This window comes from Tubulanus polymorphus, chromosome 2, assembly GCF_964204645.1.
Source record: "Tubulanus polymorphus chromosome 2, tnTubPoly1.2, whole genome shotgun sequence".
Lineage (NCBI taxonomy): Eukaryota > Metazoa > Nemertea > Palaeonemertea > Tubulaniformes > Tubulanidae > Tubulanus > Tubulanus polymorphus.
In genome coordinates this window covers 8,588,384-8,692,564 of record NC_134026.1, presented here as the reverse complement: position 1 = coordinate 8,692,564, position 104,181 = coordinate 8,588,384, and the positions used below count along the sequence as shown (strand labels likewise).

Here is a 104,181-nt window from a genome sequence, read left to right as displayed (position 1 = left end):
ATCGATGAACCAGTATATTCCAATTCCCTTGCTAAGTCCACATTTCACATCTCGTGATTGACAGACACGCTATGCATATGTAGAGACGACTAAAAGACACATAATTCAGAACCAAAGAAAATGTACAATATGTTTCGTAAACAATGATGATATTGATAAAAACGCACTCCTATAATTGAAAATACGTGAATCTTATGGCGGCCAAGTCAGAGCGCTTCCACTACCTTGGCGATTACGTGAACTGGAACCGAAATTTCTAAAATTTTACTTCAATATGAACAAAAAACAAAATATCTGTAAATTCCAGCGCCGATCACACACAACAGTACTATATCCGTACTTCGATTTCCGATTTCAATTAACCCCCCGTTTCGCTCCTGGTTGGTGTGGTGGGTTTGTAAGGGACACCAAATTAAATCTGCCGATCAGATAAATAAAATGGACAATCCTATTTTAAGTTAGACAAATGATTTAATTCCCGAACAAGTTGGAAAAACCAACGAGAAGAAAAAACAATATATATCTCGATATGGTCTGAATATCGGAACTACGTGAACTGATAAACACGAAATGAATATTTTTCATATTATGATGTTTATTCAACATACATTACAAGATTTTCTGCAATTGATAGCCATACCCAAACGATTGTGTATGCATTGACCCATTGAGACCCACAACGCGCAATCGTCGTCCGAGTCCACGCAGTCGGGTTTCGGGGTTACTCATTTGGTTCTCTCTGAAATCAAACTGTGTTACTATGTTCATTAGATATGCCGAAAAATGAACAGGCGATTGGTGGCTGATTCAGGCCATACTAATTAAGAAAACTTGCTTGAAAGTTTATCAACACCCTGAGAGTTAACACTTTTATTGTTTGATATTGTCAACGATAGATCATAGAATATTACAATATAGATTATATCATATTAAGGATTAATAAAGATTTTTTTAATTTGAATATATTAATAATTGGATTGAATTGATCAGCAACTAGTGTAACCAGATATATTTATGACGTCATCCTCTCAAAATAATTATGAAAATTTATGAAAAAATATAAGAAGAGTTGTGAAATGTGCATCGGCTAGCGGCACGATGAAAACTTTTTTACATTTTCTTCTGTCTATAGACGATACAGAAATCCATTTTAGTATGGCCTTTTTTGATGAAGTAAGCTCGGTGCATATCTATAATTTTTCTTTCAATTGATTATTTTTCAACAGACATCTCAGGAAAATCATCATCATCATTCAGGGATATTTCTCATCCATCAAATGTCAAACTGCGTTATTGCACCGAATATTACATTAAAGATGTTATGTAAGAAGGATGACCATAAATGAGTCACAGAAATGAATAAAAATGCCTAAAATGTGTTATGTAGCACTGTACCTCATGTATACACTGTTTGTTATCTTTCTCTTATCTAATGAAGATTTATTTGATATAGAACGAAAAAAACCATAGAAATAGATATACAGATAATAGTTATAATTACGTGTATTCTTGGGACATCCGTAAAGTATTTGGATTCGTTCTACGTCGATATGATAAGGTCCGGCGCCCAGATACTTTATCTTCGGGTCTTTAGCAGTAATAGTCGGTTTACCGTTCATCGAAAACGCGTTTCGCTTGTAGTGCATGATCGAGTAGTAGGAATACGGAGTTCCGAGCGTATCGATATTCGACTGGATCTTGAAATTACGCCTGTAAGCTTGATGACAGAAAAAAATGATTCATCAGATCCCTATTCTAGAGTTTAGATTATGTTTTTTATTCGAATGTTTTAAACCTAGATCAATTTTTTTCCGAGGATTGTGGAACGATCAATCTCACTTACATCGAAATCGTATGATGGCTGATTCAGACTATGACGCAATCTGATATGCAAGAGAGGTCGCCAGAACGCCAAAATGAAAATAATCGTCGAATTTTCTCAAAGATATCGGTTTTGGTGACGATTTTTCAACGATTCCAGCACGGTGAAATTATACCTTGTGGGAACTTTTATGCAGATATATGAAATGTAGAGTCAACGCGCCAAATTGAAAATAAGATAATTTTTTGCCGTGGTTGAATGTTTGTTTTAGCGTGGGCAAAATGAGATTTTTTGAGAAAATTTGTCTTTTTTCGTTTTGGTAGGTCACCAAAAGGAAAGTTTGTTTTTCTTATCTTATGACCTTTTGGCGCGCATGAAGAATTTTACGTTAAGGCCTAAATCAGTCACCATGAAATCGGCGTGTTTCTCACTCTGAAAGTAAAAGCAATTTACCTGGTTTGATATTCTCCTTGTGTATGGTGACATACTGATCTCTGTCGGGTCGGGATTGTTCGTGCCAAAAACCGAGCGAATGTAGAATTTCGTGTTGAACTGTTTTTATTTGTGCGCAGCCTTCACCGATCGAAACCCGTTGTACCCTGCCGTTTGCTCCAACCGGTGAATGACAACTGAAAATAGGCGAAACTGATTTAAAATCGTGGACATCCATGATCTGGTGAATAGTGCATCGCCCCTATATAGTTTATACGCCCGTGTTAAAAAACTAATTGGGTATTCTTTAGATTCTAAATGTGTGTGTTTGAGAACGATCTGTTGATCGTCAAAACGATCTCTAATCGAATTTCATCAAAAACCCGAAATTAACGATAGTGAATTAAATGATATTGACCATTGAATGTTTTACTTTGTACCGAGCAGTTCAAATATCCTTAGAAAATGTGACGGCCTTTTATATACGCGCCGATGAGATAACAGAAAATGGAGATAAACACAGCGGGTTTTTACAACGCGAGAGTCTACGATTCGGTCTTAAGAACGCTCGTGTCAAGACTCGTTTGTCGGATCTTTAGCTATACTCATCAGGTCATGTTAGATATAACATTATATTGTTTGTCTCTTCTCTTTATTGTTTATGTTGTTCAACCTTTCTGTTTTTGTTCTATTTCATTCGCCATCATGTACTTTTGATTTACGACGAATAAATGAATTTGTGACTTGTACATCGCTGTTCATTGGCTATGACCTTACGATCGGTCGTAAGTACACTCAGTTCCGTTCCGATCGTCGTAAGAAATAGAATGCCCGATCGGCTTCATCCTCTCTCGGCATCGAACCGGATGGTATCGCTACACTCAGCCACGGCACGAACTCCTGCCATAGTAGACCGGGTACGCAGGTAAAAGCGCAGATTTGCTGCGCGAAAACTTGCGGCACCAATCAGATTGCTCGTTGTATAATCGCTGAGGTGAATTTTACGGAATAACTATAAATGGGAAAATCCGGGCTAAAATGAAACGGGATATCTGATTGGATGATAATGACATCATCTAAGCTGCGCGTGTAGCTGCGCACTCGGTCTAGTGTGGCAGGGTTTCGTACCGTGGCGATCTCCATGTCATCGGATTCGAATCCCTACCGGGGGAGGATAGATCGGCTTAACGATCTAAAGTAAAAAATCCCTGACTGAAAAATCATTGACTGGCTCCCAATTCCGTACGACCCGTCTGATCTTGTGCGACCTGAGTTAGGCTCTATACCATACAGCTTACAAAATATACATTCTGTAAATTCACGACTCAAGTTTTTGCAATGTGTCTGACTTTCATTCATAGGACCGGAATACGCAGTTACCCGTTGCCTTTATAAAACGAGATGTACGCATCTTCACTGGTGCGATTTTTGAATGTAATGCATCGACCAGCCTTGTTGACGTGTTTTGATAGTATATCCATGGCAGCTTGAATCGTAAAGTTCGAACCACTTTCTAGAAAAGCAATAGAATTACGATACATATTAGAAAGTGACATAATCACATTTTCCAAATGTATTGTATTGTATCAAAATTCATAGTAATGAAATTAAGGGCTTGTGTCGTCTATTTCAATAAACTTAAACTTAAACGTAATATAATTCAAGAACGCTGACATAAAAGCCCACAACACACGGCACCGAAAAAAAAAGTTTTTCCCCTCTTGAAAAAGTTTTCGATGTTTTCTGTTATGCCGTGTACTACGTTTTATGTGGGAATTAAATACAGACCTATCAATTCATCTTCTATGATGTAGGGTACGATTCCGTCCTTCCACAGTTTCTTTTTCGTCCCTATCGCATTGCGATACTGTAAAAAGGTGTCCGTTTAGAGTTCGGTCACTGATCGACACAATATGTTATATTGGGTTTCGATTTAAAGATTACCTCATCAATATCGATGTCTCCTTGATAGAAACCTGTAAATGATATAATGAATATTGAACTTTAAAAATCGATATCCCATTTCCTCATATTTCGATGTGGTTATTTTCAGATAGTTCAGCCCACTTAGAGAACCACTAAGGCATTTTTAGTAGGTTTCTTTTCTCGCTTAAGGTGGAGAAATTGATGGTCGATGATTCAGGGCATAACGATAAATTCCTGATATTCAAAGGGTGCCAGAACGCCTGAACACCAAAAGATCGTCGGATTTCCTTTTAAAAATCCGCTTTGGCACACCGCCTAAACGAACATTATTTTGTTTTGGCGCCACCACCAAGTCAAACATTATTCAACCAGTAAAATTATTTTTCAATTTGGCGCGTTGACCCTGAGTTTGATTTGCATATATTTGCAATGTTTGCATCACATGGGCTCGTATTTGATGTTTGGGGGTGAACTGTAGCTTAGATCATCCAGTATCCCTGGTTCTTTTTTAGTACCAGGGATACTGGATGATCTAAGCTACAGTTCACCCCAAACATCAATACGAGCCCTGTGATTTGCATATATAGAATAACTTTACTGTGGTCGAATGATTGTTTTTTGGCGCACCTAAACGCCAAAAAATCTTTTAGCACGCCGAAATGTATTTCTATTCTGTTCTGGCGCTCCAAAACGGGATATCAGTTGTTTCCGACGCACCAAAATGGATTTTTAAAGAAAATTAGACGATTTGTTTTTTTTTGTTTTGGCGTTCCTGGCACCTTCATTTGCATATCAGGCATTTTACGTTATAACCCGAATCAGCCATCATAAGAACAGAAGAAATCGCATGCCACCGTATTCGAACCCAGAATGTAAAATGTAAAATTTTTGTATTAGATTACACCTTCATCCCAAAAGGTGATATGTTAATTGTCTTATGATTTAGCTATAATTTTTTTTACCTGAATTCAACCATACATCGTCATTGTCATGTGCGATCTAAAACAAATGTCCAATTTGAATAACGTTAACATCTATATTTCAGAGCTGCTCGCTAACTGAACAGATCTTCACAGTTCATTATCACGCATTATTTGATCATGTCAGAACTTAGGAATTGAAATTATAAGGGACATGTCATACAGTTCACACACTACAGGGTGGATCAATTCCTGAAGATGGCTCCGGCGTGTCACCCAAAAGTGAACGAGAATTGATTCAATATTGAATTGTTAATTTTGAACAACTTAATTAAAACCCTGAGTCAGCTCCTCAGCGTTGCAGTGTTGTCATAATCAACGATCAAACCTTGAACATTTTAAATGAGGTCTTCAAATCTGTTCGCCTTGACAAGTCCGGGCATTAATCCGTGATCGCAATTTTCCAGGGCACCTTGTCAGTCAAAAATTACCAAATAACCGATTTCATCTGAAAGCAATTGGAGTAATAAAAAAACAAACAAGAAAATTACGTTCCCGTCCATACCTGTACAGGAGCAGCCGAAATTGATGACAAAAACAATCCCAGAAACGTGACCCGAAACATTTCTGCTTTGGTAATCTTGTGGGAACGGACACGTGCTCTGCTGAATAAGTGTGGTATCTATCTTTTTAGAAATGCCCATTTATGGCTGTTAATGTTTACTCGGATGTGCTCCGTTATGTAATCGCGCTTATTTCCGTTCTTATCGGCGGCTAATAATACATAGACGTCGTTTGAATTGGCTTAAATTAAGAGCGATATTTCATCGACGGGGGAATTTTCATTCTACAATTTGCTGTTGTGACAGGAGGCGCAGTTGTTCGAAGTCGGTCTGCACAAATCGCTACGGTTTTTTAGGGAAATAGTCTGTTTTCATACCGGTTAACAAACCGGTTTTGATAAATCGGCGTCTTTGTTTAGGCGTAAAGCTATTAATAAAACGGTTCGTAAAACGGAACCGTTCGGCGGCGAGCGGTTTGTAACAACAACCGATTTTTCCAATATGGCGGGATAAGCAAATTTTCTCCGGTAGCTGATTCAAACCGACTTTTCGTTTTGATAAAACTAGGGCAAACCGGTTTGCGACACACTTAACCGATATTAATCGGCTTATAATTCTAATACGAATCTAATTCTACCCCAATCCCAGAAACTTTGAATTGTCGGATAACGACAAATAACACGGGCAAACCCTATAAATTGTATTCATTTATCATGGAGCTTCTGATTTTTGACGTGAATATCTATGTTTTCATGTAAGTCATACTTGTTTTCTCGTCACTCGTCGTTCTGCTTTTTGGTTCTTCTATTTTGATCACTTGTATGAACATATTATCGTTTTGTGACTCGAGTCAGTTGATGAAGTTAGCGTTAAAAATTTCAGGTTAGAAATTCGATTTCCGTCGCATCATGCGACATTTCACTTTCGATGAAATCCGCAGAATATTGAACAAACCACTCTAGTGGACAGTATATCCGTGTTGTGACGATAATATTACGAATATCCCAGAATCAAGACGAAAAAATAAAGTCCGATAATGTTTCCTTGAGCTAATGTAGTTTATTCAACGTTTCTACTTTATTCTAACAGTCGTCTTCAGGAATACGTGCGTGATCGCGACTATTAACACGGCATAAACAATTAACTAGATACTAATATTTCGCTTGATTTAGTTACTAACGAATCGAAGCGGAGTAATGTTGATATTTTGACTGGGATCGTTATTTTTCCATCGCGTTTTTTGCAATGGATCGATAAACCAATATATCCCAATTTCCTCGCAAAATCCACATTTCACATTTCAGGATTGACTGACACACTTTGCTTATGTAGAGACGACTAAAGGACACATAATACAGAACCAAAGAATATGTGCAATATGTTTCATGAATAAGAAAAAGATAATGATGATAATAATGAAAACGTACTCCAATGACTGAAAATACGTGATTCTTATGGCGAATCATCCTGTCAAGTCACAGTGCTTCATCTACCTTGGCGTTTACATGCACTGTATTTCGATTTCCGATTTCAATTAAAACCCCCGTTTCGCCTCTGGATAGGTGCGGTGGTTTGTACACCAAATCAAAACAAATCAAATCAAATCGACCAATCAAATATGTAACAGATGGACAATCCCTATTTAAGTTAAAAATGATTCAATTCCCGAACAAGTTCGAAAACCAACAAGAAGGGGAAAAACAATATCTATCTCGATATGGTCCGAATATCGGAACAACTAATAAACACGAAATCAATATTTTTCATTTCATGATGTTTATTCAACATACATTACAAGATTTTCTGCAATTGATAGCCATACCCAAACGATTGTGTATGCATTGACCCATAGAGACCCACAATGCGCAATCGTCGTCCAGGTCCACGCAATCGGGTTTTGGGGTTACTCGTTTGGTTCTCTCTGAAATCAAACTGTGTTACTATATTCATTAGATACCACGAAAAATGAACCGGCGATAAGGATGAATCAAAATTAAATTCTATTAAGTAGATATGAGAAAATGCCCAGTTCAAAAATGAGTTACATTTCAACCTTGATATGAAAATCGAATTAGGAGGGAAGCATATCGAAGTGGGCTCGTAGGGCATATCTATAATCTCTCTTTCAAGCGATTTTTTTCAGCAGACATCCAAGAAAATCGTCATTCAACGATATTTCTCATGCATCAAATGGCGAATTGCGCGATTTCACCCATTATTTTCATTAATGAATATTTATCTTTAATTATGTACAAAGGCTGACCGTAAAATGACGAATAAACATGCCTTAAATGTGTTGTTTAGCACTTGGTACGTCATGTATACACTGTTTGTTATCTTTATTATCTAACAAAGATTTATTTGATATAAAAACAAAGAAAAATCATAGAAATATACAGATAATGGTTATAATTACGTGTATTCTTGGGACATCCGTACAGTATTCTGATTCGTTCTACGTCGATGTAAAAAGGTGAAAGCATGTCAGCGCCCAGATACTTTATCTCCGGGTCTTTAGCAGTAATAGTCGGTTTACCGTTCATCGAAAACGCGTTTCCCTTGTAGTGCATGATCGAGTAGTAGGAATACGGAGTTCCGAGCGTATCGATATCCGGCTGGATGTTGAAATTATACCTATTAGCTTGATGTCAGAAAAAATAAGGATTCATCAGGACACAGTTCCACCAGGTGCCGGGTGAATTTGGTTTATCATATTTTGAAGTTTAGATTTTTAGGTTTTTTATTCGAATAGTTTTAAATCTAGAATCGAATTTCACCAAGGACTGTGGAACGATTAGTCTCACTTATACAATCGAAGTCAAGGTGGTGGATTCAGGCTATAGCGTAATTTGATATGAAAATGAACGCCAGAACGCCAAAACAAAAACGGATTTTCTCAAAAAGATCGGTTTTGGTGCCCGTTTTTCGTTTTTCAAACATTCAACCGCGGTTCAATTATTCTTTGCGAGCACTTTTATGCATGCAAATTGAATTAATGGTCAACGTGCCAAGTTGAAAAATAATTTTGCCGTGTTTGAATGTTTGTTCAAAACGCCGAAAAAATCCGTCCAAAATGGATTTCTAAAAAGTGATTTATTGAGAAAATCTGACGTTTTTCGTCATTTTGGCGAGGTCACCAAAACGGAATTCCGTTTTAGCGGCGCACCAAAAAGAAGTGCGTTTTTTGGGTGCCGCCAAAAGTTTTCGTCTGGCCTTCTGGTGCCCTCATTTTCATATCAGGAATTCTAGGATATTGCCCGAATTAGCCACCATGAAAAGAAGCAAGTAAAAGCATTTTTTTTTTACCTGGTTCGATATTCTCCCTGTGTATGGTAACATACTGATCTCTGTCGGGTCGGGATTGTTCGTGCCAAAAACCGAGCGAATGTAGAATTTCGTGTTGAACTGTTTTGATTTGTGCGCAGCCTTCACCGATCGAAACACGTTGTACCCTGCCGTTTGATCCAACCGGTGAATGACAACTGAAAATAGGCGAAACTGATTTTAAACCAAGGACTTCCACCCACGATCTGCGGCCGGCTTCTTATTAGACTGGTATCAACCTTAACCCGGGGCGCATGGGTTTAAAGATAATAGCAGTCTAAATCCGGCCCCTGGTGAATAGTGCACCATCCTTATAGTTCAAACGTCCATGTTAAAAATAAACCTTGTAATAGTTATTTCCAAAATCTCGATGAATTGATTTATGCAGCCAACAAAGTAAACTTCAATCAGTCACGCTGTTTCAGGCTGGTTGGAAGATTATTTGAATGTTGAATGAACCGGAACCGAATTTCCCAATTGTGTACAACGATTTTTAAACAAAAGATTATGTATTCTGACCGCCGATCACACAACTGTAACTTTACTACGATTTCCGATTTCAAAATCAAACCCCCATATCGATCCCGGCAGGTGTGGTGTGTATCTAAGGGACACTAAATAAAAACAAATCAAACGAAATCTACCAATCAAATAAATTACAGGGTCAATCCCTATTTTCTACGATAAGGAAAATAATCGAAAATTCTTGATATTTTCTTTAGAGATGATCTTCAATCGAAATTCACCCAGAAACCAAAAATCCAAAATTGGTGAATTAAACAAGATCACGATCGTTTTGTTTTGTACCGCTAATTGAAACTAATTATTTCATGTAGCAGTTCAAATATCTTAAGAAAAATTGCGTACACACGGGCCAATGAGATAGCAGATATAATCAGAGATAAACACAGCTGGTTATGACGTGATCGGTCCCTAGTTTGTCATACGTCAAACGAGTCATGCGGGCTTCTTACTGCACAGCTCACAAAATATACATTCTGTAAATTCACGACTCAAATTTTTGGAAAGTGTCTGACTCATTCATAATATGACCGGAACACGCAGTTACCCGTTGCCTTTATAAAACGAGATATACGCATCTTCGTTGGTGCGCTTTTTGAATGTAATGCATCGACCAGCCTTGTTGACGTATTCTGATAGTATATCCATGGCAGCTTGAATCTTAAAGTTCGAATAACTTTCTATAAAAGCAATAAAACGACGATATATATCAGAAAGTGTAATAATCATATTTTTCAAATGTATTGTATTGTATTGAAATTTATTGTAGTGAAATTAAGGACCTGGGTGGTCTTTTTCAATAAACTTGATAAAATTCAAGAACGCTGACTTAAGCCCGCCACACGCAGCACTGAAAAAAAAATGTTTTTTTCACGTTTTTTTTGTTAAGCCGTATGCGGCGGGCTTTAGAAGATAGCTTTTTTGATACGTAAAGATACACGTACTCCATTTTTTGTGGGAATTAAATACAGACCTATCAATTCATCTTCTATGATGTAGGGTACGATTCCGTCCTTCCACAGTTTGTTTTTCGTCCCCATCGCATTGCGATACTGTAATAATGTTTACGTTGAGAATTCGGTCACTGATTGAGACCAGATGTTATTGGGTTTCGATAAGTATTTTTAAGCAATTTAAAAATTACCTCATCAATATCGATATCCCCTTGATAGAAACCTGTAGATGATATTATGAATATTGAACTTAAAATCGATATCCCGTTTCCTCATATTTACGATTAATGTGGTTATCTTCAGGTGTTTCAGTCTACTTAGAGAACCACTTAGGGCATTAGTAAGTTTCTTTTCTCGCTTAAGGTGGAGAAACTAATGGTCGCTGATTCGGGGCATAACGTAAAATTCCCGATATGCAAATTAGGGCGCCAGACTGCCTGAACACCAAAAAATCGTGGAATTTCCTTTAGAAAATCCGTGTTGGCACCCCACCAAAACGAACTTTTGTTTTGGCGCCTCGGGCAAGTCAAACATCATTCAACCAGTAAAATTGTTTTTCAATTTGGCGCGTTGACCTTGAGTTTGATTTGCATATACTTGCAATATTTGCATATATAGAATAACTTTACTGTGGTCGAATGTTTTTTTTGGCGAAGGCGCCAAAATGAAAATAACCGCGCCAAAACTCCAAAATTCTTTTGGTGCACCGAAATGGATTTCTATTCTGTTTTGGCGCTCCAAAACGGGCATCATTGGTTTACGGCGCACCAAAATGGACTTCTATTCTGTTTTGGCGCTCCAAAACGGGATATCATTTGATTACGGCGCACCAAAATGGATTTAAAAAAAAAAACTAGACGATTTTTTTCGTTTTGGCGTTCTGGCGCCCTCATTTGCATATCCTGCATTTTACGTTATGGCCCGAATCAGCCACTATAAGAAACAAACCAGAACAAAAGAAATCGCATGACACTGGATTCGAACCCATAGAAACAAGTAGACTTTTTAAGCAAATTCGATACCAATTTCACCCCAAAACAAGGCGATAAGTTACTTTTCGTATATATATACAGTTTTTTTTTACCTGAATTCAACCATACATCGTCATTGTCATGCGCGATCTAGAACAAATGTATATATCTTAACTGCAATTTGAATAACGGTAAAATCTATATTTCAGAACTGAACGCTACTTACTAACTACTGAAAACCTATGACCTTCATTCAGATCATTATCACGAATTGTTTGGTCATATCAGAAACTTAGCATCCTTTTAGGAATCGAAATTACAAGGGACATGTCGTACAGTTGCTCCACACACTACAGGGTGGATCAAGACTGAAGTGGGCTCAGGCGTGTCATTCAAAAAGTGAACGAGAATTGATTCAATATAGAAAGGCTATTTTTGTCATAATCAACGATCTTGAACATTTGAACATTTTGAATGAAGTCTTCAAATCTGTTTCCCCCTAGACAAGTGTGGCCATTGATCACAATTTTTCAGGGCACCATGTCAGTAAAAAATTACCAAATCACAGATATCATCCGAAAGAAATTCGAGTAATAAAAAAACAAGAAAATTACGTTCCCGTCCATACCTGTACAGGAGCAGCCGAAATGGATGACAAAAACAATCCCAGAAACGCGACCCGAAACATTTCTGCTTTAGTGCAATCTCGTGGGAAGGGGCACGTGCTCTCGTGAATATGTGTGGTATATATTTTTAGAAATACTCATTTATGGCTGTTAATGTTTACTCGGATGTGCTCGGGTATGTAATCGCGCTTATTTCCGTTCTTATCGGCGGCTAAATGAATTAGAATAAAATCATATAGACGTCGTTTGAATTGGCTGAATTCAAGAGCGATATTTCATCGACGGGGGAATTTTTATTCCACTATTTGCCGTTGTGACATGAGGCGCATTTGTTTGAAATCGGTCTGCACAAATCGCTTCGGGTTTTTAGGCAAATCGTCTGTGTTCATACCGGTTTACATACTGGTTGTGATAAACTGGCGTCTTTGTTTAGGCGTAAAGCTATTAATAAAACGGTTCGTAAAACGGAACCGTTCGGCGGCTAGCGGTTTGCAACAACAAACCTACTTTTCCAATACGGCGGAATAAGCAAATTTCCTCCGGTAGCTGACTCAAACCGACTTTTCGTTTTGTCGTATTTGTTAAACCTATAGCAAACCAGTTTGGGACACAATAAACCGATAGCAACCGGTTTTTACAAACCGATTTCAAACAAATATGCCTCATTTGCATATGCACGCATTCTGTTTACTACCAAATTCCGTACCAGTAACCCTGAAAATGGACAAAGTCGATAGAAATATTACATCAAGCATATAACACTGTCGACGATGAATACTATTTTCCGTTAGTACGGACATATTTTTCAAAATATCGTACAAAGTGTACGGATCGAATTCCACTCCAATCCCAGTAACTTTAAATTGCCTGATGACGACAAATAACTGTCGCGCCAAACCCTATAAATTGTGTTCATTTATCATGAAGCTTCTGTTTTTTACATTAATATCTATGTTTATATGTTCAGGGTTTCCAGTGGTAAGGCCAGGGTAAACAGAAGTACTAAGAAGGACTTTTTCGGCAATTTAAGACCCAAAAGGAGGGACTTTTGGACTCGGAAAGAAGTTCTTTCCAGTAAAATGAGGGCCCATAAGGGAGCATTATCGCAATGCCTTCACCGGAATACTAGTCATGTAGACCAGTCATACATTCCAGGATAATTTCCTTAACACTTTCCTGTATATTCAATCTTACTGACAATTGAATTACCAGGCCTGAGTAATAAAATACTTCAACAGTCGAATTCGCGACAAAATTGCGCGCGAAAAATAGAATTAAATTTGGAAGGACTTTAATCAAAAGGAAGGACATAGAATCAAAAAGATGATGTTTGTCCAAACTTTTTCCAAAAGAAGGACTTTGAAGGACCGCTGGAAACCCCGATGTATTAAAATTCATACTTGTTTAATCGTCTTTCTGTTATTTTTTATCACTAATACTGTATAAACCTGCTCTACTGTCCTTTTGTGACTCGAGAGTTATGTTAATGAAGTTAACGTTAAAATCTAAGGTTAGATATTTGATAGTATGCAGTATACCTCGCCTTACTTGGAAATGGCCAACATGAGACTTTCGACTAAAAAATGAAATAATTTCTCCAGACTTCCCAACGTATCTTCCTATCCTTAACTCGGACCGATTTTGTCGAGTTAGGCGAGGTTGAGGCTAAACAAAAATGATACCGTGTTTCTCCGCAGCGGCCAGGTCATTTTTGTAAAATATAATAAAATTTGTAATCAGCTTATTTCTAGGTCTGTTGTGGTAAGTGGTAAGATTGATCATGATTTTTAAAAGTTATTGTACAGGGTAGGTAGGCGGCCGACCGGGTCAACTTTTAAGCACAGCAGAGCGGAGAAACAAGGTATGAATTATTTTCTAGCCTAACTGTATATGTATTACGGAGTCCCTCTTATGAAAAGACGTTCGAAACTGAAGCATCACCAAACATAGATCACGCCACACAGGACCGACGCGCAAATACTCGAACAAAATAACTAAAACGATTTTTTAGTCGATAACATGCGAGAAATATATTTTATTATTATGAATGCAAATTAACCATATCCAAAACATATATATATATATATAATAGATCATTCTATTTCACATGTACAGTATACAGTGGTATATCGATCGGAAAATAGAGAAGACAATGATTTGTATGTATAGTATAAAATCCAGCGTGCATACCCAGTTTTACCAACGGTGGAAGACTCGTCGTAAGAAACATCATATAAAACACATATTGCATCAATTATATATAGATATATATAATGATACGGATTGGTGCCCCGGAGGTAGTGAGAATAGTGAAAAAATAGCCGCTTATTTTCGCGGGAACGAAATAATCGTATCGTTCGACGGAAATTAATTTTTTCTTTCGAACGAAAAGTTTTTCGCAGGAACGCAATCTTTTTCTTTCGAACGAAATCTTTTTCATTGAACGGAGAGATTTTCGTGGGAACGAAATAATCGTTTCGTTCGCACGAAATGCTTCTCGCGGGAACGATATCTTTTCTTTCGAACGAAAAGGTTTTTCGTGGGAACGAAATAATCGTTCGAACAAAAAAAAGGTAGTTCGTTCCCGTGAACAAGATTTCGTACGCGAATGAAAAGATCATTTCGTTCCCGCGAAAAACTTTTCAGTTGCGCGCATAGATTATTTCGTTCGAACGCATCGAACAAAATAAAGAAATATTTTTCACCATGTCACCTCCGGGGCTCCGTATTATGACGATAATGCAGTATTTCAATAAAACAGCGACACGCGGTCAAGTGTCCGTTACAAACGCCGCCGTTGCGACCGAGCAAACATGAACAGTACGTATGTATTTTCATCGAATTTCAGTTACATTTGGCATATTAGTTCTTAACATATGTTGACGTCAAATAAGCACAGGTGGCGCTATATAGTTCGTCACACTGACCGTGATGTTGTAGTCAAATATTATACAATATATGTAGATAAAAATCACCGATTCTATAAAACGTACATCGGAAAAATAATTGGTTTTTTTTCATGTGAAATTCTGCAGTTTTAAATGCAATGGAACCTTGTTATATAACAAACTGGGATACATCATCTATAAGAAACGCAAAACTTCATAAAGACTGCATGGTCTTCGTGAAGTTTTGGTTAACGGTGTAACAAACCTATTTAAGATAGTTCGTCCCTAATAGGAAAATTCGATTAATTTCATAATGGATAGAACAATGAATGACTTTTTGGTTCCCTGAAGTTCGTCGTGGTTGTTGGAGGTTCCATAACAATTTATCAGATGTAACGACCCAAATGAGAATTCAGTAAGCTTTGCTTGCCTCCGATCTCGCGGGTGCAATAAATTCCGATGCAGCCGGAACAGGGATGGGTAATTATCGCGAAGAAGATCAGGATCGTGACCCACAGTTGTGAGTTAATATTTGAATCTAGAGTTAACTCATTGAAAATGAATTGATTTTAACTCAAGAGTTAACTCTTAACTCACAACTGTGGAACCGAGCCCCGGGGTGGATCCAGGGGGACTTGTACAAGTCCATCGAAATCTTTGAGTGCCTTTTTTCATTACACAAACAAAGATAACAAAGATAAATGGTGCATTTCATAGTAGAGCCCCTAATATTAATTTTGTGGACATCAAAGTGTTCTTTTGGCTCGTGACCAGTGAGTTCTTCAAAACTGGCCCCTCAGTGCGGGAGTACACCTTTTTGGACATCGCAGTGCCCTTTTGCGATGTGGCACTTTAAAATTGGGCTCTGGGTCCACCCCTGCTGAGTGGGAAAATCTGTAAAATATCTGGGGCACTCGATAATCAGAGGCAGTCGACTCTGGGTAACGGAACTGACGGTTCGATAAATTTCAAACAAGACATAATTTACATATCTTTGACCATTGATCGGTCTATGAAAATCGCGGTGCAACCACTGCATTGCCTGTCGATTAGGCGTTTAACTGTTATACGGTCAGCATAATTTGGCACTCACTTCAATGGGGTTAATTCTAATCGCTGTTCATGGAAGAACTTATTCACGTGAGCAAACATCAACCCTTCGCCGAAAAATCCATAGAAAATATTTCATACAGTATTGTATCGTATAATTAGTAATGAGTTAGTAAGATATTTTAATACAAGAGTAAAACTATGTATATAGGATATTAATGAAGCAAGGGAATCTACGTTTTATGAACGAACTCTCTTCAACAAAAAATGAAATCAAAATTTTAAACTTTTAAAAAAGGAGGTCAAACAACTATTTTCCAAAAATATCAACAGATTATGCCTAGATACAGAATGTAGACTCCTCCCTATTCGGTTGACAGCAAACCACTTCATCAAAGATTTTCTACATTGCGAAATTCTTGCCGCAATTTCGTGATTTCTAACTTCTTAAGGCGCAGTCTAACTCTATTTAGAACAGATTCTATCGATGTAAATTCACAAATTTTTAACAGTTTTGATCAAATAACATTATAAATGTAACAACGTTTTCATTTTCTGCTATCAGTATTTCACACAAAATGAACGTTGATTCATTTTACCCGGTAGTTTTGAACGACATGATGCAAATCGATAGCATTAATTCCGGTTATGAACGCATCACCCACTAGTCAAAACGCGCAATCCATCTGTCGGTAAATTGCTAGCTTCGATTCTAGGTGGCCCTCATATAAACAATATCCGGTGACATATAATTATGTATTACGCATGGCGGCTTTCATGCTCTGAAAATAGAAAATGAAATGTTATATTCCTTCTAATATCACCAAATTCAAATAGACTTAACCCTTTCAGTGCTGACTAATCAATACCCTATAGTGCTGGAGATAATTTGAAAATTTTGAAAAATTCCACCCTAGTGTGTCGAATAACGGGAATACCACTATAGTGTGGTGCAGTGTATTGTTAGTTACTAATATTTCACTATGTTTGACAGGTGCTTCCATCATTGAATAGAGATAAAAACTAATTACATCAATACACCGCAGCGCAATGTACAAGCAAAATCCATCACCAATTCATACACTGCACTGTGGTGTAGACGCACTGAAAGTGTTAATGAATTACACTTTTGTAGCCTGTAATTTCAGTGACACAATTTCTAACATGTGAAACCAATGCCTTTTAGTTATCATGCCGAAAGTGGAGATAATTTGAAAATTCCACCCCAGGTTGTTGAATAACAGGCATACCAAGTCTATACCGTGGTGCGGTGTATTGTTAGTTACCAATGTTTCACGATGTTTGACAGTTGTTGCTATCTTTCAGTAGCGATAAAACTTATTACTAATAATATCAATACACCATGTTGCGGTGTACTAAAAAGTCTGTTACCAATTCATACACCACACTGCGGTGTAGATGCACTAAAAGGGTTAATCAGTTTTCATTGAAAACTTTTTAACACATGAAACACACCAGTACAATGAACTTACCTTATGAATATCCACGCTCGTTAGATTCTTTATCAGTTTCGGCATTTTCTCAATAACCTCCATGACCTCGCCGGTCAGTTTGGCAGCGCCGACATCACTATTTCCAGATGAAACCATCGTAATCTTGTTGCATGCTGACAACGGCGCCGCAACTTCAGCTGCCATCTATAACAAAATATGAAACATTCACGTAGGATTGAAAGTGGTGGAGCGGACAGCGTGGGTAAGTAGTAAGAGCGTTAGAATCTCGGCTTTGAGTTTCAATCCAGCAGTACACCTTAGTGTCCCGAGGCTAGACATTTCATTCTCATTGCCTCTCTCATCCAGGGAGCAATGGGTATGTTGAGCACCTAATAAAGACACGTAAGCAGCAAGTAGCAGCTTTGCTGTTTCATCTCCCAACAGAAAGATGGCTAGTTGCACGGATCAGGCCCAGGTCAAATTTGGTCTATACTAAATAAAGACAGTTGTGATCACACTTAAACCACTTGCTTGATACTAAATAATACCGCTAATAAAATCACTTACGGAACAAGTTCTGATTCACACGCGATAATTTGAGCCCTGCTAAAATTTGGTTTGGACCTGGTCCGCCGTTTATGGTCGGGCCAAATTTTTCCCGGACCAAACAGGCAAGGGCCCATTTGGTGCCGATGTGAACAGTTGTTGCTGATGCATTTGGCAATGTGTGCATTTGAACTGTATCAAATATAGTACATGTACTCATGCACTATCAATATAAAATATGTCAATCATAATTAATATTATTATCATTATGAGTGAGGGATATCATTTATGAATACACGTTCATGTAAAAGGAAACAAATTTAAATAAAAAATAAAACAAAAATGAACAAATTTATCAATAATATTTGGCTCATATGAGTAGGACCCGGAAGAATGAAGTTAGTTAGGGCTAAATATAATGTAAAATTCATTCTTAGAAATGTTGAATCAATGCTGCAAAAATGGTTCAGTACCTTCGGTAACATCTCGAGGATCATGTCAACCATCGCTGCATCCTGGTAGTCCTTCCAGGCATCTGCTTTCTTCGCCATTTGTTCCGCTTCCGCGCGAGCCTTAGCTTCAATCGCGTATGCCTCGGCTTCGCCCTTCATCTGCAAGCACGATTTAAGGACTTAGGTAACTTAGTCGGGTCAAGGTAAGATCGTTTTTACTAAATCAAATACTTTTCGAACCGACGAAATATCCATTAACCCATTAGCACACAGGAATTTCACCATGTAGTGTCATTTACTACTCAGAAAGTTCAAGGGAAAAAAATTTATTAGGATACAGAATCAGCTCATTTTCAGTTAATTTTCATGTATTCCAGTTCGTGTTATTTTGTTTTAAACGCACTATGCTTTCAAACGATATAAGATTAGATGAGGTGGGTCACCAAAGTCGCGACCTTTTTTGCCCCCGGAAAATCATCCAGACATACTTGGATACAAGTGAGCGCTTTGATCTGTCATGTTTATAATCCAAATAATCGAGAATTTCAAATAGGCTAGGAAGATATTGATTTGTGTACGGAATTTTGACATCTTGGGTGTCTAGTTTATCCCAAGCTATTGGGTTCGAATCCCACTATAATTGATTTGGGTGGCTTGAGGAGTAATAGCCAGGACGGATGCGGCAGCTTGAGGGCTAATAGGTTAAAAACAATACAATACTTTGGAATTCAAAACTGAAACGCACTTGAATAGCTTGTGAATCTGCTTCTGCTTCCAAGACAACTTTCAATCTGAAAAAATTTGATAAAATTGTGTAACTACTATTTACTGATTTCCTTTCAATAAGCATAAATGTTATTTTGTGCTCAACCATACAAAGTGTCCCTTCCTCCCCCCCCCAAAAAAAATCGCTTCACTCCTTAGGCGCTCAGAAGTTGCTACACACTGTTAACCATTAACCTTGGAATCTCCCCCATGTCTAATCCAGATCCGCCCGTCGAGATCTTCCATAAAACTTGGAAGAAACATATAAGTGCCATTTATAAGTAAAGCCTCAGGGGCTCAGGTGACTTAAGCCCAAAAATGGTACTAAAATCTTTAGACTGGTCTTAAGTTGTTAGATAAGCTACAGAACTAAGTTGGTCTTAGACTGGTCATAAATTTAAGCCATGACTATGCAACTGGCTCGAGGAGTCTACTACATATATAATTACAACGGTAAGACTTTCCGTTAGCCTTGAACGCTGCACCGATTAAGAAAGAAAGCCTATTGAATTTCGAATAGCTAATCTTAGGGCAAGAACACGAAGTATATTCATTTCGCCAGCCATTTCGTGATCTAAAACATACTTTTGAGCTTCGGCTAATTTCTCCATCTTGAATTTCTCGGCCTCGGCCGGTTTGTTGATGGTCGCGTCCAATTCTCGTTCGCGTCGCATAATCTCCTGTTCCTGAAGGGCGATTTGTTGTCCTCGTTCGACGACCTTGATTTGCATCGCTTCCTCTTTGATTCGCTGCTTTGTTTTCGCTGCCTGAAATCGCAGATTGATTACGATTCGTTAGAGATGATGAGAGATTGATCTCAACGATCGATTATCAAGATTATTGGATAGCGAATAATTACAGGGTCCCTACAGATCAGTCGTTCCTGGATATGAGGAGTTTTCAAGAAAATTTCAAATTTCAAGAAAACGTCTGCATCATTCATATCCCAATTACAGGAGACTCCTTCTAAACCGGTACTGTTAATCTCGGTAAACCGATAGTTCGGTGGTTTTGTAAGAAAATTTTAACACTATACACTATCTAAACTATGCGATAAAACTGCCTAATTGGATGAAAAAATCCTGGTCCCAACTGTACCGATATAGGGGTAGTCTACTACTAACTAGACAAAACTTCCAATTGCCTATTTCTCAAAATTGAAGAAGTTTTGGACACTTTTGTTAGAAGTTTCAAGTAACTTCAAAAGCATTCTCCATTTTGAAGGAGTTCGTAAGGAATCAAAGTCAAAGAGGCGTAGGGACACTGGAATTAAGTGAACACGTGCCTGTAATGAGTAAGACAATTCCGCCTGGGCTTTTTTCGTTTCCACGTCCATGTCGTACGCTGCTTTTTTCAGTTCGAAGTCGCGCTGCGCTTCGGCGATCATCGTCTTGTTCGAATATTCAGCTGCCATCTGGGCTTCCTTAGCCAATGCTTCCTATCGTAAAAATACAAATTCGAGTTTCATTCCAGTATTCATCGATTCGAAACGTTATTCCGTTAGTAGCGAGAATTCTATCCCCGTGAAAAAGGTCAACATTTCATTCGTCGCTAGATTACAGGGTGACCACTTATATTTGACCTGTTTTTACCCGATTATTCCCCGACGTGCACATCGTTCCTCGACTTGATCTGCTAAGTAAGAATCCAATTGATCAGCACAGTCAATACAGCATCGACCGAAAGACGTAAGATGTCGACAGAAACTATTAGATTATACGCGCATTATAGCAATTTCAACGTATTTCCCCGACTTATCCCTGATTGTTATTTGTTTTTATACCGAATACCGATGTTTTTAACCCTTTCAGTGCGTCTACACCACAGTGCGGTGTATAAATCAGTGATGGATTTTGCTAGTTAGTACACTGCATTGCGGCATTGCGGTGTATTGATTTAATTAGTAATTGATAATTATCTCTCTTGAAAGATGGAGCACCTGTCAGATATAGTGAAATATTAGTAACTAACGATATACCGCGCCAGGGTGTAGACGCACTATAGTGCTATTCCCCTTATTCAACACACTAGGGTGGAATTTTTCAGAATTTTCAAATTATCTTCAGCACTGAAAGGGTTAAAGAAAAGCAAATTCTCTGACTTTTCCCTGACTTCCAGGTAAGTGGAACGGTATCAACAAAAGTCTATTATTGTATTAGGGCATGACAGCGTGCGCCTGACTACCAGAAAAATCAAGAGCAGGGCTGCCAACCTCTAAAAAGTGCTATCAGTTACAAACTGAATATTTTTCAGTATTATTTCCTGGAAATATGAAAGAAAACATGCAAATCAATCAATAATCATAAGACCCTCATGAAATATCTTTCATATTTCTGTATGCATCTAAACAGATCAAATCAGTATTTCTCATTAGAAAATATTAGCAAATAAAATACTGAAAATCAGGAACAGTTGGCAGCTCTGCAAGAGACACGATAAGCCTAGTTATTCTAAGAGATTAGTTAAACGTACCTTTATCCCGGAGTCTCGTAATGCCTCTGCTTCTCCCATTCTCGCATCTTTTTGGACTTGGGCAGTTCTGGACATACCGAGAGCTTTGAGGTAACCCTAGAAGAAGATAACGCACTTCAATTCAGGGTCCATCCATACAGTTCCTCGTGAGGAACGATTTGAGTAGTTCCAATTATTGTAGTTGAAAAGAAAATGAACTACGAGGAAAACTGGTTCAGGAATTAGGAGAGAAGGCAATGGTACTGACTAAATGATGAAGACAGACTAGATGAATTTGGTAACGAAAACATTGGATTACAAAGTGAATGGGATACCGGCAACACCAGATGGGGCAACAAAACACTGAGCTACTCGTAGCAAAAATCAGTTCATTTTCAATGAAATTTGAACTAGATTTTTAGGCTTCCCAATCCGAAAACTACGGAAAGAGTCATTGGATAGATATAAGATACATATCTTATATTTTTCTTATTATATATTTATTCATATATTTCTTATGAAATAAATTAAGCAATGCCAGCATTTTTAGTGTCATTGGATAGCAAAACATGATTACTCAAAGACATTGCAATGTGAAAGAGTAGCTTTGAAAGAGGAGACTTTAAACATGCTGACAAAAGGAAGGCTCATCATCTTGTCGTAAGACTATTCTAATACCCACTCAAATACCATAGCTGCGTATTTTCAAATGGATGCTAACATTTTTTAGACCATTTTTTATTTTGAAACAGGGATGATCGTCCCTCATATTTTTTCATGCTATGGACCCAGTTACACAGTTGTGAGTTAAGATTTGGCTTAGGGTTAACTCATTGAAAATGAATAGATTTTAACTCAAAGAGTTAACTCTAACTCAGAACTGTGGAACTGGATCCTGGTGTCCCTTACAAGCTTTCCATACTTGCCAGGAATGATATACAGGGGAATTGATTTAGAAAATGGAAATTGAAGTGGATGGTCAGTTGGAATTAGAAAGATGTTTGTTTGAATCGAAGTACACAATTGGAAATTTCGGCTACAGTTTGTGTAAAAAATCTTCTATCCAGCCTGAACTGGCAAGCTGCTGATTGAGTCGATTATTGTAGGCAGCCTAAATTAACACATAAGGATTTGGAAATAACTACGAGAGGCTAAGATCATATATTACCCATGTCTATGTTTTTTTAGTCGTTTTCCACATGCAAATAGTCCGAAAGTTTTTTGTGAACATACATACACTTCACTTGTAGCATAATATAAAATGGAGCCTTTGTAGCTAGCCTACTGCAGTATCATTGCACTGGTTTATTGCAGAAGTTTCAAACGAGTTTATGGCATTTTGCTCAAATTAAAGGAGTTTCAAGCAGCTTTAAAAGCATTTTGTGGTAAGCAGGAGTTTTAAGGAACCAAGGAGTCGTAGGAACCCTTTAGAACGAGTTTTAAGGAACCAAGGAGTCGCAGGGACCCTGGTTTAGAGGTTTTAAGGAACCAAGGAGTCGTAGGGACCCTTAAGAACGAGTTTTAAGGAACCAAGGAGTCGTAGGGACCCTTAAGAACGAGTTTTAAGGAACCAAGGAGTCGTAGGAACCCTGGTTCAGAGGTTTTAAGGAACCGAGGAGTCGTAGGGACCCTTTAGAACGAGTTTTAAGGAACCAAGGAGTCGTAGGAACCCTGGTTCAGAGGTTTTAAGGAACCAAGGAGTTGTAGGGACCCTGGTTCAGAGGTTTTAAGGAACCGAGGAGTCGTAGGTACCCTGATGTCCGGTTTAGGGTATACTCACGCCAGAATCACTGATGTCTCTCAACGTGTAACTAACGACACTGATTCCCATATTGATCAAATCCGATGACGCCACTTCGAAAACTGCTTGAGAAAATTTCTTACGGTCTTGATAGATTTCCTGAAAGAGACAATTTCATATAATTATCGCTGTTAATAATCTTGGAAACAAAAAGTATATTTGTATTTTCATTTTTTGAAATCAATTGATATAATTTTTCTTTGTTGTTTTCTAATTTCTATAAATAGAATTCCAGTTTGCGAACTGACCTCAACAGTCATATGAGCCATGATCGCTCGCTGATGACCTTCAAGCGTTTCCTTCGCAATTTGACGTATTTCCTTTTCGGATTTTCCGAGAAATTGTTGACAGGCGGCGTGTAACATTTCGGAATTCGTCGATGAGATTTTCACTTGCGCAACGCCCATCACATTAACCGGTACACCTAGTTGTGTGTAGACGTGAGTCGACTCAATTGATAATGTCATGGTGTTCAGAGATATCCTGCAAATTACCAGAATCACATCGTCAAGGTAGTAAAACCAGGTAAAAAATTTAAGTTTCCATAGACCAGTGACTGTCTAAATCATTTGGGAAAAGATTTGTAGAGGAGAAATATTCACCGGGTGTTGAAGTAGTAGGCCTACTTTATAGATAACTTACTAGACGCACAAGCTTGACTCACCTGAAGCTACTATACGCTAATGTCTATTTCAACTTCAGGTCAACTGCCAGTCCTTTCTGGTCCCAATAAGAATTCTATCAGGTATGTACCACCAAAACTGACTGAGCTAGGCCACCTGATGTGCTCTCAAGTGAAGTTGAAATAGACATTAGTAGCGAAAGCTCCAATAAAATAGTTAACCTATAAAGTACTACTTATCTCGTCGTTATCATGTCTAGCTTAATTCAATTGAGGGAAAAAATCAACTTTTATGAGGAAAAACTATGTAAGAAATAATGTTTCTCATTTTGAAAACAGTTTTGAGACCGATTTCTCGTTCAAATATAAGTGCGCCGACGATACGCCGCTGATTTGGTCGATATTTATAGTGTTGTACCTTTGAAGCCTTTGTATACAAGGCCACAGAAACGCTCGACCGCCTGGAATTATAGAGGGGCGTCGATAGCAACAGCCTGAAACAAGAAAATAATCATGGTACTTAAGATTCGCTCAATTTCGGTCAGCGTCAACTTTTAATGAAACTACCATTTGATTAGGACGACAGTTCTTGAAAAATATTCTGGACCCACTACCACGGTTTTGTGTTAAGATTTGAATTCCGAGTGAACTGGAACCGAAGGCTAGCGAGAATGTTTTCAAACACCTGTGATTGTACAAGCAGTCATATTATAAACTACAAATGATTTGTTTGTTTTAAATTTTCGATTGGATCGGTGTCGGTGAAAAAACAGGTCAGTAACTACGCACGTCATATTCTGATAAATAAAATTGTAATTTGCATTGGATTGATCAGAAAAAATGAGTAGGCTAGGCCTAAAAATGTAGCTCCTGCTTTCGGTTCTGTGGTGACTCTTGAAGACGGACCCAACCAGATTAAATACCTGATATAACCATGGCCTCGTTGGGCCCACATGTTTTGAAGCCCATCGTTTTCTATAATTGTCGTATTTTGTATCTATTTCGGGTGGAACGAATTCTTCTTGTTTACAACTTCCGGGTTTATAAACAGAGGTGATGGTTCGTTCATAATCACTTGAGATTCGATTCAATTGAATTCAATTATATACTTTATTGAGCAACTGAAACATAAGGTGTATTGTTTTTATCACACAAACAAACGGGTTATTTCAAAACCATGTCCACCTGCATTGATCGGATATCTCGTGAGGGCAAAATAATTAGTTAATATGCCGTGAATATTTCTAAGTATGAATTCACTTTAGGAATCTATTGTATGGCTTATCATCAATTTAGTGATGGTCGTAAATGCGAAACGTAATCAAATAAAATGTAATGGAAATGATTTTATAAAGTTTTTGACTGCGCTAGCTAATATAAATATTTTGTAATAAATATTTGTAGCGATAGTTACAATTGATTTCGCATTTTTGCTTTAGATATAGGTTCCGTGTCTCGAACCTGCCAGGATCACGCGAATGGGATGCGACGACTCAATTTAAGTAAAATAGTTTTTTTTTGGTTTTTTTTGTTCATTGTGCATTTTTAATGAATTTCATTATCTTTTATAGTAGCCTATTATGTTCTCTACGCTGTCAGTACGTTGAATAACAATTACTTTTACAAACTAATTTGCATGTTCCATTTTTCTGTGCGCCTGGAAAAATGTTTGTCTGTTATACATAACGCGTGCATTTATTTCGAATAAATATCGAACCGGTAAAATATCACCATAAAAGGCCTAAAAATTCATCATAAGAAAAACCTGAAAGTAGTATAGTAGTATAGGGGGGGGGGGTGGAGATTGATTGAAGTCGAGTGAACAGCCTGTGATCTCCATCGTTCTCATTCATCACCACAGATGGCTCATATCCCGCGATGACCCAAGACCCGACATAGGGATGTGAACAGGGGCCAGGTTTCACGTGGGTTAATTTCTAACTCGAATAAGCTGATAATTCGAATAAAGGCACTTCGAATGTTCATGCCATGCCATGTTTAGAATTAACCCTAAACCAAACGTATTAGTAGATTTAGCTTTTAAGGATTCCCGAGGTCAGCCATTTCAGCGACTGAAGAAATTCCTAATTTTAGTGGTGATAGATTTGCAAGGTCAATTTCAAAATTCGATTTGAATGACATTTTTGCACAAATTTTGAGCATAGAGATTAACGGGAAACCCAAAAGAAAATTTTGCACAATCTACACCAATTCCTTTTCAACCAGCAAATATTCTCTCAGACGCAAAATGAAATGCATTCTCACCTCCTGCTATTCAAACTCCCATCTCTGCGAAAATCGTAGTTGTTATGTTCGTAATTCGATCGCTTAATATTCGTCAGCTCCGATTCTTTTTCTTTGTCTTGTCTACTCTTTTCTCATTTTTTCTCCTCTTTTCTTTCATGGGTTCTTACTGTAGCGGCCTTTGGCATTTGCTTGGCTCTCATTAGAAAGCCTTCTATTTTCTGTTTTGCTTGTAAATATTTTAAAACCCAAGAAATAAATTGAAAAATTGCGGGAAAATTGCAATAACTAAGGGCGATCTGGCCTTGACGAGTGGTTGCCTCGTTGTTTTACAAGTCTTCGTTCTTGCTATGTAGCCAACATTGGTTTTAGGGGATTTCCCAGCTTCTCGAGTTAATATCTTTTTACACTTCATGCTGTTTGATGTTCCAAAATTTGTCTAGGCGAGACTTGAAACTATTTACGGATGGAGCATCTACAGGTCTCAGGCGCGGATTCAGGCGGTAGCACCGTAGGCACGAGCTACCGACGCAAACATTTCGGCCCGTAGTATAGTAGATACATCTTGGTTCATTCTGAGCACTTTCCTGCTTAAAATATGGAATAAAATACGCCCACAATTTCACCAATTTCTAAACAAAAATCTTGGGGAGAAAATTCCAAGGTCACTTGGTCGAAAAAAGGGGATCGCGCGAACCCGGCGCACTCCCTGGATATGCCATTGATGAGAAAGGGCACTTAAAGTCGCCTTTGTGAATTCCAAAGAAATTAAAAGGGCACATATTTTCTAAACGAGGAAGATAGTTTCAACAAAAAGGCACTTCTTTGCATCAGGTTTTCATTATTGCTCGGAAATTTGCACCAAACGCAGTACATCTTCAAATTGTTTCCCTTATTAGTCGTGGGTTACATCTCAATAGTGGTCCCTGGATCCGCCCCTCGTTGCGCGAGCTGGACTCAGATATTTACTACTCTGTTCCTGAAAACGTTTTATCTGACATTTTGTGGCCTTGGCTTTTTCGATTTGACCTCAACTAATGTTCCAGGGTGTGATTCATTCTGTTGTTGGGGATTAACAGTTGTTGAAATATCTGTATCCTGTATCTGTGTCTCCACATTCACATTTGACATTAACAGCTGTCATTTCTCTTAAATTTCTTAATTTGCAATTCATCTGATTGCATTTTTCAATTACATTCGTTGTCATCCGTACAAAATGTTATGAAAGATGATTCGTTTGCATGAGTTGATTTTGCAGAGTATTTTTTTCGAATGCCTATTCAAATTTCTAATCCGATTTATTGTTTTTTTATTGCGAGTTCCTTCATTTAGAAATTTACCAACTTTCCTTATAATTGCATATTTGCATATTTGCAAGCGTGCTAACCAGTAGAATTAGTCCACTTGGCAAGTGGTTTACAGCTTGTCCTACGTATGCGTAACACTGCTCTCCCCTCTTAATTTCGACTGTCCTCAGCTGATTTATATTTTTGTAAATTATTCATATCATGAGCAAATCATTATCATTATCAAACATATCGTCGCCCATGCATGACTACGAGCTGTATTGCTCGTAGCGCAGGATAATGTATTACCGAGATTAGGGCTTCCGACTTCTCAATAATGATATACTTGTTTTTAATAAGTGTTCGAGTGTACGTTTGTTTCTTGATTTATATTCTGCAGTTCGATTCATTAGGGCCTCTTTTCAGTCGGCTGTTAGGTTAGGAGGTTAGGGTTTTATTTGTGAGGTTGGGGATTATTTTATGTGGTAGGGGTAGAGTGGTGGGAGCTGTGGTTTGTTTGCCAGGACCAAGGTTGTTTTCTGTTTCTCCCCATCCACCATAACACCGTGGAGCTGAGAACACTGACCAGTGTGCATATCATACCATCCACTTGGCCCAGCTCGTCCTATATGCGTAACTGTGGTTACAATTTTCTTTTCCTATCCGATTATGACCGAAAGTAGTTACCGATTATTCGCTAAAATGTTCCATTTAACCGGAAATTCAACAGAAGTCTAATGCCGTTTGTTACAATCGCTGTGATAAGCCCGATTTTGGTCAGCTGGTAACGACTCCAAAGAGTCGCCAGGTCAAGGGGTTCGGGAATGGCTTTAGCTTAGTGAGTTTGAATCCTTTGACGGGTGAAGATGTAGGCCTACAAGCGAAAAGACTAGACATCCTCGCCAAGCCATCGACATACACGTCCTCGATTGTCTCGGGGGGTGTACCGACAAATTTTATGTAGTAATCCAGCCATCTATCTTTGTCGGATAAATTATATAAGTAAAACTTGAAACTTGAAATTGATGGTTATTTGACTGAATTTCTACAGCGGATTTTCATAAAGAAATATTCACGGATTTCTCGTCCCAGCAAAAGATATATATAGAAATTTACCACATAGTTACACATAAAGAGCTGATTGAAAATGTCATATAGAAATTCTCTCTTTTCTGGTGAGATTGGTAACAATGAAGTAACAGTGGTCGGAAGTGTGAATATTGCGAATGCGAGTGAAACTGTTACAAGCATTATTGTTGTACGTTTTGATTTTGTAGTTTTCTGATCAGACGAAACCATTTTTGAACCTCTGAATAACTGAAATATTATTACAGAATTTGACAAAATGATCAAAGTTAACGGTATAACGTAAACGTAGACAACAATTACGATGAAATATATTATTTGGTAAACTAATTGAAAATAACAACCAAACAAAAAGTCGAAGTGCATCAACAAAGCCGCTGCAAGATATAGAAACAGTACATTCACTGTAGTAATTATCAATATAGTGAATCTAGCGAATCTCGGTGTACATATCAAACGAGATGTGAACGGGAAGAGCACAACTGCCGCACGTTCTAAAGACATAGCTACTATAAACCATGAACTATTACAGCCGGCCAGCGTCACTACAAAATAATATATTTGACAACTGATCAGTGAATTCATCAACAATACAGGACCTGTTCTTAAATGCAAGAGAAAAAACTGTAAAACAGGCATCAAAGTTATACTAATGCAGTATATAGAATCACTGAGAGATAAAACTATGAGATAATTAGCGTAAGATAACCTGCGAAATTTGCGACTTGTCATTATCAAGAACGTAGCTGAATTTCCGAAGACTCCCAACAGGAACACGACTGATAGAATTACCAGTGTCACAGTGCGATACATTCCAGACTTGTTTACCACAGACATGAGAACCATGTTACTGCTGTAAGCTCGACCAATTTGCATCTCAGAAGAATTCATGATTCTTGGGGATCAGATGAGAGTGTACTGACTGTCTGAGAGTGTACTGACCGTCTGAGAGTACTGACTGTCTGAGCATACTGACTGTCTGAGAGTGTACTGGGGTGTCTTCTCGCGTAACAGTATTGGAAAAATCAATTCAACTTCGATCCAGAGATATCCAAAGTCTTTGTTACAGGTACAATTCATTTTTTTAAGATCTATTGTGAGTACGAATCAAAGATATTTTCATAATTCTGACACAAATAGGTTAGACTTTAATGTATAGAAAATGAATTTAGTTAGATTAAATATCAATATTTGTTGTACGTACAAGATTTGATCGAAAATCTCCACAGACCAAAAATAATTCGAAGCATAGAATATACATTGTATTATACCCATTGTATTATACTATATACACAGATAGTGAATCGAATTTTTTCAGGAGATCTCCCTAAATCTGACTTATCTTTAAGCTAAGCTCAGGTCGACTTACGACCCAAACAGCAGTAGTAAACATGACCGTTGATTGCCGAATCATTTGTCTCACCTATATACGAGCAATCGTCTCAACAGTTGAGATAATTGCTCGTAGGTCCGTCCGTCTCACGATCTAGTGAACTCAGGTCGACGACAACGACTAGATCATCACCGAGTCTAAAGGTGACGCATAACTCGTCGCTGATTAGCTACGACGATCAGATCGGGTCCTAGAAATAGGATGTAAATAGTGTTGTACATTAATGACCCGCGATAATTGCTTTGGGAAGTGAAAATGGCTCGATAAAAAATTGAAACAGAAAGGTAAAATGACGTAGATTTCGTTAAAGCATATAGAAGAATATATGCTTAAATATACATACATTAAATATATATTTTTACGGCTTTTAGGACGTGCTGGGGACAAAATTGACGGATTGTATTATATTTGTACTGATACATTCCACTACATAATGCTGATATCGTTTGTCGGTATATGAATTGTATAGACCCGAATTAGCAATCTCTCCACATTTCGCTAATGGCGGAAGTGCTTCTTGCTTCATTAATTACTGAAGAAAATTTTGATGAACTTCGATTTTATGATCCAGTTTTTGCCCACGGGAATCATTTACAAGATAAGCAAGAGAGCAACTTTATTAGATTCTATATCGGTTTCTTCTTTTCAGTGCAAGGTGTGTGCTGTACGCATAAGAAGTTCAAGGCTGAATTTTGCCCGGAGGCAGGCGAAGGGGATGGCTCCGAGTTGATACGTCATATATATATATACGTATTCTCAGTACGTCGGGCTGCGGACAGACGGAAGAAATCAGTTTGGCTTTGGTTTTCCACGCTATTAGACGTGCTTGTACGTTGTGGTTGTTTACGGCTTGGCTTTGTTACCATGAAAGTCTTTGAGGGACTTTCTGTGTGCAGTCTGGAGGCTGTTTCCCGGGAGTTGCCTGCTAGGTGTGGTCGTCCACTGAGTGTGGTCAAATAGAGAAGCCCACTGTGTGTGAGTCCGTCCACAGTGTGTGGTCAAAGATTGGATGGTCATATTACACTATGCGTTGAATCGAAATATTCATAAAGACTAGTCTTTATGAATTTTGGTTGAATCTATTGCAATGAGGAATCCTCGGATCTACTGACATCCAAACTTGCAAAAACGTATTGCTCTTCTGTTGAGTTATAAATGGATGCGGGGCCTCTTTTCATGCAGAAAATCGAGTATATGCGTTTCCGAACTTTATGGTCGAGCAGTCCGAACATTACCGGATGCAGTATGGTGGATATCTTAGCGAGAATCGGCGGTAGAGCCGAGAGCCATGAAAATGAAGATGGCGAGTGGTAAAACATGGTGACAAGAGCGAAGATCGTGTAGGGCAACCACGATGCACAGAACAACGCCATTGAGGCTATAGACATTCGGGCTAAATCAGTGGCGAGCGCCATCTTACGGCGTTTCCAGCGCCCTTTAGAACGAAGCCCTTTCTTGAAGTCGGTTTCGCGAATTCGATCTTGATACTCGACGACCGCGCTGTATACTTTATGGAACGTAAATAACGTAGCTGTAAGTGGAATGATGAATCCCGCGACGACAGCGGATATTATAAACGAGACGCACGATTTCTCCTTGTTCAGAAAATCATATGAACAGGAAACGGGTGTAACCTCACTCGCGTAACCGCAAATGCCTACTAGCGGGGGCATAGCCCAGATAAACCCCGCTGACCAAACAGCAAATACAACAGCCATCTGCCTGGAGACGGATAGTTTTCCTTTCATAGGTTTATATGAAGTTTTGATAGCGAAGCAGCGATCCAGCGCGATCCCCATCGTCGAATATATCGAAATGAATCCCAACATTGTCATCGAAAAGCCATCGACCGAGCAACCTAATAAAAGAAAGTACATAGAAATATATACAGATTCACAACGAGAGAAATCCTACGCAGGGGCGGATCCAGACCGTATTAGCCGTATTGCCCAATACGGTCTAGAATTTTTAAGTGCCCTTCGAAATTTCACCGGCAATATTTTTGACGGCATTATTTCAGCAACCGCTAATTCCGTGTCCGTAATCCGGGCATAATTATAAAATTAATCGGTATATACTGCTGCCGAGAAAGTGAGGAGAGATAATCATATTTGTAAAGCATTTAATCATGTTAAATTAAAAAGGGCACTTTCCTTTTGCAAGGGGCACTCATGCTTTAGATGAGGGCACCTTGTCCTTGCATTTTCAGGGAGGGCTAAAGGGGCACTCGTACTTTAGAAGAGGGCACTATACGCGGAAAATGTTGAAGAAAAGGGCACTTTTTTACCTAATTTTTAAAATTTTAGGGGCACTTTTGGTTTGGAAGATGGCACACGACATAAGGATAAATATGAAGACGAGGCAATTTTTGCCGATTGTTAACAATGAAGGGGCACTTAGCCGTATTCTGTATAATTGTTAAGGGGCACTTTTAAAGATTATAGGGGCACTAGGCGAAGTTGGGGACAACCATTCTTTCATGGGTTCGCCAGCTTCATTTTTTATCCGCATCTGTTGAAATCTTGTCTCGAATTCGTTTATTCTGGATTGCTCTGCTAGCCTCTAGAAGCCCTCTAAAAGCCTTTAAATGGTACCATATTTTCAAAATGACCCCAGACCCCCATCTAAGGACTTCGCGCCTTCGGCGCTCGCATTGACCTGGATACTGGGTGTGTCCTAAGATCAGAAAGGTGCCCTTAAATTTCCTTCCAATACTGTCTACCCATCCCCCTGGATCCGCCCCTGCTACGATAAATTCAGCCAGAAATGAAAAGTTCTATATTGAAATGATATATATATATATATATATATATATATATATATATATATATATATATATATATATATATATATATATATATATATATATATATATATGATCGTTTTAAAAAAACTGACTTACTTGTCAACACTTAATTGTTAGTTCTCACGATAGGTTCCGAACTCACTTAATTCAAGGACAATTTGCAAAAAAAAGCTGAAGCAAAGCTTTTGAGGACAAGGTGCTTAGAAGGAATTCCATCCATTTCCACTCCAATATCAGCTTTTGTTGTTTTATCTAATTTTCAAAATTTTTCAAAATTCCATCAAAACTGGATGGGCCTGGACAAGCGAGGATTCCACGAGAAACGGGTTCGCTAGAAGAGTTTATACTTAACTCGGTTTCTTCTACATTTGAATTAAAATCGAATCAACCTGTTTTAATTATCGAGCCTTGAAAGAATGGCATCTTCATTGGGAAGGTGGGAAGTCAAGACCCCCGAAACCCTCCCTACATCCCTGAGCCACCATCGGGAATATCAAGGGAACTACAGTCAAAGCTCGTTATAGCGCCAGCCCCGGGACTGTCAAAATTTTCTAGATACACGTGTATCAAACTAGATTGGACTGGAAACATGACTGGAATTGGCCTAAGATTTACATCTATTCTCTCGACTCATACAGGCGCTTTTTGAATAAGACAGAATTTCTTAACTAAATTCAAACATGATCTGTGAGCGTTATGAAATATATTAAGCAGGGAAATACGCTAAATATGCCTTAGTTAAACAGCCGGAATTTTACTCGGGAAAATATCTGTCACTCAATATCCGGAGAGCGGTACCGATAAAAATCCCCCCCCCCCCCCCGAGCGGAGTAGACTTTAGTACAAGAAAACAAACTTGAACGTTTATTGATACCTTGAAAAATAACGCATTATCGTAAATGAATAATATAACATATAATTACATAATATCAGGGATCAATAAAGTTATGTGAATTTGAATATATCGATAATTGAATTGACCGGCAACCAGTCTAGCCCCGATTGATGACGTAGGGCACATCCTCTCAAATTATCAAAATTTACCAAGTATGAAATAAGAGTTATGAAATATCTAATTACAAGTTAAATGCAAGAATTCACAGGATGTAATATTGTTGTTTTGAAGGGAACGCCATTGATGATGTTATGTACATCGACTCCAGACAGAACCAACGCATAGTAGTTATGAATAGATTGAAGGCCAAATCTCATTAACTGTAACGGTGTGCCCTAGATAGGAAAATCTGCATCTTCAACGATGTGAATGAAATGTCCACCCAATTTGAGAATATCCACACGGAAGCCCAATTTAGAATATTCATTTCATCGCATTCATTAGCCACAATTATCGGCAGATCTACAGACAAGGCATTTGGGCCATGAATATCTAAATCTATTCCGTTTTCGCCATCTCCCAGTTGACTTGTTGATATTAGATATTCGTGGTTACTTTTTACACATAATCGTTTAGCATTCTTTTTCATTATCGCCTAAGGCTGAAAAATTGATACCTTGTTTCTCATTTCTGCTGAGCTAAAAAAAGTTGACCCGGCCGGCCGCATGTGTATTACTTTTTTAAAACAAGAAATGGCCATCCAGCTTACAATAACAGACCCGGCAGTTATAGAAAAGAACTGATTACAAATTCTATGGCAGTTTACAAGTGACCCGGCCGATTATGAGAATCAAGGTGTCATTTTTTAGCCTTGAAATTCATATCATCCACAATGCGTGTAAGATTTTATGATAAACGAAACATTGAATGGAATCGAATGAATACAACAGTCGTAAGCTCACCAAATTCCCCACTTATCCATTTTCCTTTAAAACAAGCTCCTGCAACCATAGGCGCTACGAACAAAGCTTGAGCCAGGTCACAACCGGCTAGGTTTACAGTCAGGTAATGTGTATAGCCAGAAAAACATCTGTGTCTGAAAAATTAAGAAATGAATCTTATTACTGGTGTAAAATGAACACGCAGTTGAAGACTAGAATATTAAAATATCAAAATAAGCAAAAGAAAAACGATGACGCAGCTATGTTAGTTGGTCTCTACGACCCTGCCAGTTGTATCCGTCACGATGCGCACAATCCGGCCCAAGTGTAAAAATCCGGTTAAGTAGTTCCAGGACTAAGAAAGAAAAACAATAACTAGTTGAATTGATATTGTGGGTGTTTCTTCATGATACCTTCGCCCTCTTTTGGCTTACACAAGAGGTGAAATGAAAACAAGGTTTCATTTTTTTGGGGCCTTAGATTAGATTCGTTTTGGTTCTTCAACCAATCAAACAAACTTAAGTCCAAAATCTTAACAAAAAATTCCTTGAAATGATACGGATTGTTAAATGTACGTAAATCTAGGGAAATATAATCTATAGAATAGTGGTAACGCCCTTTCGCGCGTTTTAAGCAAATGAAATTCACATGCGTCAACGCGAATGCTTTCCGGGCAATGAGATCAGAATGGTCATTCAAAAATCGTTGAGATTTTTTACGAACAAAACATTGAACCAAGAATTTCAGGTAAACTTTTCCGTGAGATTAGATCCTGGGCCGGTTCCATGTCGAAAAGTGGTCTTATATCTTAAGGCTGGTCTTAAGTTGTTAGATTGCCCATAGAGCTAAGATGGTCTTAAACTGGCCTTAAATCTCAGCCTTATTGACTATTGAACCGGGCCCAGACGACTACAGTGAGCGTCTCGACTGATTATGCTATGGTATTAGGATTATAATACGGCCTAACAGGGACTCCTGATATTGCGAAATCAGACGTACGTACAAATCTCTTAGAGCCGCATAAACAAATCAGCTAACTAATCGATAGTGGCAATTTGATTACAGATCGTCACGTCTGCCAGAAGCGCTTAACATCCGACAAATCATGTCCTTCATCCAGTTAATTTCACTGCTTAGTAGTTGAAAATTGACAAACTAACTAATTTTAATCTAACTTCAAACTTTTTAACGAAAACTTTTCAATTGCGATTCTATTCCACTCTATTCTAATAATAGTGGAACTGGACGCAAACAGTCTGGAACTGGGTGAACCATCTAGTTACGCAAATAACGGTAAAGTTTGGCTCTAGAATTAACGTTCCATCAGAAAACTGTTGAACCCTATACCGCCCATAAAGGCAAAGAATGCTAAAATCATATCTGACTTTTGTATGAATTTGTGATCGGTATTAATTACGTACTTCGGCAACTATGTGTAGGTTATTGCACGGTGGAAATCGAGGCGCGTTAGCGCCGAGATTTCCAACGTGCAATAGCCTATTTATCTCACACCCTTTGAAAAGCGTTTTGACCCATGCATTTTCATTGATATCGCTACACTTTACAGCCTTTACGAATCGATTGCACCGCATTTGACAATAGCACAGCGTTTGAGCGATGTCGCGATTTGGATGTGTCTCTGAGAAGGACATATCTGCGAAAATAAATACTGGTGTGCCCAGAAACACCCAGCGGACAACAAACTGGGCAAAAAAGATATGGACTGACTGGAGCAATGAAAGAAACAATGCGAGGCAGATGGGACAGCCAATAATACCAGGAATCCAGCAACTAAAATACATAACTGCTGGAAAATTTTATGAGCTGCTCTGCTATTTTGTACTAGAGATACGGAAACAGGATGGAGATAAATATCCCCCAAAAACGTTGTATTCGATTGTGGCTGGCATCCAACGTTACGTAAGATTTGAATGTGGAAGAGCCGAGTTCAATTTCATTGACAGTAGTAACAATTACTTCTTTCGATTTCGCCAAGTTCTTGACGCTGAGATGAAGAGTTTAACGGCCGCGATAACTCTTAATAAACGCCAAGCAGAACCTATCACCCAAGAACAAGAACGTGTTCTGTAGGAAAAAGGATTATTGGGGATCAGCAGTTCATTGGCCCTTAGTAGAACTGTGTATTCTTATGCTTGCAAAGTCTTCGGCTTAAGATCACGAGATGAGCACTTAAACCTGGACGTAGAGCAGTTTAGTTTCGGTGAAGACGACGGCGGCAGATTTATCAGATTCCAGGGCAAGAACTCAAAAAATACAAGTGGCGGATTATCTCAACGACACATTGAAATGAAAAATATCAAACAGTATGACATCAGCGACAATTTATACAGCGTGTACAAGATTCTCTATTTCTACTTGTCAAAAATACCACCTTTCGGAAGGTTTTATAGAAGGCCATTGGAATCGCTGTTTGAAGGAGATATCCGTTTCTCACTACAGCCGTTGGCGTTAATAAGTTCGCAAGTTATATACCAAATATGGTGCAAGAAGCTGGTTTTGCTGGTCACTTCACCGGTCATAGTGGCAAGGTTACTACTGCAACCCAGTTGTTTCGAGAAGGAATCGACGAGCAGTTAATTATGCAACGAACAGGACACCGGTCAACTGCTGTTAGAGCATATAAGAAAACAAGCAATGAACAACACGCAGAAATCAGCCACTTATTAGACACACCTGCTGACATCAATGAAATACAGACACCGCAGAGAGCATTACTACCTATCCCAGATTACAACAATTTTTGCCTGTCAGCAGATGAATTTGCTGAAAACGATTTCATATTGTATGGCCCCGCAGATCCGCAAGAAAAACTAACAAAGTTTTTCGACGACAACGGAATAGACGACAGTTCCCTCGTGAAATCAGTACAACAGGCTGAAAAACTACTAAATAAGTCTTCATCTCAGTTCGGCCTGTTCGACGAGCGTTACTGTGAAATATCGGATGCAGATTTGCTGAAGTTCTGCGATGGAAATATCCCGAATTTCGATATCCTAACAGATTTTATGGATGATATTTAAAAGAAATTTTTCTGAGAAGAGTTTTCTGAGAAATTATAAATTTAGTGCTGAGAATGCCTTAAACTATTTATTTGTATTAAAAAATTATTTTGTTTTCAGAGAGAAATATATTTTTTCACTCATTAAGTTTTTCATTCAACAAACGCGTATTTCGTTATTATGTTTATATCTCTTGACTGCTGTAAAGTGTGCAAATCGGTTGATGTTATTGCACGGCTCTGACTTGTTTTGTGAATGGACGTTGTGACGATATCTATTGCGAAGTGACCTGTTTCCTCACAATAGAACTCCCGACTGTGAGATAATACACTGTTACTGCGCGGAAAATAGACAACAACGATAACAAGCCCGGAGTCAGTTATTCGAAAGTTAGAGGTTTAGAGTAAAACGTCAGATAATGTCAGGCTTGTTCGATTGTCTCCACATGGCGGTAACTATAACAAGCTGCGCGGTGATTGAAGCAGAAGTTTTCTTGAACAAAATTTTGGACAACTGACCACAGAATCTAATCTTCCATTTCCGCAAATCGATACATCTGACGTACATTGCTTGCATATTGAAAAATATATTACACGGGTTTCAGAAAAATTTTCAATACGCTTACCTGACTAAAATGAATAGAATCAGCGCGTTGCCCAGAACGGCTGCCACGGCGCATACTGACAATATTGCGCCGATAACGAACAGTATTGGCATCGGTAAGGCGGCCGCATCACCCGGAGGAAGGGTTGAGTTGGGATTCAAATTCATTCGAGTCGTTGATTCCGTCATCGTAACATTCGCCGAGTGATCATTCATATCCATGTATCCTGGTACGTATGATATTTATATATGCGTGTTTCTTCACCGCGAGTTACGCGCGTGCCGGATTACTCTAACTGACAAATGCGTCTGATCATGTTCGTAACGATCTTAACTGCTTCTGAAGATGGAATCAAATACTGGTTATTAAGAAGCTGTCGGTACCTAGATCAACTGGTGACTTATTGACCGTTGAAACCCGCCAACACAATGTGTTCTCCTCCTCCTCCTCATTCTCCTTTCCTTCTCCTTCTCCTTCTTCTCCTTCTTCTTCTCCTTCTATGACATCACCAACGCCGCTGCGTGACGATGAAATCCATTTGTGGTAAAACAAAATCAGTTGCTGATTTCACAGTATCGTAAATACATTCGTACTACGGGGCGTCAATTTCTTTGCCATTTCTAATTGATTTAAACTGTACCGCGCCATTCAACTCGATCCACAATTTAGCAAAGCCTTCAGACGTAAAAATACGAAGGGTATGATTTTCTGGAGAAGGACCCTCCTTCCCTCTCGATCCTGCATTGAGTCTCTGCATTGGCTACAAATATATTTCCATTTTTCTGTTAGTAAGATACAAATATGAATAAACTACAAATAGTTCCTTTTTACTGCTCATGCTGTCATTGAATAAGAATCGCGGGGCTAGTTGCTCAAAATCTGGTAAGGCCCATAGAAACACGGAAACAAACATGTTTGATCTCGGAAACGTTGTTCTCCTTTCTCGTAAACGTACACGCCGCGGGAAACATGAAAAAAGGAGACAGAACATGTTTCTTAGCGTTTCTGAGATCAAACATTTTTTTTCCGTGTTTCTATGCGTTGTGTACATTAAGCTAATTAAAGGCTGATCCGGGGCCACATTAAAAAAAATAAGATCCAAGCTCCACCAATTTTTGAAACATTTGTCACATTTCGTTACCCCCATCAACAATATATTTGTCTCTTCATACCGCATGACGATTGTTAGCTGGTTTCTCGCCTCTGCCAGACCGTTCATAATTCTATGAAATGACGTTGAATCGATGACGATATAACTGCGGTACACCCACCATAACGATTTATCTCGTCATCGGCAGCGAACGTGTTAAAATGATAAATTATCATCTAGATACAAATTACGGCATATTCGGTAAAGGATAGAATTGACCGGCAACCAGTCTTAGCGCCGATATATTGATGATGTAGTAGTGCACATCGTCTCAAAAGTGATTATCAAAATTTATCAAAAATGAGATAAGGGTCGTGAAATGTATCTAATAACAAAATAAGCGCCAAAATTCATGATTGAAAAGGTCAATATTGATGACGTAGTGCACATCGACTCATGCAGAACCCATACTATATATCGATGTATATGAACATTATTCTAACAGTAATACAATAGTTTTATTTGGTTTAGCAATTATGAAAAGTACGGTACAATTCAGAACTTCTGAATTATCCGATTACCAATTTCACTTATAATGAAGTATCCACCTTTTTAGATTATTTCTGCACATGTTTAAGTATATAATAAATCACATGAAATAGATCTTTAATAGAACACATACTGGTATTACTATTGATACAAAATACTGAATCTTTTCTTATACTGGATCTTTTCTTATGTCTCACATACTGTACATGTTATAAATATCGTGTTTTTTCCAGCTGAATGAGCGTTGTACTCTTCGGTACGAAGTAAAGAAATTAAATTGAATTAAATTTATATGAGATATGATGTGCCCTAAAATTTGTAGTACGTCGATGAATTATGATGCTAATAATGACGTCGACAAGCGCATAATTTTCACCCGGTCAGTTCATGTATTCCCTTTTCATGAGTTGGTAATCAGTGAAAGTACCCATGAAAGCACTGATCTCGCAACACTGATGATCACCAACGCAAACTACCGAGAAGCACGCGCAATGCAACGTGCGATATATTTGTTAGTGACGTACTGTTCTAGAAGTAACAAAAAGCACATTCGCGTTGTCGGGAAACGTGGCTAACTCGGAACGGTTTAAATCTCTTTGATGGATGGCTATATAACCATAATCCACTAAGACATTGAGTCCTGGTAAGTCTTCGGTTGGATAAAAACCATGGACTCAAAATACAACAAGTCCATGATAAAACCTGTGTATGTAAAAAAAAAATATACGAAGAACGGTTTTGATGCTCACAGTCAGTTGAATCAAAGCAAGGACCTCACGTTAAGTGGTAGATTTAGGGTTGGTATCGGAGTCCGGGCCCCTGCCTTCCCATTGAGGCTGCCCTTTTCCTCACGAGATTCATGTAGTTAAAACGTGAAAATATGACACTCATCCTCTCGGAATTTGCATCTTTTAGGATGTATTTATTCAAAAGTGAAATATCTTAATACATGGTTGTACCCGGCTAGGCCTTTGACATGGCAACTCCGCTCGAGAAATGTCTTTTCTTTTCTTTTCTTCTGGACCCCGGCTTTCCAATTTTCTTAGTTGGCCCCCGCTGCGGAGGTTATATCTTTTAATCGATGGGCAAGGGCTGATTTATACTGTCTGTTACACGCCTGTGGCATTTCGATCCGTAATTCTTTTAATAAATCAGATGAGCTCCCCATACAATGCATAAGTTTATCTACTAAGGGTTTTGCATGCAGTAATGATTAGTGAATTCTCGTGAATTTATTATGTATGAAACTCGAGCCTATAATGAAACCCGAGTTCGTGATTTCATCACGCGTGTGTTCCTACTACTGCATGTTTCGCAGTAAATACGATATTTTACTCATGTCAGATTCATCTGTTTACAATTTGTATACGCTTAGAAATAAAATGAATGTTTACCAGAACGATAAGTGTTGTATCAAATCACCACGAATCAAAGTGATTAGAACAATGGCTATTTTTGTCTGCGATGAACAGCATCGCATGATTCTGCGAACGCGAAATTGCAGTTTCAAAGGAAGAAAATTTGTGAGATTAATTACGGTACAATAAAATAGAATCTACATAAACGTCGCTTTTGTCAACGTTGTCTTCGACGATGTTAATATGAAATTTGTATTCTATATCAACTTACAACTATACATGAAAATATCAATTCTAATGGGATCTGCCAATCAAAATATTAGTTCCTAGATGAGATGCCAATCACAGATAATCATTTTCTTGGAATTAAATCACAATTTTGACACCAGAAAGGTAGATTTAAATAGGGCCGCCAGAATTTTGAAAGTTAAAACATAGCTTTAAAGAGTTTTGGAGAGTTTTGGTAGAGCCCCGCAGTGTCTAGCAAAGTTCTGAACAAGCTCTCAGGTGGAGCGTTGTAAGCTGTTTTTTTAAGTAAAAAAGTAAAATCTTTAGCGTGATTTGATGAATTGAACTTCTGCATCTGTTCAAATAAAACATAGACATTTTTACCATTTAGAATGAATTCGTGTACAACAAATATTCACATTCAATTTAGTTTCATCTAAACACAATAATAAAACATTGAGTTAATTGTATCAGATTTATGAGAGAAGATATTTCGTTTCACGCGCACAATAGAATGTGATTTGCAAAAAATAAAACATGGCCTTAACTTGCGTCGGTCTATTGATACAGTCAGTCCACAGCTCCAAGGGTCGATTATCGTGAATGATGAATTCTACTCAGATTTAACTTGGTCGACCGTACAGCAGTTATACCAAATTCAAATTCAAATGCAGTATTTACACTTCCATCCACTATTATCGCATTTTTACCAATCTCCCCGGAATACAGAGATTCCTCATTCGGCATTTTCACACAATTACATGTTTGAAACTACGCGGTAAATCTCTACATATATCTTTTACCGGGACGAGAAATCCGTGAATATTTCTGCATGAAAATACACTGCAAATATCCAGTCAAATAGCCATTGATCATTAGTATGGTATAACTTTTTCGAATCCATATAAATATTCTTGTTTTCACTAAAATATGGCAATTGCCCTTAAATGGGAATTAACCGTGACGTCGCCACAGGTCCGACAGGATCAAAAATGAAAAACATATAGATTTTTTGGAAAATGTATTTAATGTAAAATAATAATAATAAAAATAATAATAATGATAATGATAATGATAATGACAATGATAACGATAACGATAACGATAATAATGATAATAATGATAATAATAATAGGCATTTAGTGCTGTTCTTAGAATACATTAAAATGCATATGGGATCCCTATGATTTTTCAAAATTGTTCATTTTCCAAAAAAATCATCAAAACTGCATCCAAATTTCGAAAAAATCTGGACAAAAATTTTTCGACACTGACTTATGAGAAGCACTTAAGGGGGTTCATTCGCTACGCTATGTTTCCTGATGTCAGATCAATAGAAACATACAGGGTACGTCATGTCACTGGAACACAAAGACCTAATCCCGGTATTCAGCAGTCATTTACAACAGTGCATGGAGCTGGATATAGAATTTGGCCATTTTTAGGAGAATTGAAAATTCCTGGGGACGCCCACGCAATGAGGATATTTAAGGGGATTGATTTAGTATGAATACAGATATATTGTTTAACATATGTTTATATATGTATTCGTACTAGTAGAAGGTTCTTTTTCGTTTAAAAGTTTAGAATATCAATAGCTACTTTTCTGAATTTCCATTCGTTGTGCAATACACGATAAAGTTTACTGACGAATCGATGATAGAAAATGCTAAGCCGATTAGTCTTTGATACTTGAATATGGGCATAAATTTTATTCGACTAAAACGGTCGATAAAACTAAAAACTCTCATTTCCCTTCTAGACGATTCATCATCAGTAACACCGAGATCCGAACGTCGAGTAACCCGACGACGGAATGTCGCCGAAATAAGAATGGAATTGATGAAAATTAAAAAGCAAATCGGGAACGTGACACTAAGATAAAAGAATAGAAATAGCTCAGATACGCCATGCCATTTCGTATAGTTAAACCAACCACGCCAGTAGCGATATCTCTTTGCGCGAATCATAATATAAGGCCAACGTTCGGGACAGTTCATAAATCTAAGACCAGAGTCGGGTAGAAATTGAATGAAATGCCCGCAAAAACTAAGAAGTGAAATGAATGCGATTAACCATGCTGATATATTCTTTTTGGGTATTTTACGAGATTTTATTGGGAACAATACGACGACTAACCGCTCCAGACTGAGCAGTACAGTGCACCAGTTACGCGTCATATGAAATATGTAGAAAAACGGCATGGCAACTGAGATAAAAATCCAACCAAAATGCCAGTCATTCCTGCGAAACACAATATCTCCCAAAACGACGTAGATATAGACAGATCTCAGTGCGTAAAGAATGAACGTGGTGATCATGAACAAAAGATCGTTAATAGCGAGAACTTTTATGAGAAAATAATTTTCAGATTTAAATCGTTTTAGAACTATCAACGTGAATGCGTTGAATGTTATAACCAGTGCTGACGCCGGTAGATAACAGCCTAAATACGTTGAAATGCTGACTAGGTTAAACCGGTTAATAGGGCGAGTTTTAATCCTTTGACACATGTTGGGTTGAAATGTCGTCAATACGCTACTGCTTGTAGTGTGGTTGTTCTGAAACATATCGAAACACGTTTGAGTGTTCTATTGCACTGAACGCGAATGAATTCATCAGTAGAAGTTTCAATGAGTTGAAAAGTACATCTCATCTACAGCTTTCTTTCTGTGAGTCGTTATTCTTTGTTGTGCTCGTCATCATCCGTTCAATATCGCGCATTAGCAATGTTGTCACAGAACCGAAGATTGCTGCTTCTGATGAAATCAGAAAATTTACAGAATGCACAGAATTTCTACGTACTAAGCACTGTGGTGCCTTAACGTGTCCGTGAAAGGAATAATTGTCAATTGAATTTATGACTTCCATTCAGAGAAGTTTCATACGCGCACGGCAAGTTTCACAGAAAAAACTGTCCATATATACGTACATGAAATATGCCCCGAAAAAAAGATCAGATTTCCAGTCACCATAATTTCAGATGGAGCAGGGAGTCTGGCCTTATTCAGCGAATGTGTTGAATATGAAATATCGGTAGAATACAAAACAAAATCCTCGAATATCAAATTATATACACATATTCAAGAAGTTTGTTAAGAATGAGAAATTTTAGCGAATTTTTCTTTATATTCCCACACCACAAGATATTCAGATGAAACGCTAAAAAGGAAAATAAAACTTACTTTAAATCAAATCCTATGTGTGTAGGTCTGACTCAAGGTGACAGATGACTATCAAAAAAAGAATTATTTGTTACACATCAATCTGTCTCCGAGAATTCCGAGTTTTAAGCCTGCAGAGCATCCGTCACGGTCACGAACTCCCGAGTAGGGGACGTTTCCATAACTACGTACACCTCCTGGCCCGCATTCAGACAGTATCAGCTCATAATGAATGAGTTGCATATCATCTCCTAGATAGATGAATTATCAGGTAACTTTTCTTGTTTTTAGATTTTCATTAAGCACACACGTATCAAAACTTCCTGTAAATCATATTAGTTAGAATACTGTTTGTCCTCATTATGATGTACTGCGGTCTAATGATGAATGTAGTAAAATTGGTGCTTTAGTCGGGTTATATTTTTCGTTTTACGTTGAACTCTACTGGAATGGGCTCAACTGCATATACGGTTTATGCATTTAATTGCTCCTTGGAATAATATGATAATAATATAATAATAGTTCATTTTCTTTTATAGCGCAGTACTATAAAATAATCACTGCGCTTTACAATGTTTACAATAAAATCAAGACAATACAGAAGTTAAAAAGGCACAATTTATAATGAGATCATGGGAAATAGGTGCGTATAAAAAGATATGTTTTAAGATTCGATTCAAAAGATTCGAGTGTGAGACTAGATTTAACTTGATCAGGAATTGCATCCCAAAGACTTGGACCAGCAATCTGAAAAGCCCTTTCGCCAAAATTGCGGTTTGATGTTGGCTTGACTAGTTGTTTTGATTGACTAGAGCGAAGGAATCGAACATCGAGAAGTGACTTGAGGTAATCCGGTTAAAAGCTTTGTAAATTGTGCATCCTCTACTCCAGTAGAGATTCAAATCAAGGTGACATGGAGAGGGCAACATGGTAGAGCCTTGTGATGCCAAATCCGTGCCGAGGGAGGAACGTGGCAGAGTCTCACGATATGATCAAGTTCAAATCCTTGCCGAGGTGCAGTTAATGCATGCGTGATTTCTGGTCATATTTTGGTATCGATATCATATAATCATTCTTTATAGGTTAATATCAATATTCAAATGCGTATATATTGGTTATCGAATATTTACGTTTTAATTTGTGCTTGGTGTAGAGTTAATTTTCAACAAGAAAGTCCAGGCCCTAGCTCCCCAGTTATTGAATCTAACTAAACGTGGGGTCGAAATTTCAGCTTATCTCATTCATGAGGTCACACTTTAACACGCACTTTTGGATTCGAAACTGCATGCTTAAATTCCTGGAAAACTCATCTGAGGCACCTGATTTTCAAAATGTTCTCGCGAAGGGGCGCTTACATCCCCGGCTCTGGGGAATCAGTTTGCTCCTTTGGCATTCGTATTCTATTGCCGGTTTGATCTCCCACGCCGCTGAAATTTCTGGTGACGCCCAGCACCTGGACCATGCACCATGATTTCAAACAATTCTGCTTGATTCAGTATTGCTAAAGGACTAAAGAACCAAAACCGCGTAAAAAGTGCGTAATAAAATTTCAAATTTAAGCGTATTGAAGACGTGGTTTCAAATGAATTTGGAGTTCTAATATTGATGAAATAAATATGTTATCAAATAAAGAACATTTGCAATGACCTTCCTATGCAGAAAAACAAAAGAAATCAACGCACTGTACTGGAGCACGACTAAAATAATAATGGCTGTACGACGCAGTTTTCCTTCCCGAATTGTGTAGAAGTAATTTCATATCTTTAATATTTAATCAGTTATGAAACTCGGCAGCAATTAATCTCCGAATTTTCCAATCAGAAAAAATCGATGGAAATCTCCGAAATATACGTAATACCGGATGCATGGATCTTTCAGGAGACTGGTATCCCTGGCACACCTCCAGTTAACCTAGATCCTTAGTTTTAAATTCATATTATATATCTTATCATTATCAATCAAATTTTGCACATCTTTTTCTATGCACATAGTCTCGTTCTATACGGGACGCACAGATTCCAGAGAATACTCGCGATCGTGCGTGGTTGCTGGAAGATCTAAATGAACGAATATATATGTAGACATATGTCAGCTCAATATTTACACCACACAAATACACGTATTTTCATATTCCGATTAACTCAACCGTGTATTGTTTCAATCCTTCAGTTTCAATCGTAAGATTCTAATCATTATCTGCGTCCGAGTCAAGAGTTCTATTTGGCGAAGTATAAGCTTAAAAATTCTCGACAGAATCCCCGCTGTCAAAAAGTGGCCACTAAAACCGAATCTGTTATTGCGATTCGCACATGAATCAAACATGAAATGGGAAATCTTTCGAATAACAATTTTACCGATACCACTGAAAATGCGGCGATGGAAGTTTCGGAGCTATAGTTTGGCTGTTTCGGGAGGTATCCCCGGCTGTATGGAAGCTAGTCATGGGAGCAAGCTGTAGCCAGTCTGTCTCGAGACTTTCAAGGGGTCGTCATTAGTTCCAAGACGAGTTTGTCGATGACGTCATTGGTAAATAATAACATAACCACGTGCGTGAGGAACAGATTTAAATACAAAGACTTTATTCAACAAATTCTGTGCGCCGAATTGTATGATCATAAACAAATTGCCGCAATCTTTTCCTTCGTTATCATCTTTTGATGATTCTTTGTTCAACATTATTCAAAAACGAATAACCACTAGTTTGTAAATAAAAAAAATGAATTATTTACTTGCGTAGAAGTAGTAATGTTTATTTTCTTGCAAGACTTATAATGATAAAATCAAATAACTCTTGCTAGTAGACTATTGATGTGTTTTTAGATACCCATTCAACAATAGCCGGAATCATAGAATAGTTCAAAGTTCTTCAATTCGTCTTAAATTCAGTATGATATGTGAAACTGGGTCTACTGAAAATATCAATTCGAAACCCTGTCCTATTTCAGTAGTATGAACTAACTGATAGCTTATCATAAGAGATTTCAGAAAAAAACATAACACACGAAACAAAACATTCTTTATTTTTCTTCTTGATTAAGCCTTCTCAGTAGAGTTCGATTCAGACCGACATGTCTTTTGCAATCCTTCATTACAGTAAAGAATGGATTAAAAAACGATGTTTTAGGTCAACTGCCAGTCCTTTCTAGTCCTGATAAGACTTTTATCAGGTATTTACTATCAAGCCCGACTGGGCTAGGCCACGGTCTGATGCTCTCTCTCAAGTCAAGTTGAAATAGACATTTCCAACTGCTCTAACAGATAAGAGCGCGTACCAGGACGCACGTGGTTATGTTATTATTTATATATGACGTCATCGACAAACTCGTCTTGGAACTAATGACGACCCTTTCAAGGAAATTCAAGAAGACTTCGAATCTTTTAATTTTAAAGCACATATTTTATTGTAAAAATATATACACAATATGTACAAAATATAAGCTAAAGTCGTATTTATATTGCTACTTCGAAATTATTCTTATTACAACTCAAAGTATATGAAGCATAATACCCTTATGAAGCATATCTTAGAAATTGTTTTTTTTTAAATCAAAGACAACAGATATCAAGTTTCTATCAAGGATTTTTTACAATTGGGTATCTTAAGTAAAAACAAAATTCCAAAAACTGAATTCCACTAATTATGTATGGATGTACATAATTAGTGGAACAGGGCCAGTTGCACAGTCGTGACTTAAGTCCTAAAAGTGGTCTTAAATCTTAAGACTGGTCTAAAGTTGGGAGATTGGCTATAAATTAAGTTGGTCTTAGACTGGTCTTAAGTCTAAGCCATGACTACGCAACCGGCCCCTGGTACAAAACCACATTCCCTCAGTGTTCATGCGAAGGAGAACGGTCGAAAGTTACTTTGTGGTAAACTGTGTAAAGACATAATGTGACATTCTAAGGTGAAGTAAAAATGCATTTGAAGACAAGTTTATCGAAATTTGTCGGTTATACATGTATTACGTATGACGGATGACTGCACAGAAGTCCTCCATTCTATTCGATCCTTGAAGGATGAAATCTTTCCTATCGATGACATTCAAGTAGTACTGTGTTTACCTAGTAGCTACTACAGCCCACATCGGTGCAGAACGATTTTGGCAGCACAGCGAGTATGGCGCTATATCGGGGGTGTTTTACTATGCATTTGTTTAAAGATGCAGATTAAGAAAACCTGGCGGTGGTGGTATATGCGAGGCCGGTATATCAAGGGTTGACTGTATTGTGGAAAGGCTTGAGGTAATACATTCCGGTACGCACTATCTACGTACCGGTATACACGTCAATAACAAACAAGATACAACTTCATACGGGGATAACCGATATCACAAGGCTGACGAATCGACTATGGCGCTGTACGTATCCTGCACAGCTGTATAGAGTTTATGATAAAGTGGCAAATCCTTCACTTTTTCTACTTCGATTTTGATTTCTTTCACTTTACGAACGATATCTTTCTCGTTTCTATGCTTGGCATTCGCCGCCTTTTCCTGAGGCTTGAAATCGTCATCGAAAGCACCTGCAATAAGAAGTTGTTGCGATGACATTATGAAAGCCTTCATCCATGAAGATTTTCTCAAAAATCGAACTACAGTAAACGTCGACTAACTCGGTTAACTGGAACCGAAATTCGTCTGAGGTAAGCAAAGTCTGAGTTAAGGATAGGAATCAGAAAATAATTTCGATTTTGTCCAAGTTAGACAAAAGTTGAGTAAGGTGAGGTTAACTGTAATATTGAAATACCGTGAAAATATCAATAGTAATATTATTTCTATTGAAAGTTGTGAGTAAAATGTTTATATTCAGGATCCAGTTCAGCTGAGATACATTTGTTGCAAGAGTCATTTTAATTAAAACAGACTACATGTATATGGTATTCAATCCCAAGAGTTTTTTTAAATGAAAAAGACATGTTTATGTAATTTATAATAATAATAATAATAATTTATTTACTTATAAAGCGCATTTCTATAAAACATAATCATTGCACTTCACATTATTAATTTGACAGCGAGTCGAGTCTAATCATTGACTTTAAAACGAAGAGAGATCATTTAAGAGTCCATTATCTAACTCACAAATCTGGCGTCCAGATATCAAATATGAACATGAAATATTCAATGACGCTATTTGTATATTGTATAGGGAAGCAATGTTACAATACAATTGCAATACGAACCTGATAATATCTTATTGCTCGTCACAGCAATTTCTGAGGCGCATACTTTTCCTAGCTGTGTCAGAAACGGAACGACGTGCTCGCACAGTGGTGGGAAAGCCCGACATATCCGTTCTAATGACGGCAGTAGTGGCAAGAAGAATCGAGGTCGATTTTCACAGGATAAAACTAGAAAATAAATCATGAATTCATTTTCATATGTACCCAGTATGTACTCTACAAAATCCATGAAAAATCTTCCACAGTACTCTGGTAGCCCCTTTCATGTTCACAATAGATTCAATGTGCATTTAGATGATAGCTATTAAGATAATCTTTTTCTGATCATACAACAGGTTGATTTTCAGTCGGCGCAATAAACATTTATTTGCCCATGGATATTCAATAATCATTTATCTGTCTAACCCAAAATTCCGAGGCAGGTCCAAAGTTTAAAACTTAAATATCTAATCTCTGTGAAACAGCTGCCCAGGGCTGGGAATTTCAGGAATTGTTTCGCGCATCTTACCTCCGAGTAAAGTTCCCATAACATTGACGCACAACTTAGCGACGCTGAGAGATTTTGGTAAGGCATATTGTAGACTTAAATATGATGTCAATTCAATGGCGAACATCTGCAATGAAATCGATAGAGCTAGTGCATTGAAGAGCTTTTCATAGTATAAAAATCAGCTCTCCATACGACTAAAATCCTTAGTATTTTCTACGCATCTACATCAATCTCAACAATGTGGTAAAATATAATCGATTACATTACATCATTTAGTAAGCAGAATTCACTTCAGTTACTTATTCAAACTGTTTATACAATTTCATCGACAAATTTCATCACTTACCTGCTTTTCTTTCGATGGTTGACTTAATAATTCGGGAATGAAGTCGAGACATATATGCATCGAAGGTATTCCTTGTACTGTGATAGAAAGTAATTCACTCGGATAACCCTGAAATCATTATCAAAGACAATAAATACCTACCGGTAATTGATTATCAAATATAACACATTAGATGATTAAATATAACATATTACATGATTTATTGTTAAATTTAACACTGCTGAAATAGCGAAAATCACGGGGAGCCAACGAATGGAGAAAAATAAAGCTAATAACGTTTTGGTAAAAAATAGGAAAGATAACAAACCTGGAAATGAACGAGTTTAGCTAAGCTTGGATCAGAAATGAACATCTGATGAACACGAGTACAAATAAGACAGTGAACCTCACGAAGATTTAAAGAGCCACCTAGTTCCTGGAAAACACAATTTAATCATTGTCACAAAAGGAACAATGTCACATCGTTTTTTAAGGGACAATAGCTTTCAGAGTGAACTTTTCGATTTCCATTGCAATTATATCCACGCATTTTCAATTCACACATTTTACCTCATCTTTAGGCGTCGATAAACAAGATTCTAGCAGTATTTGAATAGCCGCGCTTTCTTGAGCAGATAGCAATGCTTTTTTTAGCTCATCGCGGTCGACTATATTCGCCGTCGCATTCGGTTGTTTCGCACTCGGTTCCAATGTCGGCGTAGACTGTATATGAGATGTATGGTACGCACGCGATGCGTTCAAGTATGCCGTCAGTAGCCTCAACGTTACGTCCAATAGTGGCGGGCATCTAAAAATGATTCGATACGTGAAAATATGTACTGTAAATGCAGTTACACCTCAATGGTACAAATTGCGTGGGCAACATTGAAATCATTGTAATCTTTTAACTAAATTTAATTCAACAAATTATGGTGCAAAATAATGATATCTGTTACTGCTTAACCCCTGTAAGTCGAGTATTATTTGCAGATTACGACTTTTTTGTCAGTGAGTTGGGATTTTCATATCGAGCCAGATTGTATCAACAAGGTTCGACCATAGTATATCAGCATTCTTACTATTGAGCCTATTATATTTATCTTATTATATTCATTTATTTTAGTGACAGTACAGTACATTCTGGATATCGGACGCTATGTACATATGAAGTGATTAATGGATAAAAATCACTTAAAAGAACAAGCGGCAGAACTAGAACTGACCTGAAAACTCTGATGTCACATCGTAGCACAATCAACGGATCGACCGTTATATCATCTTGACTATACGGCAAGTTGGGAACTACCCCTTTGGACGGGGTTCTCAGTGAATTCACGGTCATCATCCACAGTCTGAAATAACATATCAACAGAAATTCAGGATACGTAAGATAAGACGATGATCTCACACCTGACGATGATCTCTAGTGTGAGATCGAAACGTTGTGTATTTTATATTTTAGATTGCCTGAATAAATAAATTCTGCGGAGATACAAGTCGAACGTCGGGTTAATAAAGCAGATAAACGTTGAGGGAAACGATGTGAAGTAATGATCATTTGTTTTGAGCATGTTTTCAAATTGTCATCAATTTTATTCATATATTGCATGCAATAGTGAAGGTTTTAACGACAAGTGAGTATATTAGCCGGGTGGCTACTTTTATTTCCTGAAATCTAAGTTGTTTACCCTGAATTTACCTGTTTGGAATCCAAGCAAGTGCGAAAATATACAAAACATATATGGAAGCTGTTTGATTTCATGTGCGATCTCATTGTGTCAACAAATTTCCCTGAATTTGTCCCTGATTTTTAAGTTTTTTTTTTTAATACAAATTTCTATGACTAAACCCAGATTTCCGAGTAAATGAAATTTCTGAATAAGATACCAACTCAAATCAAAGGCCTTGATCTACATCGGCTTGTACTGCTAAATTTACCTTCGTGGCATCACCGTATTGAGACGTATCCAAACTTTGCACACCAAATCAAGAACTCTTCGGGGGACATCCGGTTCCAATAACTTCAATAAATTATTCGTGATGACTTCGGCGTAAGGTACCATATCGGAAATAGCCATTCCGAGAAGCTTCTTCAGCAGCAGAAGGATTTTAATTGGACAATCAGTGACGCACATGAAAGCTTCATTCAGCGAATCTAGCGTACATTCCATGGTATCGAGATCGGCTCCGTGTAGGACGCACAGATCTTTTTTTACTTCTTCGTCGAGCCAGTCTTCGACGAGACACAAATGCGGGTAATGCGTCGACAGCAATCTGTTTACAAAAGCGAGATGGATTAAAATGTCGATACGTTGATGTTTAAATCCTCAGAATTCCAATTCAGATATTGAATGCACACATTTTTTTATAAATAAACAACAGAGCTGATGATATCGAGAATCAAGAAGCTGATCATTCTGAAAACTTAGGTACAGAGGCACATTCTTGAGCGAGCACTATCAGTTTGAAAGACATTACATTGTACTATCATTTGGAATTTCAAGCAATAATTCAGCTGTCAATCTGCTGTCTGTACCTGACCCCCTTCCACAATCTGATCATTCAAACTTCATCCATCAAATAAGAGGTAAAGGGTAAAGGCATCAGTTTAGTACATGTACATGCATGAAGCCCAGTTCTTTAGTAGAATCATATGGAATGGATGCTACAAGATGTACTGACCTGATTAGTGGTGAGAAGAGACTAGCGTACTGATGCTGGCGTTTCTGCGCTTGTTGTACTAGATATTTGATTGGAATCTGACTCATTAGTCGTTGCGAATAAGACTTCACTTTACGATTGGATGCCACTGTAAATAGACGCCGTGGTATGAATTCAGATAGAGACTACAACTGTGGTATGCAACTATTACAAGAATATCTATAGCATAATTATTACCAGAAGGATAGACACTACCAGTCACGCCTTTAATCTGGTAATTCATTTGTCATCGAATGTTCCCTGTACCACTTATATAATAATTACAATATAACAGGGTATGTAACTATTACGCTTAACTCAGGTTGCACTAAGATCCAATCTGATCATCTGCAATTCAGTGCAACGAACACAAGTCACCGATTTGCCCAAAAATCTTTAGTCAGATCTTAGCTACACTCAGGTCACCTGAGATCCAATAATTTTGAACCGAACACTTAGGTAATGTGACGTGCACATCCCTGTTTTTGGCTATGATCTTACGATCGGTCGTAAGTATACTCAGGTCACATAAGATCCATTCAATTCTAATCGCATTATGGTAAGAAATAGAACATGTCTGATCTTGGGAGTGGTCTGCGATTAGTTTCAACTACCTCTTCAATATTTTTCCTGAAAATCTTTAGGATAACATACTTATTAACGATACAGTATCGAACTTACCGATCGTTTTCATATTCGACAAACGACAATCTTCGTACAGCAGTAGATAGTACAACAACAACAACTGACACGTAAAACTGTACTGAACTGAATCATCCGTTTCCATTGGTTCCGCAGACGTGTTACTGATGTATAGCACCGATCCTTTGAACGCTTCTTGTACCTCCTCGTCGGTGAACGGATCGTTGGTTTGACTCGTTTTTGAACTCGGCAACAAGACGGTATTGATGTAGACTTCGATCAGAGGAGGTAGCAGAGGATGGAGGGGCGTCGTCGTCTGACAGATTTGTTTATAAATCCAGTCCTGTACGTTAAATTACGAAAATTACTGAGATATACAGCATATCTTCGATTATCTGCCATATCATCGACTAGGGGCACTTATTTTTTGGATAGTTTGGATAGTACAAATTGTTAACCATTTAGGACTGGGTTAATAACAGGTCCAAGATATGTATGTTCAAGAATGATTTCAAATCATAAGATCGGTCATAAGTTGTATGCAACATTTGGCTAAAGGATCTAAATTTCCTTTCCATGTAGACAGATTATGCAATAGTCCCATATCTACCAAAGGAATGAAATTTGAGTTGATGAAGTGTGTTATGTACTGGTACTGGGCCCAGTTTTACAAGAAGGATTAACTCCTTAATTGATTTGCCATGAGAAAAACTAAGGAATGATGAAGTAAGTCAATCGAAATATAACAGTTAATCGAATCAGGGATATTAGAGACAATATTGACTTTAGATTATTGTAGCGAAAATGGCGAATAATTGGACAGAGGTTAACCAAGTGTACCACGAGTAAAACTCATCCTCCAAAGCATTTAAGATGTTCTTATTGATATTCATGTGAAGATGACCCATTCCCGCTCTGGAAATTGCTTATCACATCAGAATTTATTGGTGTTGTGAGATCTGAGATAAACATACTACAGTAAAATCATATGAAAAATGAAATAAACTTCTCTGTACATTAGATTAGAATATTAATGTCGACATGATATCTATCTCTCTTTATTCTTGATGTAGGAATCTTATATCATTAGAATATCATGTCTAATACTGATGACTACTGACAGACACGTACCTTGATGTGAACTTTGTGCTTAGAAAATGCTCGACTCTTCAGTAGCTGATAAATGCAGTGGATCGGTAGAAATCCGGGTATCGTCGCGCTCAAGTTCGGTGTAGTTGCCACTTTGACGGCATGAGACGTTACCACCTGAATTTCAAACAGATTATCAGAGCAAAGTCCCATAGTTAAAAAAATGCGGTGTTAAATTTAACCAAAAAGTACCAAATTTGGTCCAGAGCATGAGACATGACACGAATAACTAATGCTGGTCAAAATTTGCATAGCACAAAAAATGCAGTTTAAGTTAACCGCAAACTACAGAATTGGGTCCAGAGCTTGAGATATGACACAAATAACTAATGCTGGTCAAAGTTTGCATTCTAATTCACCGGGGTAGTTGGCATCATCAACCCACACGTGCACAAATCTTTTGGCATACAGTTTAAGTCCTTTCTAATGCCACTATCGGGACGAATGAAAAACATGGCATTATAACGAATTCGTCGTTATAAAGAATAGTATTTTCATAGAATTTGAGTACGGTAAGAATGAGCAAATTTGTTCAGGTAAAAATGTTGGCCTTAAGAGAGCAGTCGCATTAAGAAGAATGGCATTATATAATAGACTTTGATTATATTACGATTGCTTGTCCACTGCTGAGAGTTATATGTACCGGTATTCAAATTCTGATTTATCAAATGTAATTCTAATCGCTTACCTGTTCAGAGAAAATTTCTTGGGTGAATATAATCTTTAACCGCGAAAGGGCATTTGCCTTGACAGCGCTCTAAATAAAGACAAAATTAGACAGATATAGCACAATGGTTGGTTTCCTTAACCCTTTCAGCGCTGACTAACTGATACCCTATTGTGCTGGAGATGATTTGAAAATTTTTATTAATTCCACCCTGTGTTGAAGAGCGGGAATACCGCTATAGTGCATCTACACCGTGGTGTGGTGTATTGTTAGTTACTAATATTTCACTATATTTGACAGGTGCTGCCATTTTTCAATAGAGACAAAAACTAAATACTAATTACATCAATACACCACATTGTGTACTAGCAAAATCCATCACCAATTTTTACACTGCAATGCGGTGTAGACGCACTGAAAGGGTTAAAACAAAATGCAATCTAGGATACGATGAGAATATACAAACCTTCATGCCCAAAGTGTTACAGACAAGCTCGACAATAGCTAGAGTTTGGTTGCTGTGAAAATGGATGGCGATAAGGAACAACATTTCACCGAATGATGCGTGTTCTCCAGTTGCCCTGAAATCATAGATCAATTTTGCCTCAATTAAAGAGGTACCTGTTACATACAGAACAGTCATTTATAGGCGTTAAATGTAGAGTAACGAATATGTGAAATGATTCAAAAGACCAACAGCAAATGTTTGAATTTCTTTTAATTTCAAAAAGGTGACAGGACTCAGACATGGATCCAAAAAGGTAGAAATGCAATGATCTAGAAATGCAGTGCCATTGAAAATATCATGACATGCCCTGGATCTGCTGGGCAACTTGGAAACAGAGTATGCTTTTTCGAAATGACAATTTTGAATCAAGATTAAATAAAATTTCCTTTAGTTTTAGAATTATCGCGAGTTATTTCTGTAGGTGAACGTACTTTTCGAATTTCTCCTCTTCTTGCAAAAGCCAACGGATCCAATCTATAGCGGTTCGTTCTTGATCTGTATTTCTGAAAACAATACACAAACGAATTGAAAAATCTGCTAAGTTGTTATCGGTTTGCTTATATTGAGAGCCCCCCCCCCCGCGCAATAATTGTAGCTTTTTTTCACATAAGTAGGCTTCAGAGAATCTCCCTAAGAAATGATGAATCATACGAATTTCTCAGATATGAAAACAACATCACCCCATCTCAATGTACATTTCATCAGCACTGATAAGATACAGTTAAAAAGTAACTTGTACTAAATGCAGTAAGTGAAGGTCCAAGTTCCAAGATGAATCGTGATTTCGACAACTGCTCAATATTATTCTTACCCTAGTAATGAAGGACAGCCGATCAACATGCAAAGTCCTAGAGTGACAAATCTGATGCCAGCTGATGTAGCGGGTGGATGACAAGTTACTAACTGCAATAAAGCCTTCGATTCATCATCACTTATCCTAGAAAAAAAAAGATGAAACTTTGAGCTACCAACATTCACCAGCCATTGGAACAACAAAGTGAAGACTATCAATTGAATTATCCTGTAATTAATTACATGGTAATTCAATTCAGTAAGGCTCAATTAGTAACTCTTACACAGTGTCTAGAGAGCAACTGAATATTCTTCTAGGAAAATTACTGGTATACAATTACAGGGTTCATACAGAACCACAATTTTCAAATTTGAGGGGTATTCGAGGGGGCTTCAAGGGACATAAAACCACCGAAATTCGAGGGGCTTTTTAAGATCAACTACAAACTTCAAGTTACTGTTTCTAAAATGCTGGATCTAGGATTGTTTGAACACTTGAAATTGGAATTTTTACCTTGTTTGAAATGAATTGTTCGTTAGAAATATGTGAACAAAAAGTTATTTTAAGACACATTTTTCAGAATTTGAGGGGTATTTGAGGGGGCTAAGGACTCAAACTCAGAATCTTAGTAACCTCAAAATTGAATTTTGGAATTTGAGGGTTTTTCGAAGGACTGTAGGAACCCTGAAATACATGAACATGAGGTTATTTGACTAACCGAAGACTGGCAATTCCTTTCAGTGCACAGTACAAGCGAATAATAGCACTTCCTTGTACAACGTTGTCCTCATTGATGGTGCTTCCTTGATGCGGGATCAGTTTTCTCAGCGCTGCGAGCAGTTTATCACGAAGCAACTGTAATGTTGTAGCTTGACCCTCCTTTTTCTGCAAATACCGAATCATGTAAATACTTACGTAAAAACTCAGAAAACGGGGATCAACTTCTGATCGCAAAAATTGATATCTTTCAATGACCAAACCCTTTCCCTGCGCATGATGAGCTGGGCTCGTCATAAAATTCACAAACGATGTACATATGATGAGTTCAGCTCGTCAATAAGTATTGTTAAGCACTAGTCATCACACATCATTTTACTCTATGTACCGGCATACCAGACAACTAAGATCTGATTTTTTCTGAAAGATGGTGACACTTTCGCCGCTTGGTTTGAGTGGTCGGGTGACTGGTAGCACCAGGTCATGGCTCATTGCATTCTGTCACATTCGCATGGTAGTCAGAATTTAGAAGAAATATTTCTAGCTATTTTCATCAAGGAAACATAATAAATAAGGCCCTATCAAAATTAAACTATTCTTACTATGCCGCTATGAAATTTGTAATTAGACTAAAAACGTAATTTAGCTCTTGAATACACATATCTCACACAGGTTCAGTGATTAAGGTTAGGGTTAACATGGCTTAAAATATTCAGTAGCTTACTTTTTGTCCATTTCTCACGAACTGAGCAAACCAGTTGCGTACAGCTTGATCGCTTCCCAGTAGAAGTCCACTCACAAACGAACAGAGCTCTTTATCGCCATGAACTTGACTCGCGTGTTCGCAGTGTTGAAGCGTCAAAAGAACAGCCAAACGTGGAAGTCTACAATGCTCAACCTACGAATACAAATTTTGGTGTATATTGAGAAATTGTTCGTGGTAAATCATTGGTGAAGCAGCACTCCTTAAAAACAGTATTGACCAAAACCCTCACGCATGGAGAAAAACAATGAGAGTAGTGCAGTGTTATGTATATGCAGGAACTTCAAAGGGCCTGCATTCATGACATGTTTATTGTTCAGTATATGACATTGTGGCTGCTAAAGTAGCAAGGCTTTCATTCCCCCGAAAAAGAAAATTAAACTTAATTTCCTTCTATTTCTTCACATAAGCTCCATATATCTTAAAGCAATTATCAGCATTGATAGAATATTGACATACACTCTAGAAAGGGGCAGCAGATATATTATAAGGGGTGGCCAGCCCTCTAACACCTGTTTTGGAGAACAATGCTCAGTGATAGGCCAATAATACCACGAGCCATTTTCACTACTCTATTCTTATCAGAATGGTGGGTCTTATCTCCAATTGAATTATGAACAGTCGATTGGGTGGAAACTGACCCCTTGGTGCATACTATCGAACTCAAGGTTGACTAAGCAGTAGACAAGGCTTTACTCAGTGCCATAACGATATACTAAAATGTAATTGAAAGTCTTATATCTCATACTTACGCATAATGATCGGACTTTCAGAATTTGTGAAACGTTCATCTGGCAGAGCATCTGTAATGCAGCCGTTCTTTTACGACCTCCGATCGAATCCTCGTCGTGTTTCTCTCCATTTAAGACTAAACTCCCGCAAACTGTGATATAAAAGAAAGAAATCTAATAATGATCGAGCAGCTAATTTTGCCTTGCTAATTTCGCCTTACTTATTCGGGGCTGGTTAAAACTACTGGTCCATCGAATACAGAATACCCGGTAGTAGTTTACGCGAAGTATAATTGAAAGATTGAAAACGAGCATGTGAGCAATATCTCAGAATTAAGAATTTCACTTTCACATATATTCTGACAAAATATTCCGGCATTTGCGTACTACTACCTTCCATAAAACTATCAGGAACATTAGCCACCAGCCGACACATCAACCAAGGTCCATATTTGATGTGGAGTAATGCCTCGGCCAAATCAGGCATCGGAAGCAAAGACGGTAACTCTGAAAATATACAGAATGCATAAATATATCTATGATTTGAAGTCCAGATCTTAATTATTGACAAATGCTCAGTTTACTGCAGCTTTTTTGACATTTACTTACCAGCCTGAGCAATGCACAGGACATCGGATATCTCTTCCAGGTAGACTTGGCTCTCAAAAAGATCCGACCTTTTCTGGTAGAAGTCAGTTCTCGGTTCACGAATCTGAAGTATAAAGAAAGGAAGATCATCATTATGTTGCGAAATGCAGTCAGTTTCAAGGTCAAATTTAAATGAATAAAGGTTGATTGAGAGAAACCCACAAAAATATAAATCTAAACAACCATTCAGATATTTCAGATATTGTTTTATCGCAGGGGAGTAGCAACCAAATAATTATTGGTCAGACATATAATATAAATTAATCATTGCCTAAGCGCTGTGCACTAAGGGTCCGGAGCGTGGAACTGGGGGAAGAGTGCGAGAGGGGGGCAGTAGCCACTGTTTCGATCAGCAGAAACTTTTGAAAATTGACTAGGCCTATGTAATTTGGTGCATTCCGAGGAGTTTTCAGACCTGCACAGAAGAACCACCTTGGTAATTATTGGTCCGACATATGTCGAACAAACCGCACCGGTAGCTACGGCGCTGTATCGTTAAGTTTCGGATGGAATCCTTCCACCCATCTTCAGAGCATATTTGAAAATCTTTTTTTATTATTTCTCATTACATATTCTTATCTTCAATCCAAGACTGATAAAGCAGTATCGGTACACAACCAGTAAGTGTTTTTTCCTTTATATTTTGTACAACTTCCATTGCTTAAGGAATAAAAGACCTTAGATTATATTCAAATATATGCGTCTTGTTACACTGGTAAGGCAATTTGATGAGTACTACCGGTAAGTAATGTACGTGATATCCATTCACTGGTGGCGGCAAATGAGCGCATTTATTAACAACAGTGGAAAATTACCCTAGCGGTATTGACGACAGCATCGGTAAAAATAAGTGGCTACTTTATCTCCAAAATCACATTTCAAGATTTAACGTACCTGACCCAATACAAACAGAATTTCACTAAGAAGCAGACGTAGTTTTCGTGTGGCATCGCTTCGTTCATATTCAATTGCGATCCCGTTTTGTAGGTTTGATATGAGCATGCTATCCGTCATATTCCCACCGAGCTTCGCTCTAAAAATACAATTTTAGATGCAAATTTAGTCGCAAGATATCAATTAAATATAATCATACAAAAATATATCGTCTTATCTACTTCATATGCGATAACTTCATTTTTTTCAGGACAGAGTAGAAACTATACAGTTTCAAATAATTCCGAGTTTGACAGATAAGAAATAAGTTAATTTTCTTATATCTAACCCTGAGAATGAAATTTAAATCTAATGTATCGGTTCCGTCTCCTCAGTAGCTGGTGCATCCTAGGGAGCAATCAGTCCAACAGTGACCAGGGAGTGCGGTCTTCTCGGGGAAGACAGGTGGCATCATCAGCCGACCTCGGTTGTGGCTACTCATGTCAGCTCTCAGCTGTTCTAGGAGGTTTGAGCTGTGTCTTCCCAGGCAGGCTTGGTACTTCATCAAGCTTCCTTTGATGGCAAACTCATTCATTCACTAAACCATCAAAACTCTATAAAACTAACCTTAATTGTTGTTCTTTGCGAGCATCTTGTTCAACCATATGAAAATCAATCGACAGCAAACTGATGAGGCCATTGACGACCTCGATTCCGGACAAAATTTGCAAAATGCGCTTCTTCTCGTTGACCCATCTCGAGCAGTGACTGTCCACCGGTTGACATAGCGACATTCGAGATAAACACGGCAGAATCGGACGCAATGCGGCGTTAGGTATCGTCAATAGTTTAGTAATGTCGATATCGCGGATGGCTTCAAATACTTCCGCCGAAACTGGGTTCGTCGTTTCCATATCTGAGATGGTTGGTTCACAGTCACCTAGAAAACATGAGTTCAAAATTCAATGAATTGTAGTTAATCTCGAATCTTTGATTTGTCTATCATAGAACTAAATCAAAGGGTCTACATGGAGCCTGTGTTTTTAAACACTTCAGTCAAGCATCGTGGAGTCAAGACAGTGGTTTGGGATATTTTGCATTCAATGATGGAGTTACTATTGATTTTTTTCAAAATGATTTGGAATAGCAGTGTTAAAAGTGGGTTTTGTTTTGTTTGTTTGGCTTTACGTCGCTTGGATCTTGGTTTCCCAAGACTAACACTACTGGATTATTGATTTAACCTCACAACGGGACCGGACGGCCTTTGAAGTGTTGCCCACACACTGAATGCAGCCAGCAGGACTCGAACCCACTTGTCGCTCAGCACTGATATCGGTTGCAACAGCATCACGCCATATCTCACTGAGCTACTGATGCCGCTATTCCGGACACCCTGGAATCCCCCTGGATCAGCCCCTGCTGCAGTCTAGGTCATGACTAGTCTAGTATCTAGCCGTCGTTCCACAAACAACTGTAGGGACCGGTAACAACGACTGGTATTCAAACTGGGTCATGACATGTCGGATCCAGGGCCAGGGGGACTCTGTGACGCTTATAAAGAATAGTGTGTTAACGATGTACATTACCATTAGGGACACCTAACTGTAGTCGGCGCCCCAAAATATGTATGAAGTTTTTTGTCTTAGTGTATACCATCCAATAATGTAGAGCTATATAACGATATGGAACAATAAAAATGGATTGAATTGTATTGGTTTGTTGTGTTGTGCAGAAAACGATGACATTTCGCAGTTTAAAACCATTATCTAGCTGTGTAGGGTCAAAACAGCAAGCAAAATCGTATTTTCCATGAAAATTTCACGATATAATGACATACCAACTAGATTTTTTCAATCATATGTCACACTTGAGGACAAAAAATGCAATTATTTTCGTTTTTCAATTTTCGTGGAGGCGGCCATGCGGAGCGGACACGGGATCGGACAGTCGGACTGCGGATTCTTTCAAAATGGCCTCCAAAATGGCTGCGCGTGGACAGTCGGCTCAAAATCACCTGTCAAATCTTCCTCCTTCAGGTAAAAAACAGTCGATTTTCATGTTTTCTCAATATTTTGAGTGATGTTTCCCAACGCAAGAAGTTGCATTCGTAAAACCAAAGTCTTCTTGAATTAAGTTTAAACGCGCACTGTCAATTTTTCTGGCCCTGTTGACGTTGTGTGTGTGCTGGCCTGGCTATATTTGAAATAAAAACGAATTTTTTAGCCAAAGTTTGGACTTTTAGTAGTGGCTAGCACATTCACTTCAATATGGGCTTTGACGGTGTGGGTCTTTTCCCAATTCAATTGACTGTCATTTCCCGAATTTTCAACCGATTTTCACGAAATAAACTCATATACAAACCAGGGTCCAGTTCCACAGTTCCGAGTTAAGATTTAACTCCGAGTTAACTCATCGAAAATGAACTAACTTTAACTCAGAGTTAACTCTAACTCACAACTGTGGAACTCGGTCCAGAAGATTACTTTTTCCAATGAGCCTGATAACTATTGCTCTACGATGAATATTTCGCAACGAAATCGCCGTTTTCTGCCAGAAAATCGGCCAAAATAGCTACCGCGAATAACTAGGTGGTGGTAAACTTTTGATATCGGATAGCCTAGTAGCCTAATCGTTTGCGAAAATATCCAATTGTGACACCTAGGGCCAAATAAAAAAAATTAGTTTTTTATCGTCCTTTTTTCAAAAAGCTTGGGTCGGCCATGAGGTTTTTATTTTTAATTTTAGATCGAGTGTTGTAAATGATATACGATTGATAAAATAAAGCATGTTTTCCATCGACTGGAAGTGTGGCGCCACAAGCCATACAAATACAATTCAATTCATAGAACTTTATTAACTTAGATTTTAAAATCGATCGAAATATGCTCCACAACCGGAAATCCACGCTGTGTACGCTCCATAACCGAATATTGACTTCAATTTGTTATTCAGTGAACGTATTTCGTCGATCGATAAATCGTTTTGTTTGCTGCTATACTGTCCTACAATCGACATGAAACGGTAGCTATGGCAAATATTTTCGATTGGAACCAAAATAGAACACAATAAAAAAAAAAAAAATTGGGTCGGGTATTTTTCGTAGAGTCGGGCAGGGACGATAAACAACTAATTTTTTTTATTTGGCCTAACAGGTAATTGAGGAAAAAACTAAATATTCACAATTTATCATGTTTTCAACTTAATTTTCATGTAGTGGAATCTGAAGAGCACCAGAAGATACGCTTTCAAGTTGAACTGGAATTTGTGCAGTGTTTGGCTAATCCGAATTACTTGAATTGTAAGTTGGTAGTCTGAACTAGTTGATGAGCTAGTTGGTTCCTCAATGAGCTAGTTGGTTCCTCCTCGATTAGTTGTGGACGGGCTTAGGTTATCATAGCTATTTGCGAACGAAGTAAAACTGAATTTCAGTTAGCCTGATTTAAGTATAGTCCCGAAATTGTGAACCATCCTACTGACCATGGTCACTGAAGGCTAGGTCAGACAGTTTCATATTGTTCGGCGCCGCGAAATGCGCAAAAATGAACTATAGTGCATTAGACTATTGGTTCTGACGACTAGTCGTGAAAACGGAAGTTCGACCTATTAGTATCCAGTATGACCAACATCTCTCGGTCATTACAGAGTTTGTTGTTGATATGGGATCCATAGGTGAAAAGGCCCCATTCCAGTAGTCATATATTACCAATTTTCAATGGTTTTTTTTTCAGTTCTGGCTCAACGGGGTTACTTCAAGGATAACACATTCCTCAACTACCTGAAATACCTGCTCTATTGGAAAGAGGCTGAATACGCGAAATATTTAAAGTAAGATATTTTGATGGATTTTTTTCTAAATCTTTCAGATTATAGTCCGATCTGAAAGGCCTATGATTGAAGTATCAATCACTGCAACCTGGAAATCCACCCCTTTCAACAGTCACCATTCTTTGTGAAGCCTTGATCATACACGTATTATGAGGGAGCAATTGTCTTTCATTTTTTTCCCATCGCAAGGTGATAGAAATAGCTGTGTTTGCGCTCCATTATCTAAAATGGTCAAAATTTGTCCCAATTTAGAACTGACCGAGCATTCACACTAGCAAAACATCCGTTCCTAATTGGTCCATTCCGGGCTATTCCAATTTGGTGGACCGACCCGAATTACCAGTTCAGGTCCGTTGTAAATTTTGGAACAGACTAAATTTTGTGCGTGTGTGTGAACAAAAACTGGTTCCAGGTCCGTTCTTATTCGTACCCCGCAGTATGAATTCAATTGTAAATATAGCTGCAAAGCAGCGATAACGGGTTTTCTGCAGCAAAGCCGCACCATGCTTTTCAGAATGATGGGAATTATAGAAAATTTAAATGCATATTGCATTGCAAGGAATCGAGTTCATTTGTAAATATAGCTGAAAAGCAGCGATAACAGGTTTTCTGCAAAGCCGCTCTGTGCTATTCAGAATTTTTTTGGGGAATTGTAGAGAATTTAAATACATATAGAACTGCATTGACGGATTCGAATTCAATTGTAATAAACTGGTCACCAATTTGTCCCGGCTGCGTTGTCGAGTCTTGAGTTCGTGTCTAAAACGTCTACATTCTCCACGTTGTAGGTACCCGCAGTGTTTGCACACGCTCGAGTTGTTGCAGTATGAACATTTTCGTAAAGAGATCGTCAACGCTCAGTGCGCGAAGTTCATCGACGATCAAATCCTGCTTCACTGGCAACACTATCAGCGCAAACGTACGAAATTACTGGACGCTCAAGTCGAACAGACGCAACAAAGTCAACAGAAAACCGCCAGTTGATTAGAAAAGAAAATGTCCGACTTCGCTGGATGATTATATAAATCGGTCGAGTAAGCTCCGATGAATGATGGAAGGCACGCGTAGACGAATCCCGTCAAATAGTGCGGTTCTAACGCGTTGTATCAAGGGAACGATGATCCTCGGGATATCATATTGATATGTGCGAGGTGAAATACTGTTTAATCTGTATTCTGATCAGATCTGGACGTGATTTTTGGTTCAGCTAACCAGAGCCTCTAACTACTCAGGTCGCACTAAGATCCTATCTGATCGTCTGCGGTTCAGTCTTTAAGAACACTCGTGTCACATCGCAAGGTCGAGTCGCCGATTTGGCTAAGACTCGTTTGTCGGATTTTAGCTACACTCAGGTCACCTGAGATCTACGATCGTTTTGAACCGAACACTTGTGTCATGTGATGTGTACATTGACTACGACCATACAATTGGTCATAAGTACATGTACACTCGTAGGGTCCGATCTAAGCACTTGTCCGATTGCCCGGGACAAGCATTTTCTCATCAGGGCAAGTAGGTAATCATTATCACTTGGCCGCCGGGCTAGTGCAATTTTATGTCACAAAGCTTTTTCCCATTCGATACAACGGATGATAGTGCCACCAATCGCACTGCCTGTGAAGGGCAAGTATTTTTTGGAGGGGGCAAGCAAAATTTCAGATATGCTTGCCTCCCGGACAAGTGCTTTCATTCCTTAGATCGGACCCTGCTGTCAGGTCACATGGATCCGATAGGCGTAAGAAACATGTCCTATCGGCTTGCGACTGATCAGTTTTAGCGATCTTAAGTTTACTCAGCGTGTCGCAAAAATTCTCCCACTGTATAATAGGCAACTGGTTGCCGATTCATTACCACCCGACGATCGGGTCAGATCTTATGCCACCTGAGTTAGGCTAAGGTGTGTGTAAACTGGATCATCCCAAATGTTGCGGATCAAGTTGGGTTAACTGTGCGTGTATAGGGGTATAGGGAGGAATGGAACTTTAAGAATTTTTCATCGGTCACATTTTGAGCCTTGAGGGAAAAATATATCAAGTAAAGTCGATTGAAGTGTGTAGAAACATGGAAAAGGTACGTTATAGAACGGTCATGTGAACCAAATCCTCCTTCAGTTGGTACCTAGGTGAGATGTGCAGAACGTTAAAAACGTATGATGTGCAAAAAGTCGAAAGGAACTATGATCTGGTTCGAAAGACATAACGCATTTATTTTTGGAAGAAATGTACAGTTATTGTAAATTATAACAATAAATTATCGATAAGTATAAAATCCTTTTCGTAGAAAGCAAGAAATAGTGAATTATCTTGATGGTTTTAAGAATACAGTAGATTCCGCTCGCAAGTCCGATCCGGTCAATTCGGATAACCGTTCAACTTACTTTTTTTTAGAAATATCTTTTGTGATGTATATGAAATATACAACATCCAACTCGGATGTCATCAAGTCGGACACATTTAACCCTTTCAGTGCTGACTAGTTAATACCCTATAGTGCTAGAGATAATTTGAAAATTTTTAAAAATTCCACCCTAGTGTGTTGAATAACAGGAATACCACTATAGTGCGTATACACTGCGGCGCGGTGTATCGTTAGTTACTAATATTTCACTATGTTTGACACGTGCTGCCATTTTTCAAGAGAGATTATTACTAATTACATCAATACACCGTAGTGCGGTGTACTAGCAAAATCCATCACTGATTTATACACCCCACTGCGGTGTTGACGCACTGAAAGGGTTAACGGTCCCAAAAGGTCCGAATTAATCAAAGTCTACTGTACTGCGATTTTTCAAATTGCATTTTAGACCTGGTCTGATTCGACGGATAACCCTAACGTCGTTCGAAAGGCTTCAACTCTGTTTTTGTTCACGTTCCAGTCGAAAAATGGAAAGAAGAACAGCAACTGAAATAAGAAGAAAACTTAGAATTGAAAATCTTTTGACACCTTGACAGAGCCGTCGGAGAGAATTTTTCAGTGGCGAGGCTTATTTCTGAAGGGGGTGTGGGGGCCCTCCCCTAGAAAAATTTTGAAAATTCAATTGCCAAAGATGCGTTTTGGGGCCATTTCACGGTCTCATTCACAGAAGCATTGGAAGTCGTGAGCCAACCACCTAGTACAGAGAACGACGAGCTGCTACGCCCTGTTCCGACAGCCCTGCTTGAAGTAAAATAACATAAAATAACATAGATTTATTGCTTAATCAGGGTGGCCAGGTGGCTCTTGTGAAATATACTTATCATTTAAAAAAGTCGGTAAAGAATTGGGGATAAGTCAGGGAGATTTGTTGAGATTGCTATATCGTGCGTATCATCAAACAGTTTCCATCTATGTCTTATCTATTTGACTGTGTTAACTGATTGGACTTTTAGGAGATGAGTCCGAGGAAAAAAGCAGGTCAAATAAAAGGAGCCACCCTGTTGATATTGTCGGCAATGAATAACTCAAATGACAAAAATTAAATAACAGAAAAAATTAAACAAATATATGACCCACGAACCACTGGCCTGGAAATCGGATTTTGCCGTCTACATTTTGATGGCAAGTAATATGTTGACAATTTAGTTGAATCGAGTTGTCGAAAATTGAAAATAAAAAGGCAGGCAACCAGTCTTGTATACTATAGCCCCGATATTGATGATGCTGAGCTCTTTCATTCGCTACCATAATTGCAATTAATATAGATTCATTAAATAGAATATAAGCATCGTGAAAATTAATCAATTAAAAGATAAATGTCAGTACCCCGGTATAAACAATTGTAATTAATAGTTATTTTGAAATGCTAATGTTTATGATGTCCTGCAATTAACTCAGTCACTACCCCCTTACATGACGCATAGTAGTCAGCAATGGATGAAATAGTTTTGCAATGGTTTTTACAGCATAAAAAACATATAGGGTCGACCCCTGTTAACTCAAATACATCTACTTTCAAATGGAATTGTCATTAACTTCTAAAACGGATATTTTAGAACCATTGCAAAAGCCATTACATTGTCTTACTCAAATTATTCCCTGATACGGAAAAAAATCACTGGTGCCATTTGATTTACGTTAGGAGGAGTCTACTTCGTGATATCATGGATGCATCTGGAAGCCCGGGGAGAGGCCTATCGAGAGGCCTACCGGCTTAGTGTTTCGAGTGACAGGGTGAAATTTGTTTCAATATTTTGAATAGAAATTCGTAGATTATTCGATTGGTAGCAGATTAAAGTATTCGAATATTTCACAGTCAATCCTTTCAATTTCATTTCGTATCGGTGCTGGAAGTACTTACAGAATTCAAAACGAAACATAGCGGTACCCAAGTTGGGAAAAACCCACTTGAAAATGACCAGACCTACAAACAATAATACGTATTACACGCATTAGTTAGAATATTTCACCGAAGTTAATCAAAGGTCAGTGTACACTTGGTTTAAGAATCAGGGGCGGGTCTTTTTTAAAATTTTCTAAGTTTGATCCAATTTTAGAGCTACCTGGGCTTTTCTGGTGGAAAGTCACCCGAAAACATGAACAATATTTTTGAAACACCCAATAAGGATGATTTTTAATTTTAGAAAAAATTAACTTAAAAAAAGAAACTTCTTTTGAGTTTTTTTTAGGGCACCTTGAAATTTTGAGGGGGAGCGCTCCGGTTTAAGGCTTTTTCCGATTAGAAATATCTGCTATTAATTTACCAGTATTTGGATATTATATTACACATTTCACGTGTCTGGGCTTGTTTTATTACAATTTACAATATCAGTCAAAGATAATCTATGTAACATGTGACACTGACCTTGCCGGTGTTAAAATCGATTTCCATGACGTCTAGCCATTCGGCTCTTGTGTAACAATATATTTGTACAAATCCTGTCAGGTCATTTATCTGCATTTAAACAAATACCGGTATGAAAAAAAACCAGGATATTAACTTCGTTGCATAAATTGGAGGCATTCACTTGAGCAACACTTCAGAGGACTAGGATCATGCGTCCTTTATATTCGTTATCATACGTAGACTTTTCCATAGGTTGGCGGTTATCCAGTTGGAGATTAAACTACGTTTTTCAAATTTTGGTTAAGATTTCTTAATCGTATCCAAGTTTAGCAAAACCAAGTTTCATTGCGTGCATGCATAGATTTAAGCGCCAGAAATGTCATCAAACTAAAACTAAACAAGGCTTAACTTTTTACCTTTGCAATTTGATAAGTTGAATTTGGATCATTTTGCTGTATCTTTTCGATGGCAGCTTCTAACTGGTTTATGTGTTCTGAAACGCTCAATGAAAGATGCCATCTGAAATGACAAAAAATCATTCATTAGTTGATAGCTAATATACATATACCATCAATTATCAGAACTGGTTTGACGTTCGGAAAAAATGGTCTATATATATAAAAGGTGTACATAACTTCATTGAGAATCAATTCATAAATCAGGTTTCTAGCTCCAAATATAACCATTATCCGCGTTTTGATACATTATAACTGATGTCCAGAAGGTCCACAATGATTTGTAACATCTGCTAAAGCTAGGCAGCATTATTCACATACTCCTACTAAACAGTTTTCCAGCATTTTCACCGTATGCGTATTTATATAATGACTTGCCTTTCCCTGTGACATCTTAAAAATTGACAACACAAGCACCAAATCCCTGGTCTTAAAGCGGCCTGTATTGGTCCTTGAATCCTGCTGAAATAGCATACCATGTTGCCGTTAGCACAGTATCCATATACACAAATGCTTGGTCTAATTGATTTAGACGCAGAAAAATAAAGATATCTTTTCGTTGTAGTTATGTCGACTGAGAAATCGATTGAGTCCCAAGTCTATATTTTTCAATCATAATACCGAAGTGCACGGCGTACTCGAATGAACGGCACTGATATAGAAATTGGGCCAAAATTCCTGGTTAAGTCCACAACTGCGTTGAAAAATTATCACATGTAAATAATCATATATCGCTCGCGTAGAAACTCTGTACATATTTACAACGTCATTAATTACGCAATTACATAGTCAAACAGACCGCGAATGTCAGATTAATTGTCAGCTGATTGTCCGGAACACAAGCCGAATCCGTATTACGTAGGCGGGGCCATATAGTGGCGTCCCCTGTTGTAAACAAAACAGAAATGGCCGCCACTGTCGTAGATCGAAGTGGGAGGAAATGATGATGAAATCAACAAGATTAACGACGTTACCGGAGGTCAATTGACGATAGAATCTATTCGGGGCGATCATAAGGTCAGTGGGGTTATTTTGAAACAGTTCAATTAATGATTGCAGGCATGATAATCTTTAAATATGACCTATGCGGATGATGGATTGGATGGAATTCGGATACATCAAGACAACTGCACTCCCCACTCGCGCGGCGTGGGCTAAATTCAGTTTTCATAGCTAGTCGACTAGTGGTCGGAACTAATAACCGAATGCGCTTGATTTTCGTACTATTTCCGCAATATAGTTCCGACTTAATTGACATTGCTTTCATTTAGTTCGACTATAGTCGACTAACTCAGATAACCAGTGCAAGTGCAGGCAATGTGAGTGACTCATTAACTCAAGCTCATCAGCTGATTATCATTTGGCCTTATGTCAGTATTATGTCTGCTTGTTTTTATTTTTACTTTACGCGTTTGACTATACTGAATATTTCTGGAATTTCACATAGTTCTTTCGTAATAGAGAATACAGTTCAGAACGCCTAATCATGATAATTCTTGAATCAAAGAATAGAATTTGTTTTTAGACTTTCAAAAATCTCGTTTCGCATTCCAAAAGCTATTCACAAAGAAACGGCCACTGTACTCGAACATGGAGAATAGATAATGAAATAAAAACCCACTATGACATGTGTATAGATAGATTTAAGATGGAAATTGATAAGTTAAAAAGAAAAATTTAAAGTTTTTAAAGTAAGATACAACATCGGTTTTCATGCTAAAAGCTTGACTCTGTTCAAGATTATATCCTAGGGACCAGTCGTACGGCGTCTAGATTAATTTTAAGAAAAAGTCGAAGAGTGATTTTCGTTCTATCACCGATCGAACAAGTTAAGACCGGTCTAAATGATTGAAGACCATCTTTGGACTTAAGTCGTTAGCGCGCGACCGGTCCCTGGATTCTCGAAATTCGTCCATAGTCCCGAACGACGAAAAAAAGAAAAACTAATTCGATATTTACGCATTCTTCTGACATATCGTTAGATAGTCTAGAGGTTCTTCGTGGAAATATTTTCGAAGGCACGTGATTCGATTTTTTAAATTTCGATAATCGGCCTTTCGTTCGAATGACGATTGTTCTGCGAAATTTGACTGACGACTGATAAGGCGTTATGTGACTCGCGTGTACATTCAAGGTTTTTGATCATTTGATGAGAAAGCTATATATATATATGTCTGGCCTAGTGCCAGTTTATTAACCGTTTAATTACATATCATTCAGGTGACTAGTGTCAAATATTTGTTGTGGTATTTAATCTGACAACACTTTAACCGCTGAAAAGAGACGATTATTATTATACTATTGCCGTTGTATTCGTTTAGTTCACTCGGGAATTTTTCAGGTAGGCCTCGAAAAAAGTAGCCGTCGTTATAGGCATTTTTGATCGTAAAATTTGGCCCATGTGGCAGATAGGCTAGAGTCGACCGTTCACATTGTTGCCAACAGGCCCGGTTAATGGGTCGAAATTTGGCTCTACCAAGCCTGCACCGCATTAGTACAGGCCAAATTTATATTTTCATTTCATAATTTCATTTTTATTGTAACTTTGTACGAAGTACAGTATACAAATATCGTTCATGTAATACATATAAGAACGCTCATTGATTCTGAAGTGTCTCGCCTGTACTCATCTTGATGGCATATTTGTAACAAGTCACTGGGTGCGTGACGCTCTCTGAGCACAGGTCAAATTTAGCTTGGGTCCTGGTCGGTCCAAGCCAGTTTGACCTGGGTGACAACGTTTCTCTGTGTGATTGAGGCTATTATTGCTTGATTACTCCACGACCCTCGAGACTTTGTTAAATTCATTAGTGAAATGAAAAGCTTGTAGACCTAGTAGTAAATTTTTCGATAAGGAAAATGAAGATAGGTTTTATACTCGTTGTGCGCGAATTCATCGTCCCAGTTTTTAAAATGATGAATTCTAGAAATCAGAATAAGATATTCTGAAACAACAAGATTTTAATGGCTAGCAATATTAGATATTATTATATAATATTATTCCGTGAAAATCATTACTAAATCTTCAGTTTAAAGAACAAAGTGGCTTCTTTAATAGCAGGTAACCTATCAAACCAAGTTTAATGCCATTGACTTATACTTGATGTTTTTATTTACAGAAAATAAATCCATAGGCCTATTAACAGAAAGTAAATCCATAGTTTTTAAGTAGCTTTATTTTTAAAACTCATGTTAGAGATCATCAGCAATATTTCCAATTTTAATTGCCTGTCAACGTCCTAAGCTTGATTCGCCTTGGTAATTTTTGTTTCATTTCCAGTACCATATTGTATAAATACATATTCAGAAGACAGATTTTGTATGAATTTTCATTAGAAATCAAATGGCTGCCTGAAACGAACATGTGTTTTAGAGTATTACGTAATGTTATTGGAAGCTAGCCAAACACTAACAACGTTCATTAAGCAGGCTTAATCTAATACTGGCTAAATATTTTCTAGGGGCTATTAAAAGGCACATAATTGTCCCGAAACTCGCTTGATTATTGTTAATTATGGATGGTAATGAAATGTGACTCGATCAACGCGCCGATGTGAACTATCTATCTTACGAGATATCTCTCTCTCTGTTTGTTGTTTATCCGGGATATCGATAGCGTGCAGGCTGTCATCGTCGGTCGGAGTGAAGTGCGCTTCAATAAAACTGACAAACCCTGGAGATTATTAGACAGACGCTAGTAGTGCAATGCCTGGATTCATCGGATTCATCTGATGAACTCGCGCGGTTTACACTTATGACCATTGTGATTGAGTGAGGGGGTGCAAATGTACCGATCGAGATCTTAATAGACCGTGCAATCCATGTTCGGCCCAATCCCGGAGAATTTTGAAAAATTACCGGTAGATGCTTTCCGATGCGTTTTGAGCACATGTTTTGCTTAAAAATCTTAATCATTACCCAGTACATTTTTGAATAATGTATATGAATTGTTTGGTTGGCCGAAATAAGGGGGATGCATGCCACATGCGCCCGATCTGGATCTGCCATTGGTGTAGTCTACATCTTGGTGCAGCACAAAAATATCTAATGGATGGAAGGACCTTCTATATGTGGCCATGGGGTACAGGGGTGGACCGGAAGGCCAATTTTGAAGGACTTGTCACATCCCAAAAGGGCACTTGAATGTCCAAAAAGGCAATATAAGGTGTACTCCCGTAGAGAGGGGCTAATTTTGAAGAACTTGTCAAGTCCCAAAAGGACACTTTGATGTCCAAAAAGGCAATATTACCTATTTGTACTCCCGCACTGAAACGTACCAATTTTCGGTTTGTTTGACAAAATTGAAAAGGAGGCTCAAAAGAATTTGATGGACTCATTGTACAAGTCCCACAAAACCCCCTGGATCTGCCCGTGATACCAATTTAATGCTAGAAAGGTACATTCTTATCCTATTGTAAATTGGACGATGAACCAAAAACAAACTTATTGTGGTGCATTTTGCAAAACAGCCAACTATCCCAGGGTTCGATCTAAGGAATAAAAGCCACTTGCCCGTGTGGCTACCAAAACTTGCCCTGCATAGGCAGTCCAATTGGTGGCACAATCATTCATTGCATCGAGTGCAAAAAAGCTTTGAGACATAGGATTGCACTATATAGCGCGGTGGACAAGTGATAATGATAACCTACTTGCCCTACTGAGGAGAATATACTCGTCCCGGGCAATCGGACAAAGTGCTCAGATCAGACCCCCTGCTATCATCAGTCCGTCCGCGACTACACGTATTTGTTACTGATTTAGAAATACTGATGTGCATAGAAAGGTGTTACTGCGCAGTCGCAGTCGTAGCCTTGATAACTGTGGTGGTGACAAATGTTAGTCTCATCATTCGACGATTTAATAACATCGACAATAATTGATTTATCGATATCTAGATTTATTGATATTTTGCGTCGTACGAAATCATACGAATATAACGAGATACATATATCATGTGGGCAACTGCGTCCGCGTTCAAAGTATATTTTCTAGCTAAACGGCTGTTTGGAACAGTTTAACCCTTTCAGTGCATCTACACCGCAGTGCGGTGTACGAATCAGTGATGGATTTTGCTAGTACACCCCACTGCGGTGTATTGATTTAATTAGTAATTACTAATTATCTCTGTTGAGAGATGGCAGCACCTGTCTAACATAGTGAAATATTAGTAACTAACGATATACCGCACCAGGGTGTAGATGCACGATGGTGCTATTCCCGTTATTCAACACACTTTTTTCAGAATTTTCAAATTATCTTCAGCACTATAGGGTATTAATTAGCCAGCACTGAAATGGTTAATTGCACTGATCGATTACGGATTATTCGTCTGAAATCCACAGCTGTTTATATCGTGTATCGAATGTATCGATCGATAGTCGCGATCGCACGCGGACGATTCGGCCCGGGCAAAATTGGCACGGATGAGGCTCGAGCCAAATTTGGCCCGTGTCTTATTTGAGAGCGCACTCACACGTAAACTATTATCTCAATCGATACTAAACAATGCTCAAACAAAGCGTGAGTCAATTCCGGTACCAGTTGCAATTCAAACGTAATCATTTGTCCTGTGCTGAAATTTGGCTCGGGTCTGGGCTGACGTTTTTGGGCGAACGAAACAGGCTCGGGTCCATTTGGCACCCATGTGAACAGTTGGCAAAATTTGGCATGGGCCAAAACACTTGTGCGAAGATTTCAAACCACTTAAGAATGATACACTGTGGCCAATGTATCGCAAAAATTTAATTAAACTAGGCCTGTACCCATTATTAGATGTTTAAATGGTTTTATTTTTGCAAGTGCTACTTAAAAGCGCTACTTTTTGGAGAAAATTGTTAAGGCTATGATTGGTGCTTACTTCCCCAAAAAAAACGTTTTAAAGTACTACTTTTGACTTGCAATTCATCAAAATAAATTTTGTCACAACATTCATAATAGTATTGTTGATCAGAAAGTCATAAGCCGAGCGTACATCACTTCAGAGCTAATAACATTTCCTGCTGCATGATTCTCGAGGATGAGGTGTCCATAGGTTATCGTTATGGTTTGACAAATCGTGATGAGCAGTTACATTGTCTATCATCAGTGCAATAAATAAGAAAGGTGCTCCTTTTTCCGCACCAAAAAGCGCTTGAGCCTTACCGCTACAAACCATGGTTTATTCGCCCGGCTGAATGTTAATATGAGCCACCCAATTCAGTGGTATAGGTTCAATATAGGAAAAATGGGTGCGTTTCGCCTAATTTGATAAAATTGTAGAAATCATTACGAGCGAAATTATGTATGGTAATAAGGATTCCAAGTTGAGTGAACAAATTAGGGCGCTTTAGAAGATATCAGGGATCATAAGGATCAGTGGCAGGGGATTTTTGGAAATCCCAGACCCGATACTGCTTGTTAATGCGCTTCCTGAAATTCCACAGCAGCTTTTAGGGTTCAATAGGTTATCACTATTGCGAGCCTGGTATCCAGGCTCGGAAGTGAAGAAAAGGCCGATGTTTAAATCCCACGAGTGACAATATCGCAAGATGTCGCACACAAATCGAACAGTCTACACTCTTTCGACATGACCGGCGTCGCTATAGCGTTCAATAAATCGACGCTAAATTTAGACAATGATCTCATCTCTCTTCGTCGCTCATTATAGATAAAACACGACGATATAAACGTGCGCGTTTTTTTTTTACGATCGGCCGTGCGTTCGGAATCATGGGCGGGGAATTCGTTCGGCGAATATTCCGAGGATAATTGATTCGCGGCTGTGAATAAAGCTGGAGAAGAATTAAGGTAAATGCCGAAGTTTGCGTCGCCTGGGATCCGGTTTCTGTAGTTCCGGGTTAAATTTCATTATACAGTTAAAACATCGAAAATGAACTAATCTCAATTGAGAGTTAAATGTACAATTTTAAAGCCACCGATATGGGTTTTTCGGTCAAAATCAAATTTCAGCACTATTTTATTTTAGTCGAAACGTTGAAAATGAACTAATCTCAATTGAGAGTTAAATGTACAATTTTAAAGCCACCGATATGGGTTTTTCGGTCAAAATCAAATTTCAGCACTATTTTATTTTAGTCGAAACGTTGAAAATGAACTAATCTCAATTGAGAGTTAAACGTCAATTCTAAATGTCAATTTTAAGGTCACCAATTTGGGATTTTTATTCTTCAAAAATTAAATCGAATTTCCGCGCTATTTCTAGTCCACTCAATTTTACGAAAGCCGCTTGATTTGCTTGTAAAGAGTTAGGAATGGATAAGGATAATTTTAAGTGCGAGCGCTTGTCGGCCTACTCGATGAATGTCAAAATCGGAACCGTCTCTAAAATCAGTTAAGCTATCGCGAACGTCAGAATCATACGATCTTTTTTATCGGCCTTAGAAGTATTTAATCTGCTTATGTCTGTGCGACACATTTTACGCATATTTCATTGAGGATCATGATATTCGTCGTTACATTTTTTTTCTATATTTTGCTATATTACCAACGATGATATTTTCCATCTGTCACACTATGATCCCGGTAACCACTGAAGGTAGGTATATATATATATATATACCTGATGCGTATTTCATATGTAGTCACATTTTATGTGTTTGTGTAATGCGTCTTCTTGTTCATTCAGCGATTCAGGTAGGAGATCCCACATTTTTCCATTTTCTAGTTTGCGGGCAATTTTTGACGGACATTTAAGTTCATTCGATTTTCGCAATCAAAGGGCGTTGCAGTAGTTGGAGTAATCATTTCTGAAATGGTTGGAGGGCACGCCCCGTTCATTACTGGGGACAGTATTCATACGGCTGAGGTTATATTGAGTACAATTTTTTTGACGCCTTATAAAACGTTACCATTATGAAACCTTAACAATGCTAACCATTCAGCGTCATTTTACAAAATCGATGTGCAAAACGTCACAGGTTTATGTGTACACATACAAGCTATTTGGCAAAATATTATTGATAAAGATGTAGAATGGCTCCCTGTGATTATATAATGACCTCTATTTGAACATTCGAAATGTTATATTGCATTGAATATCATGAGAAGACGTATTGTAATAGTAAATGATGTATGATTATATCAGGAGCGGCAGGCATAAATAGAAATGATAAGTAAATCGGATTATTCGGTTAAATGGCGGATGTAAACACGATTTGGAAGTCTGATATAAAAGTCAGACCCTGTCATGGGGATGCTAGTGGAATGATGAAGCTATCTACGATCTGAGTAGGGCCGGCGTGAATTTCATCGGCGGCTACAAGCGGTCTATATAAAAACGTGTAAACATATAATTTCAATATTCAAATGTTTTAGAAAATATGTTCGATATTAGGGGTATGCAGGTTTCATGAGATTAGCAATTTATAATAGCATAGCTGTCATATACGGCTCCGCGTCCACTGATGGCATGTGTATAAGGTGACAATTCAATTCAATACTTTATTGATCCTTATTACATTGAAATTCCGGGATAAAATTCCCAAATTCAATAAAGTTACAAATTTTAAACTAAGAAAATACAAAATACAAGACACACGGGTAATTCATACAGAATAACATGAATAAGTTATTAAAATGACAATGTCTACTTCAACCCAGACTCAAGTCTAGGATATCGAGTGACAGCCAAACCGGGCCCCGGGACCGGGCCGGCTGGCTACACCATATGCTCAAAGTCATGATGAAGCAGACATCAGAAGAGCTCTTTCTTCAACCATGGAGGCAATGAAGTTGCAGACCAGCTTAGAGGCAAAAGTGAATCGAAGTCGGTCACAAGTCACAAGCTTATCCCAGAAATTCTACATTTTTTCGCAGGCGTCAAATAGTTTATTAAAGTTAATTTTCTTGTTTCAATATCTTCGTTTTGAGGGGCACACATTGTGTATTTGTTCGCAATATGACTGATATTGCCAGGCAAACCACACCACCCGGCTACACTACACGGATCGTTGTAACAGTTTGATATCATCAATGGTTGATTCCCATTTCGCCCTGGCTTTTCCATTTTGCCCCTAATTCCGATTTTGCCCTTTTCCCAATTCAGCCCTTTCCCATGTATGTATGTATGTGTGTATATATATATATATATATATATATATATATATATATATATATATATATATATATATATATATATATATATATATATATATATATATATATATATATATATATATATATATATATATATATATATTATAACCAGACATGTCTCGCGTGGTTTCATCTTAGATCAGTCATGGTTGATATCATGGTTGGCCTTTGGTCGGTATACGCTTGGCCAATAAAAAACGCAAACTTTATAAACAAGAAAAAAACTGACGCCAAATGTCCTTGTGGACGCGTAAGAGACAATGCACATGTTTCATAAAGATTAACGTTTGCATTTTTCCTTATATCAAACGATATCACGACACAATTGATATATCTAGCGACCTGGCATGCAATCGCGTAAAACTAGAACTTGCCGGTTGGACAACGGGTAATGAGTACTTTTGCGAGAAAGTTGGCATTTTTAACTTATATTCGTATGTTCTAAAGAAATGACTTGTCGCCAATTATTTATTGCCGCTGGTCGGGTCAATTCAATGATATTCTCATTAGGTCAACGTTTGTTTCGAAAATCTGATCACATGATTATCGATTATCAACGATAAGTTGCCGGTGACGGTTTAGTGTGTACGGTGGAAATTTACCTCGTTGCGTGTGTTTACAAACACAGTTCCGTTCTATTGTAATCGAGTAAGTTTTTCAATATTCCGTTTATTGATCCTATATATTATTAAACAGTCAACCCCCGCTATACCACCCTCCCATATACGCCGCCTCGGATACAGAGTAATACAGAGTAAAACACCCCCACCCCCAATATACCGCCATATTCTTTATACCGCCAAAATCTGCACCGATGTGGGCGGTATGTCGGGGGTTGACAGTAGTTTATTATAGCATCGTCTTTACATGTGAAGCCAGTTTTAAGGCTTACAAGACGCAAAATTTCATGTTACATATTCGTGGGGCTTCGATACTCGAAAGGGATATTACGTATATGATCAACAAAACATTTAGTGCATCTTCAATTTCGTTGTCATTTCTTGAAAGTTTACATGTATATGCATTGCATTCACGTAGAAAATGTAATTCGGATTCCATTTTTACCGCACGTACTACAAAAATGCTTATTTATATCGTGTTAATGAGCGCAAGAAATATTTGAGGCAGTGGTGGGATGATTACCGCAAGGCGCCAAATTTTCATAGGGGTACTCCATTGAAAAGGGTCTGGATTTGACCCTCTGAAAGCTCGTCATGGTCCTTATGGCTATAATGTTCGTAACGTCTTAAACTTTTTCAATCCATTTTTGGCTTCGCGCTTACGATAAAGTTAGATTGAATTGAATTCAATATACCCATTTAGAACTGATATTTTTTTCCGCACAGTTTTTGCTGAGCTTCTGTGCTAAAAAATGTCCCCCGCACGTTAGCATCAGCTATACAGCTATTACTAAATTTGGCAACGAGTAGCTCATGCCGAATTACGCACACGATCGGCGTACTTTTTGGGTTGTGACGGAGATATCGAGCATATTGAATCGAATTGGGTCGTTAGATATGGGCATCAAATATATACGTTTGAAACTCTCATCTACATACTAGGTGTACTTGTCACTGTCGTTAAACTAGATTGCAATAACTATGTGCAGGGGCCTGCTTGACCAGCTGTAACCCTTTTTTGAACTGCAATCAGCCTAAACCACTCAGACAAAATATCGATTGCCCCCGTAGTAGTTTGTGTTCACATACTGATTAACTTACGTAAATCCAAATCGATTTTAATGACTCATGACAACACCTCGTAATACTTGCTTGATAGGTCCTGAAATGTAGTGTTTTTATCTGCACTGTCTCACCATTGCAATAAAGTTATGAACCATTTTGAACTTCTATAGCAGGGCACGGGCATCTGATAGCAACCAAACCAAAGCTTAACGCGACTGCAAATGAGCGCATTCTGCACGGCGCCAAGTTCGTTTACATTTAGCGCGGAACGTAGTAGAATATAGGTCCAGCACACAAGCTGAAAAAAGTGCTCAGCAAATGGAGCTTTGGCAAGCATGTACCGGTATATACAACCATATTTACTACATATCTGCACCATTTACACATCATCCTTGTCAAATCTATTCGAACATGAAGGAATTCTTCGGTTCTTATCATTGAGATTGGGGGTCCTTCAAGGGGAAAACTACGCTTTCATTAATCCAAGTAAGACCGTATCATACAGAAAGTGATAGTCATATAATAAATCAACAATTTTCTATTCTGAAATCGATAAGCTAGCTACTATCACCAGATTTTGAGTGATGACACACGCACATTGAGGACAAAACGCAGCGCAAAGTGCGCTGAGTTTCCAGCACATAAGAACGTATTTTGCATTGCGTCGAAAGCTGGAAAAATCACCTGAACACAAGCACTTTACCAGTGCCAGGGTTTAAGTTGACCCAAAGTTTATTTTCAGGGGGATGGATGTAAAAATGAAAGGGCTGGGCACCCCTCTAAACCTGTCGCGTAGAACGTCTGACTTGGTATCTGTGGTCATCCAAGTGAACCTTTGAAAAAGACATCACCGATCAATCGTGCACATCTTTCGCCAGTTGAGTTGAGAAAATTTCTTCATCTTTTTTCTTTGCAGATTGTGTTTGATCATACATTGACATATCGCGTGAGTCAGTCATGAGTGACGACAAAGTACCCAGCGCGAAGAACCCGCACAAAAAGGGCTTCCACGTCGACGAGTCGGAGCTGCTGTGCAAAAATGGCTGCGGCTACTACGGAAATCCGGCGTGGCAGGGCTTCTGCTCGAAGTGCTATCGCGAAGTTTACCAGAAAGCGAAACAGGCCCAGATGCAACACGACGAAATGCGCGCGAAAAGGTAACGCAACTTACTTTATGCGTCGAGCAATAGTCGCTAATTGTTTCCATGAACTCCGGTTCGATTCCCCAGTCCTGGCTGCCCGGTTTTACGGTTCCAGCGGGACTCGTTTTGGATGGAAAACACGCTCGGTATCATAGAATTAATAAAATTTTCGTTCGGATAAGTTTATTGTACATACGTGTGTATGTGCGCGTCGATGATTTTTTTCCCCGGGCATCGGCGGCGAACAAAACTGCGCGAAAATCCGAAATAATTCATTTAACATGATGATATTCATCATAGAAACGCGGCTGAGCTATTCGAAGTACAGGCAAGTTAGAAACGCGCTCGTTTTTTTTTTCTCATTTCATCTTTGCGTAAAATAGAATTATTCGGGTCTATAGAAGGGGTATAAATTTTGATGACGATTTGGAAATATATGATTGCTTAGATTAGATACGGATTGGGCTTGGACTCTGGTATCTGGTATCATGGACACCGACAGGGTGTATACACGCCGGGCTTGTCTGAAGTGGCAACTTGGCGTAAATGTTCTGATATGTTTTAGTATTGTTCATTTCAATTGATGCATCGATTTCAGATCTTTGAGTAATAACGTTCGTATAATTTGCGTGGTTATTAGGATTGCATTTCAGTATAACGCGGTCTTTTTGAGTTTTGTGAAATAGGGCTCAGATGTTGAGCTAGGAATTGTTTCGCTAGATTGGTTTGATTTATTTAGCAGTGCTTTCCTTATGCTGCAATTTCAAAAGGGGGGTGCATTCATTGTTTAGCGTACGACGTTGTGGCTACTGAGGTAGCAAGGCTTTCGATCCCCCAAAAAACACAGAAAATTAAGCTAGATTTTTGTTGTTATCTCCTATTTTTCACATTAGCTCAATTGCGAAGCAATTATCAGAATCGATAGACTTTTGACATCCACTCCGTTAGGGGCAGCAGATATTTTATAAGAGGTGGCTGATTTTCAGAGGGGTGCACGTAAAAATGAAAATGGTTGCCGCCCCTCTAAAACCTCTAGTGGAAAACATTGCATAGAACTATGTCTTTGTACTAAGATATCGACTGAAATTATAGATAATTGCAAATTCCAGTTCATAAAAAACCAAAGGCCTATAATAATAGAAGTCCCACAATTCGATTTTTATATGATACAATTTATTAGAATAAATTGTGGCTTCATTTTGATAAATTGTATCGTCTAAAATTCGAATTGTGGGACTTCTTCTATTATATGCGCGGAATAGAGTGTTTATTCAACTACTTTCTCGCGCGTATAATCTTGCGTCGATGTGCCAAGGAAAATTTGATAACTCTCTGTTTTTTTTCTTTACTGTTCGCTGTAGAATGGCTGTCGGCGGAAGTTCCGATTCGCCGCCTTCGTTTTCAAAATTCGAAGAAAAGAAGAAACAGATCGCCGAAAAGAGGTCGAACACGATGAAATCGATATTCAGCATCAAGAAAAATGCAGTTAAAGGTAAAAACGCGTACGATCAATGGATGTGAATCGCGCGCACCCTTAGGGTCATTTGTCGGTAGAACTGGCTGCGGTGGGTGTGAAGTTTTGGCAGCAAATTTGAAAAATGAATCATCGTCGCAATATAGCGCTGATGGAAATATGTTTTTGTATCGACGTTTCGTAGTATTTTTTCGCGGTTACGATGTTTCATTGTTTTGACGCGCTGTTTCGGGTGGGTCCTCATGGATTACGTTATTGATATTAATAGCTATGACTTGACTTCGATAGAGACGTTTATATAGTAGGTAGATATGCGTAGATTATTCTCGTTGATTTCTTCTATACTTTCCGATGGGTTACCTCCCACACTACTACAGTGGCAATTAATGATTCCGTTTATGGCAATCAAGGGGTCCACCAAGTTGGCTAGTTGTTACTCTAGTCTTCCGTGGTACAATTTCTACCTCGTTTCAGTTGACCACAAATCAGCTTTTCTCAATTAAAATCAAGTTTCGATGAAAACTATATGAATCACTTTGAGTTGAAAATGCATGAGAATCTAATATGCATGTCTAGTAGGTGTTATGTATGGATTCGCGAGAATTCAGTTAAACGTTAATTGGTAATGAAATTAAAAGTTGGACTATTGAAGACTAAGTGCTTATAGCGCCATCCGACAGGAAAGCTTACATTGAATTCACTTCCAAGGTTATTCATTGTGTTATAGCCTACAGACTTAAAAACTTAAGACTAAGGGTTATGAAATATATTTGATTACAGAATAAAAGCCTAATACACAAAGTAACATAACTTATTTGATTCGAGTTAATTTTATGATACATAAATGCAAATAGGAGATCACATCCTCCCCGGCAGGGATTCAAACTCGATGGCATCAAGACTCGCCACGGTACGAAACCCTGCCACACTTGACTGAGTGCGCAGCTACACACGCAGCTTATATGATGTCGTTTAGTCAATCAGATATCCCGTTTTATTCTAGCTCGGGTTTTCCCATTTATAGTTCTTCCATGAAATTATATCAGCAATTATACAACGAGCAATCTGATTGGTGCCGCAAGTTTTCATGCGCCAATCCTGTGCACCCGGTGAGTGTAGCGATGCCATCTGGTTCGAATCCCTATTCTCCTTATAGGGAGGATGATAATTAACAGTCCTCGGTACGATACTTGAAATATAATTGTTTCGTTCGAAAATTTCAGATTCGGAATCTGGCGCAAGCCGGAATCACGCTCGTCGCGGCAGTATGGAAAGCCAACAGGTCGGCGGCGACTTCGCCGATTTCCTGAGGACGTTGCGCAAGCCGTCGGCGCTCGACGTGTCGAAGCAGGTGCGATCGTTCATCGAGAAATTCCAATCGGTCGGTGAGATACCGATCGACGAACTCTCCGAAATGGTGCAGGATTTCTATCAGGCGATGAACGATCGCTTATTGTCGAATGCGGTATTTAAAGGTGCGTATTTTTTCGTGTTGACGTTTGATGGTTCTATGATCATTTTAACCCATTAAGATAATCCACAACTTATGACGCTCATATTGCCTCCCAGCCTAAATCTCTAACTGGGTGGCCATTTACCTGGAAGTCAGAGAAAATTCAGGGCCTGGTTTTATGGACTGGTATTAACTTTAACCCCGGGGTTAACTTTGACTGAAAATGAATTGAATTAGCCCCGGTTAAAGTTAATATCCGACTATAAAACTGGCCCCAGGGAATTATCGTTTCTTTAAAAAAGTCAGGGAATTTTGTAGAAATACTAAAAATCAGGGAAATGTTAAGAGACCTCTAGATCGCGCATAAAATCAAACAGTTTCCATGGATTTGTCTTAGATATTTGAATGCGTTAATTGATTGGATTCTTAGCAGATCCATATTGCTCCAATGGATTGAAAGTATTGAACTGGAATTGAAGTTGATTGCATTGAAGTTGAAAGCATTGTGCCAAAATACATAATCATCAGTTTTAACTTGGATCAAGTTATTGGCCCTCACAAATCTTGCATATGCAGGGATGATGATGCAAGATTTCTTCCTTGCAAGGCAAAAAAGGGTTGGATCTGGGCACGTTCTGGGGTTTGTTTAGAAAAAATACTGGAAGTAAAAAACTTCATTTCAACCTTATTTCAGGAATGACTCAGGAAACGGTCGACACGTTGATGGATTTCATGGAACGATATATCATGACGCGGCTGTATCGTACGGTGTTCTGCCCGCTGCAGACCGACGACGAAGAACAAGATCTCTCGATACAAAATCATATACGCAGTTTACACTGGATATCGGCGCAACAACTAGACGCGAATATCAAAGAAAACGACCTCGAAGTGCGAGCCATGATCGATCAAGCGATTACCGGTAAGTACATATATCCGAGGCCCGGTTCCACGGTTGCGAGTTAGAGTTATCTCGTGTTAAAATCAGTTCATTTCGATGTTTTAACTGAAAATCGAACTTAGAACCGTGAAACTGAAATTCGGTGTTCTAAGACTTCACCCTAGAACTAATCTACTGCGAACGCCAGACATGAATCATTCCATCAACACACTTTCGAGAAGTAATCACGAAGTTTCACACTACAATGGGGTGAATATTGAAGGGCTGGTTCTGGCTGCTGATAACCTTTTCAGTGCTGACTAATCAATACCCTATAGTGCTGGAGATAATGTGAAAAATTCCACCCTAGTATGATGAATAACGGGAATACCACTATAATGCGTCTACACCGCGGCGCAGTGTATCGTTAGTTACTAATATTTCACTATGTTTGACAGGTGCTGCCATTTTTCGATAGAGATAATAACTTATTATGAATTACATCAATACACCGCAGTGCGGTGTACTAGCAAAATCCATCACCGATGTATACATGGCACTGCGGTGTAGAGGCGCTGAAAGGGTTAAGTCAACTTGAGTTTGGCCGTACCCCTGGGGTTACCATCAGCCAGTGTAAAAACAATAATAACAATGTATACGTAAAGGCTTATGCATGTGCGTGGGCCTATATATGCATTTATATATGCATTTAAGTAGCTTCTCGATTAAAAGTCTACTTGACTTCGGTTAAAGTTTACGTTTACTATTTTCGTCCGGTAAGTATGTTTCTTATCGAGTTCAAATGCCACAAACTGGGTAGGTTTTATTGCTTGCGTTGTATTGTTTGAATGCCCGGTAATACTTAAATTGTGGTTATCGGTATCAGTCATATCTCTTCAGTACAATGATAACCTCAGTGTCATGGGTGTCTATATAAGACATTTCCTTCGAGTATGTAACTAGATTGATGCATTATTTACATGGAATTGTTTTGCAACTGGTACAACTGGAGTAGAGTTGGTTCACCAGTAGCGCAGGCGCTGCATTCCGTCCGGGTAAAATTGTTTTGTTATAAAAAGTTTATCATCCATCGATGCGATGATATCGAAAGCTCACGTGGACACCACAAATTCGATAATAATGATAATTGCTGAAATGTAATAAAACAATGCCGCTCTTATCAACGTAAATCTATGAAAATAATGTATTGACGTATTGAAGTAGTTGGCTCGGGTCCCGAATTCCAGAAAAAGTTAACCTCAAATATTTGATTTTATCACGATTTGATTTTATTATCCCTATTGGTTACTTCATGTATGCGAAAAAATAACCAGTGCTTGGTTCATGGTGGTCTTTGAATATCATAGAATATGCTCTAAAATCTTTAAATCATTGTCGCAGCCCTTGAATGGCTTTTGGTCACATATCAGCTATGATGTACAAAAAATCAGATCATGGTATTGTTGGGTCTACTAGTACGCTGGTCTGGTGGATGGTCCCGATGTAAATTGGAAATTTACATGAACTATAAAACAGCGCAGGACCCAGTTTCACAAAACCAGTTTAAGCTTAAAACAGTTAGATTTGAATTGTTGAACACATTGAAAAAATGAAGTAACCAATAGCAATTACATAAAAAATTGGAGTTTAACTTTTTCACGAAACTGGACCCTGGGGCCAGTTGCTAAAAAATTCTCTTAACATAACTGGCGGATAAATACCATAGTAACAATGAACTTTTGATTGTCACTTTGTCATCTATCCACTGGTTGACTTTAGAGCAACTTGCGCCTGAAATCGAGAAAGTCTTTGAATCAGAAACAAAATATTTCTTGAAAGTCCCTTTAATGAAATTGCTTGTTGGGAACTATGAACCTGCCAGCACAAAGTTCAGAGAAAAGTAACGGAAACTGAATGGTGCGATTATAATGACATGTTTACGAATGGTTGTCGCAAATTCTCGTTTCAGATATCATCGAAATGGATTCGAAGCGAGCGCCGCAAGATAAACTCGCGTGTATAGTACGCTGCAGTAAGCATATATTCGAGATACTGCGTATGTCGACGGAGGAGCCGGCGAGCGCCGACGATTTCCTACCGGCTCTGATTTACATCGTGCTGAAGGCGAATCCTCCGTTGTTACAGTCTAATATTCAGTATATCACTCGATTCGCGAATCCGAAACGGCTGATGAGCGGCGAGGCCGGCTACTACTTCACGAATCTAGTAAGTATTGAAATCCATCCGATTCTTTTTTGGGGACTTTTTTGGAACATGGTGGCCTCTGACTGACCTGGAAAACCTGGAAAACTCGGGGAATCGGAAAAATCTAGAAAAATATCTGGGAAAACGCAGGGAATTAGACTAATTTTACCAAAAACCTGGAAAGTTTGGGCAATTCGGATAACATTATTGACCACGTGTTTTATCAATATGCGATTCAATGAAAAATGAATGAATTGTAACATTTTAAACCTAGAAATTTCTTGGGGAATTTTGTATAATTTTAACGTATATGAAAAATCAGGGGGGATAAGTGGCCACCCTGTTCGATTGATTGTCATACCGCATATGAACAGATAATCGGGGCCAATGTAAAAAGTTATGCCCTGACATGTGCATATACCCCAACTATGCACAAAATCAATGGTTAGAGCATGTACCTGAGAGTTATTATAATTCATTGCTTTGGGAGATGTCTTCTACATAGTCATTGATGCCACTCAGCCTGTTGTCACCTGACAGTAGTCTTTCCAGTAGGATTTGAGCAGACTGAATGTGATGGCTAGGATTGTGTCAATATCAACACATGATCCTTGGCTGTTAGAATCTCGTTGTTACTGAGGGTCGTACGGTTGATTACTGATTAATTTGAAAATTTTCTTTCATATTTCAATGGAAATGTTACTGAAAAAAATTAAAATACGTGATTTGTTGGTTTATTTTCTAGTGTTGCGCCGTTACGTTCATAGGTAATTTAAACGCCGAGTCGCTCAGCATGTCTCAACAGGACTTCGATCGTTACATGTCAGGCGAGGCAGCGCCACAGAACTCCGACAACTACCTGTGCGAGGGACTGCGACTGATGTACCAGAATCTGAACACGCTAGCCGAATTGCAACAACGCCACGAGAAACTGATGGCCGAGGCGTTGCAACTGCAACAGGACATGAAAGAGTTCAAGGGAAGCTTCAAAGCGGAGATCAAGAGCGTGATCGCGCGTACGCCGCTCGTCGTCAAACAACGAAAAGTGAAAGTCGACCTCGACTCGTTGTCGAATCCGGACGAGGACCGTCTGCCGCCGCCGTTGACCCCCGAGCAGGCGATGGCGGCGTCGTAACGCCAGTTAGTCGTTAAGATCTGAAACGGTATCGTAGCAATCGGCAGAAGTTTTGTCGCTGGTATTCGTTATATACCGTTTTCGTCGTGTGTTTCTTAGTCCCGGTTTATGTCGCGAACTCGTCGGATATGGCGAAAGATTTATTAAGTAATGCGGTAAACCTAGTTTAACTCAGATGGGATGGTGTGTTAAGGATGGCGCTTAGCTTTGTAGCATCGTAGAGAGCAGTTGCGAAAGCTTTGAAGAATTACTAATTTATAATTGTGAAATTTTAAGATGTAGGTACTTACAGCAATGTAGATTATCCAGGAAAATTGATTAAACGGAGTAGAATTGCATCTGACTCTGGATGGCAGTAAACTCTCTGTAATGGAGCTTTTTGTGATATTTATGAAATGGGACATCGATATTGACTGTTTCTCCATTTCTGACTAAGTTAAATATAGTTGGTAGCAGATAACATACTTTGTACCACTACAAAAATGGTTAAAAAAAGCACACCAATTCTTACCCAAGGAATACCATCCTCAGGGCAGGGATACAAACCTGATGGCATAGCTAGACTCGGCCACGGCTGAAACCCTGCCACACTAGGCCGGGTGCGTAGGCTTGCCACAAGAAAACTTGCAACACCAATCACATTGCCCGTTGTATAATTGTTGAGGCATATTTCACAGATAAACTTTTACTGGAAGAAACCCAGGCCTGAATAAAATGGGATTTCCAATTGGCTGATAATGATGTCTTCTAAGCTGCGCACTCTCGGTCTAGGGTGGCAGGGTTTCATACCGTGGCAAGTTTCGATGCCATCAGGTTCGAATTCCTGGCAGGGAGAGGATGTAGGAATACATGAAAAGGGTTTCTTGAACTTGCAGATTGCTTTTAGCAACTGAAGGTTTATGGAAAGTAAGAAAAATATGCAAAATGAAGTGCACTACTGAGCTTTGAGTTAACTAAGGTTTGTTGTATTGAACTTTTCAAATGCCGTATGAATGGAACATTGAAGATCAATAATTGCGATATAGTAATCATCGATTGCGAAAAAAAACTTCTGAAACAAAGTGGAACGCTAAAAACTAAATGAACTCGAACGTGTGAACTATACATATGTGTATAAATTATTTATTACCATTAAGATTTGTGATGTTGTAAATTTTGTATATAGAATAAGTGAAATGCATGTACAGGATTCAGTGTTGTTGTAGCGTTTTGTTGACCGTATTTTTGAGATAGTATACCGTAGCCGCGTACGTACAGGTTAGAGCTTAAGCAGCGATCGGGTAGCCTCGACCTGCCAACATACAGCGCTTTATCATCATTCATCCAATCGCGTTCAGCACTTCACTTGAGAGACATTTTCAGTTGGACTAGAAAGTGATCTAAAACACCACGGCCCAGTTGCACGGTCGTGACAAGATCAAGTGGTCTTATATTTTAAGACTAGTCTTAACTTGTTACATTGGCTATGGAGCTGAGATGGTTTTAAATGTAACTGACCCGAGACGTTGAAAATGATGATTGTCCAAAATTTTTACAATGGTGAAGGGGCTGCTTACAGAGTGATACTGGCTGCGCACATGTCTAATAACTTCAGCTATGTACTCGTCCGTCATTAGCCACTAGTCATAATTATGTTCAGCGAAATGGCAATCATGGCCAAGTTTCACATACTTGTGGGACTACTAACTACGTTCTCATGTCAAAATAGTTATTCAATCACAATTTAACTTGGGACTAGTCCCCAAAACTGGCAGTTTTTATCGCCCCACTGGCAAGCAACCGGTAGAATGGAAATTTTTTGTGGTCACATGTGATGAATCAAATCAAAGATCGCCTGGTTATTTCCCGGGATGAGTATAAGACTTGTTGATGGCTTTTAGCTAGTATTGGTAACGCTAATAGGCATCATTCTGCCCCGAAATTTTAAATGATTTACTGATGTACAATTAATTCTAAAGCCTCCTATGACTTTTCTATATGAAAAGACCATGAACTCAAAAATGACTAACTTCAGTATAATTTGGTGTATCCGAAGTATACCAGGTTAGGTATCCAAGGTCAAAGCTGCTTGGAAGCATTAATTTATCGTTAAATTAAAATAATGCGTTAAGCTACAACCTTCAAGTTGAAGGCTAAAGTCTATATTAAAACTCATGTAAGCATACGTAGCTTTATCACCACTGCATTCAATACATAATTTTTCTGGTATCCAGTATCTTTCCAAACTTGGACAGTTCGTCAAGATCATATTTTTTGTCTCATCGGTTAAATGAAAATGATTTAATAATTAATTGTTGACTCTTCTAGTTTTGTTGTGCAAGTGAGAATTGTACGTTTTAGCTACTATTAATTGCATATCGTGCAATGTGAAGTTTTGTTAAATTTTTTTTTCATAAAATAAAAGTATGTCATGAATAATTTATGAATTATTCAGTAAGTTCTTGTGAAGTGAGAGGAATCCCAATCAGAACTAATGCTTGCCTCCCTTTCATAACACATATGGTGACATTAAGCTAGGGGCACACAGGCGTATTTTCAGCGAACAGCCAATTTTCAAGCAATTTATTAATTTGCTGTGATCGGCCGGAAAAATATGCTTGTGCCCCTAGCTTTAGTGGAATTAGAAGTAAAACCATGGGACCGCTTGATATCGAGTCTGATGCAGTTAGGGGCTGTCCATAAAAGATGTCCACATACAATTGCAAAATTTTGACCCCCCACGTCTACAGAATGTCCACACTGCACTGAACCCCTCCCCAAAGAAGTAATCATCCATGTAATGCACCAAATGGTATGTTCTGGCTCACAGGAATCGGTGAATAAGCAGGAAGGAGATGGACGTCCACATCCAAACAACCTCCCTCCCTTTGTCCACAAAAGTCCAAAGTTCAAAACCTCGGGCATCTTTTATGGACAGCCCCTTATTGGATGTTTGGATGTTACTGTACTTGTGATCAGCGACATGTACTTCATGCTCAACTCATGAATGCAGGATAGTGCCAATCTAAAGCCTAGAATCCATCGCCCCATGGGAGCGTTTGTATCTACCTTGAAATCTGCCGATTTTCTGACCCTCTCAGGTACATACCATGCAAATAACCGATGTCCATCACCTCTAGATTCTGTCCTCATGTGAATATCTATGTCAGATTACAGGATTTTCTGACCCTCTCAGGTACATACCATACAAATAACCGATGTCCATCACCTCTAGATGTTGTCCATATGTGAATATCTATGTCAGACTTACAGAGACTACTATTTTTAAACTCTTTGTCACAGCATAATTGATGAATATTTCAAATGATAAAACAAACTTCTCACTACTTCAATAAGACAATTCATGTGTTTATAGAAAACAGTTACATATTACATATATACGTTTCGAGTTAATTTTGGGGGCAAAATAGAAATTTCCCTTGATTGCCGTATCTGCCAAAAAATCACGGTGTTCCCAATAGTGGCAGATAACCAAGAGTTGACTGTTGCATACAATTGCAAGATCTAAGAAATGTTCCGATATTACAATTTGTGTTATCACTTTTAAAGATACACCAAGAAACGAACTATAAGAGCGTGGGATGATACAGACAACCAATCCATACACGAGTAGACAGTTTCTTTTATGAAAAATCATTTTATTATTTAAATGCCTATAATATGTTCAGTTCACAAATTAAAATTTAAAGATAATGTTTGAGCCTACACTGATGGAAATGGATCACCAACATGCGTTATCCTTTATCCTAGTCTTTTACAATTATGACCCTGTGTACTGTATCCATGAATACAATAATCAACTGCAAAATGGCCTCAAGTCTAAATGAGAATATTGATTTTGAGGCATGTGAATGATGCATACAGAAGATTGTCCCTTAAGATTTCAAATTTTATATTGCAATTAAAAACCAATACACATTGTATGAAGTTTTACTGGCAAAATATCATAGGTGGACTGCGCTCAAGTTGGACTATGAAATGTATCTGACACGAGTGATATCTGGATCCAGTTCCACAGTTGTGAGTTAAGATTTGACTCAAGGTTAACTCATCGGAAATGAACTAATTTCAACTCAAGAGTTAACTCTAACCCATGACTGTGGAACTGGATCCTGAAGTCTACTGTATGTACACTAGTATTTCATGGACTAGAAATTACATGATAGCATTACAATATGACCTCAGTATAATACTGTATACCAGTTGGGCTGGCAGACCCCTTTGTAAATCCGAGATGCTTTCTGCATCATTCTATCATTATATGTCTCTCATTAAATATGCAATTGCTGTTAAGTCAACCAACCCGCTTGATTATCCCCTACCTTCAATTTTCCTGCCAAAATTACATTTTATTTCATCTACAATCAAAATGATGTCCAGACCAGTGATCGGTATTCACCACCCTTGATTGTGGTATCTGCCAACAACCCAATTGGTTCTAACACTGGTAGATCATCGGGAGCTGACTTAATCTCAAAATATAACCCCTAGTGCACACAGCATAAAGTAAGCAGATTAATATGAATGTGTTTGATTTGGTTCAAGTGCTATTATTGAACACGGGGAAACAAGAAATATAAGCCCTTTCAGTGCATCTACACCACAGTGGGGTGTATATATCAGTAATTTTGCTGGCACACCGCATCGCGGTGTATTGATGTTATTAATAGTCATCTGTATTAAAAAATGGCTGAGTGTCAAACAGCGAAATGTCACAAACCGTGATGTGGTGTAGATGCACTAAAGCCGCATTTCCGCAATGCAACGCATTGAGTTGGAATTTCTAAACATTTTCAAATTATCTCTAGCTCTTTCGGATATCAATCAGTCAGCACTGAATTGGCTTAAACAAACCTTCAGAACCACAAGAATGATAAAGAGTAGTAATTGTATCACATATCAAAATTGCAGTGATTTTGATAAGCCATGTGACTTGCTCATCGACACTGATTGGTTATTGCGTAGGTGTGTCTTGATTAGCTACTCAGACTGTCATGCACAGCAATCCATACAAGCGTTTTGCATTAGTACGTTGGTTTCGCCGAGAAGGTTTTCAATTTTTCGTATTTTAAAGCAACCCCGACTCACAAAACTAAGTCGGAAAAGCATTTCTATTTCGTGTACGTCTTGCTGCGAGTGCTATGCTTCACCTGTCTTTAACCCTATTTAGTGACACCTAAAGAAATGAGTAATGCAATCTACAATTTTGCCACTCAATCTATTACACACATTATAATATTACAGTGGAACCTCGTTACAGCGAACTTCATGGGACCAAAAAATATGTTCGTTATAACCGATAGTTCGTTACATCCAGTATGAAATTTTCTTCCTTAATTCTATATTTGTGATATCCGATGAATTGTTGTATCCGAGTTTGTTGTAACGAGGTTCCACTGATACTACTTTAATCCGTTACGGGCCCCGAAATGGTTGGTCCCCAAAATCTCTGCCAAATACCAGGACCCATAAACTTGGCTCAGGGAAATGCAGAATTCTAACCGCTCCGAGTAGTATGACTGTCCAACAGATCATATTCTCATTAGCAACATTCTGCAAGAGGAAAACCCATTAAAACAAACGTGTCTGGTCTATTTCTGGAGTACTTTGCTCCCAACGACCAGAGGTAAATCAGCTCATCGGTGAAAACAATAGATAACCCTGATAATTACGAATTCAACGAGCAACTACCGGGTAGGATTCAACAACAGTTTAGTATAGTATAATATAAGTTTCGAATAGTATAGTTCGTGACATGTAGTTATACCAACACCAGTTGGGCCTTATTTTTCATGCTATATCGGGCGATAGGGTTAACCAGTTCAGATACCAATAACCCATCTGCAACACGCAGCGCAACTGCACTCTATATGCCAGCAAAACAAACCGAACATTTCAATAACCCAAAATTAGACGTTAATCGTTTTAACATGTGATAAACAACAATCAATAAACATCTATATTTCGTTTTTTATGTACAAAATAAAATATCATTTCGTAATAAATTAATTAATCAATCAATATCATACAATCCGTATCGTGAGGTCGTATATGTTAATCTATGTACACAGTAGTATCGCCCTTACTCGTTCAACAGGGAATACTGCTAAATCAGTGAATCCTACTTACACATTTTTGGAAACACTGTCAATTTTCAGATACACTAAAGGTCTTGCAGCCATGTTATTTTTCTGACGCAACTACGCCATACAGAGGACAGTTGCCCTAGTTAAATCTAAACATTTTTTGACCATCTTGCCCCTGTTTGACAAACATAAGAGATTGATGTCATAGACCCTCGAACTAAGTCCTCTGGTCATCTATCGTCATTATGTATGGCTAGCCTCCAGCACTGGCGACAAACAGACCACGATGTCGAGTGCAAGACCTCGAAAAAAGTTAAGAAAATTAATTCAGTCCCAACGCTACCGAGTAAGGTGAAGTTTACTGTAGCTACCACTGCACGCTTCTGACATATTCAATAAGGCCGATATTATTTGTCAGATTCATTTGTTTTTTCAGTGAAGTTAGCAGATAACAAGGTGAAAAGTGAACACCTATAATGTTTTTTGAATGCACAGTCAACCCTTTGCTTTTGGCGGTATGTCAGGAGTTCCCGCGACAAAATACGGACGTCGCATTCTCGGAATAAGTCTGTGGCGTTAGGCGGAGTTGGCAGTTTATTGGGGGTTGACTGCGTACGTTCATTTTGTGTTGATATAAAATTCATCATTCCCGCACGCTTAGGTTCAGAAGATCAACATTCACCACTATTGCATATTTCGAAGACGACTTCTGTTCCGTTTCGTGTCACTAATTCTACGTTTCCGATAACTACTATTATGATTTCGAAGGCGTCTCATCACGCGATTAACAGCCACACGATGAAAAGTATAGCTATCCAGAGAAATACTTTTGAAAGAAACTGCTCGTCTTCTTGCTGCGGCGAACCGGGTGGGGCTGAAACGAGAGAAAAATCAATACTTTAACACGTTTATTAACAAGATGCGTAGAGGAGCTGTGTTAACCGGGAGTGGAATAAATACAACAAGACGAGTAGTACTATATAGGTTAACTATTTTATTTGACGCACGAGCTTTCGCTACTAATCTGAAGAAGCTTCATCAGGTGAATGAGTGATGAAGCTACTATACATTAGTAGCGAAAGCTTGTGCGACAAATAAAACAGTTAACCTATATAGTACTACTTGTCTCATCGCAGTTATTACCAAGCTGATAACTAAGTTGCGAAAGGTTTGTAAATAACAGATTTAGATTACTTTATAGCTGTGGTTGTACTGCATTCTTATGTAGGCATCAGTCTGCAGCCTGGACCCACCCCTTTCAGACGCTATCACCATTCCTTTGAGTTTTTTTTCATAAGTACCGGTACAGTAGACTTTACCCTTGTAATGGCTGTAACGGTCTATTCGGTAATCCGTTCAAACCGTTAGAGTAACGAAATAATTTCTTTAAGTCAATGTGAAAAACAGGTATTTGTCAATGCCGTTAACATTTTGCCTGTCCTGGCCTGGCGCTTCGATTATAGGCAGTCTACTGAACACATGGTTCCCACAGTTACATGAATTGAAAATTCCCAGGTTTTTCCCAAATATTTCATGGGTGATTTTTCTATTTTGCCAAATGGCAATGAACAGAAACCATCATGCTACAGTCAACATTTTACTGGTGACTGGTTGATAAAGGTGATTTTCAAAGGAAATAGCTGAAGAAAGTTGCCCTCGGCAAATGCAATACGTGACACATTAATGAATTTCCCGAATATTTCCCTGATTTTAGGAAAATGTTTTGAAATTCCCAAATATTTCCAAACCGGGAATTATCATTTCAATATTTCCAAGTTTTTCCCAATTTCCCTGTTCTGTGGGAACAATGCGTACATGTATCCGAGACTTTGTCCAACGAATGGTCCACGTCCAGACTTCCAAATACAACGGTGAATGCCTCAGGTGGTTAAAGGCTGCAGAGTGATAGCTATCTTTATGCCAAGCATGGTCCTTTTATATGGACACCACACATTTACTATGATCCCTCCAGTTATATTTCCACTTTACGATAGAAGGAACAAAATTTGTCCATTCTTAAAACTGGCATATGAACGGACCATTTTTATGTAAAGATATGTTTCAATTTCGTATGGACAGCTGCTTATTTTGGTCAGTTCCAGTTCCAGTTCAGCGCGGATCACCGCTTTTAAACCAGGCGGTGACCCAATTAGCAAATTCAGACCGTGTTTATTGCTTAGATATTGATACGATGACATTTAAGTGAAGTATGTGAAAGTGTCCGCATGCAATCCCTTCAATCCATCCCTCTTCGAAGTATCCAGGGTTTCTGCCAGGTAAAAAATCAACATGTTAGTTTGCCGTCACGATCATTCTTCCTAATGCTATCTCATAACAGGCAGTAGTTGGCAATGGATGAAAGTAACATACGCCTTTAAATGAGAGCGGTACCGAATTTTAGATTCCTAATCATCACCAATGTAACTTTATTCTAGAATGTTTTCTTTTCTGTTTCCTCCAGAAGCGGAAGAGAAGGTTTTACGGATTCAAATCAATTGAATACGGTGGCAAACTTGAGAAAGGCCAATCCCCCCATTTAAAAATAATATCAGGAAAAAGTGTCCCAAGCTCGCAGATTGTGCTGTGTGGAATAAACCATAACTCCAATTTTACAATAAAAAGCTAATCGCCCCTTGGCGTTCACATTTGAAGCCCTTATATCAGTTTTAGTTAATTGAATCATCTTACAGAAAAAGTGGTCCAAAGCTTCTTCGCGGATTCTATGATAATCTGAAAGGGTTCCAATTAAAAAACAACTTTTGATCCCCACGGCGCGCCAACACAACTGCAGTTACAGGTAGGACATCATGTATGAAATAGCTACCCATTTACAAAACTGATATTTCTTTTAAAAGAATTTGACACAAACCCAAGTGAGAACATATGGATCGAAGAAGTGGACATTGAGATTTCTTACGGAAGAAATCCCACAATTGAACCATTTTTAGAAAATGACCGATTCGAAAACATCAATACAGTAAACTACAGATTCATTCCAATACATACATATAATGTAGCCTAGTCATTATTGGGATTATCATAGGCACGCATTATATGCATCGATTGCGATGCTAATTCTGGAAATATTTTATCAGCAATAAGTTGAAATATTTTCTTCAGTGATAAGATATCAATCAAATATGAAGGGAAAAGAATTCAAAATACAGTACACTACGCACAAGTCAGATCTTTTGGGACCGTAAAAATTGACCGACTTGAGTTGAGATATCCGAGTAGGTTGTTACGTATTTCATATAATGATATAGTGTCGCAAAAATGTTTTATAAAAAGTTGAACGGTTATCCGAATGGATCAGATCCAACTTGGGTGGAGTCTACTGTATATCACTAATCTAGGGTATGACTCGGTTAAATGTATGTCTCAGGATTACGGTGGAGCAAATAATGGACATCGAAAAAAAGATTAGGTAAAATGAATCCAATAGGACTTTGCAGGTTAAAGTGTTTATTTTAAGAACGAGCTTTCACTACTAATGTATAGTAGGGATGTAGCTTCTATACATCAGTAGTGAAAGCTCGTACTTCTAACAAACAAGTCACACCTACAAAGTACTATCCGTTTCGTTTAACTTATTCTACAACACCGACTTAACACGGCTCCTCTACAAATCGAAAGTTAGGGGTAGTTTTCCATTTACTGTAACACTATGTTGAAGTTCACAGAATTGTTCGATTTTTTGTGAGGTATGCCTTTTTTTAGCTAGATGATAGGAAACCTTGCGCGGTATCGAATTACAAATGTATCTGAATTTAATGTATCTGAAGTCCGATTAAAGCCGATATTAAGAGGTGTATGCAACAGTGTACTGTACAAAGTATAACATAGATATTTTGCCAGTCTCGACCGAGTATTAAACAGTTAACCTCGCCTTACTCGAACGTGGCCAACTCAGACAAAAACAAAATCATCGCCGACTATTTTCCTATCTCAGACTTTGCTGCCGGACGCAGTTCGTCAGAGTTAGGCAAGGTTTACTGTAGTTAACATTATAGTCAACCTTTCGTTCTGAAACGCATTTCAATTGTAGGATTTTCCCGTTCCGAATCGTACAACAGTCAAAAATCTGTGTCAACAATCAAGCGTTCTACCTGAACCGTCATCAGCATCGTCCAAGAAATTGTTTGGCCAAAAACCGCTGCCCGGATTTTCGCCCTCTGTTTTAAGTTAGGTAGCAAGCGTAATAGAAGATAATACACAAGGATCTGATAGCGTAAGAATCTCAAGGATAGATATGACCGAGTGAGAGTCTTGTCTACACAGAGCCGATAATCTAGGGTAAACGTTTACTAAGTGTCATCTACCGTAAACGTTTTAAAATGAGATACCGGCGCCGCCTATTAGTGAACGAGGATTTGACGGAAGACCTTTTCATTTCGAGCTGTGCTCTATATACCGTCGCTAGATTATTTCATCCTACATGTATTTAGAATCTTTTTTCTGATCTTGAAATAGGGTACCGGTATTTTCATATTTATCTAAATTTTGATCTGAATTTTGTAAGCCACCCACCACACCTGTCGGGAACGAAGTAGGGGTTTAACTTTGAAATCAGAAAACAAAGTACAGGGTCGAGTTCCACAGTTCTGAGTTAAGATTTGACTATGAGTTAACTCAATGAAAATGAACTAACTTTAACTCAAGAGTTAACTCTAACTCACAACTGTGGAACTGGGTCCAGATCTTTTAGAATCTTTTATTCCACAAATATAGACATAGATTAGATTAAATTAGTCTTCTTCTGAGCTCGCATATTAGAATTTCGTGCTGGAATGTATATCGGATAAGGTATCTTGTATTACGAAAAGGAACAATAGAGAATATCTTATCTTATCAAGTAGAAACGAGGATCGACAATGTGACTGCCAAATATGTTCTACATAATCGATCCTAAACTCAAATGATGTATAAAAATCGTGTTATCTATGAACCCGGGAGATTTGGAGATAAGATTAACTTTTTTGCTGTGAATGGTTTAATATTGAAAATGAACTTGTCTTACTTTAAGACACGCTATCTGCTGGATAGCTGGTGACACGAAGACAATGTATTAAATGTATGGTATCCTCATAAGTTCAAATCTAATATCGAGACAGTTCGCATTGCAATAAACATTTTGGAGAGTTTACTTCTAAGCTCTTGACTGGTTTGACCTTACGATTGAACTGGAAAAGCCGGAACACCTTTAATTACCTCGCAGATTGAAACTCATGTGTAGACAAAACTCAAGACTGAAGTCGCGTCAGGTTCAAACTCACTTAATTTCTAGATAATTTCGATAATTAATTGTTTTCAATAATCGAATTATACTCACGAGCTGCAGGTCGGCCGTCGTTGAAATTGTGCAACGACGTGAACAACCCGAACGGGAAAGCACCGATACCGAAAGAGACTTGAAACCCTCCGTTTCCGAATCCGAAACCGGGAAATCCCTGAAAAACAATGCGGAAAATGATTATATGTTACCCGTTAGTCGAGGGATTCAAAAATGTCTATGGAGGCTTGGACATTTGGAGCGTGAGTATCCAGTTCAAAGATTTATTGAAAATAAACTTCTTTGTACAAATATTTGGAGCTATGTGGCCAGTGGTTAGAGGTTCAGCTCTGGGAAGCCGGGTCGTGTGGGCGAGTGGTTAGAGCGTCTGACACCGGGAGGCCAGATCGTGCGGGTTTGAACTCCATTCATAACTGTAGTGTCCCTGGGCGAGACACTCATCCTCATTGCCACTCTCCACCCAGGTGTAAATGGGTACGTGGCCTGATAGATCAATCCCGAGTGCTTGTTAGCCGCTCGGATGTTACTCCTCCCCGGGAGAGAGATGACTGATACATGTTAGAGTATTAAATGGCTGGGGCAATAATAACGAAAATGTAAAGCGCTTTGAGCAGCTTCGCTGGATTTAGTGCTATATAAGACGCATATTGTTATCATTATTATTAATATATGACCGGCAATTAGTGATGCGACCGGGATAGCTGGATTTATGGGAAGCCAATAGCTGGTTGCTGATTCTCAAATAAAGCGTGCACCGGACAAGGTATTATATTCAAATTTAACAGGCCAATAGAAGATCATCGCTTTCAATGGTGTTCAATCAGCTGCCTCAAGCAGGCTGACAACAACACAAGCCTGATGAGTGAGGCAATCTTAACCTTAACCTTAAAGCCCAAAGCCATGACCACATGGAAAGCATTTGGCCCAGATCAGACCAGAGTCAAACCACTCACTTGATACTAAACAATACTGGCAAAGCGAGTTGAGCAAACTTAAGTATTCACATACAATATCACCCGTGCTAAAATTCATCTGGTAATGGTCTGGTCCGATATTTTTTGTCAAGCCAAATAGACACAGGCACATTTGGTACCAGCGTGAGAACAGTTGGCCGTGATTCATTGCTTAATTTTGAGTGACTTCATCTACTTTTCTACGATTGTTTTTATGGGATTAAATTTTTGAGGTTTTACTTTCTAGAATGTGCAAAAATCAAGTGTCAATATGTAGGCCTATCAAATGTGTGGCAAATATTGATATATTTACTTACACCATTATTTTCTGGCTCTGATCTCTGTCCTGCTGGTCGTGGTGGAAGTTTTTCTCTAAAAGTAGATTCATGCGCATTATAATATGCTTCAAGTGTGCACGCTAAAATATGAATATTTCTAGGTTTCGCAAATTATCTTCGATACCTCGGGTCTTCTTGGGAAGCATTTCCTCTTCCGTATAATGGTATTACTTTGTCTTTACTAATTCCAGCCTTGCACACAGGACAAACTTGTCGTTGCGGCCGAGTTTCTAACCATTGATGTAAACACGGCCAGCTGAAATATGATAAAGTTAGTAAATTTGATTTTCAACAGGTGGGTACTGTTTGTATTTTTCATGTCTACTTTACCAAACCTAATCGGTATTCATTATCGTACTACCATAGAACCCCGCTAAACCCCATTATCGTACTAACATAGAACCCAGCTGAACCGCCTCATTACTTTCAACTCACCTCCCTGGCAGAACCCAAATAGGCCAAAGACGCCTTACTCAATACCCTTAGACTACCCAAATGTCCAAATGATACCATAAGAGAAACCAAAATAAGGCTCTCCTAAGGTAGGTAAATGGTGTATCGCCCTAACGCCAGTCGCTCAAAAGTTGGTTTAAGTTCATTGACGGTTAGTTGACATGGTGATGATTGAGATTTCATCATTAGGCCACATAAAACAAATCACTTGATTCTCATCAGAAGTGGTGAAAAAAAATCAGAGGAAAGAGGTTGGTTATACCTTTTTAAATACCCCCGGTAAAATATTCTAAAAGCTCTTACGATATACAAAGACTAGCAACTCCCGAATGAAAATGGGTCTACGTGTGTTGGAACTATCTTTCAATAATCAATAAACTTTGTGAACTTGATTGAGTACTACGTATCTGTAGGCCTATGTCAGTAGCGATTGTTTAGACTATCATGTTTCATGTGGTTACATGTTTGGCGGCAGATAGATGACTTTTGTGTACATGAATTGTTGTTAGTGTGATATTTTATCTGAGGCAGTAGTTTTATATTCTATTTCAAAATATCTAAAAAAAATTTGAGGCAGATGAGAATCAAGTATGGCCTTACCAACTACCAAGTGGTATTGGCACACCAGTTCACTCTTACCAACTGTTGAGCAAATGGCCCCAGGGTACCCCTAAATCAACTAACGCACCCGTAAGATAGCTAAAGAGAGCCCAACCAGGGGTAAGTCCACTGTCCAACCATACACTATAGGCCTACTCGTGTTGTGACAATAATATAGAGAGAATCATTTTCGGACTTTGTTTTTCGTTTTTAGGATTCCCTCTATATATTGTCCACTATCCCGTCTTTGGTTTAGCGACCTACTAACCTGAACATTTTCTTACTATCGGATAATGGCAAAACAGGACAATATATTGATAAATTTAATAGGCCAATATGTTGTAGAAAGTTTTACAGAAAACTATACTCATAAGGTCAAAATTGACATTAATAGCAATACAAAAAATATCAGACGACCAAAGGACTGTTTTGTAAACAAATTAATTTTAGATCAATAATATTGAGGACCAAATAATGATATAAATAACAATAATGTAATAATTATGATAATAATGACGGTAATAATATCATATAACAATCAAAAATAGTAAAGATCGAATCCTTTTTATGTAGGCTTACCTAACCTGACCATAACCCATCCTTAGTTAAGCGACATTAACACCATATACCAGAAAGGTAAACCCTAGTGTCATATCAGCCAACTCCCGCCCCAAACAAGAACAGGGCCCAGCTTCACAAAAAGGATTAATAAGGCCTAAATCGATTTAAGATAAATTGAATCAATGAAGAAATTGAATCGATTTAAGAGATAAACCTTCTTGTGAAACTGGACCCAGGGCTTGGGTGGGACTGGGTTACGGAAACAGTCCTTCGTTCCTAGATCATATTCATTCATGCTCACCAGAAAAGATGGCCGCACATACTAATAACAGCGTCTCTAGCCGTATCTAAACATATATTACACTCGAAATTACTGTCCATATTGATGTCATCCTGCTGCTGGTCGGCAGCGCCGTTATTCGCGTTGCTTGTTCTCTCTTCGGAGGATCGTTCCGTCCCTCCTCCTGACGACGACGACGAAGTCCCCGCACCACCATCCATAGTTAATGTCGGTACTAATAAAAACCACCTTTTACGTACGGATACACGAAAACGATAAACAGATCTATTCCTGAATAGTTTTGGTCGCGTTGGTTTCGAATTTCTAGCAAGCGGAACGGTAGAAATGAATTAAATTAGGTGGAAATTTGACAAGTTTTTACCAGAACCCGGAAGTCGACGTATCATTCAGAGTTGCGCGCAATAGCCAGGAGGTGGCAGCACCTTACGTGGCGTTGAGCCTCGGGCAATTTGGCGGGTCGATCCTTCGAAAACAATTATGCCACCGTAAAAGAAGATATACACAGCCGTCGTCGCTTGATTCTAGAACCATCGCAACGTAAATTAATATATTGCCACGTCAGCTCTGATTTTTTTCTAAATGCAGTGAATCAATAATTCGGACG

The 104,181-nt window shown here is 38.4% G+C and overlaps 9 protein-coding genes across 12 annotated transcripts; 2 read left to right on the top strand and 7 right to left on the bottom strand.

Moving 5' to 3' along the window:
* Nucleotides 1–608: 608 nt before the first annotated feature.
* LOC141900247 (zinc metalloproteinase nas-6-like) lies at nucleotides 609–5,763 on the bottom strand. The gene is made up of 8 exons (XM_074787049.1): nucleotides 5,666–5,763; nucleotides 5,143–5,179; nucleotides 4,199–4,230; nucleotides 4,043–4,121; nucleotides 3,635–3,767; nucleotides 2,276–2,451; nucleotides 1,502–1,717; nucleotides 609–750 (listed from the first exon to the last, which is right to left on the bottom strand). The coding sequence occupies exons 1-8, from the start codon at nucleotides 5,723–5,725 to the stop codon at nucleotides 746–748; spliced, it is 738 nt and encodes a 245-aa protein (XP_074643150.1). The 5' UTR covers nucleotides 5,726–5,763; the 3' UTR covers nucleotides 609–745.
* A 1,659-nt stretch (nucleotides 5,764–7,422) lies between these two features.
* On the bottom strand, nucleotides 7,423–12,179 carry LOC141900028 (zinc metalloproteinase nas-6-like). Of its 2 annotated transcripts, none has more exons than XM_074786722.1 (8): nucleotides 12,062–12,179; nucleotides 11,547–11,583; nucleotides 10,654–10,685; nucleotides 10,483–10,561; nucleotides 10,057–10,189; nucleotides 8,970–9,145; nucleotides 8,080–8,304; nucleotides 7,423–7,595 (listed from the first exon to the last, which is right to left on the bottom strand). In XM_074786722.1, exons 1-8 carry the CDS (start codon nucleotides 12,119–12,121, stop codon nucleotides 7,591–7,593), a joined length of 747 nt encoding a protein of 248 aa, XP_074642823.1. In that variant the 5' UTR covers nucleotides 12,122–12,179; the 3' UTR covers nucleotides 7,423–7,590. The 2 variants fall into 2 exon arrangements, with proteins under 2 accessions (XP_074642823.1, XP_074642822.1); XM_074786721.1 differs by having other exon boundaries at nucleotides 7,423–7,584.
* A 1,896-nt stretch (nucleotides 12,180–14,075) lies between these two features.
* LOC141899397 (flotillin-1-like) lies at nucleotides 14,076–25,149 on the bottom strand. Of its 2 annotated transcripts, none has more exons than XM_074785662.1 (11): nucleotides 25,012–25,149; nucleotides 24,507–24,582; nucleotides 23,715–23,949; nucleotides 23,446–23,565; nucleotides 21,687–21,782; nucleotides 20,496–20,652; nucleotides 19,800–19,977; nucleotides 19,195–19,240; nucleotides 18,471–18,608; nucleotides 17,491–17,655; nucleotides 14,076–16,779 (listed from the first exon to the last, which is right to left on the bottom strand). In XM_074785662.1, exons 1-11 carry the CDS (start codon nucleotides 25,055–25,057, stop codon nucleotides 16,750–16,752), a joined length of 1,287 nt encoding a protein of 428 aa, XP_074641763.1. In that variant the 5' UTR covers nucleotides 25,058–25,149; the 3' UTR covers nucleotides 14,076–16,749. The 2 variants fall into 2 exon arrangements, with proteins under 2 accessions (XP_074641763.1, XP_074641764.1); XM_074785663.1 differs by having other exon boundaries at nucleotides 19,800–19,981; nucleotides 20,500–20,652.
* A 6,027-nt stretch (nucleotides 25,150–31,176) lies between these two features.
* LOC141898388 (visual pigment-like receptor peropsin) lies at nucleotides 31,177–38,524 on the bottom strand. Its single transcript, XM_074784248.1, has 2 exons — nucleotides 38,325–38,524; nucleotides 31,177–31,819 (listed from the first exon to the last, which is right to left on the bottom strand). Exons 1-2 carry the CDS (start codon nucleotides 38,522–38,524, stop codon nucleotides 31,177–31,179), a joined length of 843 nt encoding a protein of 280 aa, XP_074640349.1.
* Nucleotides 38,525–48,141: 9,617 nt separating this feature from the next.
* On the bottom strand, nucleotides 48,142–62,790 carry LOC141900193 (integrator complex subunit 2-like). The gene is made up of 24 exons (XM_074786972.1): nucleotides 62,718–62,790; nucleotides 62,467–62,550; nucleotides 61,508–61,820; nucleotides 60,902–61,040; nucleotides 59,969–60,071; nucleotides 59,753–59,866; nucleotides 59,381–59,511; nucleotides 58,590–58,763; nucleotides 57,867–58,033; nucleotides 57,167–57,292; nucleotides 56,787–56,858; nucleotides 56,314–56,428; nucleotides 55,869–55,937; nucleotides 55,163–55,297; nucleotides 54,071–54,374; nucleotides 53,372–53,498; nucleotides 52,628–52,963; nucleotides 51,913–52,041; nucleotides 51,260–51,497; nucleotides 51,018–51,125; nucleotides 50,711–50,818; nucleotides 50,383–50,488; nucleotides 49,875–50,042; nucleotides 48,142–49,214 (listed from the first exon to the last, which is right to left on the bottom strand). The coding sequence occupies exons 2-24, from the start codon at nucleotides 62,534–62,536 to the stop codon at nucleotides 49,021–49,023; spliced, it is 3,546 nt and encodes a 1,181-aa protein (XP_074643073.1). The 5' UTR covers nucleotides 62,537–62,550; nucleotides 62,718–62,790; the 3' UTR covers nucleotides 48,142–49,020.
* A 52-nt stretch (nucleotides 62,791–62,842) lies between these two features.
* Nucleotides 62,843–66,986, top strand: LOC141900197 (mediator of RNA polymerase II transcription subunit 31-A-like). Its single transcript, XM_074786977.1, has 4 exons — nucleotides 62,843–62,916; nucleotides 64,095–64,178; nucleotides 64,609–64,705; nucleotides 65,494–66,986. The coding sequence occupies exons 1-4, from the start codon at nucleotides 62,850–62,852 to the stop codon at nucleotides 65,687–65,689; spliced, it is 444 nt and encodes a 147-aa protein (XP_074643078.1). The 5' UTR covers nucleotides 62,843–62,849; the 3' UTR covers nucleotides 65,690–66,986.
* Nucleotides 66,893–70,705, bottom strand: LOC141900195 (uncharacterized). The gene is made up of 5 exons (XM_074786976.1): nucleotides 70,304–70,705; nucleotides 69,887–69,989; nucleotides 69,489–69,578; nucleotides 68,985–69,047; nucleotides 66,893–67,609 (listed from the first exon to the last, which is right to left on the bottom strand). The coding sequence occupies exons 1-5, from the start codon at nucleotides 70,402–70,404 to the stop codon at nucleotides 67,508–67,510; spliced, it is 459 nt and encodes a 152-aa protein (XP_074643077.1). The 5' UTR covers nucleotides 70,405–70,705; the 3' UTR covers nucleotides 66,893–67,507.
* Nucleotides 70,684–91,394, top strand: LOC141900194 (rab5 GDP/GTP exchange factor-like). Of its 2 annotated transcripts, none has more exons than XM_074786973.1 (7): nucleotides 70,684–70,942; nucleotides 81,620–81,860; nucleotides 83,207–83,337; nucleotides 84,543–84,794; nucleotides 85,467–85,694; nucleotides 87,622–87,878; nucleotides 88,603–91,394. In XM_074786973.1, exons 2-7 carry the CDS (start codon nucleotides 81,661–81,663, stop codon nucleotides 88,990–88,992), a joined length of 1,458 nt encoding a protein of 485 aa, XP_074643074.1. In that variant the 5' UTR covers nucleotides 70,684–70,942; nucleotides 81,620–81,660; the 3' UTR covers nucleotides 88,993–91,394. The 2 variants fall into 2 exon arrangements, with proteins under 2 accessions (XP_074643074.1, XP_074643075.1); XM_074786974.1 differs by lacking the exon at nucleotides 70,684–70,942 and adding an exon at nucleotides 79,505–79,666.
* Nucleotides 91,395–92,381: 987 nt separating this feature from the next.
* Nucleotides 92,382–103,951, bottom strand: LOC141899389 (E3 ubiquitin-protein ligase RNF185-like). The gene is made up of 5 exons (XM_074785653.1): nucleotides 103,578–103,951; nucleotides 101,787–101,918; nucleotides 101,642–101,696; nucleotides 100,411–100,528; nucleotides 92,382–95,952 (listed from the first exon to the last, which is right to left on the bottom strand). The coding sequence occupies exons 1-5, from the start codon at nucleotides 103,775–103,777 to the stop codon at nucleotides 95,855–95,857; spliced, it is 603 nt and encodes a 200-aa protein (XP_074641754.1). The 5' UTR covers nucleotides 103,778–103,951; the 3' UTR covers nucleotides 92,382–95,854.
* Nucleotides 103,952–104,181: the final 230 nt, after the last annotated feature.

Bases quoted from the DNA above. Each gene is read 5' to 3' on its own strand.
- LOC141900197 (XM_074786977.1), top strand. From the start codon at position 62,850: ATGGCCTCCAAAATGGCTGCGCGTGGACAGTCGGCTCAAAATCACCTG. The intron at 62,917-64,094 runs GTAAAAAACAGT...ATTTTCATGTAG, and splicing joins GTCAAATCTTCCTCCTTCAG to TGGAATCTGAAGAGCACCAG. The intron at 64,179-64,608 runs GTAAGTTGGTAG...TTTTTTTTTCAG, and splicing joins TAATCCGAATTACTTGAATT to TTCTGGCTCAACGGGGTTAC.
- LOC141900028 (XM_074786721.1), bottom strand. From the start codon at position 12,121: ATGTTTCGGGTCGCGTTTCTGGGATTGTTTTTGTCATCCATTTCGGCT. The intron at 9,146-10,056 runs GTAACTGCGTGT...GCCTATTTTCAG, and splicing joins TCGTTTTATAAAGGCAACGG to TTGTCATTCACCGGTTGGAT. The intron at 8,305-8,969 runs GTAAAAAAAAAA...TCTGACATCAAG, and splicing joins CAGGGAGAATATCGAACCAG to CTAATAGGTATAATTTCAAC.
- LOC141900194 (XM_074786973.1), top strand. From the start codon at position 81,661: ATGAGTGACGACAAAGTACCCAGCGCGAAGAACCCGCACAAAAAGGGC. The intron at 83,338-84,542 runs GTAAAAACGCGT...CGAAAATTTCAG, and splicing joins CAAGAAAAATGCAGTTAAAG to ATTCGGAATCTGGCGCAAGC. The intron at 85,695-87,621 runs GTAAGTACATAT...TTCTCGTTTCAG, and splicing joins GATCGATCAAGCGATTACCG to ATATCATCGAAATGGATTCG.
- LOC141900195 (XM_074786976.1), bottom strand. From the start codon at position 70,404: ATGGTATGCTATTTCAGCAGGATTCAAGGACCAATACAGGCCGCTTTA. The intron at 69,579-69,886 runs GTAAAAAGTTAA...GTTTAAATGCAG, and splicing joins CAACTTATCAAATTGCAAAG to ATAAATGACCTGACAGGATT. The intron at 69,048-69,488 runs GTCAGTGTCACA...TATTGTTTGTAG, and splicing joins TCGATTTTAACACCGGCAAG to GTCTGGTCATTTTCAAGTGG.
- LOC141900247 (XM_074787049.1), bottom strand. From the start codon at position 5,725: ATGTTTCGGGTCACGTTTCTGGGATTGTTTTTGTCATCAATTTCGGCT. The intron at 2,452-3,634 runs GTAACTGCGTAT...GCCTATTTTCAG, and splicing joins TCGTTTTATAAAGGCAACGG to TTGTCATTCACCGGTTGGAG. The intron at 1,718-2,275 runs GTAAATTGCTTT...TCTGTCATCAAG, and splicing joins CAAGGAGAATATCAAACCAG to CTTACAGGCGTAATTTCAAG.
- LOC141898388 (XM_074784248.1), bottom strand. From the start codon at position 38,524: ATGGATATGAATGATCACTCGGCGAATGTTACGATGACGGAATCAACG. The intron at 31,820-38,324 runs GTAAGCGTATTG...ATCCGTCTCCAG, and splicing joins ATTCTATTCATTTTAGTCAG to GCAGATGGCTGTTGTATTTG.
- LOC141899389 (XM_074785653.1), bottom strand. From the start codon at position 103,777: ATGGATGGTGGTGCGGGGACTTCGTCGTCGTCGTCAGGAGGAGGGACG. The intron at 101,697-101,786 runs GTATCGAAGATA...ATCTACTTTTAG, and splicing joins GCTTCCCAAGAAGACCCGAG to AGAAAAACTTCCACCACGAC. The intron at 95,953-100,410 runs GTGAGTATAATT...CTCTCGTTTCAG, and splicing joins CGACGGCCGACCTGCAGCTC to CCCCACCCGGTTCGCCGCAG.
- LOC141900193 (XM_074786972.1), bottom strand. From the start codon at position 62,536: ATGGTATACACTAAGACAAAAAACTTCATACATATTTTGGGGCGCCGA. The intron at 61,041-61,507 runs GTTAGTTTTATA...TTGTATTTTTAG, and splicing joins CGCAAAGAACAACAATTAAG to AGCGAAGCTCGGTGGGAATA. The intron at 58,764-59,380 runs GTAAGTATGAGA...TTGTATTCGTAG, and splicing joins TGAAAGTCCGATCATTATGC to GTTGAGCATTGTAGACTTCC.
- LOC141899397 (XM_074785662.1), bottom strand. From the start codon at position 25,057: ATGGGCTTCAAAACATGTGGGCCCAACGAGGCCATGGTTATATCAG. The intron at 18,609-19,194 runs GTGCGTTTCAGT...TCGTGCTTGCAG, and splicing joins CAGATTCACAAGCTATTCAA to ATGAAGGGCGAAGCCGAGGC. The intron at 17,656-18,470 runs GTACTGAACCAT...ATTTTGTTATAG, and splicing joins TCCTCGAGATGTTACCGAAG to ATGGCAGCTGAAGTTGCGGC.